Source organism: Centruroides sculpturatus, unplaced genomic scaffold, assembly GCF_000671375.1.
Source record: "Centruroides sculpturatus isolate CEXI.00-Female unplaced genomic scaffold, Cexi_2.0 scaffold238, whole genome shotgun sequence".
Classification (NCBI taxonomy): domain Eukaryota; kingdom Metazoa; phylum Arthropoda; class Arachnida; order Scorpiones; family Buthidae; genus Centruroides; species Centruroides sculpturatus.
The window spans coordinates 655,878-800,056 of NW_019384806.1; the positions used below are offsets into that span (position 1 = coordinate 655,878).

Consider the following 144,179-nt stretch of genomic DNA (forward strand, 5'->3'; position numbering starts at 1 on the left):
AGTATTAGAACATCACTTATCAAAAATGTATGCTTCTATACACTTCACTTGGGAGAAGGAAGTTGGGAGAAAAATTGCTTTCTTGGACTTGCACATTCACAAATCCCAGGAAGGCTTGGAGTTTTCCATGTATCACAAGTTTGGCAATATCCCACCCATAATACCGGCCACAGCCTGTCAACCACAGCAATATGTTAATGCGGCCATAGCTCCCTTGATCAGACGGGCATTCTTACTACCATCGACACAGCATCTTATCAATACTGAATTGGAAGCTGTCCGCACAGCTGTGTATGCGGCGGGATTTAGTTCCTCAAATACATCCATGTCAAAAATACAGTTATACAGTCTCTCTTCCCTTCCACCACATTGCGCAGACCACGGGATTGGACAACGCTCCGTCCCTCACTCCCATACTGTGGACTCTTCATGGCCTGGATCTGCCGGATCTTTAGGCAGAATGGTTTTCATTTACCTATTGTCCCACGATCATGTCTGCGTGAATCTTGTGTAATGATAGAGATGCTAAATCCACCCTGGAAAAATCTGGTGTATACTCCGTTCTCCTGCAGAATCCAATATCAGGACTATGCACCAATTATATAGGAGCAACTACCAGAATGCTGGCTGCTCGTGTATTTGAACACCAATGTTCGGTGGCACTTGGCAACTGTGACACTGAACTCTCCAAATTGGTGATACAACACCACATAGCACTTTGGAATCGGGTGGCAATACTCAAACACTGTGATGAAGGGAGCTTGATATATATTTGGGAGGTCCTCCTCACAAAACTGCTATCCCCGTACAACTCCCCTACTCTCGACTTGCCAGACGTCTGGATTAATTTATACAGGCGTTTAAAAAATCAACAATAGTTCTACACTCATTTCCCGCACCTACTATGTGATTCAAGGCACATACGTGTCGGCCTCTTTATGTGCGTCTTTTTATATGTTACATGAGTTTCATGTATTTTAAATTATTATGTCCCATGCTTTTATATTTAAATTTTAATGTAAATTTGCACTTATGGCTCTATTCCGATCAGCTTCTATGCTGTCTTTGTTAAGGCGCATGCGTGCCAAAAATTTTATACGTGTTTGCAAAATGTTTTTAATTTAAAGTCTAAAATTTACTTGTTCTTAATTAATAGCCATTCTAATTGGCTCTTATGTTATGCATGTTAAAGTGCACGTGTGCCAATTTTTCGCGTTTACAAAAAAGGCTTTGTACTTTCAATGATCTTAATTAATAGCCATTCCAATCGGAGTTTATTTGTTTTAAAACGCATGCGCACCAATTTTAAATGTCTTTAATTGTAAAATTTAAATCTTATTATTTTTAATAGTTATATTCCAAAAACGGCTAATATCATTAATGCTTAAATTTAAATGTTCTGTTCAAATTTTCTATTCGATTTTGAATTGCCTGAAGATGATGTACATATTTATGTTGAAAGCGCTTGCAAGATTAAAATATTTTCATTTAATTCTATTTAATGCCTCACGGTCTGAAGTTTTGATTGAGTTAACTGTTGGCGTGACATCCAAGCCAAGTATTTAGTACAATTAACCTTTCTTACAAGTTAATTTGTTGCTATGCATTATAATAAAAGCAATTTTAAAATCAATGTATTACTTGAATTATTGTCAAATTTATACATAATAATTTCTCCAAGTGCCGGAATCGGTCGAACGGGAGTGTTAATCCTGATGGAAACTGCCATGTGCCTTATCGAAGCCAACGAGCCCGTTTATCCCCTGGACATCGTCCGTTCCATGAGGGATCAGAGAGCGATGCTTATTCAAACTGCTGTAAGATATTTTTATATCTTAATTTTTAATCACAAACTGCTCGTAAAGAGTAGTTTAAATTAATTTCTTTTCTAAATTTCATTTAACTTTAACTACAAATCTACAGCATTAATCATCACATTTTGATAACAAATATAGTTAGTTATAAGTTAATGGCTTTTTTAATATGTGTCACTACAACCATTTTTATATGGAGATCTTTGACATTTTAAGAATAACTTAGCAGGGCTGCAAGTGAGTTACCTTTTCAACTGTTCTCCAGTTACTATTTATCTCTGGACAATTAAGTGCAAACTCAGTATGAGAACATACATTAAATTATGCAATATTGTTCAGATAGAAGAAAAAAAACATCAAACACAAAACATTCAGGAAAAATGTCATTTTTAGTGGCATCACACTTGAAGACACTTTCATTTTCACAGGTGTCATTTGTGCCGCAGAGTCTAGAAACAGTACAGTGTAAGTTATTCTCAGTACAGTATCACAATACCATAGAAATGGGTAGCTTATGCAAACTGCAGATTACTTACGTGTATGCTGTCTAATCTAGTGATACTAAAGGGAGAACATTGCAGCTTGTTTTGGTCCGTTATCCGAATGAATAGAACAAAATTATCTTTGTTGTTCAATCAGAAAGGTATGTTGCATTTCCATTGTTTCTCCTTTTCAGAAATGAGTTTTACGTGCACTACATAATATCTGCATTATATTATCAACATAAAAAATTACACTTTTCTCTGATTTTCCAGCATTCACTGTTTAAAAAAAAAACAAACGTTTTCAAATCTGCTACAGATGTTTGATATAGAATCTGCTTAATCGCTTAACCTGACGCACACCCCCAAATGTGGCTGAAAACGTTTGTTTTTTTAAACAGTGAATGCTGGAAATTGAGAGGAAGATGTAAATTTTCATGTTTATAAGATAGTTCCAGCTCTTTGATTTAATAAGTAAATTATCATTTCTAAGTGACAAATTTGGATACATTAAAGCAGTGGTTCCCAAACTTTTTTAATTCTTGGCGCCCTATGTCACGTTCTAACAATTAAAATTTGCGAAATAGCCAATAATTTTTTAAATTAAAGAGTTAGGACATTAAGTTAAAAATAAATAAAACATGTATCAAGATAAAAAAAAAATGTAATTGAACAAATTCAATTAATTATAATTAGTGGCATGGATGAGCCTGTTGATCACTGCACATTTTCTCAAATCTTGGAATCGAAATGAACGCAGCCACCGTCATTTTCTTCTCCACATTGATTTTCACGCAATACTTACTTTTTATTACGGCGATAGCCAAAAACCCAGCTTTGCACAGTTCCAGCAGAGTTCTGTAATGGTATACTCCTGTCTTTCCTGTTTGAAGTAGTTTTCTCCTTCCTAATATAGTTTAAGATCACAGGATGACGCAACAGAATTTTATGTCAATTAGTGTTTATCATGTTCTTCCTTAACAATTTTCTTCTCCAATCAATGACCTATGATGAAAGTTCTTTTCTCTTCTTACTTTTCTGTTTATTCTTATTATGTGTCATCCATTGAATATTAAAAATATTGTATTAAAATTTTTGTATATCTATAATTTTGTCTTACTTTTTTCTGTAAGCAATCTATTTGTTTAATGCTTTTTGTGTGGTTGAAATGATTGATTAGGTGCAAAAGTTTCTGGCATTTTCTAGAGTTTTATAGTAAAACATTTCTTTCAAAAGAAAAAAATTAGTTTCTTCGTGAAAATAATTGACATTTATTTACACTTGAGCACATTTTTCCGTAGATTGGGTGGATCGCAGCTTTCTGCCTTTTGACTCTCAGCAAGTGTGATTTCCGTTTTCTTGTCATTGGCAAACTGCTTTTCGTCAAAGAAGTTATGAACAGAACAAAAGAGAGAGTTGGACAGTGCAATGTCTGGGCCATACAAGGGATGAGGGAGAACCTCCTGGTTGAGATTGACTGGCTTTTGCTGGGTAAACTTCAATACATGTGGCTTTGTGTTGTCATGAAGAAAGCACACAATGTTCATCTGTGGCCACTTAGTGAGGATGGCATCAGCCAAACGTTACAGCTGAGTACAGTAGATTTTGGAAGTTATAGTGGTATTCCTTGGAACTGTCTACCAATGGACTGGTCTGAATATCCCACCGATTACATGGCATAACTTTGCCCTAATGAGCCTGGCTTATCTTCAACTTCATATTGCCCAGCTTTAAATTTACTAAACTAATTGTACTGTACATTGTAGATTTTCAGACGACATTCTTAACAAACACAGTTGTACAATATGGCAGTAAGATTCAGCAGCTTTTCTACCAAATTGATAATTGTAGAGTTTGTGTGCACATTTATTCACAAGAAACTGTTGGAAGACTTGACATATTTGAAGTTTTACCACCACACTCAATATTTCATGATTGTGCACCTCAACTCCCTGTATTTATCTGTTTACCCCACAAGAATAATAATTTCAAATATTCTAGAGCACTGGTTGCCAATCAGTAGTGCACGAGAAAATTTTGGTAGTTCGTGGAGAAATTTGGACATTGATCGACGGAAGGTTATGCAAAAAAGTATGAAAGAAATGCAAAATGCTTGGTTGCTTTTCTCATTTATTGGGGGTTTTTATTTGAATCTAAAATCAAACTTTAAATGACTGTTATCAATAAATTACAATGTCAATAAATCAATGAATAATCAACAATAAGCAATGTTGTGAATACAGTTGTAGTTCTTCATGGAAAAGAGCCAAGAATCTATACTTATTTCGAACAAGCAGCAACAAACTTCACATTAATAAAGTAAAACAAAACTTTTATGATCATTATTCTTTAGGTGTTTGTATCATTTACAAAAATTCATGATAGTTGTCTGCGGAATTCAAAATTATGAGTTTAGTGGTCTGTAAGGTTGGTGACCAGTGTTCTAGAGGTCTATAAAATTGCAGAAACTTTTGCATCATCCCAATAGTTCGTGTGATTTTTCAAGGCTATCTAATCTGGATAAGTTGTCAATGGTTATTATAGTGAACTTTATCTCAGTCAAACGGGCTTAAGTTGTAGATATGATAATCTGATGATAATAGCTGTTGAATGTGTTGGATTTACCCATTAATTACCTTACAGTTACTTTCTCAACTATTTTCAGTCTCGCCTATCACTTGCAGCCCTAATTTAGTTTTGTTCGTAAGTGCACTAAATTAGAGCATCCTTTCATTGGCCACAAATATTTTTTTTTTACTTAGAAATGATTGTCTTTTCAGAGTTATATTAGATTTATTTTGAAAATTTTAGAAATATTTTAATATAGTTTCTTCCTAAAATATATTCTGTACTTTCTTTTATAAGATAAATGTGATTCGCTGCTAGTACAAGTTTTACTTATTAGGTAACCAAAAAAGTTCTGTCGTTTTTTGTGAAACTACAAAGTTTAAAGAATGTTACACGCAATACACAATAGATGACACTAAATTCCAGCAATATGTTAATCAAGATTTAATGCTGACTCACCTTATATAAAGAGAAGTGGAAAGGTTATCTCTTAATATTATAAAAATTGACTTGAAGATGAATACTCCAAACTCTGTAATTCGTGCTTGTATGTTGTATGAGTTTAAACTTGGAACAAGTGCTGTGCAAATGGCTCAAAAAATATGCCAGGCTTTTGGACAAGGTTCTGTTAGCACTCACACCACCCAAAGATGGTTTACAAAATTTTCTTCCGGCAATGAGTCGCTTAAAGATGCGCCATGAGAATGATGTTGAATTACAGGCTGCAATCGAAGAATATTCTGCTCAAACTTGTCAGATGTTAGCACAAAGGTTCTCCGTAAGTGATGAAACTGTCCGTTTACATTTGCATTGTCTTGGGAAAGTTTACAAGCTCAGTAAATGGATACTTCATCAATTGGCACCTGCCAATATTGTGCATATGGTGGACTGCAAATGGAATTGTTCACTATGAACTTATACCATCTGGCCAGACTATTACTGCTAATGTCTACAGTGACCAACTGCATTGAGTTCACCAATCACTTTTGAAAAAACCACCAGCTTTAGTGAACCATAAAGGCGTTCTTTTCCTACACAATAATGCTATAGACATCATGTTGCGCGTGTGACCTCTGACACAATTCAGACCCTTGGATGGGAACCTCTTTTGCACCCTCCTTATTTCCCTGACATTAGCCCTTCTGACTATCACCTATTTTTAAGCCTAGATAATCATCTGCGAAAGTGACAGTTTAGAAATAGAGAGGTTATAGAAACGGAATTAAGGAAGTTTTTCAACTCTAAAAATCGTGACTTTTATAAAAATGGAATTTATAAGCTTGTTTCCTGTTGGGAACAGGTTATTGAATGTGAGGGTGGTTATTTTGATGAATAAATTGTGTTATTTCCTATACATTTTTATGTTTGTTTTCTTTCAACAAAAAACAACAGAACTTTTTTGGTTACCTGATAATTTAATAATTTAAACAATTTCAGAATAATCTGCTAATTTCTTACGTATCAAGCATTTAATTTGTATTTTTGACAACCCAAAAACAATTATTACAGACTGATATATTATTATTCTGTTTTCTACGTATCTCAGACTCTGTCCTATGAAACACTGAAGAATTTAGAACCTGTTAACATCTATTTGAGAGAATAATAAATTTAGTATTTGTATGAGACTAGCAAAGTTAAACCTTACTAATGAATGTAAATTCTTGTTTTTGCAGAGTCAGTACAAGTTTGTCTGTGAAGCCATTTTAAAAGTTTACAATGGTAATTTTTCATATATTTTTTCCATAATTTAAAAGTGAGTTTAGCATAATTAAATGTAAGTTTTATAATATGAATTTTAATTTGTTATAGTTTAAACAACAGAAACAAAATAAACTTAGTTTCTTCTCCTGTCTGAAACTAAAACAATATTCCACATTTACAAGACACATTTTGGGCACATCCACTTGTCTGTTATCAAGTGCTGATAACTTCATCATTTATTAAGAGAATGTAAATTATGCTGTATGAGAATTATCTATATAACTTAAATGTACTGTTGGGTACAGACATACATATACCATTCATGTAATGCCTGACAGAAAAAACTTCAAGTTTTTCCTTACACAATATAACTGCTTCAGTAAAACGTAAAACAAACATGCATGTACAGCTTTTTAAAATTGCAAATTATCCCTTTAATAGTAATTAATGTTTTTGGTCACTAAAAATGGCCAAAAACATCAATTATTGTTTATTAAAGGATATATATGTATATTTGGTTTTTCTGAGATTAATGAACAACTTTAATGATTCCCACATTCAGTGTTTGACTTCAGAGTGATATTTCAGTTTTTGCCACATGCACTGCACTGTTTACGTCAATGATTCCTATTGCAACTGTAATTCTCTCCTTTGGTTTGTTGATATCTGTTACCAGAGTGTCATACACACAGTCTTTAACATATCTCCACAAGTAGAAATCACAATATCCGGTGAACTACCGTGTTTCCCCGAAAATAAGACAGTGTCTTATATTAATTTTTGCTCTGAAAAATGCGCTAGGTCTTATTTTCAGGGAATGTCTTATTTCTTCCAGGAAGAAGAATTAACATTTATTATTGAACAAAAAAATTCCCAAGTCGAACTTAGACGAGAGTGACGTATATCCGGTGTGGCGAACTGTCGCCTTTTTATACGTTCAACATCGGACTCGATGACCAATTAGTGCTTACTGAACCGTAGCACTATGCAAATGTCATGTGGCGTGATTCCCGTCCGACCAATTAGCTATTACCAGCCGTAACGTTATGCAAATCTGTGATTCCCAAGCCATAGTCTTATGCAAATCATGCTGTGTGGCGTAATTGTCTGCTGATCAATCAGTGGCTGTACTTTCAAAAACCCAACGGCCACTTTCAACCATCTGTCGATGACCGTTACGAATAAAAAAAAAAAAAAACTTCGCTAGGTCTTACTTTCAGTGGGAGGTCTTATATTTCGCAATTCAGCAAAATCTGTGCTAGGTCTTATTTTCGGGGAAACACGGTAGGTGGTCAAAGAATTGCACTTATCAGTTTTCTCATCAGGGAATTTCTCATCAAGAGACTCGTGCATGCTTGAGGTCCAGTATGTGGCAGTGTCATCATATTGCAAGATGATACCTTGAAGCTGCAGTCCCCATAATTGAGGATATACAAAATTTACCAGCACATCTGCATATTGCCCGAAATTACTAATGATTTGGCAAAGGATCAATGAGATAGTCATATATAACAAGCCACACCAAATACTCCGGTCCCTAATGTGCTCGGCCATAAAATTAGATATTTTTTATCTCCAAATTCATATTATTTACTTTCCTGAGAAAACTATTCTCTCTGAGAACTGATTATCCCTGTCAATCACGTCAATGATGCACGGTGAACACGTGATAATTACAAATTTTTACATGCAACTTGTAAAGAATCTACTTCAAATGTTTCATAGATCCCTATCTACTGTTGATCAAGGTAACTGCAGTTGACAACCAGCTCAGATGGGCTGCAAAGAAAAAAAAGCCTTGCTTCTGGTTTTCTTAAACTATTGATACTGAACATTTATCAATTTCTCATCAGTGTGGGTCTCTTGTAACATGTTCAAAACTTTCTCCAAACTTGTGTCTGATTTTGTTTCAATAAACCATTTCACACATACAGTGCCTTTTCCCACAGATCCACAATGATGGATAGCAATAAATGTTTTTGTCGATCTGCTGCCATCCACCAGTACTTTGCTAATAAAAATTGTGAAAGGTTACAAAGTTGTATGGATAATTCTCATGCATTCTGTAGATTGTGGAGAATTTTACCTCAAAAAATCTAGATTATGCGTAATTTTTATCATATGAATAGAATATAAGTTTAGAATATGTTCATTAACTGTCATATGGTACTCCTGGTTTTCTTTTTTTTTTTCCTTTTTTTACATTATTTACTAATTTTAAAAAAAAGATGGGGCTAAAACTAGCCGAATTATTGATGAAAAAATACAAGACATTCCTGGAGTAAAAATTGTAATGAGATATGTAGATGACTATTTATTGATTTATAATTTTTTTCCTAGGCAAAATTAAATCATAAGACTTCTGATTCTGTTCTGAAAACTAAAAGGAAAATTCCTATTAAAAAATCAAATGAGTTAGCAGTTAAAAAGACATCTAAAGTGCAGGCAAGTATAATTTGTAATGATTTTTTTATAATGTTTTGTTTTATTAGAAATTTTAAGATAACTATGATGATTTTCTTTATATATTTTATAAATACAAAATAAAAACAAAATCTATATATGTTCAATGTTTTAATGGATACATTTCTAACAAAATATTTAATTTTTATTTTCAGTGTTACTTAAAAATAAAATTAAATATTTTAAATTGGAATGTACATTTAAAAATGCTTATTCCTATAAATTGAAGCTTATTAGAATGATGTAGTAGAAATAGATTCTAATAATTTGATAAGTTCAAATTAATGCAAAATAATATTTAAAAAACTTCTTGTTGAAATGTCACACATGAAATCAATGTATCATTATATCTTGAATATTGGTAATTAATAATTGAATGTGAGAAACATGTTAAATCAATTATTCTTGAATCACCAATAAATCTTCCATATAACAAATCTTACTTAATTTATTGGCTTTTGATTTAAGTAACAGTACCATGTTGTTTGAAAAATATTTTGGTAAATAGATTTATAGTGTTCATTATGTGCACAAGATGAATNATTAAAGAACATGAGGCAGCAATAAGATTAAAATATAATATTATTTACGTGCGTTATATTGTCATATTACTGATTATATTTAAAATTTCTTTAGCACTGAGGAGGGGCTTGAAAATTAAGTAAGCTCAAAATACATACGAAAAAACAATAAAGGAAGTTTTTTTTTAACCTAAATAGCTGTGGGATAGTCTACCAAAGTAATTCTTTTCAGATTAAAGAGAAAAGTATTTACAGAATGAATAAAACAGCTACCATTATAGATATTTTAAAAAACACATGCTCTCCACCTCAAATTAAGTTAAATAATTTAAAAATATGATTAAAAATTGCAGCCTGGCATTGTGATGATGTCACAATAAATAATTTTTGTTTATTTTGAATTTGTTTCTGTTGTTTTAATATTGTAAGAACCAGAAAAAATAAATAAAATAAATGTAAAATTAATTATTCTTCTTACACTTTGAATTACAATTAGAATTTTTATTCTTTGGCAGATGGCATTGTTAAACCATTGGCAGAGTACCAAAGGTGAAAACCCAAGAAGGGGAGCTACCGATCTGGGTCTTCCGCCGCCTCGAGTTGCCGGCTTAAAAATTTTTAAATATGCAATACGACAAATCTTGCCTTACTCGGAGATGCTGTGACATCTATAGACTTCCTTATCATTTATTTAGTGTGGTTTTTCTTAGTAGTGATATATTTCGTTGCTTATTTTTAAAATGTATTAAATGATAGTCACCGGCCACTGCGGGTCCAGTGCTGCGGTGCGTGCCGAGAGTCATCTGTTTTCGTCCATGTTCAGATCTTTCGGAATGCCAAGTGTAGTGTTTGTCTACGATTCAGTTTTGGCTCTCAAGACCGGTAATTTATTTTCATTAACAGAGAGAGATGGGCAAGAAAAGAGAGTCGTACGGGCCGGCACGAGCGAAGGGAGAGGAATTCACTTGGCTCGTCGCGGCCATACCTACCTCTTCGGAGCACAAGGGTTGCCCGTGGCCGTCTGTATATAAATGTATGGATCGAACGTACCTAGAACTTTAAAACTTTCTAGAGATCCACTGCCACTTTTATGCTTATCTTCGACATCCGATCGAACAGACATAGCTGCCAGATTATATACCATAACAAGATATATTTTTGTAGAATACACCCATTTTGTACATAAACACTTGTAGATATAATGTTAATTAGAATAATTATGCTTTGGGATATTTAGGTGTTTGTACAGAAAGTGGTTAGGACTTATCCTGGTTGGCAGCACCGGATAGGAACGTGACTTGCGTGGTTTCTGTCCGTCGGATCTGAGCGGCGAATCGTCTCTCTGCTCAGACTGACGGCACCGAGTGCCAGGTACGAATGGAGCCAGAAAGACAGGGTAGGATCGAGGTTGACTTATATAATACAATTTTCATATGTATTTACATTGTCATTGATAAAATAACAGATAGTTCCCTCTCTTATTGTCGTCCTCCGATTATACATTATCATTTTATCCATTAACAAGTTTTGTCCACAATTAAAAAAAGCCATAATTACTCTTTCACTCGGTTTATTGTATGTATGTGCTATAAATTCTTAACAGTCTACCACATTCAATAATAGTCGCACTGCATCTAACTGTCTCACTTCCGACATCTCCAAACCAAGGCAACATATTAAAATGTGTTGATGTTCTGTCAGAAATTTAAAAACAAATACAGTAAATGGAGATTGTCTTCCTTACAAAGTATTCTAAAGGTTAATTAAGAGGTTAACTTTAAACCTTATTGCGTAATGCAATATGTTCTTGTCTTAATAGTTAATTCTCTTATTTTTTATTGCGTATACTTTAAGAAGTAACTTATTCACTGCCATTTATCTAAAATTAGAACATGTCGCTTTTGGTATCGGAAAGTTGCCGTAGTGCCTGTTCGAATGGCGGCACGGCCATAGAAGACGTCCTGGACATCGAACCAAAATTATATCCATTCGGTTTGGAAAATGCATTTGCAGCCTCTTATGTAATCCATAAAATATTTATGGCAGTCTACGATAAATATCCACGATGTCAATTTTCTTCTAAAAATCCGACAATCACCGGTTTTGGTATATGTCCAAGATAGGATTCTGCATATATATTAAATTTTAAAAAATAGACTAAATTTTGTAAATGCAGTTTCTATTGTTATTTATGTTATTTATTTGTGCAATTATTACGGAAAAGTTTTTCTTTCGTCCGCGTGTGAGTGTAGTCGCGTCAGAAATAAGCCGTAATTTATTTGCAAACTTCGTCGGAATTCTTGAGTAGAAGCGACTTTTTTAAATGTTGATAGACATATCACTTTATACGACTTTGGTGTTATTTGTGCAATTAACGCCTTTAGATTTGATATACTTTTATCTGTACAAACTGGCAGTTACTACAGCAGCTATTTTGTGATGATTTTGTTACAATAATGCCCACTTTGCTATTCTGTTGTTATTTACCAAGAGTATTTTGTACGACAAGCCAGGAGCACACTAGTACTTAAGCTATTATTTTGTACTTATCGACATTTGCGTTGCATTAAATCATCTACGTTTTTATCGACCCAGAACAGATGACCCGATTATGTTGTGTGCATGTTAAGATAACAAAACTGATCTTTTTAGTGTTCCTGGCCATCTCATTGTCGGTTGCAGAAATTTCATTGAACAGAAATAAATGAATTTTCATGTTTTCTGAATATAAAGTGTCATTTTTCTTCTTTTATTATTACTAATACTATGTACACTTATAAATTTCATGCAGTAAAGTTACTTCAAAGGTATTCACAAACAAAATACTACTTATCTAATTCGCTTCTATACTTTCCAAAATTTGCTGTTCTTTTGCCTTCATTGCTTTCAAATTATCCAGGCGGACAGTCAAAGGTAATGTCACAGCTCTGATGAATGTCTTCCTGTTTCCGTGCCAGGTGAAATACTTTTCACCCTCTTCCCCCATTAAAGTCCTCAGAGCTACATTTCGCTTCAGACACTTTTCGTAATATTCGATTCCTCCATTAAGATATTCCGATGACGTCTTGGCAGCAGTCCTGTCGGCGTAACCGTCCCAGTATTGACTTGCTGCATCTTTTGTGGTAACGAAAAGGAAGAGACCGAGAGAACCACAGATGGAATACAGGGCCGCTCTGAGTTTTAGTGGAAGTCTGTACAGTTGAAACCGAACTGCCAGTCCATTACCAAGGAGATAGGCGGCAGTTATGGCAATGGTACCCCCCACCCCGTAAGCATACACGTAACTGGTGGTGCAATAGTGTATCTCCCTGGCTGTGGCAAATTTCTGTGCTGCCCTGCTCAGCACCAGCGAGTCCAGCAGCGATTGGCCTGCCCGGGTGCTCCAGTGAACGGAAGAATTGTTCTGTAGTTTTATGGCATGCTTTTCCACGTCGTCCTCTTTGGTGTAGTTGAAGTGGTTGGGCAGACCCACCAACCCTCCCGTATTCAGCTGCGTGCTTCCCGCATGAAAGGTGTCAAATCCGCACACCATGAAAAATTTAAAGGACTCTTTCTGCTTCTCGGTTAAATTGCTCTCTTCCAATACCTAAAATGTTACGGTAGAAATTCATTTTATAATACAATTAAAGCATCGCCACCACACTTGTTTTCCACTTACCTCTTTGCTTAATGATACTAGTTCACTACTCAAAGGCTTTTCAAATCCAGAACTAAATGAGAAAAAGTTAACATTAATGCTATCATTTAAAGAAAACAAAATGTTTTCATTTTTCTCCATCAAAAATAGCATTTGTTCCAGTATTTTCATGCTTAGCAAATGTTCTTGTCGAGTTTGAGACTGTTAAATGGTTATGGATTCTCATTTTATTTCTGGTATCTCTAGATAAAAAAACTATATAGACCAAAAACAAGATTACCTATTGTTTCGCGATACAAGAAAGAGTCATAAAACGTTGGCTCTGCTGGATGTGCATGTTATATGGCCACAAAAGGAAGTTTATTGCCAAAATCGGTCTAGTTTTGCAACACAAACTGTCTCTTGAATATGCAGGTTACGTACTAAAAGGCTAATGTTTTCAACTTCTTAAAATGCCCACTTTGAAAATAAACTGGCATAGTGAACATCATTGTTGAGTAACTCATTAGACTTGGTAAAACAATTACTTTTGGTGCATTCGTCACACAAAATAATTTGAAGAAGAAATGCCAAATGCAGTTTTCTTTGTGGTCTTGCATTAGTCTGGTAAATTTTAAAACATCATGTTTATGTACATAATATTACAACTGTCTTCTTATCATTTTATCCAAAAATACACACTATTAAGAAACAATTCGCCCAAAAAAAAAAAAACAATTGCTAATAAACTGATGTGCCAAAAAATTAGACACAGCAGCACATGCAATATTATTACTTTCTACCCACAAGAGAAGTATTTTGAGCCAGAACATTTGCATGTGACACCATAGGTATGACAGTTATGTGTGAGTTTGGTTAGAGTAGTAATGGGCCATGTAAATTACAGCAGAGCATCGATTAACCGAATCAATTGGGGACGGGTTGTTCGGAAAATCGATTTTTCGGATAACTGATTATGTACGAAAAATATATTAACCTATCCCACGTTGAAATTCGTTCAAATCCTGGCACGTCCTTAAGTACCCTCTCACGGTCGCGCCAGTGCTGCCAGCTAAAACACGCATACCAACAAAAATAATATTGGAGTAGCCCAAGACATAGCCAAAGTTTGCAGTGCCACAGCACTAGCAGAAATTTAAGTTTGCCGACTGGAAAGCTTTTGGTTAACTGACGTTTCGGTTGATCGATATTCAGATAATCGATGCTCTACTGTATTGTCATTTGTTCATGGACAGATAGTTGTCCATTTCTTGCTCCAATAATCAGTGAAGTGGCCAATGCTCTCTCATTTTCCTGGGCAACAGTTTCAAGGATTTACCAGGAATACTAAAATTTCAGACAGATATCCACAGCATGTGCAGTGTTGGCATTCACAACTGATGCAAGAACGGATACTGCTGGCGGCTAACCGTGTTAGTAATCACATAAAGAACAACTCTGCACCAAATCCCATCAGACTTCAACACGGGTACTACCAAACCTATCAGTCAGCACACTGTATAACATACACTGCAATCTTTGGGGTTTGGTAGTCGTCAACCCACTTGGGTGCCACTACTGATATCCAGACTTCGGGCAATGTGCTTCACCTGGACCAGAGAACGTTGAAATTGGACAATGGATTACTGGTGCCGTGTTGCGTGGTCAGGATAAATCTCAACTCGCAGCTTGAGAGCTGAAACACAATGACCACTCGAAGTCATGGATCCATTGTGTCGGCCTGGTGTCGTGCAATTTTTCTACAATGGTCACTCCAGAAAATATAAATTGTGCTAAAATGGTAATTCAAGAGTGGCTGACCATGTTGATATGATACATGGCAGAACAGCCAGACACTTCTTACATTTATGCCAGAAAGATTGCAAAAATGGAATCAAACCTATTTTACTATAAAAGTAGTTTGACAGTCATTAAAGGAGCATGCTTTCGAATAAGGTTAATGCAGCCTTATTTATAAATGCAAACTTAGTTAATTGAGACAGATCATATCAAACTTACTGATGTCGGGTGCAGAAAATCTTCATCTTCCTATTATTAGCCTTTGCACCCAGAAGCAATAACAGTTTTGTGACACGTGCCATTGGTTCCAAACAAATTACCAGCATAATATTTCCAAAAAAACAACATTAACTTGCTGTGTAAATTGAGTTATTGACAAATTTTACTTTTAACACTTAGTCTAAATAAATAGACATGCATACACACAGGCTTATCACACCAGTGAATGAGATTAATTCACAAATTCTTTAATGATTTTTAACATCTTTAGGTTATCATGGCATAGATTGGCCACCTCATAGCCCCAATTTAGATATTGATCTCTTTTTGTGGGATTATGTTAAAGATTTTATTGAAGAGTCAATACACTCAATAGAAAGAGAAATAACAGATGTTTAAAACGTGTCATTCTGTAAAAATGTTCTCTTGTCAAGGCTTTCCGCACTTTCTGGAAAACATTTGGAGCAAAATTTACACTTTAAAAGAACTTACCTGTAAAACTGAAACACCTTCCTGTAGTTATCCAGAAACCAACTATGCAGACCCACGTATCCGGTAAAGGAACTGATGGACGCGGCCATCACTGCACACCTGCTGAAGATCAGGCCATTCTTTGTCAGGAACCAACTAGTATTTATCATTTTTTAGAATTCTGAAAAGTACAGAATGTGTGTTGATAAGTAAGATATTTGATTCCCTTAATGAATACCACATGATTGTCAGGACAGACAATTCTATTACCACTTGTATGAAGTGATAAATACATAGAACTTTGGTCCATCCTATAATCCAATAATAAAATTAAACATTTTCGGTTTCACACACACACCAATTAGGACTCGATAACAATGTTTTGTTGATGCAATACCAGTAGACAATAGCCACTTTTCCGCCTTCAATTGGCAGCGAGGCTATTTTTCGCTCGGAATACCTTACCATAAAACATATCGCAAAACGCATCGACAGCCACCAGTACTAAATACCTGCAGTTGTTTGATAAGAAAATTCCTATGCATTTTGTCAAGAAGTCTGGTGACTGGCAAGACAAAACATAAACTGATCACTGTATCGACCACGATGCATTCCACGGATCAGCCAGAGCCAACAAAAAGACTAAAAGGAGCGGGACAACCCTTTATTGTCTGTTTCGTCTTTCAACAGACAGACAATGCCATGTCATGCATCTCTATGTTCTTGTCCAGAAGCATTAACAATACAGGTATACCTCGGATTACATCGTTTCAAGTTAATTCGTTCTTGATACATCATTTGTCAAAAAAAATATATGGAAAAATAAAAATCAAGTTTAAGTCATTTTATTTGACTTTATGTCTGTCCGCCACAAATACTGAAGTTGTAATATCACTAGAAAAGTGTTAAAAGCACATAAAATCATTTTAAAATACATACATTTACAGTAAATGTTAATATAATCATCATAAATCCTAGAGAACGAAATATGAAAACATCTGTGACTCTGTGTCGTCGTCCTATTTAGTGGTCTTTAAAAAAGAGCTCAATATTGACATTTTCCACGGTAGTTCCAATATCTACTGTTTAGCGTCGTTGTCAGCGCCACTCGAAATTGGTAAATTTAAAATAAATTAGTTTATTTTCTGTGGCAAAATAATTTTAATAACTGTATTTGCTATTTAACCTTACAAAATCATCCTATAATGTCTTTGAGAAAACCACATTCACAAATAAAGAGTTTGCGATGTACTGTAAACATGTATATTTACAAGTATGTATGTATCTGTATTCATTAAATTTAGACTATTTTTTTTTAAATTTATTTGTTTGTAAGCTTAAAATAGATTCTTATTAACTACTGTATATATTATTAAAAATGCATTTATAAATAAAACACAGAACTGGGAATGGTTATTTGTGGTTTAGCCTAGTGACAAGTAAATCCGACAAGTCGTTTTTCGATTTAAGTCACCTCTCCTGGAACAAATTACCGACGTAAGGTAAGGTATAGCTGTATTTTGAATGGAAAAGATAAATGATATTACAAAAAGGGTGCCATTTAGATATTAACACTAAATAAAAAAATACAGGAGAGTGCAGGTAGAGATATACAAAAATTTGGAGTGTACCATAGATGCTGCAACATAAATGTGTGCATTTACAAAGAAAAAATAAACATTCTTCTTTAGTTGCTGTTACGTTTTTAGTCACATCAACACAGGCAGTAATTTTCTTAGAAAAGGAGCACTGACGACGGTGTCTACAAATATGAAATGTTTGCGATCTTTTCCTCACCATGCATCAAAAAGTATCCAGGTATATCCCGAATTTAAACCCGAAACTTGTGGAACAAAAGCGCGTACTGCTTCTGCACGCCCACCATTTTGCAGTGTGAAAAATTTCACTTTTCACTTGTAGCTATATTGCAAAACTACTTACCCATCCCTTGCATTTATCTTTTCAATGGGCTCAATGGTTACGTGCCTTGCCTGGACGGGATGGCCACGAAAGTTTCCCAGGTTTTCTCCACATTGGTAATGACCAAATAGGGCCCAGTTACCCTTTAAAAGACCTCCCGAAAGGCATCCCCCTAGACAGAACACCCAAGTGTTACGTTGCCATAACTTAACAAAACAAATATCCCTCCAACTCTTAATGTCGGGAGGGCATTAAGGGGTTTTTTTACTCGTACCCACTTTAAAATTTTGAAATACTATATATCAAGATACTGGTGAATTTTAAAAAGGTTCATTAATCTGTGCCATTTTGTACATCAAATAAAAAAAGATGGAACAAGTTTTCGTAAATATCCTGCGGAAGAGAATCTACGTTTAAAATGGATAAAAGCCATCAGTAAGAAAAGGTAAGATTTATTTAATACTCCATAATTAAATAATGTAGGGAAAATGAATAATTTTATAACATTATGCTACTTACCATTGATGCTACTTTTGCATTTTTATTATAAGTAAAAAAGGTTAGTCCCAAGAAAGGAGTTTGTACTGGTACCGAATGAAAGTGTGTTCAATCTGAGCAACAAGTACATGATTAAGTCNGTAAGTAATCCTATAATTTTTTGTTTATAGCATAGTTTGTACGGATTACTCCCAAAAAATTATACATGTTTTGGAAATGTTGAGTGGAATTAGTCTAGAATCGGTTAATTTTATATAAGAAAACCTTTCGAACAGCCTTAGTCCGTAAAGTTCCCACCTATCGGGCTGCGATTGGCTCACTCCTACAACGTAATTTTCGGTTAGCGTGGAACGTATCTAAGCGTTATAGGGGGGTCTACTGTATATCCCAAATTTAAACCCGAAACTTGTGGAACAAAAGCGCATACTGCTTCTGCACGCCCACCATTTTTGCGGTGTGAAAAATTTCACTTCTCACTTGTAGCTATATTGCAAAACTACTTACCCATCCCTTGAATTTACCCTTTCAATGAGCTCAATGGTTCCGTGCCTTGCCTGGACGGGATGGCCACGGAAGTTTCCCAGATTTTCTCCACGTTTGTAATGACCAAATAGGGACCAGTTACCCTTTAAAAGACCTCCCGAAAGGCATCCCCCTAGACAGAACACCCAAGTGTTGCATTGCCATAACTTAACAAAACAAATATCCCAAATTTCTCCACAACACCGTGTTAACGCAAAATTAATCAACCACAAACCTTTACGGTGCGAAATTACATATAAAAATCGAGTTAAAAAGTTCCCACAAACGTTTTCGAACCCACTTAGGTTCTTCTTCAGGTGAAAAAACTTAAATACTCAAAAACATTCGATGGAATCCAAAATTTGAATGAGAAACGATCAACGAATACGATGAATTCTGCCACTGTCGTCATCAATACGCATGCGTATTTTACCGATGTAAACATTTTTCTTTTTATAGAATATTTTCTCTGTCCTGTATAAGCATTTCCCACGCTAGGGATAGAGACAATTCCTCCTTATTATTAATGCACCTGTGTTTCGGGCCGCTTTATATATAGACATTGCCTCTATCCATCTTAGATGTTCCGTATGCGGTGTGCTGTGAATGATTCTAGCCTCATTAAACTTATATATCTGGATCTGTAGCATAATGAGCAAGTGCCGTAGTTAGAACCATAGCTAACATAGTAGCATAACGAGCAAGTGCTGAGCTTAGAACCATAGCTAACATAGCGAAACGCCATGGTTATTACAACCTTATGAGTAAATTATCCAAGAAACTACGCCATCCACAAGTATCCGCAAGAGACGCAGGGCAGGAAGACGACAGACCAGAGCATAAAGACAGAGTTCCGGTCACTTACAACCCGTGGTTACAGAAACTCTACTCAGAGATTGCTAAAAAGAAAAACATCAATATCACATACAGGAGATGTCCCACGGTCTTTAATATACTCCGTAATGCTAAAGATCCTCCCAACAATCACATGCTTTCGGGAGTATATACCATCCCATTGAATGATCATCGATGTAATGAAGAGTTATTATACATTGGCTCCACTAAGCGCTCGTTATCTGTCAGATTAAAAGAACACATCGCAGACATACAGCATGGAAGACTAACTACGGCACTTGCTCGTTATGCTACAGATCCAGATATCGATCCTAAGTTTAATGAGGCTAGAATCATTCACACCACACCGCATACGGAACATCTAAGATGGATAGAGGCAATGTCTATATATAAAGCGGCCCGAAACAACAGGTGCATTAATAATAAGGAGGAATTATCTCTATCCCTAGCGTGGGAAATGCTTATACAGGACAGAGAAAATATTCTATAAAAAGAAAAATGTTTACATCGGTAAAATACGCATGCGTATTGATGACGACAGTGGCAGAATTCATCGTATTCGTTGATCGTTTCTCATTCAAATTTTGGATTCCATCGAATGTTTTTGAGTATTTAAGTTTTTTCACCTGAAGAAGAACCTAAGTGGGTTTGAAAACGTTTGTGGGAACTTTTTAACTCGATTTTTGTATGTAATTTTGCACCGTAAAGGTTTGTGGTTGATTAATTTAACAAATATCCCTCCAACTCTTAATGTCGGGAGGACATTAAGGGGTTTTTTACTCGTACCCACTTTAAAATTTTGAAATACTATATATCAAGATACTGGTGAATTTTAAAAAGGTTCATTAATCTGTGCCATTTTGTACATCAAATAAAAAAAGATGGAACAAGTTTTCGTAAATATCCTGCGGAAGAGAATCTACGTTTAAAATGGATAAAAGCCATCAGTAAGAAAAGGTAAGGTTTATTTAATACTCCATAGTTAAATAATGTAGGGAAAATGAATAATTTTATAACATCCATGCTACTTACCATTGATGCTACTTTTGCATTTTTATTAAAAGTAAAAATGTTAGTCCCAAGAAAGGAGTTTGTACTGGTACCAAATGAAAGTGTGTTCAATCTGAGCAACAAGTACATGATTAAGTCCCATTAATGAGTCCAGTGGACACAGCTGTTTTTTTTAGACTACGAAAGCAGGTTCTCTAGTTCTCCACCCACATGTGAACTTTCAGACTGTGACACAAGGCCATCTAGTATAGAAGTTTCTGTAGGGACAAGTTATACAATGCTAAAACTGAAGTTTGACAAGAGAAGACTGTAAACTTTGGAGCAGAAATGCAGGGGGCAAGATCACATTATCTAGTGCTTATATGATGAACAGTGTAGAATGAAACCAGAAAACAAATTGTTAGCTGAAAAAATGAAAAATATCATATAGAAAGCTTAGAGAATTACAGTGCCCAAGGTATGTAACAATAATTCACATGAAAACATATTAATATTCCTAATATCCTATTATATCAATATAGTACATTATGNTCAAATAAAAAAAGATGGAACAAGTTTTCGTAAATATCCTGCGGAAGAGAATCTACGTTTAAAATGGATAAAAGCCATCAGTAAGAAAAGGTAAGATTTATTTAATACTCCATAATTAAATAATGTAGGGAAAATGAATAATTTTATAACATTATGCTACTTACCATTGATGCTACTTTTGCATTTTTATTATAAGTAAAAAAGGTTAGTCCCAAGAAAGGAGTTTGTACTGGTACCGAATGAAAGTGTGTTCAATCTGAGCAACAAGTACATGATTAAGTCCCCTTAATGAGTCCAGTGGACAGAGCTGTTTTTTTTAGACTACGAAAGCAGGTTCTCTACTTCACCCACATGTGAACTTTCAGACTGTGACATAAGACCATCTAGTTCTGCGTCTAATACAGAAATTTCTGTAGGGACAAGTTATACAATGCTAAAACTGAAGTTTGACAAGAGAAGACTGTAAACTTTGGAGCAGAAATGCAGGAGGCAAGATCACAGTGTAGAATGAAACCAGAAAACAAATTGTTAGCTGAAAAATATATATATCATAGCTTAGAGAATTACAGTGCCCAAGGTATGTAACAATAATTCACATGAAAACATATTAATATTCCTAATATCCTATTATATCAATATAGTACATTATGTGAGAATTCTGACTTCAACATAAACAATCTAATGTCTGGACAATAAAACTTTGTTGTTATTAATAACTTTCAACTTTTACACACGGGAATAAATCAGCTGTTAAGTTCTTGGCAGTGAAAGTGACGCTTTCTCATAACCTTCCGACCTACTGTCTCGATTTCATCAGTTCAATATAGCAAGTAACTGCAAATTTAGGTAGTGGTCGCTAGTCCCTCTTGGATTAAAGTCATCAAAATTTTCCTGTGTCAATGACAAACGTACTCTATCAGATTTTTACATTACCAGTGTAGAATGAAACCAGAAAACAAATTGTTAGCTGAAAAAATGAAAAATATCATATAGAAAGCTTAGAGAATTACAGTGCCCAAGGTATGTAACAATAATTCACATGAAAACATATTAATATTCCTAATATCCTATTATATCAATATAGTACATTATGTGAGAATTCTGACTTCAACATAAACAATCTAATGTCTGGACAATAAAACTTTGTTGTTATTAATAAACTTTCAACTTTTACACACAGGAATAAATTGGCTGTTAAGTTCTCGGCAGTGAAAGCGATGCTTTCTCGTAACCTTCCGACCGACTGTATCGATTTCATCAGTTCAATATAGCAAGTAACTGCAAATTTAGGTAGTGGTCGGCAGTCCCTCTTGGATTAAAGTCATCAAAATTTTCCTATGTCAATGACAATCGTACTCTATCGGATTTTTACATTACCCCGAACTGCACCTAGAAGAAGAACTTTCTTGATCCAGACTGGTCCAAACCCAAACCCCCTCAAGATCCTAATCTCAACCTCAAATCAAGAATCATCACTATCAATGCAGGTATTTTCCAACTCGCAAACAATCGTAAACTGTCTCTCTCACAATTGCTAGATAGCTAGGTTAAGTCTATATATTGTATCATGTACTCCTTTTTATTGAAATTAAATGGTTATTTAGTTGTAAACTTTAGTGTCGGTGTACTTTACTTCTGTCGGGCTATCTCTCCGTCTCCATCCGGAACCCGATCGCTCGCTCACATGGCCGACTTTTTAACCTAATCGAAATCGCCATCGTGGTTCCCATGTCAACCGAGACACAGTGGCGTCAGTCCCGATCAAAGAGGTGCCAACCCTCCGATCACAATTATAACACAAAATTGATTTTATGTAGCCTACTATTAATTGTTTAATTTTTTTATGGTGATTTGTGTTAGTGACTAATAAAATTATACATATTTTTAGATAACAGCAAAGCAGATTTGATACTTGAACAGCTGGTTGTTTACAATAAACAAAAGCCTTATTGGAGCCACAACACGGTAAAATACCGTGTCTTACGGAGCAAAAAGTCTTCTAGGGCATATACATTTGCTAGAAAAACTCCACTTTTATTATTACTGTCAAAATCAACATTGAAAAGACATATAGGCTCCAGTTGTTTTTCTTCTAATTCTTAGAAAATTCATCAGATCCTACATTTCCGACTACACGAGAATTGCACGAGTATATTCGGAAGAATTGTAGACCCAAAACTTAACCTTTATCACAAAAAATAGTAAAGGCAGCACCCCATGTTTATGGGCCAGAAACTGGTGATTTTTTGCAATATTTTAAAACATTCTAAATTTTGTTTATAAAATGTTAAAATTAATAAAAATTAATGTAATAAAGTAAAAGAACATGTTTTTACATTGTTTCATTGCTTTTTTAAGGAAAAAATTGTAAGAATATAAAAATATTTTTAAAGCTGAAAATTGTCTTAATGTGGCCATAACAAGTACAGTACATTTACCACCACCCTATTAATTATTATTGCATTTAACCTTAAATGATTATTGAATAATATGTATATTGTTTTAGACTGTTCTGCAGAAATCCAGACAAAATCTTAATTAAAAAAAATTAATAATTTGCTATAACCTAAGTTTGAATTAGGTATTATCACAACTTACAGAGGAATAACTTTACTCACGTGTTCCACACCAAACCACACACCGAAGATGGAGGCGCCCTCTCACTCGTTCGTCTCGATCGGACGTATTAATAAATTAAAATTAAAAAAATGAATTGTTTGACATTCAACTAATTAAAATAAAATTAATTCCTATCCAACAATAATATAGTTAAAATGAGGTTCGGTTGAGTCTGGTTTAGTTACATTTGAGTATTGTAATTTTTTTCGCCATTAATTTTGGTTCGGGTAGCGGCATAAAATTAACACAAATTTGACTTTTAAACGAATTTGTTCTCAGTAAAGAGTGACTTTTCGCATAGAATGAGGGCTAAAATTTTCGTAAATTATTAAAACTTTGCTGCAATTTTTAAAATACTTCGTTAAAATAGGAAAAATAATAATAATAATAAACTTGTAAAACTACTGCCAAATTCTTATTATAGCCCAAATTAGTCGTCACATTTCGCAAAGCAATTCGGCCTAAAATTATGTTCTAATGCCAGAGTGATGATTACTAGTTGAAGTATGTTGTAAAAGCGTCTAGAGCAGTGTTTCTCAACCTTTTCTGGCCATGCCCCACGAAACTATCTTTAAAATCCTAATGTCCCCCCGTGACAGAAAACATGACTTCTTTGAAAAAGAAAAATAAAAGGACAGTTCAAGTACTGTGTAGAAAATCATCAAGAAATTGCTAAATAATAGCGAGGTTGCGGCCGACGTTTTCATCTGTAAAACGTAAACGTCGAGCGCCGCTATCTTGTAAGCGACGCTCGACGTTCGACGTTCACGTTTTAGAGACGAAAACGTCGGCCGCAACCTCTCTAATTTCTTTTCTTCAATAACAAATCATTTACAGTACTAAACCCGCATTTAACTAAATACGACGATGGAAATGACAAAAGTAATTTTCTCGCTAAACTTATCATAATTGGGTATTTTGTTTCTGTCTCGACACAGCCACGCTATTGTATTTATTATGTTGAATAGTGTTTTAAACAACCGCGTTTCTTGCCCATCGTAGCACGAGCGTCATCTGCAGCACACGATGTTATATTATTTCATTGGTATTTGAGTTTTATCTAAATATATTTTTAGCTTATTGTATATATCAATGGCAGTAGTTGTGGTTTTCAATGTTTCACAGAACGTCATCTCTTCATTGAATTCATCATTGTCAATATATCTTACATAAGTCATCAATACAGCATGATTGTCTCTTAAAACGGCAAAACCGTATTTGGGACAAGGCTGTCTCGGAGACTCCCTACTAAGCGAAATCACTTTGACGCTCAAAGCGGGTCTCGTTCTCCAATCTTCTTTGGTATCGCTGCTTTTGGGCGCAATAGTTCAAACTTCGCCGGCCACGATGCATTTTCGATGAAATTAACCTATCCAATTTCGAAATTTCTCTCCGTTGCGTGTCGGGCCGGGTTGAATTTTTGTCGATTCGTAACGAAAATTTCCCGTTTTTGAAAAAAAAATCGTGGCTACTGTATCGTCCCTAATATAATGGCGGTCAAGGCGGCAGCCCATCGCCCTGGGAGACCCGGGCTCGAATCCGAACGGGTCGAAAAATCCCCATGAATTCTTCGGGGGGTGTTCCATTCGGCCCCGTCCCTCACCACCCGGCAGCCCCATTGTGGGCCTGGCCGAACCCATAATGGGCTTGCTAAAAGAGGCCCTGTTAGTGCCCACAGGGCGGAAAGAGTTTAAAAAAAACCCTAACATAACCTCAAATTTTTAACGGTCCCACGATTTTACTATACTAGATAATGTTAAAATCACCCACTTGTAACGACATAAAACCGTTTTAACATCATATTTGAAGCACTCCCAAATTTACGAAATTAGATTACAAATTTTATTTAACATAGAAGTGAAACTACGTGTTCAGTCCTAAGGTCAGAGTTCACTTCTTAGAATGACCGTGGGTGGTACTGTACTCTCCTCCACCTGACTTCGGCGGGGTCAGGTTTTTGCCTGTTTGTAGAAGAGGGTCGCCATTTTGTATTTTATTTTGACTCGGTTTTCGGTCCCATTACTACCTACAAGTCTGCATTTTTTTTATGTGCAAATGATTTGGGCATCTAATACAGTACTCTGCCAAATATCAACTCTCGACATGTACTCCTTTATACCTCTACACTAATCACACAAAACTGCAGTACGATTTTATAAACAAGACATAGTCTTGTCAATAAATTTATAAATGAGAACTTAATACGAACATCCACAAACACGTGAATTAGCTGTAACCTTAACACGCACGTGTTGGTATTTGCACTAGTTGTAAGCAGAGTTTAAAATCTGCTACTCATTAGCACCCCTCCCCATTAACTCCACATCTTCAATTGTTAAGAATTCGGAGAACTGAGGGGTCACGAAAGGGAAGGAATAGCTTGGCCCGAGAATAGAGGAGAGAAAGGATGACACTAGGGTTTCTCAAATGGGACCCCCTTTTTTCTTTTAACCCAGGAAATCCCACAAATTTCTTAGATCACTTTTTGCATATTTTGTGTTAAGATTACACTTTCTATTTGCAAAATCTCATCAATTTTAACTCAAACTGTCACAATACATTTGTATTTATTAATTTTTAAAAAGCTAATAAGTAGGTTTAAATTTTTACTTATTACTCGTCACAGATTGTTAATACTGTAATCAATATGTAGCCTACTTGTGGCATAACACTGAAAATTCTTTACTCGTAATAGCTTGAATAATTGCACCAATGCCGTCTTAATTTTTAACCATGCTCAGTAGCTTCGATAATTGCATTATGCGGGTTGTGCAAATTGGGCAAGGATACAAACAGGTACGAAGTCTGCAAGTATGAAGTTTTTCTTCATACACCCGATTATTAAAGCTTTTGACCAGTATAATTCGAATATGAAATGTATTGAACAATATGTTTAAATTATCTTAAAATTGTGGCCATCTGGCCACAATATTTTGGAGGTTGCAGGACGTATTAATATTTATTAATTATTGTAAATATTTCAGCTGTGTGAGATTTGTAGAGATGGGGAGAAGTTCTAAGAGTGTGTCTAATGAAATTTTGACAACCATTAGCCATTATACCGACAGAAGTTGCTTCGGGACATACCTATATTACTTTGGTGCAATACAAAATACAGCTGTAATTTTTACAAAACAAATGAAGTGTAAGCATTTTCTAAATTAGCCTAACACTTTTAGGAATTCAAGATTGAATCCAGGTATTATACATACAATGTTGCAACAGATTTTCTCAATCAATAGATAATAGACAAAGCAATATAGAAAGAAAATTAAATGGCAGGAAGTTTAGATGACTTGTTAGAAAAACCAAGCAATCGTGACCAAGTACAGCTTCGGGAGGATGCAGAAATTCTCGTTGTTAAGCTAAGGCATTCTCGTTGAAGGACATCAATAGAAGATGCACTGGCGGCCATTCCTCCCTCACATTACTCAAGATCTCTGCAAATTTCACTGCCGAAATGCAGATCTGACAAACCTTGTTAGGTTTCTTTTACTGGTCATTACAGTGTACCAAACCAAATAAAAATAGAATTGAATTATAGTTCCAATATATTTTCTGCTTAAAAATTCTTTACAGTAATATGCTTAGATGAAGAAACTAAATACAAATTATAGATATGTTCTATGTTAAATAATAAGTTGTTAAAGAATAGTTAGTTTGAACTTTCCACAGTAATACGAAACTTCTAAAAATAATTCCACATCCTGTGCAATTTAATATATGAATGGACATTATTTACACGAAAAAAAAAGGAAGGAAATGTGCATTTCCTTTCAGATTCTCTTCATTCTCAAAGGAAATGCACATTTCCTTGATTTTTTTTTTTGAAATTATAATTTCTTGTGATAATCATAAAGCAATTATTTTTTCAATGCTCCATTTATAGTACTTAAACGGTGCTGGATCATTTGATTCTCTTTGGATGCATTGAACCAGGATCTTCAGATAAATGCAAATTCCATTATAATCTGATCCGGATATTCTGGAAGTTATTCGACGCCATTATGTCTATTGTGGGATCAGGCCTGTCTGTAATAGGTAATACTGATGAAAACTATAAAACATGCAGCATTGAAACTTCAAGAAATCAAAATCAATTATCCTTTACACATTAGCTAGAATGACACGAAATGTTTTTATTAACAAATTGTTGGCCTGCGTAGGCAAAGAATGAACTATGATGCCCTAATCCGTACCTCTCTTGATAAATTACGGAATCTGATGAAAGATCTTAATTTAAACCTGGTCCAAAGTATATTGATCATACAGCTCTAAGATAATATGAAATGAATTATTTATGTTGATTGTTCATCGTAATATAGATTAACTTCAAATTACGTAGAAGCTCGATTGCAGTGTAATTGTTAAGAGTAAATGAAGAGGAATGATGGCCATCCTCAATTATTTGCAAAGCTGAAAGACCTGACTCAAATCATGCATGATCTGAATGTATGAAACATTGAAATCTAGTTGCATCACAAATTTTAAGAAACTTTGGATTCCATCATTAGCCTACAATTTAGTTCTATGTCATTTGCTTGATATGTCTGCAACTCTTCCTCAGACTTTCCTCTCGCTCTTGGAGTTCCAATCCGCATTATGTAATGATATGTAGAATCAGAAAATATATCTTTATATTAATTTATAAAATTCCCCGTCATTTTTCTATTATATTCAGGAGTAACTTAACAGTAAAATTATCATAGGATCATATGCATCGGATACGTATACAAAATTGGAAAGATCTCTTTATTAAAACATTCAATTTAAACATGATTCTTTTACACCATAGATTTTGATTATATTTCATTCTTTTTCAAAATATAAGATATTCTACGAAACATGCTTTGAAAGTATTTCGTAAAACTCTCTGACTGGAAAGTAGAAATCACAGGATGTCGTGGAATGTTTTTCCTACGTATCCCACGTTTGATTTGTCCACGTCCACAAAACTTATATACATCCTAAAAAAAAGAAAAGATTAAATTTTAAAATAATAATGATGGTTCTATGCAGATGAAACATTCGTGATGTGATCAATAAAAAGAAAACTGGATATTTTAAACATAATTTTACATATTTATCATCTATAATCGTCTCTCGCTGCAAATTAACAATCATGCTTATCAAGCACGGAAATAACTGTCAGATTTATTTAAACAATGCTTCCTTTCATACGTTGTTGAGCAAATCTGTCTCCATTAACAGCAAAATGTGTGTATTTGTTCAACTGCTGAGTTGTAAACAGAGGAAATCATGTCCACAGTTAGTGTTTGACAAGCTATAACAATGTCTTTGAAGATCTGTGACATCCAATACTGGCATTTCATATACGTAATCTTTCAAATATATAAAATAGAAATAATGGTCCATAGGAGTAAGATCAGAGGATCTTGCAGGCCTTTGAAGTGGACTATGTGAGCTAATCCACTGTTCTCCAAAGTAGTCATTAATTAAGTTATCATTTAACTTCTCCAGCAGCATGCAGTTGTGCACCATCATGTCTAAACTAAACATGCTTGTGCTGGTATCCAACTACCCATCAATTAGTTTGCAAGACATATAGATTCCTCCTTCCAGTAAAGTAAAATAGGATCAATAAAGCAATCAATTGAAATTTCAAATTTGTTTTTCCCCGAATGCATTGCGTGATGTGTTTCTCACGTGCAGTGTGTGTTATGTACAGTATAGTACTGNTGTTAAGTTCTCAGCAGTAAAAGTGACGCTTTCTCATAACCTTCCGACCTACTGTCTCGATTTCATCAGTTCAATATAGCAAGTAACTGCAAATTTAGGTAGTGGTCGCTAGTCCCTCTTGGATTAAAGTCATCAAAATTTTCCTGTGTCAATGACAAACGTACTCTATCAGATTTTTACATTACCAGTGTAGAATGAAACCAGAAAACAAATTGTTAGCTGAAAAAATGAAAAATATCATATAGAAAGCTTAGAGAATTACAGTGCCCAAGGTATGTAACAATAATTCACATGAAAACATATTAATATTCCTAATATCCTATTATATCAATATAGTACATTATGTGAGAATTCTGACTTCAACATAAACAATCTAATGTCTGGACAATAAAACTTTGTTGTTATTAATAACTTTCAACTTTTACACACGGGAATAAATCAGCTGTTAAGTTCTTGGCAGTGAAAGTGACGCTTTCTCATAACCTTCCGACCTACTGTCTCGATTTCATCAGTTCAATATAGCAAGTAACTGCAAATTTAGGTAGTGGTCGCTAGTCCCTCTTGGATTAAAGTCATCAAAATTTTCCTGTGTCAATGACAAACGTACTCTATCAGATTTTTACATTACCAGTGTAGAATGAAACCAGAAAACAAATTGTTAGCTGAAAAAATGAAAAATATCATATAGAAAGCTTAGAGAATTACAGTGCCCAAGGTATGTAACAATAATTCACATGAAAACATATTAATATTCCTAATATCCTATTATATCAATATAGTACATTATGTGAGAATTCTGACTTCAACATAAACAATCTAATGTCTGGACAATAAAACTTTGTTGTTATTAATAACTTTCAACTTTTACACACGGGAATAAATCAGCTGTTAAGTTCTTGGCAGTGAAAGTGACGCTTTCTCATAACCTTCCGACCTACTGTCTCGATTTCATCAGTTCAATATAGCAAGTAACTGCAAATTTAGGTAGTGGTCGCTAGTCCCTCTTGGATTAAAGTCATCAAAATTTTCCTGTGTCAATGACAAACGTACTCTATCAGATTTTTACATTACCAGTGTAGAATGAAACCAGAAAACAAATTGTTAGCTGAAAAAATGAAAAATATCATATAGAAAGCTTAGAGAATTACAGTGCCCAAGGTATGTAACAATAATTCACATGAAAACATATTAATATTCCTAATATCCTATTATATCAATATAGTACATTATGTGAGAATTCTGACTTCAACATAAACAATCTAATGTCTGGACAATAAAACTTCCAAACCCTCAAGATCCTAATCTCAACCTCAAATCAAGAATCATCACTATCAATGCAGGTATTTCCCAACTCGCAAACAATCGTAAACTGTCTCTCTCACGATTGCTAGATAGCTAGGTTAAGTCTATATATTGTATCATGTACAGTACTTCTTTTCATTGAAATTAAATGATTATTTAGTTGTAAACTTTAGTGTCTGTGTACTTTACTCCTGTCGGGCTATCTCTCCGTCTCCATCCGGAACCCGATCGCTCGCTCACGTGGCCGACTTTTTAACCTAATCGAAATCCCCGTCATGGCTCCCGTGTCAACCGAGAGACAGTGGCATCGGTCCCGATCAAAGAGGTAACAACCCTCCGATCACAATTATAACACAAAATTGGTTTAATGTAGCCTACTATTGATTGTTTAATTTTTTTTGGTTGATTTGTGTTAGTGACTAATAAAATTATATATATTTTTTACTGTTGATTTTTCCGTCCAATGGCGAGATTATTATTAATTAATCATCGAAGACAAGTCTGTCCAAAAAGGGACCACCATTTATTTTGTATTCCAGACTTTACACATACACATCTATGGCAACAGGCCTTCCATTTTAGGCTTCATGCTGCCAGAGGTAAAAAAAGCCTTTTTTTACTTCTGGCGGCATGAAGTCTAAAAAGGAAGGCCTGTTGCCATAGATGTGTATGTGTAAAGTCTGGAATACAAAATAAATGGTGGTCCCTTTTTGGACAGACTTGTCTTTGATGATTAATTAATATATTTTTACATAACAGCAAAGCAGATTTCATACTTGAACAGCTGGTTGTTTACAATAAACAAAAGCCTTGTTGGAGCCACAACACTAAATTACTGTGTCTTACGAAGCAAAAAGTCTTCTAGGGCATATACATTTGCTAGAAAAACTCCACTTTTATTATTACTATCAAAATCAACATTGAAAAGACATATAGGCTCCAGTTGTTTTTCTTCTAATTCTTAGAAAATTCATCAGATCCTACATTTCCGACTACACGAGAATTGCACGAGTATATTCGGAAGAATTGTAGACCCAAAACTTAACCTTTATCACAAAAAATAGTAAAGGCAGCACCCCATGTTTATGGGCCAGAAACTGGTGATTTTTTGCAATATTTTAAAACATTCTAAATTTTGTTTATAAAATGTTAAAATTAATAAAAATTAATGTAATAAAGTAAAAGAACATGTTTTTACATTGTTTCATTGCTTTTTTAAGGAAAAAATTGTAAGAATATAAAAATATTTTTAAAGCTGAAAATTGTCTTAATGTGGCCATAACAAGTACAGTACATTTACCACCACCCTATTAATTATTATTGCATTTAACCTTAAATGATTATTGAATAATATGTATATTGTTTTAGACTGTTCTGCAGAAATCCAGACAAAATCTTAATTAAAAAAAATTAATAATTTGCTATAACCTAAGTTTGAATTAGGTATTATCACAACTTACAGAGGAATAACTTTACTCACGTGTTCCACACCAAACCACACACCGAAGATGGAGGCGCCCTCTCACTCGTTCGTCTCGATCGGACGTATTAATAAATTAAAATTAAAAAAATGAATTGTTTGACATTCAACTAATTAAAATAAAATTAATTCCTATCCAACAATAATATAGTTAAAATGAGGTTCGGTTGAGTCTGGTTTAGTTACATTTGAGTATTGTAATTTTTTTCGCCATTAATTTTGGTTCGGGTAGCGGCATAAAATTAACACAAATTTGACTTTTAAACGAATTTGTTCTCAGTAAAGAGTGACTTTTCGCATAGAATGAGGGCTAAAATTTTCGTAAATTATTAAAACTTTGCTGCAATTTTTAAAATACTTCGTTAAAATAGGAAAAATAATAATAATAATAAACTTGTAAAACTACTGCCAAATTCTTATTATAGCCCAAATTAGTCGTCACATTTCGCAAAGCAATTCGGCCTAAAATTATGTTCTAATGCCAGAGTGATGATTACTAGTTGAAGTATGTTGTAAAAGCGTCTAGAGCAGTGTTTCTCAACCTTTTCTGGCCATGCCCCACGAAACTATCTTTAAAATCCTAATGTCCCCCCGTGACAGAAAACATGACTTCTTTGAAAAAGAAAAATAAAAGGACAGTTCAAGTACTGTGTAGAAAATCATCAAGAAATTGCTAAATAATAGCGAGGTTGCGGCCGACGTTTTCATCTGTAAAACGTAAACGTCGAGCGCCGCTATCTTGTAAGCGACGCTCGACGTTCGACGTTCACGTTTTAGAGACGAAAACGTCGGCCGCAACCTCTCTAATTTNAAACGTGAACGTCGAACGTCGAGCGCCGCTATCTTGTAAAGCGGCGCTCGACGTTCGACGTTCACGTTTTAGAGACGAAAACGTCGGCGGCAACCTCGCTAATTTCTTTTCTTCAATAACAAATCGTTTACAGTACTAAACCCGCATTTAACTAAATACGACGATGGAAATGGCAACAGTAATTTTCTTGCTAAACTTGTCATAATTGGGTATTTTGTATTTGTCTGGACACAGCCGCGCTATTGTATTTATTATGTTGAATAGTGTTTTAAACAATCGCGTTTCTTGCCCATCGTAGCAGGAGCGTCATCTGCAGCACATGATGTTATATTTTTAGCTTATTGTATATATCAATGGCAGTAGTTGTTGTTTTCAACGTTTAACAGAACGTCATCTCTTCATTGAATTCATCATTGTCAATATATCTTACATAAGTCATCAATACAGCCTCACTGTCTCTTAAAACGGCAAAACCGTATTTGGTACAAGACTGTCTCGGAGACTCCCTACTAAGCGGAATTAATTGAATCGGAAAGGGCATTCTCGGTAGTGGGAATTTTCATTACTAAAATAAAAACCGGATTGAGTTATCGGAGTATTGACCATCTTTGCTCCTTAAAATAATACAAAATATTATTGTAAATTTTTATATTATTATATTTTATTTAAAAAGCGAAAATTACCTTCTAAGTTAGAAGTTTATCTAACTTAATTTTTTTTTCTTTAAATTTTCAACTCAATTTTGGAGTTCAACAACCTCTCTCAGAAGCACTGGGAAGGATAATCAACACACAAGAACCTTATTATATCCCAGTAACGATAAAGATTTTAATAAAACTAATGTCTTTGACCATATTCACGGTCTTCTTCAGACTTTTGACCAGTATAATTCGAATATGAAATGTGTCGAACGATATGTTTAAATTATTTTAATATTTTGGAGGTTGCAGGACGTATTAATATTTATTAATTATTGTAAATATTTCAGCTGTGTGAGATTTGTAGAGATGGGGAGAAGTTCTAAGAGTGTGTCTAATGAAATTTTGACAACCATTAGCCATTATACCAACAGAAGTTCCTTCGGGACATACCTATATTACTTTTGATGCAATACAAAATACAGCTGTAAGTTTTACAAAACAAATGAAGTGTAAGCATTTTCTAAATTAGCTTAACATTTTTAGAAATTCAAGACTGAATCCAGGTACCGTACATACAATGTTGCAACAGATTTTCTCAATCAATAGATAATAGACAAAGCAATATAGAGAGAAAATTAAATGGCAGGAAGTTTAGATGACTTGTTAGAAAAACCAAGCAATCGTGACCAAGTACAGCTTCGGGAGGATGCAGAAATTCTCGTTGTTAAGCTAAGGCATTCTCGTTGAAGGACATCAATAGAAGATGCACTGGCGGCCATTCCTCCCTCACATTACTCAAGATCTCTGCAAATTTCACTGCCGAAATGCAGATCTGACAAACCTTGTTAGGTTTCTTTTACTGGTCATTACAGTGTACCAAACCAAATAAAAATAGAATTGAATTATAGTTCCAATATATTTTCTGCTTAAAAATTCTTTACAGTAATATGCTTAGATGAAGAAACTAAATACAAATTATAGATATGTTCTATGTTAAATAATAAGTNTTAAAATAATTCGTTAAAATAGAAAAAAATAATTAATAAACTTGTAAAACTACTGCCAAATTCTTATTATAGCCCAAATTAGTCGTCACATTTCGCAAAGCAATTCGGCCTAAAATTATGTTCTAATGCCAGAGTGATGATTACTAGTTGAAGTATGTTGTAAAAGCGTCTAGAGCAGTGTTTCTCAACCTTTTCTGGCCATGCCCCACGAAACTATCTTTAAAATCCTAATGTCCCCCCGTGACAGAAAACATGACTTCTTTGAAAAAGAAAAATAAAAGGACAGTTCAAGTACTGTGTAGAAAATCATCAAGAAATTGCTAAATAATAGCGAGGTTGCGGCCGACGTTTTCATCTGTAAAACGTAAACGTCGAGCGCCGCTATCTTGTAAGCGACGCTCGACGTTCGACGTTCACGTTTTAGAGACGAAAACGTCGGCCGCAACCTCTCTAATTTCTTTTCTTCAATAACAAATCATTTACAGTACTAAACCCGCATTTAACTAAATACGACGATGGAAATGACAAAAGTAATTTTCTCGCTAAACTTATCATAATTGGGTATTTTGTTTCTGTCTCGACACAGCCACGCTATTGTATTTATTATGTTGAATAGTGTTTTAAACAACCGCGTTTCTTGCCCATCGTAGCACGAGCGTCATCTGCAGCACACGATGTTATATTATTTCATTGGTATTTGAGTTTTATCTAAATATATTTTTAGCTTATTGTATATATCAATGGCAGTAGTTGTGGTTTTCAATGTTTCACAGAACGTCATCTCTTCATTGAATTCATCATTGTCAATATATCTTACATAAGTCATCAATACAGCATGATTGTCTCTTAAAACGGCAAAACCGTATTTGGGACAAGGCTGTCTCGGAGACTCCCTACTAAGCGAAATCACTTTGACGCTCAAAGCGGGTCTCGTTCTCCAATCTTCTTTGGTATCGCTGCTTTTGGGCGCAATAGTTCAAACTTCGCCGGCCACGATGCATTTTCGATGAAATTAACCTATCCAATTTCGAAATTTCTCTCCGTTGCGTGTCGGGCCGGGTTGAATTTTTGTCGATTCGTAACGAAAATTTCCCGTTTTTGAAAAAAAAATCGTGGCTACTGTATCGTCCCTAATATAATGGCGGTCAAGGCGGCAGCCCATCGCCCTGGGAGACCCGGGCTCGAATCCGAACGGGTCGAAAAATCCCCATGAATTCTTCGGGGGGTGTTCCATTCGGCCCCGTCCCTCACCACCCGGCAGCCCCATTGTGGGCCTGGCCGAACCCATAATGGGCTTGCTAAAAGAGGCCCTGTTAGTGCCCACAGGGCGGAAAGAGTTTAAAAAAAACCCTAACATAACCTCAAATTTTTAACGGTCCCACGATTTTACTATACTAGATAATGTTAAAATCACCCACTTGTAACGACATAAAACCGTTTTAACATCATATTTGAAGCACTCCCAAATTTACGAAATTAGATTACAAATTTTATTTAACATAGAAGTGAAACTACGTGTTCAGTCCTAAGGTCAGAGTTCACTTCTTAGAATGACCGTGGGTGGTACTGTACTCTCCTCCACCTGACTTCGGCGGGGTCAGGTTTTTGCCTGTTTGTAGAAGAGGGTCGCCATTTTGTATTTTATTTTGACTCGGTTTTCGGTCCCATTACTACCTACAAGTCTGCATTTTTTTTATGTGCAAATGATTTGGGCATCTAATACAGTACTCTGCCAAATATCAACTCTCGACATGTACTCCTTTATACCTCTACACTAATCACACAAAACTGCAGTACGATTTTATAAACAAGACATAGTCTTGTCAATAAATTTATAAATGAGAACTTAATACGAACATCCACAAACACGTGAATTAGCTGTAACCTTAACACGCACGTGTTGGTATTTGCACTAGTTGTAAGCAGAGTTTAAAATCTGCTACTCATTAGCACCCCTCCCCATTAACTCCACATCTTCAATTGTTAAGAATTCGGAGAACTGAGGGGTCACGAAAGGGAAGGAATAGCTTGGCCCGAGAATAGAGGAGAGAAAGGATGACACTAGGGTTTCTCAAATGGGACCCCCTTTTTTCTTTTAACCCAGGAAATCCCACAAATTTCTTAGATCACTTTTTGCATATTTTGTGTTAAGATTACACTTTCTATTTGCAAAATCTCATCAATTTTAACTCAAACTGTCACAATACATTTGTATTTATTAATTTTTAAAAAGCTAATAAGTAGGTTTAAATTTTTACTTATTACTCGTCACAGATTGTTAATACTGTAATCAATATGTAGCCTACTTGTGGCATAACACTGAAAATTCTTTACTCGTAATAGCTTGAATAATTGCACCAATGCCGTCTTAATTTTTAACCATGCTCAGTAGCTTCGATAATTGCATTATGCGGGTTGTGCAAATTGGGCAAGGATACAAACAGGTACGAAGTCTGCAAGTATGAAGTTTTTCTTCATACACCCGATTATTAAAGCTTTTGACCAGTATAATTCGAATATGAAATGTATTGAACAATATGTTTAAATTATCTTAAAATTGTGGCCATCTGGCCACAATATTTTGGAGGTTGCAGGACGTATTAATATTTATTAATTATTGTAAATATTTCAGCTGTGTNTTTATCTAACTTAATTTTTTTTTCTTTAAATTTTCAACTCAATTTTGGAGTTCAACAACCTCTCTCAGAAGCACTGGGAAGGATAATCAACACACAAGAACCTTATTATATCCCAGTAACGATAAAGATTTTAATAAAACTAATGTCTTTGACCATATTCACGGTCTTCTTCAGACTTTTGACCAGTATAATTCGAATATGAAATGTGTCGAACGATATGTTTAAATTATTTTAATATTTTGGAGGTTGCAGGACGTATTAATATTTATTAATTATTGTAAATATTTCAGCTGTGTGAGATTTGTAGAGATGGGGAGAAGTTCTAAGAGTGTGTCTAATGAAATTTTGACAACCATTAGCCATTATACCGACAGAAGTTGCTTCGGGACATACCTATATTACTTTGGTGCAATACAAAATACAGCTGTAATTTTTACAAAACAAATGAAGTGTAAGCATTTTCTAAATTAGCCTAACACTTTTAGGAATTCAAGATTGAATCCAGGTATTATACATACAATGTTGCAACAGATTTTCTCAATCAATAGATAATAGACAAAGCAATATAGAAAGAAAATTAAATGGCAGGAAGTTTAGATGACTTGTTAGAAAAACCAAGCAATCGTGACCAAGTACAGCTTCGGGAGGATGCAGAAATTCTCGTTGTTAAGCTAAGGCATTCTTGTTGAAGGACATCAATAGAAGATGCACTGGCGGCCATTCCTCCCTCACATTACTCAAAATCTCTGCAAATTTCACTGCCGAAATGCAGATCCGACAAACCTTTGTGACTACAGATTCTTTTTCACTTTGAGAAACGGGTTAGAGGGTTTTCGTTGTAGCTCCAGATATTTTTGTTTAGTATGTGTTTTTATATTTTATTTTTACTATTTTTTTTCACATTACTACTACTATTATGCAACAACACTGGTAAATCTGTTTATATATATATATATATATTTTACAATTACTTGATACTTTGTATTAGTTTGTCTTGTTAGGTTTTCTTTACTGGGCATTACAGTGTACCAAACCAAATAAAAATGGAATTGAATTGTAGTTCCAGTATATTTTCTGCTTAAAAATTCTTTACAGTAATATGCTTAGATGAAGAAACTAAATACAAACTATAGATATGTTCTATGTTAAATAATAAGTTGTTAAAGAATAGTTAGTTTGAACTTTCCACAGTAACACAAAACTTCTAAAAATAATTCCACATCCTGTGCAATTTAATATATGAATGGACATTATTTACACGAAAAAAAAAGGAAGGAAATGTGCATTTCCTTTCAGATTCTCTTCATTCTCAAAGGAAATGCACATTTCCTTGATTTTTTTTTTTGAAATTATAATTTCTTGTGATAATCATAAAGCAATTATTTTTTCAATGCTCCATTTATAGTACTTAAACGGTGCTGGATCATTTGATTCTCTTTGGATGCATTGAACCAGGATCTTCAGATAAATGCAAATTCCATTATAATCTGATCCGGATATTCTGGAAGTTATTCGACGCCATTATGTCTATTGTGGGATCAGGCCTGTCTGTAATAGGTAATACTGATGAAAACTATAAAACATGCAGCATTGAAACTTCAAGAAATCAAAATCAATTATCCTTTAGACATTAGCTAGAATGACACGAAATGTTTTTATTAACAAATTGTTGGCCTGCGTAGGCAAAGAATGAACTATGATGCCCTAATCCGTACTTCTCTTGATAAATTACGGAATCTGATGAAAGATCTTAATTTAAACCTGGTCCAAAGTATATTGATCATACAGCTCTAAGATAATATGAAATGAATTATTTATGTTGATTGTTCATCGTAATATAGATTAACTTCAAATTTTGCAAATTACGTAGAAGCTCGATTGCAGTGTAATTGTTAAGAGCAAATGAAGAGGAATGATGGCCATCTTCAATTATTTGCAAAGCTGAAAGACCTGACTCAAATCACGCATGATCTGAATGTATGAAACATTCAAATCTAATTGCATCACAAATTTTAAGAAACTTGGATTCCGTCATTAGCCTACAATTTAGTTCTATGTCATTTGCTTGATATGTCTGCAACTCTTCCTCAGACTTTCCTCTCGCTCTTGGAGTTCCAATCCGCATTATGTAATGATATGTAGAATCAGAAAATATATCTTTATATTAATTTATAAAATTCCCCGTCATTTTTCTATTATATTCAGGAGTAACCTAACAGTAAAATTATCATAGGATCATATGCATCGGATACGTATACAAAATTGGAAAGATCTCTTTATTAAAACATTCAATTTAAACATGATTCTTTTACACCATAGATTTTGATTATATATCATTCTTTTTCAAAATATAAGATATTCTACGAAACATGTTTTGAAAGTATTTCGTAAAACTCTGACTGGAAAGTAGAAATCACAGGATGTCGTGGAATGTTTTTCCTACGTATCCCACGTTTGATTTGTCCACGTCCACAAAACTTATATACATCCTAAAAAAAAGAAAAGATTAAATTTTAAAATAATAATGATGGTTCTATGCAGATGAAACATTCGTGATGTGATCAATAAAAAGAAAACTGGATATTTTAAACATAATTTTACATATTTATCATCTATAATCGTCTCTCGCTGCAAATTAACAATCATGCTTATCAAGCACGGAAATAACTGTCAGATTTATTTAAACAATGCTTCCTTTCATACGTTGTTGAGCAAATCTGTCTCCATTAACAGCAAAATGTGTGTATTTGTTCAACTGCTGAGTTGTAAACAGAGGAAATCATGTCCACAGTTAGTGTTTGACAAGCTATAACAATGTCTTTGAAGATCTGTGACATCCAATACTGGCATTTCATATACGTAATCTTTCAAATATATAAAATAGAAATAATGGAGTAAGATCAGGGGATATTGCAGGCCATTGCAGTGGACTGTGTGGGCCAATCCACTGTTCTCCAAAGTAGTCATTAATTAAGTTATCATTTAACTTCTCCAGCAGAATGCAGTGTCTAAACAAAACATGCTGGTGCTGGTATCCAACTACCCATCAATTAGTTTGCAAGAAATATAGATTCCTCCTTCCAGTAAAGTAAAATAGGATCAATAAAGCGATCAATTGAAATTTCAAATTTGTTTTTCCCCTAATGCATTGTGTGATGTGTTTCTCGAGTGCAGTGTGTGTTGTGTATAGTACTTAAAGGTGATGTAAGTGTATTGGACACTGATCTTGAAAGAAAGTGTTTGATAGGCCTCCAAGTCCTAACTCCAGATATGATTTCCCGTGTTGACTTAACAATTGAACAAATACACATGTTGCTGTTAATGGAAATAAGTTTAGTATTTTAAAAAAATTACTGAAAAGGAAAGTGTTTATGTATTTTGATGTAAAATATATAGCGACTTTTTTGTTTAAAAGCATGTTTGTGATCTGAAAATTTTTGTTTTGGTTTGTTTTGTGTTAGCATTTCTTTTCCCCTCTGGGTGAATAAAATGCTAAGTTCCAAATTATGGCTTCCTTTTAGTCATGTGAATTCTTTAATGAACCCAAAATGTATTTTTCACTAACTGCTTTATCACAAACTATTTAAAATGTGACAGGTAAACACTTACAAAGCAGCTTAGCACTACAGGGAAGCTAAACTTAAACAACCCTTTATATTTTTGGGAGTACACGATCTCACCCTCTATCCTTTATTAATTGAAAAAATCTGGAATGTACTAATTTTGACTTGTTCTACAACTTTACAATTGGAACTGTAGTTCCATCTGTAATAGGAGCTGATTTAGCTTCTTTTTTTTGGGGGAGTAGGGGGATTCACTAATGCATAGCTCATGCTTGACAATGTATGAAAGCAAGCATTGTTTACATGCATCTGATTCTTTGCACTCTTTAGGAGACACTATGTATATAATAAACCTGGATTTAGCAGACACTCAGAACAGGAGACTTTGTTCACATAAGGCAGGGGTCAGCAGTTTGTCAAGTGAGAAGAGCCAAATTGTCATGGAAACAGGATAACAAAAGTACCAGAGAGACGCCCCCTAATGCGTGTAACAAGCATTCCATGACAATAATAAATTCCTATTATAAATATACTGAATTATTTATATTGTTATTGGCCAAATGAAGAATAATAATAATAATTTATATTGTTAATTTAAATGTGCAAAATACGACACACAACAGGGGCACCTCTAGTGGTCGTTTTAGGCATAATGTTAGACAGATGGACGTCGGATAGACACGCATTCAATAAGATAAAGATATGCTTCAAATGCTACCACTTGCATGCAACTCATATTGATCAATGCAAGTGTGGTCATATGCAGATGGGCTAAAGAGTGGTAGAGAGTAAGCCATATGAGTCAAAGTTTGTTCGTTGGCTCTATCTCAAACTCATAAGTTATAAGGCTGCTTGAGGTGAGATGAAATTGGAATTTATGTTCGAAGAGCTGCAAACGTCTATGCAAAGAGTCGCATGCGGCTTGCAAGCTGCTCCTGCCGACCCCCGACTTAAGGCAACCATTAAAAAATTTCCATATATTTTACAAAAACAGTGGTGTTTTAAGTAATTAATATATAGATTTATTTGTAAAGAATGTGTAATAAGAACAGAATTCAGAAATAGTCAAAAATTGCAAACATTATATTAATTATTGAATAAAAATAGCTCTATAGTTATTTGGCACTAGAAGAAAAGATAGTTTTGTGTCACATTCCAGGTCCTAAAGTTATTTCAAGTTAGACAAGTGACATTACTGACTACATTTTCTACATTTCCCAAGCAGGATGTTTGCCAATTGGAAAAACTTGTTTGATCTGTTCTGCTGTTTCATTCTTTGAAAAAAGGGAAAAACAGAAACAGAATTCTTTCTGCTTCCTCAATTCCTCCTTTTGTTATGCAAGGAAGCCCATCAACAATCTACCAATGTTTGAATGTCATAATATTAATCTGAAAATGAAAGTGAAAATCTTGTTTGACAAGTGTGAGGCAAAGAAAGCCAACAGAATGATGCTGCTGAAGATAACCATGGTATTTTTGAAATGATATTCATGGGAAATATACAATACATTTTGTGCTTAACAGAGGTTCTGGAAAATAGAAAACATACGGCAGTTTTGTCTGTAGCTTGTGAAAGATATTGTCCACTTAAATGAGGTAAATATGCATCAACAGTTTTATTATTAAACCAAATGTATTGTCTACTAAGTACAGGTATTCACTGTATATAAATACCAATAAAATTTTTGAGTTTTATGTAACAAGATAAACGTCTTTAACATGATCAATTGATAAAAGAGTACATACATACATACAATATTGAGCATTCAATATCACATTTATAAGTTGAAGCTGGCTGAAGACAAGCCAAAAATGTTTGGCCACCTAAAGAATCAGTTTTTTACTTTATTGAAAATAATGCAACAAAGATTTATGCAATTTGACATAAACAACTTTAATCTGTTGAGTTTTCAATTATATTTATATGTTTAATTAGAAAACTATATAAAATTTATAAAATGCTGTTTACCTGTCTCCTGCTATGCCCAAATACTTTTCTACCAGTTGAAAGAGAACGGCAGAATGCTTCTTATTCTCCTGCACTCCCAGTTGGCCGATGCTCATCACCGAGGCTATGGCGCAGGGATCGGAACCTCCACCCCAAGAAATCATCTGGTCGGGTATCACTTGGACAACAATATACTAAATTGAAAAGAATTAAAAAGGGAAGTAAAGTCTTTGCAATTAAAATTAGAAAATTATTCATTAAAAAAAGCATCAAGTAATTTAAATTAGACATTTATTTGATTGTAAACAACAGAAAAGATAATGTCATATTTTTTGTATTCTTTATGAATCCAATAACTATGTTACTGTTCATGTTAACCAGTTACGACTCCCAGGAGTTATCATCATTGTTGTTACTATAGAAAACCAAAAGTTATTAACCCAAGTCAATGGTCTTGATCTGCCCAATCATTAGAGAGGTTGCGGCCAAAAAGTTCTCAACGCAAAAAAACACGAACGTCAGATGTTTACGTTTTCGCATTGAAAACTTCAGCCTCAAACTGATATTTATTGACTTAAAACTTCAATCGTCACTGGATAGTCTCCAAAGTATTGCATAAATGCCTGTCAAATGCAAGACTTCTTAATTGATTCAAACGTTTGAATTAATTGAGCCTATATTCTGGATCCACTTTCGAATATCAAAAAGTTCAAATATTTAAATTATAATTCCACCAATTGAATTATGGTAGAAGTTACCTGTAAAGTATTGACCTTTCAGCAGAGAGGGAACAAAAGAAGCGCGACTTTGTCAATTGAACCCATGTGTGATTGGGTAACATACCACTTGTAAGGTGTTGACTTGTAAACAGAGGGAAAACAAAGGAAGCGCCGACTTTGTCAAATGGACCCACCTGTGGTCAGACAATAGACCATTTGCCATACGGTAAACAACTAAATGTAAACAAATGGCGGATGTTTACGTAAGCTTCACTCTCATCGGATGATGGCGGACCCGAGTATAAGCTGTTCGGGCAAGAAAGGGTTGCGAATGGTGAGAAGTCCCCGTCCAAAAAACTCTTAAATTGCAAGGCAAATGGGAGAGGAAAGAGAGAAGGGTAAGAGACTGGTACACGGTAGTTTCAGGCTCTTAGGAAGCCCGCTGAGCATAGAGATAGTATTCTCCTCTGGTAAGCATCTCGGACGGGTTAGTGTGGAGACTGGGCTGACCGTGCAGTTGAGCCAACTCCACAAGCTGACTGAGCCCCTCCAAAGTTTAACAGTTCCCTGAAACCAATCTAGTACATGAGTCATCATGCATTGTTATCCTGTATATATATTATGTTTTTGAACTTTTACTTTCACTTTCTGCATATAGAATCTGTAAATATTATCAATTTGAGTGTGGATCACTAAATCGAATCGTGATACACACGGAAACCAACTCAACAAGACAGAGTTTGGGAAAGAACTTCACTAAGATCTTCACTTTATCTTTAAGTAATTTGCTTATACGAGGGACATTCAAAAAGTTCCCAGAAAGTGATTGTTATTTATAAACAGAATGCTATAGTTATAATTAACTAATGTGACTTTTTGCTTTATCAGCAAAAAGTCGCATTAGTTAACAGCATTGTATGATACTTAGATGTGTTATATACCATAAGTTTAAAATTGCCTTTGCATCTACAAACATGGATTTGGTAACTTTGAAGTCCCTGCTAATATTAAATTCTTAGATAAACTGGGTTGGAAGAAAAATCTGATATTATTAACTAAAGCTATCACAGATGCTTATGGAGACTGCTCAAAAATGAAGATTTACTCTATTCTTTGTGAATGGATTAATTGTTTTAGTGAGATGCAAGAAAGGTAATCAAAGACAACTGTCTTGTGGGAAAGCATTGACTTCAGTTTCTGAAGAAAATAACTATGCTATGGTAAAAAGTGTGTAGTAATAGAACTATAGTAAAACGTGATGACCAAATAATAGCTCTGACTTTAAGTATATCCATATATCAGCAGAGAAAATTCTAAAACAAAGTAAATCTAAGCAAGCTTTCATCACGATGAGTGCAGTTGTCACGCAACATCAGCTGGTGTTGCATGCAGACTACTCATTTCAATTTTTAAACAAATTCCACTCGTTCAAAAAAATAAAAATTCTTCTAGGAATAATTTATATATATATTTTGATTAGGGTTTCTCATTTCCCAGTCTTTTGCTTGTCCCGGGATTCCGGGATAAAAGTAAACTGTTTCCCGGGATGCCACAAAATCCCCGGGCAATATTAATTATTTTTAAGATATACAAAATATCATGAAATCAAATGATATAATTATTTTTCACTTTTTAAAGTAATTTACACAAGTAAGTAAATAACACAGACTCAATTGGCATTTGTGCATACTACCATGGCAGTATGCACGAATGCCAATGGTCCCTGGTGTGAATGACACCATTGGGACAGTGTCATTCACACCTGCAATCTTACACTCCGCCCCCGAAAGGTGGCGGCATGGAAAATGGAACATACAGTCGACCCCCCTATAACACTGTTGATTATTACGTTTTATATGAATTCCATGTTGTACGAGTCACTTAGATTTTACAAATACGTGAGCCGTTCACAGCCCGACACACGGGGTGTAAAATCTAAGTGACTTGTACAACATGGAATTCATATAAAATCTAAGTGACTCGTACAACATGGAATTCATATAAAACGTAATAATCAACAGTGTTATGGGGGGGTCGACTGTACATCGAAAAACAATGCGCACCGCTGTCTTTTATTACATTTCCCGGGAATTTGTTTCAATGCCTCCCCCCATATATACACACAGTCTTAAGGAATTACTCTGGTGTACTTACCGATAACGGTTTACCCAACGTTTTAGCCAAAGTGTCGGCCGCTACTTTAAGAAAGTCGGCGGGTATTTTGTCTTTAGGTAAATTAGTACTTATAACGAAAGTAGGCATGATCGACTTTAACTGATAACTGCAACTGAAATCGGACACACTTCTAACAATTTAAAAATGGCGATCGTTATCCCCCTGACGGAGTTTCGAAATCGAAGTTACAAATAAATACTTTTCAAAAATATTATATTTGATTTTATAATCGTAATAATTTACTTTATAAAAAATACTTTTAAATATATTAAAAGTAAATTTTATATACGCTCAAACCTTATTTCTTTCACAGGTCGAGAGAATTTCCCTACAATGCAGGAATTAAATTCATTTTTTTTTTTGTAAATCTATATCTGTTATAAATATAATAGATTTTGTCAATACTTAATAATCGAATATATTTACATTAAAATTAAAATTGAATAAAAGTTATTATTTTTAATTTGTATCGGTGAGTAAAAAAAAAAAAAAAAAAAACGAAAACGAAAGGGAAATTTCCCTACAAAGCGCGAAGTTAAAACAAAATGGTAGACAGTAAGCATTGTGACATTTGTATGTCTCTTGTCGATATTTTGAAAATTTGTAATAGTTTCTTGTATTTGACACGTAGTAATTTAGAACTAGTTAAACAGCTTTAAGTAAGTTCCCTTTTAATTCTCTTTCTTCTATAATTTATACTAGATCTGTATATATAAAAGATTTAAAAAATACCATACAAGAAGTACTAAATGCTTACCGTCATTTCGACGCCATCTTTGATAGGAAGCGTTATTATTTAACACGTGCGCTATCGATAATGTCTTTGCCATTCCAGATTTTGATCCGTTACTTGTACGTCATTAAATACACTCTACGTACATTTAACCCATTTAGGCAGAAATATTAGCGGTAAAGTATTAGAGCTTACAATTTCAAACATGGAATCGAAATGACGGTAGTGTACTCGTACAAAGTCGACCCCCCTATAACACTGTTGATAATTCCGTTTTATATGAATTCCATGTTGTACGAGTCACTTAGATTTTACAAATACGTGTGCCGGGCTGTAATCGCTAATACTTTATCATTACGTGATGAAGATATGCTATTATAGGTATATTATTTATGTATTTGTTCAAGTTCTTATATTCTATGGATGAAAACAGAAGCTCCTGCTTAGTTTCAGTTTTAATTTTTTTCCAGTTTCACTCTTAGTGCTGTTTCCCCGGTTTAAATTTAGCCACTTTTCTGTGGATCGTCTGTGTAAGAACCGATCTTGTGCCGATATTTCGTCTTCCGACGAAACAAGGGATTTCGAAGAACCCACGGTGTTTCTCTGTATTTGCATATTATAGTGTCGAGATTTTTGTGGCTCTGATGTAAATTAGGGCTTGGATGAGAGGAGTTTCGGTGATGGATTGACTTCGTCTGTGGTGTGTTTGTGTTCTACGCAGCTCTTTACTCCTCCTCTGTATCGTGTCTTGACCTACTCTCTCTGTCCCTCTTCCCACCTTTCTTTTTTTTTTTTTTTTTTGGTTTTACAACCATTTGTCTACATTTCTTATTCCCCTTTTATAACTGTACGCAAATGGATTGCACATGGACTGATAAAACCACATCTGAGGGAGGACGTGAGGTCCGATATCACTACAGTTGCGTTTGCGCATTGCGTTCGGTTACAAGTGTAACACGTTAAGTCAAGACATTTTTTTTTGGTTTTACAACCATTTGTCTACATTTCTTATTCCCCTTTTATAACTGTACGCAAATGGATTGCACATGGACTGATAAAACCACATTTGAGGGAGGACGTGAGGTCCGATATCACTACAGTTGCGTTTGCGCATTGCGTTCGGTTACAAGTGTAACACATTAAGTCAAGACATTGCGAGCGATGAACCGAAATTCACTTTGCAATCAACCGGTCGATCACAATCGACTTGTTGGCCACCCCTGCTATAAGCAATGGTGATGCAAGTTTTTCTTTATCTAATGTAGTCAAAGGAAAAAATATCAACAAGCAAATATTTATTGTGACTTTGTCACAATGCTGGACTGCAATTTTTAATCATACTTTTAATTTATATTGTTTAAAATATATGCTCTCCATCTCAAATTAGTAGTGTCTTGCCTCTATGCATTATACTTTTCTCTTAACAATAGAATCGTGCAGGTCATTATCCAACAATTTTTGGGGAAAATTTTTGAATTGAAATAATGTGACTTCCCAGTTTTTAGTAGAAGTTTGTGTATAATTAATCAGGTCCTCCTGCTTCTAAGGTTTCCATATCTGGTCTCCTCTGTTATCTATTTAACTCTTTAACTCCATTCACCAGATTAAGGAAAGATGGACAAATGGCAGTGGGAATTTATAGGTCTTCTTCAATTTTTTCAAATTGCAACCGAACAAAGTTGCACATAATCAACCTGGAGGGTATAATGTAGTTATTCTTTTACTATTTATCCACAAAAGGATTGTAAGACGAGTTTTATGTAACCAATCTTATTGTCTAGAAAGTGCTACTTCTATGCGAAAAGTACGAAAAAAAGTGGTTACCTATACAATATATAAAATTTGTATACAGTAAAATAATAAAGATGCTTTTGACGTACAAATTCATTTATAACACTTTATAGATCCTAAATTAAATAGTCTTTATGATCTGTGATTACAGTCTGTGTGGAAATTGGATGTGTGCAAAGGATAGATTAAGATGGATGTAGAAGTTGGATCAAAATCCAAAAATCTAACAAACCAGAAATTGAATAAGCATTCATATTTATACAAGATTATATCTCGGTAGGCATAGACTTGCATAAATCTCTTGAGCAAATCCTTGAAACTGAGGGGGGTCCACAAGTGGCCTAGTGGTTCCGTTCCCTGAATACTGGGAGTTTTGTCATGGGTTCATGCCTTGTCTGGATGGACTGGCTACATGGAATTTTCCGGGTTTTCTCCACGTCTGTAATGCCCGAATAGGGGTCAGTTACCTTTAAAAAGACCTCCTAGAAATCATCCACCTAGGCAGATCACACAAATGTTGCATTGCCATAAATTAACAAAACAAACTCGAAACTGAGCTGAGTGTATACAATTCTTTCTGGTTGTCGATTTTTATTTTACAAATGCTAAATGTTATACACTGTTCTTTCAAGCATAGTAAGTATGCAAATACTACACTTAACGTCCTGACTGTGGAGCAGTGTTGTGTATGATTCTAGGAGCTTCAAGTACTTTCATTGTTCATTCAGTCTGTTTCCTCAATGTATTCTATCTATAGGTAGCCCAAGCGGTATCTATTAAATATCACATAATCATGTTTCTCTGTAAATGCATTATCTCCGAGCACTGGTTGATTTACATCTTGCCAACAGGTCAACCACGTGAGGTTCACAGGTTTTCTTCACATGTTAAATGGGACTAGTCTTCCCGGGTGACATTCCTCTTATCAGATCATCCATATACAGTGGTGCCTCGTATAACGTACTTAATCCGTTCCAGGTGCACGTCCGTTAAGTGAAAAGTCCGTTATACGAAACACATTTTCCCATAGAAATACATGTTAAAACATATAATTCGTTCCTCAGCATAAAATAACCGTACCAGAAAAAAATGAAAATGGAGCAGTCACCAATTATGTCAGGTAGTCAGATGTTGTGAGGAGGTGGAGGAACACTTTCTTCATACATTCATACAGATACAGACTTTTTACACATTGCAGCAGGTCTCTTTTTATTGTTTTTTAATCGGGAGTCAGATATAGAAGAGGCTACCGGAGCTTGCAGAGTCAACTCTTCTTGTCCCACATCATTTGTTTTCTGACAGCTGGCTTCTTGAAAATCATGTCCAAGGTGGTGTGTTTCTCTCTCTTCAATACTTGTCAGAAATGACGGCAAGGGTGTCATTGTAGAGATCATTGATCCTGTTGGCCTCAGCTCTGTTTGGATAACGAGTGTTGGTAAACTCCTTAACCTCTCCCCATTTGACAAGGAAATTTTTGTCAACTTTCACTCCTTCTGATGATGTCTTGCTTTGTTTCAATTGAAATCACTTTTCAGTTTTTTTAGAAGCCATGATTTGCATAACACTTGAATAAATGTAAATACACCCCTGCACTGAGGTGATGTACTGCACGTAATAAACAAGAGAGCAAGCTGAATCCCAGCGCGAGCTCTGTACTTCAGATATACTAATAATATATTCTAATAATACTAATATATTATAAAAATAGCAGATTGTCATTGGCAACGGCAAACGAGTGGAAACATCATTCACACTTGTTCGCAGAAAGTCCGTTGTTCGAAGCCAGTCCGTTGCTCGAGTCACGTAACGGCCAAACAGAAAGTCCGTTGTTCGAAGCCAGTCCGTTGCTCGAGTCACGTAACGGCCAAACAGAAAGTCCGTTGTTCGCAGCGTCCGTTATTCGAGGCGTACGTTATACGAGGCACCACTGTATTACATTGCCATATCTCATCAAACTATTACATAAAAGGCCATTCTTTGATTTGTGGTTTTTTGGTTTTTTGCTCATATAGGAATCTAAAAGCTTTAGGGATATTATTGATGCCCGGCAGAGATAAAATATTTTCCATTTCCAACTGTAATGTATGAGATTTTGTTCCACTATAAAATGAGAATTTTCCTAATTTTGCTTTTATATTACAGGGCAGTTTTGCTTATTGTAATGAAATAAAACCCGTCGGCCATTTAGTAAAATTGATAATGTTACAAAAACGTAATGACAAACAAAAACCCAACACCAATTAAAAAGCACTTGCATAGAGCTGGCAATGTACAGATGTAGGATAGAATATTAGATTATTTTTTATTTAAATTTTGTTACATCTTTAATTTAGATAAGATTTTACCCTCTAAGCGCCTTAAATTTATCAAGCTTGTCGGCCAACAATAAAATACCAATTTGTCGTCTAGATAAATTATACAAATTTATTATCATTATTTGTTATAGTACAAATTGCTTAATTATAAAATCTAAAAAGAAAACCTTATTTTGTTTTCTGTTCTCTGTAAATAGTTGTAGAAGTTAATTTCATTTTTATAAATAAATATTGAAATGTTTACAGAATGGATACCAATATAGGTTTATTTTGTTATTGTATCCCTTTTCATTTCTGGCTATTTGTTTAAATGTCGAAGTTGATGATAAATCATAGTTAAATGTAATTATCTACTATTTAAATTCCGACAATCGAATTAAAGGTAAATCGTCATTTTTTTCAGTTTTTCCATAATTATAATTGGTTTAAATTAATTATAGAATTCAAATTACTTTAATAACCGGCTAAATATTTAATAATCTTTAATAACCATCTAAGTATCGACAAATAAGTATATTTTATTGTTAGGAAAGGCAACGTTAAACTAAATTATTCCAGTATCTTTAAGTCTATCTTTGGCATGGTATACGTTTCGATAGGACATAAAATAAGCATTGAGTTAGAAATATGATATTCCGCACCCGCTTTCGAAATAAATTAAGAAAAATTTTAATATTGTACGTCTATTTACATTAAAATAAAAAAAATTTAATAGGATTAAATAAACTCCATAGATTGAAATCACATCAGGTTGACAACTGTAGCCGTGTTACTATCAGAGGAGTTTCATGAGATAGTCAAAGAATGATAATTTTTAACGTCCTAGAGTGATTTCCTGTCTAATAAACACATTACGGTAGTTAAAATGTGATGCAGGCCATCAGTCTCATTCAGCACCTTGCCATATTTTTAATCTTAAAACTTGAAAATTTATTGTTAAATTAAATTATATTTAATTCATATAATAATTTTTCTTAAATCGATTAAAACAAAAATGATTATTGACAGTTTTTACAGCAGTTTGTAGTTTATAGTTTGTTCAAATGTATGAGAGAAAGAGAGAGAGAGATACACTCAAGATGAGCATTGAGCTTGGAAACATTTGAATAATTTTTACTTTTTTTTATGATAAAGCATATTTAATTATTATTAATTAAGACATTTTCAGAATGTATAGTGCAACGTGTGATATTTATTAAACAATTTTTAGTTAAAAGCTATTCTAATGATTTTAAAATTGTATTTTTCAGTTAAAAATAAGAAATGTCAACCTCGGCAGACACTTTTATTTTGAAAACCATGTTAACGGACATCCGTCTCAAATCTCAAAATGCGCTCTCTCTTTTAAAAGAAGAATGCAATTATTCAATGTATGATGATATTCACAAACAGCTAACAGTTGCAACTAATGCTATAGATAATTGCATAGATTTGATTCAGAAAAATAAGGTAAGATGTTTTCTGTGTTAAACATATTCTCCGACTTTATTTTCACTTAAATCTAAAACTATTACGACATCTCTTCGAGCTATTTTCAGCCTTTCTTTAAGATCTTTCAAGTAATAAAAAATCTAAAAGGAGACAATTTCTTGAATAAACAATGTAGCAGTTTAGAATTTATTATTTTTTATAAAAACATACTTTAACTTTATTGTTAATTGTATTATAGTCGTTGACAAACACAGGTATGCTCCCAGGTAGAATGATCTAATTAATGAAAAATTTGCCATACAGCTGACAGCTATATAAAAGATTACAGTTGTCTGATTGCATGCCAGGTAATGCTCTAGAGTGCCTTAAAATTGCCACTCCAATATCTATAAAAAGGCTTGCAAAAGTTTGTTGTGTACAGAATTTTTAAGTGTACTTGTTGTTTGGATGTGTTTGAACACTAAGCATGCCTGTATGACATAGTCAAAGGCACATACACAGTCAATGGGGTGTGAGAAAGGCTGCGTAATTGGGTTGAAGGAAGCAGGATGGCATTTTGTCACATTATTCACAATTCATGATTAACCTAACTGTGAATTGTTCTTTGTGTGGATATATGAGGGCAAACTTGCATAGGAGGCAGACTCTAACAGACTACCAGGAGAAATGATTGTCTAACTTTGAGACAAGTATGAACAGTTGCGACAACAACTTTGTCTACCATCAAGAGCTAGGTGAAAAGACCTGCTACAGAACCTTATCATTTCTTGTACCATTGTCATATGACTAGTAGAGACAAATTTGCATGCATGGCAACTGCTATGCATCCTGCCTTTAGTACTCTAGCATCATCAGCTTCATTTGCAGTGGTGCCATGACATAGAAGCATAAACTGCTACAGACTGGCAACTTATTGTCTTTAGCAGCGAATCTGGTTCTCTTTGGGAACAGACACCCAAACGGAATCAGAATTGCTGATGAGTGTTTTCAATTCCACCATTTCTATTGAGCAGCACAATACCCTCAGTGCTGACATGCCACTCTGGAGAGTCATCTTGTATGATGGTCAGTCATACTTAATACTGTAGTAGCACAAGGGACATTCCTGATAGTGTTATGTTCAGGAAATCCTGCACACATTGTTACATTCACACTAATAAAGTTTTGTTTGATTCCAATGCTTTCTTCTTGGTGCATAAGGGTGTATTTATTTTATGTACAATCTTGTTTATGTGAATTGAAATTTCAGTATTTAGTAATCACTTTTCTACACATAGTTATCAATTTTATGATTGAGTAATATATGTCAGTGGTTCCAAAACATGTTATGACCCTAAGTGGGGTTGCATAAATTCTAAATTCTTTTAGTAAGCATTGTCGCTCTGCTAGGAATATTTTAAAAATTTCAAAAGCGATTTCTAATAAAGAATTCAAACCTAATGCAATGAATTTTGTTTCAAGTGAGAGTATCAATTGATTAATAACATTCTACTCACATAAAGTTTTATTTTTTATAACTTCACCAACAGTTTTCTTGTTGGTGGAATGCCATCTGTACATAATTAAACGAACTGATTTAAATGAATTGTTTCATTATTTCTCTTTTGTAAATATCTTCACTCTCAGAATACAGTTTTTTTCTCCAAAGCAAAAGATGTTTGTCTGATAAGAACATAATTACATACACTATAAGTTTTCTAAGAGCCACTGCAAACTAGAGGAAGTGGGAGCATCCTCAGTACACTCGGTTGCGCTCCAAAGCTTGACTTCTTTCCCCCAAGACTATGAGCCATTTTTGTTAGGTAAGCTACGCGGGCATGAAGCAGCCGCAATCTACACAGTGTTTGCTTGCGTAAAAGTTCTTCATCATGGGAGATTAGCGAGTAGTGTTGCACCACACCCGGACAAGCTGGGTTTTAAATTCATGGTTTGGATTAATTATTTATTTGTTTGGTTTTTGTAGAAATTGTGATGAAACAAAATAAATGTATAAAAATATTTGCAAGTATTTTCAAATATTAGGTTTGTTCCAACACAGTCGGCATGTGCTTTGTTCAGTTCTTGGCTGTAAAATGACATTGGGTGTGTTTCCTGCTCTCTCTTGCTAGCATGACTGCTCTGTCTATTGAATTCTGTCAACAGCAAGTGTACGCTTATATCACTGTGCTAGCAAAGGGATAACCAAGCGGTTACAAAGAAAGGGGTGAGGCGTTTGATGTCATTAGGTGTGCTAGCACACATTTGCTAGTGTTTTGCTCTCGCAAAGCTGTAGTTTATGGCAGATCTAATATCTAACACAACCAACAAAATCCCAACATAAAATGCTGGTAAATATTTTAAAATTTTTCATTCAATATAATCTAATTTACAGCTGAAAGATACAGTTAATAATAAGTGACAAGTTTTTGTAAAATATGTTTTAGTTCACAATGAGAATAATTAAACTTATAATGCATATTGCTGTTTAGGAAAAATAAATGAATAAATTAAGTATAGATTTAATGTCGGGGTTACAAAAGTTAATGATCAAATGGAGTTGTGGGAGAAAAGTCTGGTAGTCACTGATATACATCAGTCCTTTGACTTGCACAGTTTTGATTTTGATCAAGCCAAATACTTTTTTCTGCAATTTATATAGAACACATATAAATTTTACAGAATATGTCTTAACTTTCAATTGTATAGATATGAAAATTTTTACATTTGTTGACACCATTCGGTGAACATATGAACATGTCAGGCAAATCCATTAAGGCGTTGGTCATGCAATAGCATCATTGTCATTTCAACTGTTTCCTTGAAAAAATGGATGCTACAATCATCAATGCATGTTTTAGGAAGAGTTTTGTAATCTTGTAAAGTACTATATTATTTTTCCGACTTTTCCAACGATTATCGACACGACTGTGTGCCGGAAATAGCCGTTCCCTAACGGGTACTTTACGCGGATTCGCGTTAGTGTGCCAGGCCTGGACTTTTAGCGTGCACCAAAATTAAATAATGACCAAGTTTGTCAATAACAAAATCAAATATTTAATAAATACTTCTAATAATAAACTATATACAAAATTTAGTAAAAATCAAACAACAATTTATTCAATGAAAATCAATAAGAATCAACCCGACAAAACTCAAATCAATCTAGTTTCTAACTTAAATCTATTCCCCTTTGGAATTCGACAAAATTCAAAGACTTAACTTATATACAATAATTCTTATGAATTAAAGATCCTAATCGTCACCTCACTCGTTTACTGCTACGAAGCTCACCAAGCTTGTTGCTAACTGGAGTTCACCTTGTCCGTCTTCACTTGACGTTCGGTTTTTATAATGTGAGGTGACGTCACAATTCTGACTGAGATCACTCCCCTCATTTACATACTTATTCGCTAACAATAAACTTTTCTATTTGTTTGGCAGCCTATTTTCCGACAATACTCGCTAACCTTTTACATTATTCTTTTTGACAATTTTCGGGATGTTTTATTCTTTTAAGGTGTAGCGAATTTAAGTTGTGCTTGTGGGGTCTTCTCCCCTTTTTCTCGGTGTGGACTTGCTTTTTTCCGCTTGGGATCTCAAGTGTGCGTGAGTTTTTTTTCTATGGCGCTTTTCTCTCGTCGGTGAGTTGGTTTCTCTTCTATTTTTAAGTTTCTAAGGTGAATGGTGAGGAAACCTTCGTCCTAACAAAACATAAGCCCCAAACAAAATATAATAAAAAGCAAAAATAAAAGTAAATAAAATTAATGCTCAGACTTGGTTCCTTACAATCTGCTTTTTGAGGGTGGAGAGCATGAAACCTATTGAAATGCACCAAAGAATGTTGGAACAGTATGGAAGCAGCTGCATGTTTCAGAGAAAAGTTTATTGCTTCGTGACAATGAACATTCTCATACCATATCCAGAACTGTGCAAACGGTTGAAAAGATTGAGTTTGATGTTCTTTCCTGTCCATTATACAGCTGAGACCTCGGTCCCAAGAATAACCACTTGTTTGCCATATTTATTATAAAATGATGATCAGTCTGCGAGACTGTTCGGTGACATAAGTATAACAGATAAAGAGCGATCATAGTTAAGGGTTAAATAAGCTAAACATAGTAATTTCAATAGTAAAATTTTGACAGCAGTCTGAGCAGATCTGTAGTCTACTTCTGATTGCCATTATTGCCGATGGTACATTAACACAGAGTTAATTTATCACAAATATAATTCCGAACAGCATTTCTTATTCTAAAATTTTTCCACGTGCCGAAAAAGACCTTTAAAAAGTTCTGATAGTCCACATTGTTGTTAATTCTTACCACAGTTTTGTCTTTTTTGTGTCATATGTCGCAACGAGTACATTAGTTTAATTTTGCTTATTATTTTGACTGTGAAATGACTTTATTCTTTAGCAAACAAAATTAAACATTAGACTATATTAATACTAGATTGTTAATAATCATAATTTAAACAGTTTTAATTATTACTACCATTTTAAATTACTATAATTACATTAATTATTACTTGAAAAGTATGCAACATAAACCAATTAATAGAGTAAATGTCCAAGTTTCATCTATCTGCATTGAAACGTCTCATTGTTCCACTACCTGTAGGAGGTGCTGTAAACTAAAATGGTGACTCCACAACAGCAGAGGTGTTTTGTGTTTTACAGTTAGCAAAGTCAAAATCATTCGTCACTGTGCAATATGAGTTTCTCAGACAATTTCAAAGTGTAACACATTGTTTGATGGTATTGACAATTCCAGGAGAAAGGATGTTTGGAATGGGCAAAGTCCACTCTGATCCAGAACATCAGAAGACAATGAAAATAAAAGTGAATGTTTCATCTTTTATATACTGTTGATATCAAAGTATGTTTGTCTTACATGGTGGATCACTTTGAAATTGTCTGCGACACTCATGTTGCACATTGATGATTGATTCCAGCTTATCTTTCTCTGTTGTGGAGTCATCATTTTTGACTACGGCTCTTCCTAGAGACTATAGAAATAACATGTTTGAATGCAGAAGGGATGTGAAACTCTAATGGTTAGTCTATCGATTGGTATGTGTTGCATACTTGTTGGATAATAATTAACATAATTTCATCAATTTAATATGGTTGTATATCTTTTTTGGAATACACTGTATATCTTAGGAATGTCATATTTTTGAAGAGTTATTAGAAGAATAAAGCTCTTAGTTAATGTTATCATATATGTATATATTCATTTAAATAAATATAAAATCATATGCACGTTACATAACAGATAAATTCCTTTTGTTCATAGATATGTTACCCTGTATAGCTCTAAACAATAATTTTAAGTTCAAGTGGATATTTTCCATACAGAAATCTGAATTTTACTCTTCTACATACATTCACTACATACGTTGATCAAAGTTCATTTAAAAGCTACATGAAGTGCTAAAAGGTTTGGCATGTCAATGCTTCACTTAGATTAAATCTTGTATTTTTGACACCAAATTTGTCTCGTATTCAGATTTGTAACCGCAAAAGTAAATACGTTCAAATGAGAACAAAATCAAACGTAGGGCAGCACTTTTAAACATTTAAAACGCATCGTAAGCATTCTGAGTGTTTCAAAGACAATGTAAACACAAAATGTTGTTTGTTATATTTTCCATTTTGTTATTTCATTATCCATTTTTTAAGATTTATTTTGAATATTTTTAGTATATAAACATTTTATTACCGCTTACAAATTGGCTGTCATTAACGTGAAACTATCATGTTCAATACGAATATTATTTTTTCTTCAGGAATCTCGATTGCCTTTTCCGGTAATTGCGTCGAAGTCCAAATTGAAAAATACGAAAACGCCAAAAGACAATTCGACAGAAACAACAGATTCTTCGTCTGAATCTGAATTGGAAACTTCTATAGAGGATGCATTAGAGAAAATTAATATCTTCTACGATAATAAATTTAACAGTCTATCTTCTTCCGAGGAAGAACTAGAATCTAAATATCTTTCGCAAAATTGTGTTCAGAATATGACACTCATCTCTCCTTTGTACTTTTCCACGTCCTCCGCAACGGCTTGTGCTACAGAAGAAGATTCTGAATGCTTTAAACATTCAAAACAAGTTAATGGTACCGAAAATTTGAAGTCTACCAATAATTTAATTAAAGGTGGTTACTTATCTGATTTAGAATCAGAAATTCTTCATTGGGAATCTCATTCTTCTAGTTCATTAACATGTACTAAATCTAGATCAGAAACTTCAGAACCTTTAATGGAAAAGTTAACGGGAAGAACGGTAACATCTGTTAAGTCTAAAACCAAGAAATCTTCGAAACAGAAAAGGTCAGGAAATGCAACTTCCTCCAGTTCTTTGGACTTCCGTTTTTCGTATTTACACGGAGAACTTCCTTTATATAAGTACGACGTCTATCCGCCTAATGCTTCGGTTCTGGCATCAAAATCAACCTCTCAAACAAAGTCTTGCAAACATCAAAAGATACCTCAAAAGAGAAAGAATAAAAGTGACTGCCAGAACATTGTTTCAAATTCTAATTCATGTTCTAAAAATAATTTAAAAACTCATTATGGCAGTGAGAAAAAGCAGAATCAAAAGAACACGTTAACTCATATCGACGTAGGCTGGTAAATTGATAAACTCTTGTTTTTCTTAGAAAAGTCATATTAGTCAAGATGAGACCATCGGCCTTCCATGTGGAATTTGATCTAAAACCAAAAATTTATTGCATATATTATAAATTAGGGTGTCATTTCTCACTCCTCGTCCATATTGGTCGAGCTAGTTGCCATTACGCCCACCTGTAATGGGCAGAAACACTTCACGTGGCTTTAATCTGTAGGCATCTCATGTTGGAAACCAGAATTGACTTTGGCATCAACTTCTAACTATAATATTTGACTGTTTAAACAAACAAAAAGCCGTTATATTAAATATTTAAATATAATTTAATACAGTGTCTTTACCCATAAATTGTGGACGGTAATTGCCAACCGGTCGTCAGAAAACATTGCTTCGACAATCTTGCCGCAAATTACAAAGCTTTGAGTTGCATAATTTGTTAAAGTATGAAAGTTGAAGTTTGTATTACATTCAATAAAATGTAGTATTTTATTTAATATTTAATTTTGTTGTGTACTTGTATTTATCATCATTTGTTAATAATTTTTCAAACAAACTATGGGCCAAAATATTTTAAAATTCAAGTGAATTACTATATAAAAATTAATTTAATCTCTCAGTAAACTAAGTGATTTACTACTAGATGAACTGTTATCGTGTTACTATGTATGTATTTAACTGCACGGTATTCATAACATAATATAATTCTTATACAGTATATATATGAACAAAAGTACACTTGGAACCTTAAGTTCATATTGCGACTAAGCCTACGTCTACAAGTCATTCTCGTATATCTGCTAGAGCAGCGATTCTCAAACTTATTCAATCTGTGGACCACTTAAACAGTCCGAGATGAACTGCAAATCACCAATGCCCTGTTCACTTTTTGCCTCGTACCTGTATTTTGTCATTTTTCATTAATGAGTGATGTATGGCTTTCAAAACTTTTCTCTAGTTAGAGGGAGCTTCTATTTGGTGGTAACATTCCAGTCGATTGTGAAGCATTGAAAAAACATACCTCTTTGAGTAAAGCTTAAGATACTTTGCATATCTGTGATTTGTCCAAAAAAGTATTGGGGAAATGGTGTCGCCATATCCAAAAACAGTGGGAATGAGTACCCAAGAAAAGTCCGGATTGAGTAATTAATGACTTGGAGCCAGTCGGAGATATGACTTATCTTTCTACTGCTGCTGACATGGCTGGTCACCAGTTTCCTGACCCATGTAAATCGTCCAGTTGGAGAGCTGGATGATTTAGATGATGGAAATAATGCAAAAGAGAAAGAACTGATATCTGTACACTTGTAGTCACATTGGTTGCTGCACTGTCTGTGTCTTTCAATTGACAAGACAAGACGGTCTCATTCTACACTTTATAAAATTTGACATTGACTTATTTGACCAAATGGCTTGCAAGTACTTGCAAGTTCTTCAATGGGTTGGATGTGGCGGCAATATACTCCTGGATATTTCGTATATGGAAGTAGCTTCTGCAAACATCAGCCATCAAAACTTCATATTGTGACTTTGCAAAGAACTACTCGGAAAGTAGGCAATGCAAATGATGCTCGGAAGAAGAAACTTTCACACGGACTTATCAAACTAGTAAATTATTTTTACTTATAATACTTGCATGCATATTTAAGTAAATGTATATGTGGGATCAAAATGACCCCAACCTAAACAAAGATATGGCATTACTTCAGTAAACCAAGTGTTAAGAGTCTGGTTACGGCCATGTATTATATGTGGCATGTGCTTACATTGCTTAAAATAACATGCAGCAATTGATAACTCGAAGATCATATTGAAAATTGTGCAATTTTTCAATCCAGAAAGGGCAAGAGACTAAAGAATCACTCAAAACAATAAATATTTAATTCGTGTAGATTATTATTTATCGCTATTTGCATATAATATAGTTACAATATGATTAGTAATTTATAGAATCTGCCATAACAAAACATGTGGAAATGGCACAGGCACTCAAACACGTATTGAGATAAATGAAGAACTGTCAATTGAAAAGCTGAGTTTACGTAATGGCAAGAACGGAAACAAAGAGATATGAAGAAATATAAATAAATAAAAATAGTCTGAATAAGATAACAAGTCATTAAAAAAAGTTAAACATTTTTTAATTTCTTCCTCTAAATGTTCTTAGTTTAACATAGTACAATTCTAGAGAATGGAAGTCTTTTACATGCCAGGCATTCACTGTTTGCATTGTTTCCTGTGAGAATTATAACAAATTTTCACCTTTACAACAAACATTTAAATATTTAGGCTTCTTACATAACAAATCTCAATAAAATATTTGAATTTTGGTTTAAAAATGTATAATAACGCCATTAAAAAAATCTTAAATTAGGCAGCAACAAATGGTTTCGGGGTTTCTCTTGGCTCGAGACTTTTTCTTCGATTCGGATTGGGTTAAAAACCGAAGCTAGAAGTTCCTCAGATAATTGTTTAATTAACAAAGACTGTGGGTCGATAATCATTCTTCCATTATAAAACTAACATTTTTATTAGTAGATAAAGAGGGAAAATAAGTTTATTAATTGATTGATTGTCATCGTCATGCTGGAACTTATGCATAATTAAAACACATGTTATCAGGTTATGACGGTCAGAATTTTGTTCAATTGGAAGAGTTATTTTATATTCACATCCTTAAAAATGAGCTAGAAAGCATTAGAAATATTGTTTCTTATGTTCAATTTGTGACGATAACTTTGCCAATAAAATAGAACAAGATTAATCATAACTCATGTACCTTTCAACTTTTTAATGAACACAGCATTTTATCTTCTGTCCTATAATCTCTACAAAGGTTACTATTCAATTCAACATAGTCTTAAATTCCTGTCTGCAGGAATGGCACACTGACATCTTTAATTACTATCTTGGCTATCTGGCTGTTGACCAAATACAGTTGTTAGTACATTGACTCAAGGATGGATCTAAACCAGTGTTTCTCAATGGGGGGTGTTTTTCCATGTTGAGGGGGCGATTAGTAACAATTTATATTTTGGGAGTAAAAAACAATTTTATGGGTGATATAGTAACACATTATATTAAAAATAATTAAATATTTTATTCATTATATCGTGTAATAATTAAGCAAATAACATTATACTAGTCACTAGTCTATTCAATGCAGTACGCCTTGGCCCTTGGCATCGGAATTTTGAAGTGAAGGGGCGATACTACGTAACAGTTTTATTGAAGGGGGCGACGATTCGTTAGAGGTTAAGAAACACTGATCTAAACTATGTTTTTACAAATTGCACTATTGTCGAGTACTTGAATATCTACAGAATTTGACGATATTCATTCCTCAATGAATGAACAGATTAATAAAAATATAGAATAATTTTGTGCGGGTGTTTGGATTATTTTTGTGCCTTCCACATTTTATAAAATACACATACCATATTTTACGGACTATAAGACGCACCTTAATTTTTAAGCAATTTTTAAAAAAAAATAACATTTTTACCATTTTTACTGCCTAAATTCAATCCTTTTATAAGGATTGAAGAAAACGCTGATCCACCAATCAACACTTAGTAGCACTATCGGACGTCCGCTGATCGTACGATGGTTTTCAAACAAGCAGCGGTTGTTTGAAAACCATCGTACGTCCAGACGATTCTATCCCAACACCCCACAATTCATGTTCGTCGCATCGGTGCACTGCTGCTGCCAGTTGAGTTCAATGTTGCCAGATAGAGATAGGTTTCCTGCGGCATCAAATATATGGCCATTTTTAAGACGTGGGAATTTTAAATCAAACACTGGACATTTTTATATTAATTACCGGTTGTTTCATGAAATTTTGCTGGAAGCTGCATCTTACCTAAATGGGGCTTTGTAATATTTAAAGAAATTATATCGGTAGTCTGAGACAAACTTTGGATCATCTTAGTTTTGTATACAATAAAACCCTGTTTTTTGATATTGGATAATTTGAATTTAAGTCTAGCCCTTGGCCAAAAGAATAGGATTTTGCATATATTTTAGTTTGGATAATTTGAAATATGCGTACATTGAAATTCGAAGTCGTCCTCTGGTCCGGTAACTTGCAAAAATATCATTTAATTCGAGGTCTCCCATTATATTATGTGTTTGTAAGGAAAGTTTCCACGTCCAAGTGACATTTTCAGTTTTGTTTTACCAATTATAACTTACATTGTTGATTTATTGGATGTCCTTTCAAAGTCATAAGACATCATTCAGTGTTTCCGATGAAGAGCGAATTTTTTATTTTTATAAAAGAAGTCTGTTTGGCATTTGTATAATGTGTACTTATAGCTTTAGCCATTAATACAGATTGTTTTTGTCAGATCACACAATTTTCATAATCTCGAACTTAAGACCATAAATTCTTCGTAGAACTATCCATTGGTTTTCTAGACAAACTTCATTGGTAATTCTTATTGAAGCATTTAAGCTTCTTTTGTATGTCATTTTCAGGTCTTGGTTTGAATGTAATTTGGTTATGCTTTTCATTAAGTACATGTTGACAGACAGCTTTCCAGAAGAGCTTCATTTACTAAGTAATAACTTAATGCATTAGTAACAGAACTGGTGAAATTACATAACATTGTCATAATTTTATTTGAGATTTACAAAAAAATTTGATTCTGAAAAAGTTTGAATAATTAAAAGTTGTGTTTTCTGGTCCTCTGAGCTTCGAAATAATGAGTTTTTATCGCAACATGTGATAGATGGGTGGAGATATTAATGAATTGTTCCTGCAGTGGGCAGAGCACAAAGGGTACGCTTAGCAACACAACAACCATTTAAGGAATAGCAGTGGAAAGATCCCTTGACGACACATGGAGCCATTACCTAGACCTAGTCCTTCTTCCCTTTGAATGTACCGTCCTAAAGGCTTATGCAATTGCCTGATGTGGTTCTTCTAGCAGATAAATCATCATAGTCCTCGTAACAGACACCCAGTCATAAAATACAGTTTTTCTCTCATACTATCTTCTTCGGGCTTTTCCTTCTGCTGTTTAGTTTCCTTCCTTTCTTTTTGTCAACAGTTTACGTCATCTCAGACGACCATTCTCACTTGTGCAATACTTTACATCCCTCACTTCTCTAATTGACATATTTCCTCTTTCATTTGCCACATCTCCTGGAGAAATTTGCATCTTACTTTCCCCTTCTTTAAAGGATAATATTTTGGTTATTTTCACATTGACAGTCATTCTCCAAAAAGAGGGGAAAATGTTTATTTGCCAAACCCAACATAACAGTTGTATGCTTTGCATACTAACAAAGAGTCCTTGCAACTGTGCATTACTGCAGTCCAACCAAGATTTGTGAAAACACGTACTAGGCTGTAAAAAGTCTTTCACTTTATGCATTAAATCTAAATGTTGAACTGTTTAAGAACTATTATGAAGCTAAACACTTGGATACGACTATTAAAAATATTGAAATATAATTTTTTCTTACAGGAAGGAGAATATTTAGATGAAGATTGTTTCGAAGATGGATTTAGTGGCGTAAGAAATATTTCTTGAATATTGTAAAGTAGTTTTTTAAATATCAATGTAACGTAGTTTATTTATTACGAAATTTGTCTGCGTATTTTAGAATTTGTTAGAAGCAAACTGCAAAAACTTGAATAAAAATATGGAAGAATATTCAGATGTTGATTTACTCAAAGATGATGATGACAATTATTTGTTGGAGGTACGTAAAAATGGTATCGTGTATGTCTGAATTTTGGTTCTAAAGCATCCTTTTTTATTTTATAAAACCATTTTAATACCATCTTCGCTTGCGGGATGCCCTTTATCGGGAAGTTTGTATCGGACTTCGTAAAAGTCAGAGGACCTTTACTCGAAACAATCGAGTGTAAGAAGAAAGAACTGAGAGAGAGTTTTTAAATGGGAATGCAGACAGACTTATAAGTGATTGATCTAACAAAACAAGGATGTCCAGAACTGATTCCGACAAAAAAGAAGTCTGACATTTAAAGAATCTGGCACAAATCTCCCGATAGAGGACGTCTTGCGGGTGAAGATAGAATTACAGTCTGGCTTAACATGTTTTACTGCAGTATGTTAAGAGAAACAAACAATGTTTTACATTTATAAATAATTAATTTAATTTAAAATTTTATTATTATTAATAAATAACTCTTACTTTTTCGTTTATGTAAACAACAAATATGTTAAATATTAATAATATTAATGGGAAAAGAAAAAGCAAACATAGATTAGGGCTTATCAAACACAGCAGTCATATTTTTAAAACATTTATTGAACTTTGGTTATTATAAAAACTCTAAAATTCAAAATTACAATTCTTACTAAAAATTGTAATCTTAACAAACTCTGATATATTGTTTACAACGTTTTTGTTTATGTAAAAATGAATATATGTTTAATAAAATTAAAATTTCATATTTGTCATTCTAAAAGGGGATAACAACTGTCTGTCTATAAACACACCCGAAAACATCTGTGCAATATTGTTCCTTTCAACAAATTTGATCCTAAAACACGTTTATCTTGTTGTTTTCCATGGGCCTTTTTCTGCTATTTGGACACTAAAAAGACCTGTAATCCAGTCTGTTGTAGATTCACCAGCCCACAATGCAGGCTTACGATAGTGACAGATTGGTCTTGACATATCTAGATTAAATAAAATCAAAACCTTTAAACAATCCAGCAAATCGTTTTTTAATACAGTAATACCCCGAACTTACGCGATAGGTGGGACCGAGCGATAACCACGTAAGTCAAATTCGTGTAAGTCGGGGTATAATTTCGAAATTTGTGTAAAATCCAAGTCGGATGTATGTAAGCTAATAAATGTTCTCGTTAATCTTATCTCGTCTTTTGATTCGTTCACGGTTACTAGACATTATCACATAGAGTCTCTCAATTCTCCATAGATATAACACAGAAATAAACACAAAACACAGAAATAAATAACACAAAATAAATTGTGGCTATGTGTCAATTCCGTGCGACACATAGCTACAATTTATTTTGTACATATTTTGTACAATTTATTTGAACATGTAAGCCGAACAATAGTGTGGGGGGAATGAGTAATCAACAGTTGCGTAGCGCTCAAACAAAAGACGAATCTACGAGATTTGAAAATCGCATAACTCCGGATTCGCGTAAGTCGAGGTATTACTGTATCTTAAAAACGCTTTCGAACGCTTTAAGCGATCATCCTCAGTTATCATTTTGAATTGAATGAAGAATTCGAAATTACGTAAAACAAAANTAAATATATTCTATATTAATTCAAAAACAATTACATCAAAGAAAACAGCATTATTCCAAACTTTGAACCTGCTACTGAAGTTCAATACAGAATCAGCTTGCCTGTGAATGTGGCCGAAAAAAATTTGTTTTTTAAACAGTGAATGCTGGAAATTGAGAGAAAGGTGTAAATTTTTGTGTTTATATCTGTCAATATATACTTTTCAGAAAGATACACACAGGAACAAATTGAGCATGAGATTGCAAGGTCCAAATTATCAAAGAAACAATTCTTGTACTGACCTTGTAAAAATATCAAAATCTTTATAGATGCCAATACCATACTTGCTGACTAAAAAATAATATATATATATATATTTTACAACAAATAAATGCTACTATAAAACTCAAATGCCACAAATTTCAATACAGTAATTACATAAATGAACTTGATTATTAGTACATTTTAAAAAAATTACATTTATTCAAAATCTTAAACAATTAACCTGATTAGGGAAAAATCTATCAGAAGAAAAACTCCAATCAATCAATCACAATTCAACAGCTGTACATTGACCAAAATGAAAGCTAGCTTGCTGTGTCACTGTTGCTATTGTCGTATAGTTGAGATTATGGCTAGTTTGTCTTATTCTCCAACTGTGAGTACATTGAATTTATGGTGAGTGCTATATGAAACAAAAAGAAAAGGAAGACATAATTCCAATTATGCTGCTCTGGCTTGTCAGACATGTGCATCTAGTCTTCCACTGTAATGATGCACCAGATTGTCATTCAAGTTCATGGACAACACTCAATCTGCACATTTATTCTAATTCTGCAATGTCTGGGTCCCAAATCATTTTCTAGTGGCATTCCCATGGTTTATCCAACTTAGATAGCTGAGTGTGAAGATTTTCAATGGTTCTTGCTGAATGTATCATTAGATAGCTCCACCACAGAATCACAATACCAGTTATGGTCCATTAGTATGTTTTTGATGCATCCATCACTATCCATTATGACTGTCTGAACCCAAGCCTGATAAAGGACCATTGCAACATGCTTTTTTATGCCACAAGCTCACCAGAATGGGCAGAATGGAAAACCTGTTGTCATAATCATGTATCCTTGATTCAAACACATGTAATCAGGCAAACAAGTGGATGGCATCCAAAGCAAATGAGAGAGAATATGATCTTTTCCTCCCTCTGGTCAAGAATGGGATATTGAGCATCTTAACAGTAGTGCCAGCAATAAAAATCCTTGTGATTCAACCTAAGGGGTCTATTCTCCCAATGCTATCTGACAAAGGAGAAAACAAAGCACAGCCAAAGCACTTTCCTTAAGCCCTGGTCACACTATGCGATTTCTAGCCGCGCAGGCGACTGCAACTGCAACAAGCGCGAGTCGCGCGCGTCTTCTCGTGGTCACACATTGTTCGTTGACGTTGCAACTCGGAAACACGTGGCCCTGTAATAAACCAATAAAATTACAGTAGTTTGTTTTTGACTACTTTCGTGAGTTTGCCGATATTTTACGTTCTATTTCAGAGTATTTACGGAATTTTAGCCACTTTTCTTATTAAAATAGCAAGCAGTTCATTTTCTGGAATGAATAAAAGAAAAAAGGCGATTATTTTAATAGAGCTGGCGAAAATACATGAAAGCATAAAATCTTCGATAAAACGAAGAATTAAAATCCCACAGGTATTCGTGAGCCTGAATAAGCTCGATCAATCTCGATTCTGTAAAAGTATTAATCCTCTGACTATCCGCCATGATGATGAACTATTTTCAATGTTGTCACTGTATGACATGGCATAAAGGCGTTTGTTGATTGGATGCGCGTTTGCAACCGTCGCGAGTAGAACAAACTTTTTGTTTCTAGTTGCGATTGCAGTCGAACCGGTTTTCGAGGGGGGATTACTAGTTAACGGGAACAGCCGTCGCGGTTGCAGTCGCCTGCGCGGCTGGAAATCGCATAGTGTGACCAGGGCTTTAGGAATGGCTCTACCCAAGCTACTGCAAAGACAACTACAGTGGGTATCAAACATGGTAACTCTAAGCAGTGCTGCAAGACAGCCCAATAGATGTGAGAGAAAATATTTGCAAATTAATGTATCCCCACCATAACATTGGAACAATTGTCCTTCATGTAAGGCAGAGAAGATCCTTCAAACAGGAGTCACGTCTTAACAAAGTGAGGTATTTGAAATATCTCACTACCTAACCACTTTTCAACTGAAGGTGCTGAAAATGTTAATGAAGAAGTCTATCAAAGTTAGATGAAGAAGCACTCCAGTCAAAGTTAGATGAAGAAGCACTCCTGACACCTTCTAGGAAATGACCTGAGGCAAAGCAGTATCACCCAAGTGAAAGAGCAAATAGAGTTCCATTCCATTTGGGAGAAAGATCCAATGCTGCAAACTTGTCAGGAATGAAAGAATGATCCCACTATGAGTATGTGAGACTCCAAAAATATCCTGGAACCACAATAAAATCTAAAAACCTCTAAATTTGTTAATATTGCAAACTGTAATTTTTATGTCCATAAAATGAAATATTAAATTTAATAGAGAAGAAAAAAAACCTTTTCTCAGAAAGCAGGCAATCTAAGTCTTAAGATCAACTATCTTCAGTTGGAATCGAATTAAATGTTGATTTTGACTCATCCCATGATTTGGGTTCAGATCTCATTACACTTAATAACAAGTGATGACCAATTAGAAAGTGGGGATGAGGAAAGATAGCCAATTGAAGTGGTTGATCAGATGATGATAAAAACTCTGAGTTTCAAGGACAATGGAGTTCAAAGAGTACTATTATTCTGAAAGTGCTAGACCTTACTGGTTGCTTTTTCCACTTCACTCTTGACGTGCGTGCTGAACTGATTTCAACTTCTCTGTGGACTTTTAACAACATTACCCTGGGGTGATTGGCACTGACAAGTCCTTCCATCAGAACTCTCTCTCTCAGCAGGAGGAACTGAAAATTTGTAGTCATGTTCTACACACTGAGCATTATATCTGTAAGTGTGATTTGGTGTCTAAATAAATTGGGATAATTTTCTTTGTAACTGTGGAGTCTGACTCAATATCTATCACACTCATATATGCACCAGCAGCTCTCTTCTGTTCTGACTTTAGGCACAACTTGGTGACCTCACAAGTTGCTCAAGTGTAAACTAGATCCAAAATGTGCTGTGCTAACTATAGAAGATGCAAATGATTTGAACTTTTGACTGTTATGGAGAAATCATTGAAATACAATTTCTCTAACACACTAGGAGTCAGCCGATGCAACAAGTTGGCAGTATACAGAGAAAACAGTACCATGACCAACATGCTTCCCTAATGTACTCTTCTTTAGAGATCTAATGCATCCAAAATAACCCTAAAAGATACAAACAGTGCATTCAGAGAGAAAGTTCATTGACCCGGCCAGCAGACATGCACTACAGCCCACCCATTCCAATTTTGCTAATAATGATTGATACAGTAAATTGTTGTACACCAATGGTTCCCAATTAGTGATATGCATACCCCCAGGGGTATGCAAAATTGCATGAAGGGGTATGTGCGGAAATCTAAAATAGGTCAATTTAAAAGTTAAATGCATGAGATGAAGCAATAAAAAAAATAATGGGTGGACCATCAAAAATTCAGCAGTTTACAACACAATGCCGAATGCACAAATTCATTTATTTATAACTAAAAATATTCTTGAAATTTCATCAAAAAAATGCATTTGTGACAATATCTAAATGAAATTCTTGCGCAAGAAACAAAAATTGTACAATTATCATTATTATCATGTCAACGAAGTGGCAATAAAATATTTTCTATCATTTTGCACAACATACCTCTGCAAGAGTGGATTTTCGGCCATGACAAACATGAAAACTAAACATCGTCACCGACTTCAACACGAAGATGACTTGAGACTGAAGCTGACCAAAAAGCAACCAGATTTTACAAAGTTGTGCAAAGAAAATCGTACATATTTGTCACATTAAAATTAAATAACTTTATGTTATTTTCATTATTATTAGAATTGTATTTTAAAGGTAATAAATGTAAAAAAAAACTTATTCTATTTATCACTTGCTGTCTACCCACAGCTTCGCCCACATTATATTGAATTTTCTCGTGAGAGTAAGATATTTTCTCGCAATAAAATATAGCCTATGTCCATCTCAACATGTAAGCTATCTCCATGCCAAATTTTATTAAAACCTGTTCAGCGGTTTCAATGTGAAAAGGTGACAGACAGACAAACAGAATTACCTTTGAATTCATAATATTAGTATGGATTAATATGAATTTCTGAGTATTTCTGAATATTAGTATGGATTAATATGAGTTTGAGCTCTTTCTTGAAGTGGTACGCAGGAAAAACTAATTGGGAACCACTGTTGTAAACAAAATCAAGATCCAATAAAAAAGTCTAATGCTTTAGGGCTTGAACCATTTCAGTTTGCTAATGGATATTTATTATGGTGATATTTGCTTCTTGACATAGGAAGAAAGTATAGTGGTGCTCTGAGAAAATAACAAGTTAAGCAAATGCAATCAATCCTGTTAAGAAGCATCTGCTCAAACAATTTGCAATAAACTGATATGAGATTGGTCTGTATAAGAGTGCAGATATTGAATCTTTGTAAGGTTTAAGACAGAATAATTACTCTCCCCTTTCACAAGGAAGACAAGTTCTTTAGGTTCAAATTGAATTGTAGAGCAAAAGTAGGATGCTCTAACCTTGCAATGATAGTGATGTCAAAAGATTAGTAGGCTGCTGTTCACCAGGAGCACTCTTTTACATCTCATGGTGTAGAGTTTCACAATCTCTGAATAGCTAAATACAGCTCAGAATAAGAAATAAATCTTCTCTTGACCACAATGTTTACTAATCCCCTTGTGCAATGCTCACTTTAATTGGCAAGTGTTTACTGGCCCAAAGGTCTGGGAATACCTTCCAAGTGAACCTGTCTGCCAAACTGTCACAATGGGAAATTTGGTCAATTGCTTATTATTATTGCTGACACATTGCCACCTGTTCCCAAGCAGATGGTAGACATCATGTTAAGAAGCATGCTAAATCTATATATGAAGCTGAAGTACATTTCAAAAAAATACAGGAAATGATAGGAAACAACCCAGTTTTTTATTCTAGATGAAACAACAGATGTGTTAAAAAAGTATATGCTGAACATTCTCATCAGTCTGTTAACAGGAAAATCAATATAGCCTATGCTGTTAAGTGTTTACAAACTAGAAAAGACAAATTCCAGAACTATTATGCAGGCTTCAATGATGTGTGTGCCAAATTGAGGAATTCTCTCATTCTATTTGAAAAACTTCTATTACTTGAAACAGACCGGGCACCATATATGCTAAATGTATGCTGAAATATAGTTGATGTATCTGAATCTGAGATATATCACTTGTTTTACACTTTGCCTTAGCAGAAATTAGGGTAGCCTTTTCTAGGGCAAACAATTTCATTTCAGAAATGAAAAAAGCTTTGATTAAATGTCCTAAAAATATACACTCATATATAGAAAGATAACTGGCTTGCCACTCCCAAAAGACACTATAATAACCAGATGGGGCAAGTTGATTAAAGTAGCCTGTTTTTTAGCCAAAAATTTCTCATCCATAGAACATTCGTTGATAAACTGGATGAAAGGTCTTCAGTGGCAGCAATGAAACTTGAAAGTCTGTTGAAACAAGAAGCCATATTAAAGGAACTCTACACTGTTCGTTTATACAAATTCCTATGCAGTTAGTTTCTAAACTTGAGGAAAACAGTCAATTCACTGAGAAGCAGTGAGATATTTTTAAATGTGACAAAAATCATTTGGATGGATTTGATTTAGAGAAACTTGAATACTCCTAGAGCAAAAATCTGGCTATTCAAAATATATAATTCCTGATTACTTTTCACTAAAGAAAACCAAAATATGCTCCTCTCACATCTGTTGATGTTGAGAAATTGTTTTGAAGTTCAAAGATTTACTTTCCTCAAGTTGTCTGTGGCTAACTATGAAAAATGTAGAATGATTGTGTATTTGCAAGTACTGTACAATGCTTTTCTGTTTATAAATTATGAAACTGATGGATCAAATTCCAAATGTGACTGATTCAATTTTCTGTTATTTCCTGCAGTTATACATGCTCTATATATACCTTTATACAGGATACTCTTTTTCTTGTTATTCTGCTCTTTAAATTTTTTAATTTATTGTTTAGTAGGTTTCCTATCATTTGTTTTGAGAAATTTTGTTAAGATTTTAATTTTCTTATCTTCTGTTAAATGATTTCTTTAGACATATTTCAGAGCAGTATTTATTGATATTTGTGTCATTGCTAACTTGATTTTAAAGATCAGACACCTGGCATCCAATAATTTGAACACTAATGAAAGCATTTAATTTTATTGAATCTGCTGGAACTATTATATAATAATGAAAATTCACACCATTCTCATATCTTCCAGCAGTTTCTGTTTAATAAACAAACATTTTTTGCCACATTCAAGGGACTGTGTCAGGTTAAACTTATATGAAATTAAACATCTCTAGTGAGTTTGAAGTTTGGAAAATCATTGATCTTCTTTGATGTCATTATTTTTAAAATTAAATCTAGTATATTTATGTAAATATTAATATGGTTTTAATAAAATAATTTGAAATATTTGCCACAACATTTAAAGGAAGCTGCACTATAAATAAAATCAAAACCTTTAAATAATCCAGCAAATCGTTTTTTAATATCTTTATCTATAACTTGCAAAGAAGGGGAAATCAGAACAGACATATACCGGAAACCCACTTATCTTCCTATCGTCATTCCTAGGAACTCCGCAGACCCTGAGTATATAAAAATCGCCATTTTTTGTTCATGGATAATGAGGGCACACACTCATTGCACCAGCATCTGTGACACATACAAAGAATTGGATTATATATGAAAAGTAGCAATACAGCAGGGATACCGTAGAGAAAGAATAGATGCTCTCATTGCGAATTGTTGGAAGCGCCACCCCTCTCAGGGAGGGAATCAGCGTAAAGAAAGAGTCGTGCTTAATTACATACCGTTCCTCAAAGGAATGGTTAAAAAAATTACCACAGATAAGAACATACAGATAGTTTACAAGTGTAATCCCACCGTATACAGGCTCTTAAGGAACGATAAAGGCAGTTACGAACGCAACACGATGGCAGGGGTATACTCAATACCATTAAAAGACCGTAGATTTAATTCTAATTTGGTATACATAGGCACAACCATGAGAAACTTAAAGAAAAGAATTGCTGAACATAAGCACTCGGTAAATAAAAACGTAGACTCTACGGTGCTTGCTGCCTTTGCCAGGCAACAGAATATTGAGGTCTTTTGGGATCGGGCGTTGATCATTAAAGCTACAAGATCCAGGCAGGCCATAAAACATCTGGAAAAACTAGAAATTCACAAAGCGCACTTGCACACAAACTGTATTAATCATAGGGATGCTGACGGATTGTCATCGGCATGGAAATCCTTCTACGATGAGTTGACGTAGTTTATGTAAGCGGGAAGAATAATTAAGATAATTTTTACTGAATGTATGTATTTTATTTTATTTTATTTCTTTGTTTTGATTTAATTAACTTGTATAATTTTTGCAATTATTTAAACTTGGTAAATGTTAACGTACATTTATGTAACCGCGTTTTGAATTTTGTTTTACATAATTTCGAATTCTTCGTTCGATTCAAAATGATAACTGAGGATGATCGCTTAAAGCGTTCGAAAGCGTTTTTAAGATATTAAAAAACGATTTGCTGGATTATTTAAAGGTTTTGATTTTATTTAAAGGAGGCTGCATTTACAGTAAAGAATTCATATCCATATCCATGGCATGGCATTCAATAATAGATAACCCCTTAAAAACAACAGCAACCAATAATATCTGCAATAATATAAATCCACATTTAGCCGGATAGTTTTAATTTTTTGCTTATATTATATGTTAGAGGCATTTTTAATATGTTTGTTCATATTTATTCATTTATTTTGTTAAAACTGTATTTACATACATTAGTGGCTAAAAGTAGAGCTATCCTTGACATAGGTTTTAAAAATGTGACCTCTATTTTGTTCACCACCTCCTACATAATTAATATTGTGATAGTTAAAAAGTGCACAAAAAAAGAGTCAAAATACTCAATTGAATCAAACAGATTTTATCTTAAATCTGGTTTACAAAAGAAAAAACAAAGTTTTTATATATTTACACTGTGTCAAAAGTAGAGCTACCAAAGGAAGTATGCAGATTTGTCCAGTATTTTTATGAAAAAATATTAGTATTTTGTGGCATAACCACAGCTCCTGATCACTGCATCACGTCTAAGTTCTATTGAATCAATTAAGTTGTCAAGCAGTGATTTGGGAGTCTCATGCCATACTTTTTGAATGGTAGACCACAATTCATCTAGATTTGAATATGTACGTTGGCATATATGGCACTCAACTTCATCTCAAAGATTCTCTATGGGGTTTAGGTCTGGCAATTGGGCTGGCCATGTCATAAGATTCACCCTTTTCTGATAAAACCATTGCTTTACCAAATTTGCTGTGTGTTTTGGGTCATTGTCCTGTTGGAAGATCCATTTCTTTGGCATTGAACGACGTGCATGAGGAAGCATTTGATTCTGCAATGTGTCCTGATAAACAGTTTGATCCATTACTCCATTAATTCTATGAATTGGACCAATTTCCTTTCCAGAGAAACATTCCCATACCATTATGCAGCCACCACCATGCTGTATTATAGGAACTATGTATTTTGGGCCATATCTCATGTTCACTGGTTGTTTGACATATCATATACCATCACTAGAGAAGACATTGAATTTAGATTCATCACTCCATAACACCTTGGGCCATTTTTGTTCGGTCCAAGTGATCATGTGCAAACTCTAATCTCAACTTTTTGTTTTTTTCAGAGATGAGTGGTTTCTTTGTTATTCATCTCCCATGTAATCCAAAACTAGTCAAATGTCTTCGTACAATCCTTAAGCTTATATCTGGGTTACCCAGTTCACGTTTAATATGTGAAGCAGTCAAACAAGGGTTGTCTGCACTCGTACTACATCTGATCAAATGATCCAACTATGGTGTTGTTTTTTGTGGTCTACCTGACTTTTTGGCAGAAACAATAGTCCCATATACAGTTTAACCCTCTTACAATGTCATCCATGGAACCAGCAATTTTTTGACTTATAACCGAGAGTCATTATCTGCGGGGTCATAATTTCAGTCCCATAAAAGTACCAAGTGGTTTAAGAATCTATTATAAAATCCATTCTAATTTAACATCGTATGTATTACAGTAGAGCCTCGAAAACTTGACCTAATGTGGACTGAAGTGTGGCCGAGTTTGTGAAAATGCTGGGTTATCGGGAATGGGGTTAAAAAAGGACAAGTATGCATGTTTCCTCAGAAAATATTGTACTGTACTTGTACGTATTGTTTGCTTGAGAATACAACAGAGAATAAACTGCCCAAATACCCTTAAACAAAGGAAAAGTATGTCCTTTATGAAGGNCAATTATTTAAACTTGGTAAATGTTAACATACATTTATGTAACCGCTTTTTGAATTTTGTTTTATGTAATTTTGAATTCTTCATTCGATTCAAAATGATAACTGAGGATGATTGCTGAAAGCATTTTTAAGATATTAAAAAACGATTTGCTGGATTGTTTAAAGGTTTTGATTTTATTTATAATGTAGTTCCAGTAAGAAAGTGTTTTATTTATTTATGTAGATTAATTCATCTTGAAAATATCTGAGCCAGATCGGACTCAAACACTTATCCAGAGTGATGGTTCAGTGCCGACATCCAAGGCCTATTGCCTTGGATGTCGGCATGTTCAGTTGGACTCGGACCTGTGACCTTTTGCTCATTATATAGATGCTGCTACTCCACAAGTGTTTTGACGGACTTCTTTACTTTAATGAGTGTTTTTTAAAAAACACTCGTGAAAGTGAAGAAGTCAATTAATAATTTATGTATTTCCACAAACAGTTTTGTGAAGAAACCGAAAGAGAGTTTTTTAATAAGAGTGTGGATAAACTTGAAAATGATGGATGTAAGGAAGAAAGGATATTGCAAACTGATTCCGACGAAGACAAGACGGACGAAGATATCTCAGATCTTTTAGATCTCTTAGATGACGTAGAAAGTGAAGGTATATACCAATTATACTTTGCATTTAAAAATCTTTTATTTGAAAACAATATATCTAATGTAATGAAGTTACATTGGCATTGCTGATTTACTTACTCTATAACATGAAATCTATATAATTACGTGAAACCAATTGGCGAGTCTTAATAAACAAACAATACAGCAGATTCTTATCAGATTATAATATGGCTAATTAATTATTAATTAAGCCACCATCTTACATTAAATTTAATAATTAGAAACAAATTAATTTAGAATATTTTGGAAGAAAAGAGTAGTGCTTATTGAGACTCTAACCCACTCTGGGTCAAACTTTTCTCGATTGTCGATCAATTAACAGATGTTCAGAGTGTTGGAATGCCACGCAAAGTGCCAGTGTCAGACTGCCAAATATGATCAATGATGGAGTCTCTAGTGATTGTATGATTTGAAACGTGTAAAAAGGACAGACTAATTCTATAATGATACAAGTTCTTTTGCTCACAACAGACCTTTCCTTGTAGGCAGCCATTGAAGATCAAGTTTTATCTCCCGCACTGATGAACTTCTGCCAGAACTGTTAGTCTATCATGCTAAGATGTGTAATAAGGCTAACAGTCCTGGCTGTGACAGTTACCTACAATGAAAGCTCTATTGTAAGTGAAAGCATTTTGTTGTTGTGGAATTATTTTGTCACTTAAACATGTTTCCTACACACAAAAATAAATTTTGTACTAAAAAAGTTAAAAGGAATTGACTCTGTGATTTTTTAATATAGAGAAATGTTAAGAAAAATTAAATGAACAAAATGAATGTGATGTAGAATTAGATGCCGTGAGACTAAATACAATCGCCGCTAGAATGAAAAACTGAGAACTTTATTTTGAGACGGTAACAGAACTGTTTTAATTTAAAATAGTCTGTAAAAGACTGAGATTTGAAGAGTACAAAAGGAAAGACACAGGTACAAACATAAATTTAATAACAATACGATAACAATTAAACGTGTTTATAAAACATTTCACTCTGATGTCATTACAACTTTGAAATTCTCATATTTAAATTGAAAGCTTTGAAAATAATGAAGTTAAATCACTTTAACTACTGATTTTCCATCAACTGGCAGTTTGACATTTCCTTTAAGGGGGATAAAATTATGACTCTATACAAAATATCCACGATGGCCAAAGTTATTTACCATGCTACATTGCACTCGTGTAAATTTATAAGAAAAATAACTTTCTAACAGTTTGTGACATCTTGGAGACACACGAGAGGCATATTTAATGGGTAAGGAGTGTATCGTTTAAAGATTATTATGGGTTATATAATAAAATATAATCCGCCTTAATCCTTTTAACTAATTTAGTTTTAACAAATGTGAACACATTGAAATTATGAATTTAACCAATGGAAACTAATTCTTCAATTTGATATTTTATAAAAACTTTCGAGCCAAATCTATAAAATCTAACTAAGTTTTAAAATGTATTTTGTGTACAGAACACGTGGAAGTTGGCGAAGATTACACAAAAGCACTAAAACAGCATTTTGGATACAGTCACTTCAGGCCGTAAGTATAATTTTTTTCATATGAAATAACAATGCTAAATTGTTAATGATTATGACTTCTTACTAGCTTGCAATGGGACATAATAAAAGAAACTTATATTAATAGAAGAGATAGTTGTGTAGTAATGGCAACTGGTAAGTTCGTATTCTTATATTTTTTTAATTTATAAATTCTTATTCTGGAAATAAGGTGGTTTCAAAAGTAAAATATTGAAAATATTTTGTACGTATATTGAGCTGGATATCTACTGGAGCAATTTTGCCATGTAATTTGAATGTTTTCTGCAGTGCACGCGTACATTCTAAAAAAACAATGTCTGAATTGCGGGTTTATGTCAGGTTTAGACCCCTCAACTAGGCACATCTTTGATGTGTGAATTGGATGCAGCTAATTGGTGACAATTAATTGTAATTAGTATACTGTATTATGTTGTGTTTTGTTTGTGGGAATAATGAAAATCTAAGATTACTGAAACACAACACATCCCGCGACAAAACACAAAAGTAACTTTCTTTGCTAAATTTGATAATCTGTATCAAATTGACTGGCAAACATTTTTAATTGCGCACATATTGGTAAATAAAAATAGCCGTGAACTCATTTTACATTTAAAAACAGTATTGATAGATTTCGTGTATCCCAAAATATTTTTTATGTTTCTCAGTTTGGCAATTCCATTCTTAGAGTCAAAGCAGTCATCCAAAAGGACTTATAAATATGTGAAGCAAGGGAAACTGGGACGTTACGTCAGACAACGGCCCGTCCAAAAGAACTGATCTTATTTACCCGTCTTGATCTGCCAAAATGAAAAGGATAAATTGAGGACTTTATTTTGGTATCAGAAAAGAAATATGTATGAAGAAATATCTCAATATGTCATTTCTCCACTCATTGAATAAACTATTTTAAGTTTATGCTTTATTAATGCATTAAATTGATGATATTTCAACGAGCCAATTAAAATTATGGCTCTTTTTATCTTTTTAAAATGAATAAACTGCTTGCAGTATCACTTAAAATCTGTTTGAAAAACTTTCTACATTGCTGTATTAGACTTTTACATCACACTCAACTATAATATAATGCAGTTATCTTGTTCCTAGAAATGGTATTTTAAGATGAGAACTCCATCTTAACATACATAATCTTACAAAAATTAGGTGTAAGCAGAGATAATTAAAGCAGCTGTATCAATATTTGAATTGACTGTCAGATTTTTCTGTTGCGATATATAAATTACAGCCAGAAATATGTACAGTACTGTATTAAAATCTTTAATGTCATGATCCAGAATGTAGTCATAATTAGTTATTCGACACATCGTTATCTATCTACGAATTGTTAATTAAACTTTTGATATTACAGTTTTTAAAAGAAATTTAACCATTGCAGGTTCCGGAAAAAGTCTGTGCTATCAGTTTCCGGCAGTTCACAGTAAGAAGACTGTTGTCGTAATATCACCATTAATTTCTCTAATGGAAGATCAGGTTCTGGCGATGAAGTGAGTAGATCGTTTCCTAATTCAAAGAATTTAATTACAGGTATACCTCGACTTACGTCGTTTTGAGTTACGTCGTTCCCGATTATACGTCGTTTGTCAAAAAAGTATACGGAAGAATAAAAATCAAGTTTAAGTCATTTTATTTGACTTTACGTCCGTCCGCCACCAATATTGAAGTCGTAATATCACTAGAAAAGCGTTTAAAGCACATAAAATCATATTAAAATATATACATTTACAAGTATGTACTGTATTTACAGAACAATACATGCATTTGTAAATTTAGATTACTTTTTTCTGTACTCTATTAAAAACTGAAATTTATATGTTTGTAAGCTTAAAATAGATTCTTATTAAACCATATATTATTAAAAATGCATTAATAAATAAAATACAGAACTGGGAATAGTAATTTATGGTTTAGCCTAGTGACAAGTAGATTCGGAGACAAGTAAATTCGACTTATGTCGTTTTTCGACTTAAGTCGTTTTCCTGAAACCAATTACCAACGTAAGGCGAGGTATACCTGTAACTTTAAGAAAGAAAACTTATGTTCTGATGAAAAAATTTCAAAGACTAAAAATTCTCTGATTTATGATGGACCCTTAGCTGCTTTCAGAGCAAGAGTGCAACTTAGGCTCTCTTGTCATCCGGGGCAAACTGTTATCTTGATGTCCTCTCTCGTGTTTTGGAGGTTTAGGATGTCAATGCAGGCGGATGCAACCATGTAGGTAAACTAAGCTGCCATATACGGTGGTACCACGATGGACGGATTTTTAAGAAGTTTAATGCTATAAGATGATTGAGATAAACTATACAACAAATAAATAGAATGGAACACATTATTATTTATTTTAAAATACTCAAATTTAAATTTCAAATAGGTTCTTACAAAGATAACAGAATCAACTTGTACATTCAATTTGTTTAAGTTGTGACTGTGGATCAATAAACAAAGTAATTTTATAATTTTGTGACTAAATTTCAATTCATTTGACATTAATATCATATTTTTGTGAAATGATCAGCATGCCGGTCTTCTGGGGAGACCATGAAGTCAGATATTTCTCTATGGTAAAAACCGGCATGTGGTTTGTCCTGGGGAATGCCAGCATTCCAGTTTAGGTAAGGTTATACATCCCTCTCTAGAGTGCATTAAAAAAAAGTGTGTTTTACTGTTATTTTATTCGAAAATGCAAAAATAAGCATACTAAACTTTAAAAAAACTCCCTGTAAATTATCTCTGCTTACACCAATTAACATCTGCTTTGTGTTAAATATGAGAGGAAGGTGTTATTATTTTAAGGTTGGGGGTATATGATCAGTGTAGCCCAGTAACTACTAACTTACTAACTACTACTACTGCTAATGTCAATAAGTCATTAATTGTTTTATTGTCTTGTAAATGAAAACGCTCTTCCTGATTTTAAGTCGGTCAAACTACAATGGTATTATTTTATTGTATTTGGAAGAATGTTTTCTTTAATGTTTAATTAGCAACTAGTTTTGTTACATCTGAATCTGATTAATTTTGTAATTTAGACACAATTTAACTGGCATGCTATTAACCCTAGGGTTTCTTGCATGCTGGTCGTCCCCATTTTTATGCGGTGTGCTGATCATTCCACGAAAATACGGTAATATTTAACATTAATGATACAAATCTAGTATTTGGACATAAATTTACATTAACATTTTTTCCTTTTATTTTCTAACATCTAACATATCCTGGACAGACTGTTCATAAAAATTTTCTGGGGCATTGCCCTTCATGGTTCATTCTGTATTGGTTTCTAGAGTTATCTTAATGATGTTTTCATTTCAGTGTAGCTAACATCCCGGCCTGTTACTTGGGATCAGCTCAAAATGAAAAGAAAGAAGTAATGTCCAAGCTGTATAAGTAAGTTTGCTTCCAGTGTTTTGGTTTTAATAAAATATAATTTATTTTTTAAAGTAAAATATTTCATTAATACATGGTAAAAATTAATTTTTAAAACTAAAAGTAATATTTCATAAATCTATCAGAGATACTTACTTTATTAGAGTCAGAAATTAACATCATCCTGCATGTTTAGGACTGATTTAAGTCTGATTTTAAGTCTTAAAACTTTTCGAAAAATTCAAAACATTTAAAAAGTCTGGAACAAAATATTACAGGTGAAAGCAAGTACAAATTATTTGTAATTTTTTTCTGAGGTTTCCATTTCTGATTTGTCAATTTTCTTGAATGACACTTATGACACTGTTGCGAGCAGTGGTTGGTCCTTGATGAAAGAGACTATGTTAGACAGATTAACAAATAAAAAAAGGCCCACTTATTAAAGAACATAAGGATGGTTACTTGGTTACCAACTTACAGATAGTGTGAGCTACAAGTCTTACAGTGTCTAACAATTTTTATTGGCTCTAGGGAGTTCAATGGACATCCATATTGGTGAATCAAGTTGATGGCTTCGTCGGATTTCAATCAATCCATTTTTTCTCGAGATTCTTGGACTGCAGGATCACTTATGGATGATAGGGCTATTTGACTTAGAGGAATTAAATGTGTTTTCCAGTAAGCTCTGAACTCTTCTAGTTTCAATTGCCAGTCTGCTTCCACTGTTAGCACTCTTTCATACAACGTAAGGAACTCTGCACTCTATTTTTTTATGTTGGAAAATCTAATCTTTTACTTTTTTGCTTTGTCCAATCACTTGAAGAACCAGACCATAGTTAGTGTGTTATCCATTGGCTCAAATGACTTTACATCATTCAAGTAACCTCTTAGTTGGCTTCGCATAGAAAAGTATCTGACAGACGGGTGCAGAGAGAGGAGCTGGGGATTTTCCTCTGAATCTAAAGAAAACTTAGGAACTGTAATGGTTTCTCTACTCACTACTATTTTTACTAAAGCCCTGGTCACACTATGCGATTTCTAGCCGCGCAGGCGACTGCAACTGCAACTGCAACAAGCGCGTGTCTTCTCGTGGTCACACATTGTTTGTTGACGTTGCAACTCGGAAACACGTGGCCCTATAATAAACCAATAAAATTACAGTAGCTTGTTTTTGACTACTTTTATGAGTTTGCCGATATTTTACGTTCTACTTCAGAGTATTTACGGAATTTTAGCCACTTTTCTTATTAAAATAGCAAGCAGTTCCTTTTCTGGAATGAATAAAAGAAAAAAGGCGATTATTTTAATAGAGTTGGCGAAAATACATGAAAAGATAAAATCTTCGATAAAACGAAGAATTAAAATCCCACAGGTATTTGTGAGCCTGAATAAGCTCGATCAATCTCGATTCTGTAAAAGTATTAATCCTCTGATTATCCGCCATGATGATGAACTATTTTCAATGTTGTCACTGTATGACGTGGCATAAAGGTGTTTGTTGATTGGATGCGTGTTTGCAATCATCGCGAGTAGAACAAACTTTTTGTTTCTAGTTGCGATTGCAGTCGCGCCGGTTTTCGAGGGGGATTACTAGTTAACGGGAACAGCCGTCGCGGTTGCAGTCGCCTGCGCGGCTGGAAATCGCATAGTGTGACCAGGGCTTAACAGATAAAGTTTGTAAGATTGCATTTTATTATAAAGTAACATTTTACATATTTCGTTTCTTCAAAAAACCAAAGGTTAAAGGGACCTGTTCTGTCCCAGGCTCCATACAAGCTCTCGACAGCCCAGTGTGGGCAGTCATTGCCAAGATCTCACATTTTTAGATATTCTTTACAGCTACAGGAACATAATTAAAACATAGTGGAGTTTACTTGTTGTTTTAGGTTTTTTTTCTACCTAAAGTATGTAAAAATTGCTTTTAGTCCTTCCAGTGTTAGATTCTTAGAAAATTTGTTTTAAAAAATTCAAAAATAATTTAAGAAATCTGAAACAGTATTCATGAATCCGATATTGGAATGAACAAAATCAGTTCTTCCGTTTTGAAATTCTGAAAGTTATCGTATTTACCAGGGCTTTGGAGCAGAGCTGGAGCATGGAGCAGGTGGAGCAACAGATTTTTACTCGGAGCAGGAGCGAAGCTAGAGCGTGGAAATTTGTAGTGCTCTGCTGCTTCGATATATATTTATATATATTTTTAATACTTGAGCCAGTGAGAATGGAAATGGCATAAGTCATAAAATTTAAAAGTTGAGTTAAGTCCATGTTTGAAGTCCTCTGACATAGTTCCGTTTTGTTTAGAACGAAAGTGACTTTAGTCATTAGTACAGAAATTCACCACTAGAAGAAGCACTAATATTCATTTCGTACATTTGATTTTTCAATAACAGTTTTAACAAACCATTAAATATTAAATTAAATTAAAATTATTTTTCATTGTTAAGTTTGCAACGCTGATATTATTTAACATGTGGCAAACTTGCCAAGCGATACATATCCTCACTATTTTTGCATGTGCTTGGTCGTGAACGTGACAGTCATTTGTTTCTGTTTGCAGTCGGTTTGATATAATCATAATTCGTAATTTGTTTGCAGAGATAAGATTATTATTATTTGGTTATTTTGTATGCACGGATATTTATATGCATTATTTCTCAATTAATAACACTTAAATATTTGATTATTTAACTATCACCCATGATAGACAGTTGATTTACGGAAGATGAGCTTAACGAGATATTTGTATTTGAATCTGATAACGGGAAGAAGTCAGTTACATGCAAGATGGAACACATTGTAAATGACGAATCTGTACGATTCAACTTCAAGCGAAAAAGTTCAGTCTTTGGCATCATGTGAAACGTAATCATCCTTAAATTTACGAAGAGTTAGTTAAAAAGAAGGATCAAGACAAAGCCGCTGTGAGAAGAAAACATAAACACAAAAATTTTACCATTGCACTTTCATGTCATAAGAAGTGCAGAACTGATCAACTAAAAATTGATACATATTTTATATCATCGAAGATTACAATCACTATGGATAGTAATACTTTCTGTGAGGGACTTGTTGAGATGGTTTTATGAGTATGATACCACTCACTATATTCACATTAAGTAACAAAGGATTCCGAAAGATTGCTAGCAAAATGGCTCATAAGCTTGGTGTATCGACAGGACATGATGCTGTTCGTCATTTAGTAATAAGCACAGCAGAGTCTGCTCGCATCAATCTAAGACAAACTTTAAAAGGATAATTATGCTATTTAAAGCTAGATGCTGCAACCCGTGGAAATAGAAATTTTTTTGTCATCAATTTTGGAATGAAAAAAAATGAGAAAACTGAAATAAAAATATTGGATATTGTTGGTACTGAAAGAAGGCATAACTCTTTATATGTGAAAAATCAAATTAAAGAAACTTTGAACAAGTTTGAAATCGATGAAAAACAAGTACTAAATATTTGTGTAGATAATGCAATGAGCATGACTTGTGCTGTAAATAAACTTGGCAATCATAAAAACATTTCCAGGATAAAGAATTTGAAAAAACTGAAGACATCAAAGAAATAAGTGTAGATATTTCACAACAGTGGGTTAAAGATCCTTCCCTAATATCACCAGTGGACTAATGATAATTTAACTAAGGAGGTGTGGCATTCACACTCTTCAACTGGCCATTTGAGATGGATTAAAGAATGAACAAATAACAAAAATATTAGGGAAAATTCGACAGGTTGTGGTAAAATTACGAACGCCAACAATTCGTAATGTTTTGCTGAAAGTGTATTGTAAAACTCAATCCGTAGATACAGTAACAAGTTGGGGTTCTACCATGTCATGCTTGATAGTCTTCTTTTTTTCAAAGACTACAGCAACCAAGTAGCTGCTGCCGGGACAAAAGACCTAGAACTTAGCAAAGCAGAATGGGACAAAGTAAAAGATATCACAGCTGTTTTAGAAAAACCAAATATTTCGACAATTGCCCTTCAAGCTGCCAATCTTACTCTGGGATGTTTATGAAAGAATGGTGTAAACTAGAAAAATGTATGGAAGAATTTGGAGGATATGTTGTGTTAGGAATTCTGTTGTCCTCCATGAAACAGCAGAAAGAAAAGCTTCTTCAAAACACATTTTCTTGCTGGAGTGTATGTTGATTCTAGGTATAGAATCTTATTAAGTGCGGCAGAAAAACTAAAAGTAAGAAAAGGCATTTCAGACATCCAATGGCGAATCAAAAGGCAAACACTAATTGATTTGGCTGAAAAGCCTGCAATTGTTGAGCTGTCACAGCCAACCTGTAATATAATAAATATAGATTCGGAAGGTGATGATTTTGAAAAAGAATTGGATAGAAGAGAAAACAGTCATCAAATTTCCACTATACATAATAAAAATGACAACAAAATAGAGAAACATATTGAGAAAGACTGCAATGCAATAGAAAATGTGGGGAGATTAAAGATGAATGTATTCGAAGCCATTGACCATTATCCGGAGCTCATCAGAAAAGCATGCAGAGTCGCTTCAAGCATGCCAACTTCTCAAACAAGTGTTGAGCATCTATTTTCCATATTAAGAATAATTTTAAGNTTCCCCAATCAGAGCCCGAGAAATACATCAGATGACAAATATTAATTCAATATAGAGCATCGAAAGGACAGAGCCAAACATAATTGTCATGGCATTACATCTCAATTTTCTATATAAAGCCATTATAAAAACCTTAATTCTATACAAATTATTAAAATTCTCCAATAATTTTATTTCTGTCATATGTTTTTTCATGTTTCCATCCCCTCCTCGTATTCTCCTTCTGCTTCCTCTTATATCTATTTTAAATACCTTTATCCGTAACACCCTCCATAAATGAAACTGTTCCATAATTTGTGGATTTCTTTTCTAAATTGTCATTAATTCTATTACTTTGTTTCTTTATGTAAATACGTCCAAATAATTGTCTTTTAGATTTTTTTTCTGCCTTTATTTTTATTGTATTTAAATTAATTTCACAAATTTACAATGAAAGTTTAATATTTTATATAATATTGTATATTATAATATTTTATATAATATTGTATTTAATAGGAAAATACATTGAAATTTTGATTTGGCCACAAGAAATGGTTGGCAGTTTTATTTTGCAATTTTTAAATCTCTAGCTTCTTACATCAGTATTAAATTATCACAGAGGAGTTCATAATTCTTTCAGAAAATTGGTGTTTTATTGCAAACAGTTTTTTAGCTCCTTGTTATAAATTAATTTTGTTGAAAGTATCTTATTGCATACTTTAAAGTCAGTATAAAATATTAAACTTTCATTGTAAATTTCGTTATTTACTAAGGATCTAAACATAGATTCTTTTTTAAATATAACTATGTAAAATTGTCTTTAAAAATTCTTCTGACATCAGGATTTTGTAAAAATTGGATAACAATAAAAGCAGTTTTATATGGGATTGATTTAAAATATAGTTTTTTGACTTTAAACTTTGTTAATTATGTTTTTAAACATTTTGCAAATACATGAAATGAATGCAACTTTTTAAAGATTTTTAATATATAAAATATTTACAGAAATGAAGATATCTTGCACTTGTTATCATGCTGGAATCTCGATCACCGAAAGGAAACTAGCTCATAGAAAATTCGTGGATGATCGTGTGGACGTAAGTTACTTTTACTACATTTATAGATGTTTCAATGCTTGTTTTTACCATTAATAATTACTTTTTGTTAATATTTATAAAATATCAAAATTAAATTAGAAAAAATGTTTCACGACAGGTAATCGTAGCGACGGTGGCCTTTGGCATGGGCATCGACAAACCCGACGTCCGTCGCGTCATACATTATGGAGGTACTTTTTCTTTAAGTATTTTTTTTTTTTTTTCATAGCTTTCTTTTATGAATTAAAAATTTATTCTGTATTTTGGAAATGTTTTACATAAAAGTGTTTTTATATTTTTAATTTTAGCTCCAACGGACATAGAATCCTTTTACCAGGAGGCAGGTAGAGCTGGAAGGGACGGATTAAGAAGCATCTGCCAAATATTTTATTCTCAGGGAGATTTTGGACTTTCCATGTAATAATAACAATTTAAAATATTATTTATTTAATGAACACTGACTTTCTATGCATAATTTTTACACTAGAAGTTTTTTGTCAAATTTTTAAATGGGTCAAAAACCAGAATTTAAAACTGTAATATTTATTTATGGACAAGTATTCTTTTATATCACTGATGACAAAGTGCATTGCAGGTCTGTACAATTCTTTATAGGTTGCTGTAAAAGTGTTTTGTTTATGGCAACTAAAGAGGAATTGCACGGATCTGAAAAGGTTTTTGCTATTGATGATTAAAACCTGTTTGGAGTTTGACCATTCATGATTCAGCCGAAAGATAGATCATTAGGCCTGTGTCTTTTGTGAAGATTTCATTCTACAAATAATCTGTCTTTAGATCTTTGAATGTAACCTAATGTTTACATTTGAAATAATCAATAAAAAGCTGTTTTAATTCTGAGATTCGTGACTGGTTTAGAAGTTTGACAAACTAAAACTTCCAGTTGTTATTAGGGAAAAATTAGTAATAATTTATAAATGGAAAGACAAAATTACAAATTTTACTTACGTGTTTTAGGTTTCGTCTACAAGAAATTACAAATGATAAGTTCTGTGATCATAAATTAAACATGATTGAAAAGATGAAAGAAGTCATTTTGACTGGTAATTGTAGACGTCAGCTTATACTGAGTTATTTTGACAAGAAGTGGAACACTACCAATAAGTCGAAACCATTTAAAAACTGTTGTGATAATTGCACCAAGAGGTAAAAAATTAAATTATTTTATACTTTTGATGCTTTACTCTTTTTGAAAGCCAATTTAAATTTCTTGATTAGGAAATATTTAAACAAAATGACTCTATACTAAAAAGTACAATAAACAGAAATATAATAAAACAATACACAAATTCATGGAGATGAAATAATGATTAAACCATTAAAGATAAACATTATTGAAGGAGCTAACCTTTGAGGTTACTTCCTTAACACGTTCTTGGTGTCAGTAGATAAATGTTTAGGCAGCTGCTGGGCATTACGAGTCACAGGTGACTCGTAGTCTATTTTAATACAGGGCAGCACGAGTCACCTGTTTGTGATAATACAGACGAGGGGTCAGTGCAGTCTAATCATCGGATCTGAGGGATCCGCTCACTTTGTCATTGGATGACTTAATCTTAAAAGAGTGTGAGTGGAAAGTGTGGGGTTGTGCAAGGAGATGTCGCAATAATAGAAGAAGGAGGCCATTAATAAATTCAAAAATCAACAATTTAATAAAATAAAACAAAAATAAGATACAAAATGAATATACACTGGACCTAAGTTCCCTATGTCGTGAGAGAGAGAGTTTATAATCAATTCATATTACCTCATTGGACATTTTCTGTGGAGCCGGCTGGTTGTAGAGTGGAGCAGGATGCTGGATTTTGTTAGCAGGATGAGTAGCAGGAGGAGTAGCACTTGACAAACAGTCGAGAACTCCCTGAGTGAGTGAAAATCTGTCTTTTTATCTAATTTTTTCCCCAATCAGAGCCCGAGAAATACATCAGATGACGGGAAGATCAGGTGTTATCGCTCGGTCCCACCTATCGCGTAAGTTCGGGGTATTACTGTATTTCAGTTTAATAAAGGTATCAATTCACCCATCCATCATATTCTTGAATAAAAAAACGAATAAAATGCAATCTCCCATTAAAAAAGTTTTTTCTAAATTTTCTATCTTAAAATAGGGGTGTGTCTTATACTCGACAGCGACTTATACTCGTCAAAATACAGTAACTAACTAAAAGATGTTTGAGAACCTCTCTCCTAACTCCAATTTGCAATTTTTCAATTTTTTTTTTTTTTTTGAAAATCAAAATTTTTGCAATTTCCACAAGATGGATGAAATATTATCACTTGTATATACCAAACCAAGTTCTCTTTCAGATATGTAAAGAGAATTATTACACAAATATAAACCAGTAAGAACTACAGAACAATCAATTTGGAGACCCAGAATTGATTTTCATGAGTGTCGGTAGTCTCTGGAACTTTGACTCTGACAGAATTATGCACACGATTTTATATTGTGTGGCTGCTTCTAAATTTTTAAGACAACTGCTTCAAGTTACTTGTTAAACATTTTAGGACACAATCTTCAGCATGTGTATCGTATATCATGTATCAAACTGGGACTAAACAAATGACAGTGTAAAGAGCACGCCAGAGAAGCCAAGACCAACATCTGGCGTGTCTATTGCCCAAAGTTGTTTGTTAGACGTTTACTTTCAAAATTAACAGTAAATTGTATATAATTAAATAGAATTATTTATGTATCTCAATTAGTAAATTTTCTGATTCTAAGGATTACTTTTAATTTATAAAACAACTGAATAGATTTTATTGAAAATGTTAAATATTGGCATTTAAGATTTTCCAGAGTAGATCGGATATATGCTAAAGGTGATTAGTTAATTATTAATTATTCTGATCATTAAATTCATTATAAGATAACAAAACAATTAGTCTTTAGTAGCTTACTCTTTAATAATTGAATTGAATTATTGTGAAAAAATTGCTTATAAATTCTGCCTGTTTATTTCGGTTTAAAGTAAATTAAATAAAAAAAAAATACTTTATAATAATTAATAAGATAAATTATTTTCTATTTTAGGCTAAAAAGAGAAGAAAACGGTTGTTTGGAAGAAACTAAAATAGATTATGGCAAAGAAGCCAAGTTAATTTTTGAAATGATAAAGGTATGTTATTAATTTTGACTTTATTGAAAATATAATGTAAAGATTCGCTGCCAATTCTTGGCAGTTTTCCATTTGGCATCTGTTAACCTGGGCATAATTATGAGAGATTGCTTATGCTGAAATTGCTTATGACCTCCAGACTTGTTGACTGTATGGTCACGCATGAAACTATTGTAGCTCATGCTCTTGGATAATCTACACCACGGTTGTTGGTGATCCTCTATTTGGTTTTAGCCAACATTAGTCATCAGCTGTGCATCCTAGTAACACTGTAAAACTGAACTTCTCATGTCCTGTTGTTTTAAATTAAAATTGTTTTCTTCACCTTTCTATGGACAGTTTTATTTCCAACCATATCAAAATTCATTGGAGTTTCATCCATATTCCAATACTACTTAACACATAGCCATGTTTAGTGCACTGTTGTATTATGTATCGATGGAAACTAATTACTTTGCTATCAAGATCTGCAGGTAATTTTTGGGCAATTTTCGTCTTTTGTCTCAGTACCATATTATGCCTTGCCATGAATCTAGTACACCAGGATACAGTGGCCTTAAATCTGTTGCTTTGATCTGGGTTAGATTTGGCCCACTGAAGTGCAAACAAATGTATTTTATTTTGTGTCACTACATAACCATTTTGGTGATGCTCATTCTTCATGTCTGCTACATGTTTTTCGAGTTCTGGCCAATGTGGGGGTGCCTCTTAATGCACACTTACTCCTTGGAATACTCTTTAATGCTTTTCATTTGCTTTCCAGTCCTGAACGATCTTTTCTGTTACTCCATATTGTCTTGCAGCAGTGCAGTTATTATGTTCCATGGCAAGTTTACATCTTTAAGCTTGAAACTGGCTTCATATATCTTTATTCTTGCTGGTGGAGCCATGATGGGGTTTTGACTGTTGGACTTTTTTTATAATGGCCCTCCCTTGTATCCTATTACCATACATCTTTCTCTGCCTCTTAGATCTCACACATGCGCACCTGCCCTGCTTCACTGCAGTCGTCAGGAGTGAGATCTGAGAGGCAGAGAAAGAGGTACGGTAATAGGATACATACAAGGGCAGGCTGGATGGGTGAAAGAAAAGATGCGTGTTTTTCGGGGCACAGTGCCGCTCTATTTCTATCCATACCCTGGGCGTCCTGGCTGACTGCAGGACCCACCCTATAAGACGACACCTGGCATATAAGACAACCCCCGACTTTTGTGAAGATTTTCCTGGGCTAAAAAGTCGTCTTATATGCTGGAAAATATGGTATGTTTAATGTTGCCTTTATTCCCGGGGATTTATTTGATGAAGTAGTATTTTGTTACCATATTCAACATGACAAAAATGCAAAGATTTTCTTGTACTGATAACCGCTTTGGATTATTCAATAAGGCATCAAAAATGCAGAACTTATGTGGTGTGGATTTTCTGCACGGATATACAACACTAACTTATTATCTGTCAACTTGTTTGAACTGTAGAAAAATGATTGTCACTACTTCAAATAGTGAGAGTCAGATTATTTTTGTTTATAATTTGTCAAAATGAATCTTTTTAAAATTCATTCGAAGTGTAAATTGAAAAACTTAAATCTAAGAATTTTTTTCTTTCTTTTTGCAGGATTTGGGAAACTGTGGATATCGGAAAGCCATACTTGCACTTATCGGTTCTGTAAGTATTTCTTTTATTTCTACATAAATATACTTATTTATCAAACAAACTATTTATTGGCAAATCCTTTATTTCCACACAAATTAATTTATTATATAATTCATATAGTTTAAAATATCTGCATTATATACAGTTGTTAATCTGCATTAAAACTCGAGATGGATCTCGATTTATTAAATTAACATGCAATTTTCCTGCTCGAGGCTTTGGAGGGTCTCCCAAACATCAATCCTTGTTCAAATTCCATGAATGTGAATATCCACCTTCCAAATGAAAAATTTGGAGGGTGGATATTCAAATGGTTGGATGTCATTCGATTATTGCATTTACTCATTGATTTTTTTATATGTTTATACAATTGCTTGCTACTTAATGTAACGTTATAATGAAAATCTTTAACTTTTATCTAAAACAAATATTAATATATTTGTTGTTTGTAAAACATTGAGAAAACTCTGTATGGTGCTTAGTAGAGCGAGTTTCTTTGGATAATACAAAAAAAATGTCATGTACTATGAAAATTTCCATAATTAATTCATTATTGTTTCAATATGGTTCATGAAATGAGCACTGTGTGCATATTTATAAATAATGGAATTAAGGAAAATTTTGCTAATTTTCTAAACTTACTATTAACCAATTCTGGTATGAACAAAAATTAAGAAACTAATTCCATTTTATTATTTTTCTTTGCCAGAAAATTAAACGTTTATTCTAAACAATACAAAACTGTTGGTCCTGTTTGACACTAAATGTTCATAGAATTTCTACAGCATTGTCTTTGAAAAACAAATGCATTTATTTTTGTTATTATACATCATAAAATTTTACATCCAAAATCTAATTTATCTATAAAGATAATTTACAGAATTGTTGTCCAATTGTGAATTATTGTGGCATTATAAATGTAAACAAATGGGCATCTTGCTCATGAGAATTTGGCATTTATGGTTTTGTCTTGAAAGCTACGGCATACCAAATTTAATCATTTAAGGTCATCTCTCTATGAAACTTTCTTTGATTTCTTCCTCTCTGTACTTTAAGAATTTTTCCAATTTACGGTTTTAGTTTTTTTTTTAACTTTGGATGTTTATAATTACTTAATTTCCAATTACAGAACAGTAAAACTTTGCCTAATTGGATGAAAAGTCATCAAAATTACGGAAAAGGAAAGTGAGTGTCGTTATGTTCCACATATATCAATAATGTGAGTTTAACACTGGAAATTTCTTTTGTGATTTTCTTTCTTTTTAGGCACAAATCCGAAAACTGGTGGAAGGATTTTTGTAAGTGTTATAATTTTATTGGTAATTTGGATTTATTGTTAAATTTGCAGATCTGAATTCATGACACATCTGCTTTGACACCATTTAATATCTCAGATTTTAAAATTAAAAACTTATTTATATGTTAGAAAAAGGTTTTACAAAATTACCTTTTACTTATTGCAGTTTATAGTCAATTTGATCTCTAAACATTAAATTATCTTTCCGCAGACCAAGCTCTGATAATGGATAGTTACATCAATCAACATGCCAACCGCATACCCGGAAAAAAGGTGGTCTATTACACGCTGACCCTGTCGCAGAAGGCCGAGTCTTGGCTGAAAAACTGTTCCAACTCCACACCTTCCCTGTTGATAGAACCTTTTTCCAAATTACTTAAAGTTCGTCCCAGAAGTGAAGTCGTCAAAACCTTAGAGAAGACAGAAAGGTAAGTAGAAAGTTTAGTTAATCAGTTACAACTTGTGAGGATTGATGACAGTTCTGAATTTACATTGGACACGAGCAGTTTCTGTGCATACTCGATGATTTAAAATATATCATCGCCACTTTTTCGAAAGGTAGGCATATTCGGGTCCAAATAAATTCAATGCCAATCAAACATGAACTTCATTAATAGACCCTCCAGTAAATCTAGTTATTTGATTTTCACTTTCAATTTTAGACTTTCTAGTACAGAATTTATGGTATCTCTTACTATAGTCCATGCAGACCTCTTGTTTATTTTTTTTTTATGGATTATTAGCTAGATACATTTAGTATGAATACCTAACTACTAGGTATTCAGGCTTTAAGCGGGTTAGATATTCAGTTATTAACTAAATTTGAGCTTAATTCTTTCAGGTGTGTATAAATTTAATGTGTGTATCTTAACTTTTGTGATTGTTAAGAGAAACACAAAAAGTTAAAACTTTTCATTTATAATTTTGTCAATTTTCTGAGCTTAAAATTAGCCGTTTTCTGTTCACTACCTTTGATCCCCACATAACAGTCGAGAACAGACGACGATCGTTTTATCTTATTTCCAATCTTTTATTACAGACCAGCAGAACAAATAGATCGCGTGTTGTTTTGAAATACATTACGCATTGCGTTGTTTGTTAATTATGCCATTGATATGACAACCAGTACTTAGTGATAGCTTGAGCAACGTACAGGTAAATGCAAAGTATCAAAACTGCTAATTGAATCGTCAAGCAAAACTGGTAGACCATGAATTATATGGTGTTATTCAAAACAATGTTCCCATTTCAGGGATTTATCAGAGGAAGTAAGTGGAAGATACTTCTTGTCTAACTCCTTCATTGTTCAAACACCTCTGCTCCACAGAGCACCGCAGAGGTCAGAAGGTACCGTACATTGAAAACAATAAAATTATGTACAAAAGATTACATAAATTACTATCAATGAGACAAATAGTACACACTTATTATAATGCACCATCTTACTACTACTTTCATTCTTGAATACAACAATGAATTATACAATACCGAACTAAATACTAAAATATAAATTATTAAGAAGAGTACAGCAAATATTACAGAGAAATTACAATACATAAGATAACAAAAAATGTAAATTACCCTACATATTCAAGCAGTTTATATACATATTTACAAAGAAGTCTCTGTAACTTTGGGAAAAATGATGCTGTTTTCAATGCAAAATCCAAGATTACAGTCTGAAGAATAGACTTGCATAATGCAGCCGCAAAAGACATGGGATGTCGACACACTGACAGGCATCCAATTGGAAGATACAATCAACAGATGCAAATTCCCACATCGGTAATCTGTCCGAGATTCATTTGTATCGTGTCGTGCACTACCTCTTGATTTCATCCCATGGTGCATTAAATGCAAAATGGCATTTGTCTGTATTAAAAACACCAAATTTTTGAAACTGGAGGCTTTTTTTAAAATGATTTATTAATGTGCCATTGTTTTTGCACCCGGGTAGATGTTATTTGATTATCTGTGGAAGAACTTCATGGAGAGACATTCTTACCACCTGTAGCCAAATAACAATTTAACAGCACAATGGGCAAACTTAAATTGATTTTGTCATAATAGTTATAACTATTAAGTGTTTTGTTTTTCTTTCAAAACAAAGATTAATGGGGAATTCCTAAAAATGAGTTTGCAGTTCAATGACTAATGCCGCCGTTATTATTTTAAAGCAGAATTGCAAGGAAAACTGAACTTCCCATACTTTCAACTTACACCACAGAGAAAAATGAAGAGAATGTCGTCCCGTTGGATCCCAGGGAAGAGGAACTGAAGGTGAGTCTGCTATCTCAACCGAACTCGTGAATTTCTTTTGTTGCAGCTTCAATGGTTTCGAAATTTCTAAAACCGAATTTAAAACATTACCGGAATTGAACTTTGGGCTATCTCGTACGTTTTGTGGCCCCTGGACTATTTTCGAATAAGTGCATAAGTGTTTAACCAGCATTTTTATCTGTTAAATGTTTCGTGTAAGGGAGCAAATTTCTGTTTTGTCGCATTCCAGAATTCAGGTGGAAAATTTTTTATTTTAGCCAAAGGAGTGCGAATTACAAAAGCAGGCAACAAAGATTGCACTAACGCTCGCACCTTGCAGTCTCAAGTATGGATAAAGAAATCTATTTGGCGGATTTGAGCTTTGTTCCGGTGGTAATTTTCTGGGTCTCATTGCTCCACCTCTTAGTCAAAAAGACAACCTGAAGACTGTCCGGGAAAAAATGTATATTAACTTTCATAAGAACTTTTAACACGATCAGTTACCTAACAAGGAGCAAATTTACCCCTCGATAGATACATAAAGATCCCGTCATGATTAAGATATGTTGTTTTTGTATTTTCAGGGAACATTGTACAAGAATCTAATGCAATTAAGAAACGAAATCGCCAACGAGGAGAAAATCGCCCCCTACATGGTGTTCAGCAACAAAAATTTATTGGACTGCGTCCTGCACCGGCCCACTTCCCTGCAGAATCTGGCAAGACTGGAAGACGTCGCAGATTCGCGGGTGAAAAAATTTGGTGGGAGAATAGTGGATTTCGTGTCCGACTTTTGCTCCAAAAACCAACTGGAAGGCGACGTGTTTCCCGAAGACACCAAATCTGTGGTAAACTATTCGAGCGTAAGTATTGTGACATTTTACGTTGGAACTTACGGAAATTCTTTCTTATTTTGTACGTAACACGAGATTTAACACGCAATAATACAGTATGATAGTTTTTCAAATACAATTTACTTCTCAGATGGACGACAGACATCTGGACAAATTGGAACAACTGTCGCAGACAGAAGCCACGTCTTACACAATGTTCGAAATCGAGGGTAAAGACCTGATGGAAATAAAACTCGCCAGGAGTCTGGCTCCCTCCACCATAATGAACCACCTGCAGAAGGCCATCAAAGTCGGTCTCCCGCTGAACATGCAACGTCTAGGCATCACCACCGAAATGAGAGAGTTGATCGAGAAGGTGGTGTTTTCGTCACCGATAAATGGCAGTGGGTGTTGTTTTCTTCTTAAATTTCTGTATAATTACCATGTCAAAATGTTCTAATGATTGTTTTTCAGACATCAGCCGCATAACGCCGATTAAAGATCTGTTGCCAGAGCATGTGGGATTTGATCACATCAAATTGGTCCTGGCCTTCTTAGAATGCAAATACGGGATAAAAGAGGGCATCGTAAATTTGCCACCCGAAGAGTCCGTCGGTCAGGTATGACGCGTTTTGACACCAATTTGCCCTAACCACACTTTAAGAATTTGTCGAAATATATGGGCGTGACGTGCATGGTAAACACGCCGCAAGCAATGCGAGGAGGCAGATAACTGTTTTGGACCCAGGCCGGTTCTGGCAACCTAGTGGCACAATAGGGAGTTGTTCAGGAAAGTACTCTGAGCCAGGTCGCGGCTTCCTCACAATGCTACAGGATCATAATCTGTTAAATTTTATAACGGAAATGACGTTAAAAGACGCGTCCAGGAACCCTTTCCTGGCTGTTTTTCATTCAACGTAATTAATGACGGAAAGTGCCGGATGGTAGTGCCAGTCACTAATTAGAACACGGTGAATTGTTAATGTGACCTGACAGATTCCGCGACTAATCTTCTCGTACATTTCTACAAATTTGAAAGTTTTTTTTTCACTTTCATTTGCAGTCCGAACCGAGCGAAGAAACTCCGGAAAGTTTGCCAAAGAACGAAGGAAAGAGAAAACATCCCCAGTCACCCGTTTCTTTTTCGCGTGTGGGCAGACACAAGAAAAATAACACTCTGTTTAATTTGTAAAATGGAATTGGAGCAGCGAGTTTTGTTGGACGCTCATCGCTTCCATTTTACCACCTGCAAACAATTTTTTCATGTAATTTCCCAGATGGAACATGTCGGAAATATGTAGCAGGGCTACGAGAATTATTGTAAAAAGGTGTGTAAATATTTTTCGTACATATAAATACATTTTTATATTCTTAAGAAACTTTATCGAGTTTTTGAGAGGGAGGAAAGGCCGCATTACTAATTCGGACAACGGCGGCGGGTTTGAGCGATTTAATATAACATAACACGCACATGAACATGTAAATTAAAAAGTAACAATGGTAGAACTTTATTAAAAACGAGATTTGCTAGAGATGTGACTACGAAATTTATCTCAAACTGCTTCTGAAGCATCGTCTGTGAATAAAGATGTCAATGCGACTTGTACAGTTGATTTTAAAACAACTTTTTAAAGTTAAAAACAAATTACGAACATTTTGATATACAATTCGATGCCGTTACAACCGCGGTAAGTACAGTTCAATATTCCGAACAGCCACGTACCAAAAATTGCTCAGTAACAAAAGACGTGGGTAGTTTGAATTTCATACTTTGGTAGCGATTGCAACAGTTATTTGTAATAAGTCTTGTATAAAACCCATTGTTTCATTAATAAACATGAAAGTATCGTCGTCCTCTTATATAAAAGTATTGTATAAATATTTTTTGCGAGAATGAAAGTGGGTAAGTGCAGGGTAGTTTGAATTAAACTGATGGGAGCTGTCTCTACTGAACGGTATCGAATGAAACTATATATATACGGAATTTACGTCATAGGAGAGATTTAATGGGAGAAAAACTAAGTTGTAATGTTCTTTACCAGAGAACAATGTGGTCCTGTTCAGTGGAAAACGTTTCTGGCTGCGGGTTATTTCAGTGATCGTGTTTATCAGGGGCGTGTGCACTCCGAGATGGAGCTAAGGGTCATAGTGCAACTGTTTCCGAGATTCATTCTGTGTGGCAGTTAGATAATGCGGTATTACATTGAGACAGAGAAGGATCCCACGTTGAGCACGTACTGTAAATGTGTAAAATATAATTTTATTGTAACAATATTTTTCCATTTCTCTATATCCTTCTTGGAGCGGCACATTTTCATTTGGTGGAAAATATTTTAACTAATTTTTTATCTCCTTGTAAATCTTTTTTTCCGTGGACTGCATTGCATGTATACCGAGTTTCATTCGATTCGGATTAGTAGAGTCGACAACACACGTCTGACTATCATGAGTATAGTTCTAACCACCCTGTGTTTCGTTTTTATATATAACTAGCTACAAGGACCCTCTTTGCTGGGTTTTTATTTGTTCGTACATTTATATGTAATATAGTTTTATATATATATATAAAACTATATTACATATAAATAATATAATAAAACAGTCTTATATATATATAAGACTGTTTTTCTAAGTAATCTAGCTGCAAGGACCTGCTTCACTGGGCAAAAAGTAACGATAGTGAAGATTAAGATAATTACATAGTGCACAAATGGACACTTGGGGCTACTACCACATACAAACACCATTCATGTGTGATGTGTAGTTTTGACTGAAAAGTGAAATATAGGGACACACACGTCCATTTATATATATATAGATATATATAGATGTAGTATTTAACGTGTACATTTTAGTTTTGAATGAAGTAATTGTGAAAGCTAAAGAGGTGTAAATCAGTTTTTCCGGAAAGCTACCGATGCTGCTGTTTCAGTTCCTGGCACATCTATGTATAAAAATGAGGATTATTTGTTTTTACAAATTAGAAATGTTTTAATATTATACAAATTAACTGATACATTTAAAACTACAAACAACAGAATAATAAGTCGACTGAAGAAAGGTACCACAGATCCAAAACATGCATCGACCAATGAATAAATAAAGAATAAATCGCCTTGTGTCTAATTAATCACACTTTATCGTGCTAAAGAAAGAAGAAATGTATGCTTGGACGTTTGTTCGCTATGCACACGTAGGCCGTTGGACCAATTGCTACGAAATTCGGCAGTTACTGACACTTCTGACTTAGATAATGTAAAACCCATCGAAAAATATCGATTGCATTTCAATATATTGATTAATTTCTGTCTGTATTTATTTCCTGTTTTTACGTGTAGCGTCATGTATTGGCAAAACACGTAGAAAATAATCAAACTATATATAATTCTCACATAATCACGTTTTGCAACCTACAAAATCATATTAATTAATAATGCTGTGTAAGATATATATTAAAAATTACCTTTCAATTACGTATACATTTTCACAAATATAAAGAATTTATCAAAGTTTGCTAGAAACTGCATACAACAACGACGACAACAGCAACAACAACAAAAGTTTCTTTGGAAAAATAATGAACTTAGATTTAATTATGCTTTCTATTTGCAAAATTTCCTCAACCTCAATTACATGAGCGATAACACTTTCTAAATAACTGGCTGGTTACATTGTAATTTTCGATTGAATATCAGAACGTCACACGGTCACTGTGCAATGATTATCTGAAGAAGTGACCCGATGCGACCATCGTTATCAAAGTTTAAATTTAATGAATTTTAAAATACGCCCTTTACCGAAATATGTAAAAATGTAACTTGAGGGAAATTCCCTTGTCGAGAATAAATGTGAAGTGGTCACTGACGTTAATGGTCGAAAGAATAGTGCGATCACCAATCCTAAATGGATAATATGTTCATTTAATAGCTAATATTTTTTCGCAAAATATGTACCTTATACTTTTCTTCAAAACATGATACAAATATAACCAAAATTTCATTTGGATTGGACAAAATTTGAAGGAGTTATAAGGATTTTGGAACACAATCTTTGGCTATATCTTGGGCTACTGCTGTATTTTTTTGTTGGTGTATGTTTTAGCTAACAGCAATGGCACTTTTGTGTTGTTTTTCTGCAGATTGTGTGTCTTGCTGAATGGAACGTTTTTGATACTAGTATAACTTATAAAGTATATATATTTTTTGTTTTTATACTTTTTAATATATTTATTTGGTTTGTACAAAATAAAGAAATATTTTTAACGATACAATATCCACAATTATTATTGTAAAAATTTTCGTTAGGCTTAACATCGACGAAAATTCAACGCGAAGCGACACGCAACGGAGAAAAATTCCAACATGGGATAGGTTTAACCCACAGTTAAGCGCGACACCTAGCTCTCGCGAAGTGTGGCGCATGGGGACATTAGTTCCCCTTTTTCAAAAATCAATTTTGTAAAAGTTTATAGTTTTTTCGTGATTTTTTTCATGTTAGATGTTTGTGAGAATGTGTTTTTGATGTATTAATCAACAAAACTACTCGAAAGATATCGTTTTTATTTATTACTAAGGAAAACAAAAAGACTTGGGTTTTTAGGAATTTTTCAGGAAAAAATCGTCAAATTCAAAAGTGTATTTTACAAACTGTAAACAAGTCTGTTGCTATCTACGCTCTGAATCGCTTTCCTGTGTGTGCTTTTTAACTGCCACAACCATTAAATTCTTTGTACCAAACTACGGGCCAAAAATATTTCAGTATTTCCAAAAATACACCCCCTGTAAAATTTTACAGCAACTAGAGGTAAAAATGCAAATTATTGGCAGATAACATCGATAGTAAACTTCCTTTACACTGTAATTGGTTAATTTGTTTGTCTGTTATTAGATCCACGTGTAAAAACAATTGCCGAAAAAATTCCCGCGTAATGCCACGCTCCCGCAGGCTACCACTTCGAATTATGTAAACAATCACTATAAAATCGCGTGTTTTAATCGTTTTTTTTTTTTAAATTTCTAATTTGCTAACGAAAAGTTGTTTGATAGTATTTAGACGAATAAACATGTTTTCAAAACGATTTAGCAATAAATATTCCCGAGAAACTCCACCTTTCAAGTTTTCAATGCTAAGTCTATGGGAGACCTTTCTGCCGTTAATTGGTTTTGAAAATTTTGTTTTTATGTCTTTTATTCTCTAGTTGGTCATTTTTATCATGACTAAGTCGAAATCGACCAATGAGCGTTCTTTCAAAACCGTAACTCGGATCCATCCGCTTGGTTATTCATGCTAATAAAACTTTCTCTGTTAGGAGCGCACGGTAGATATGTTACCCCTGCATTTCGGTGTGGCTTCATGTGAAAATTTTTTTCGTACATAATCGGTTATCCGAGAAATAAGTACAAAAAATAGGACTATGAATAAAAGCCAATTTTAACTTCATAAGATTAATGAAATAACTACAGCGTTACTCCTTAAATTTATACTACTTAACTAGACAATTTATACGTCCATATTTATTATTTTCGAACTAAATTTGCACAAATGTTGCTCTATAGAACAACATAGACATAATTGCTGAGATTTTAAAAGTATTCAACCCATCGCAAACTTTTCAATAGAATATTGAACAAATGTTAGAATATAATTTCGTCCAATGCAAAAGAATGTACGATGTTGCAACTAGGGATTGCAATTGCTGGATCCCTCATCCAGCAATCCAGCTGGATCCAGCGCATTCTTCAGCCTGCTGGATCCGCAAATACTCAATTAACTTTCTAAATAATGATGCAAAAGTCTACGATGTCAGCGTTGCCGCTTTGCTAAGTGCGCTATCGCTCGGCGGCGAGAGCGACGTTGCCATTCAGTGCAGCACGTGCTACACTCCCTCTCTACACTGCACCACCTGTCTTTTTACCTCTGCTGATTTAATTCACAGTTGACTTTTCGCTCTCGCTAAATAAAGTGTCTTCGCGCTAATTAAAATAAGTAACTCCTCTTTTAGTCTTGGTGCATAATTCTAATTTACGGTCGGTTGTGACGTCAATGAATCACGTGACGGAACGCCGCTTCAGCTGCGAGACACCGGCACTTTTTCGACCTTTTTGCCTGAATAAACTCGGTGCGCAATAAAAACATCATTGATTGCATTTTTCGCAGCTCGAAGAAATTAGAGAATTTGAATTTTTTAAAATTTTTTGAAAAATTTCGGAAAACTTCCAACTAAAAAAATGCCAGGGAGCGTCTGTGACACGCCACATGATCTTAAATGAAAATTGAATCACTTACCACAAAAACGGTTCTAATGATTTGGATCAAACTTGGTTAGTTTAGTGCTGCTTCAGCTCCTTGGCAATAAAATTTATTAGGTATGTTGTATGTATGTTTATAAATCAAAATTTTTAAATTTATTTTTTCAGATATCAAGCCAGTTCAGTCAGTTCACAGTTACATAATAATAATATAACTACAATTCGAATTCGTACTGAATAATGTCTCTTACAAAGCCAAGTCAGCAAGAGAAATGTGGTGAGAATGATGATAAAAAAAACTTGTGGGACTATAGTATCTACATCAAAAAAATTTCGATGATCAGGAAGTAGGTATTATACTGAACAAAAAGACTAAGAAGAGTATTTATGCCTATTTTGTAAAAGAAAATTCGATGGAAGCCATGGTTACAAGGATGGTGTGCAAAATTGGTTTTACACTGAGTTCATTTTGTACATCTTCCGATTTAAGACGTTTGTTCGCAAAAAATGGCTTCCAATTGCCAACTTCTCCCAACACCATAAGGTCGATGATTACCAATTATGCTAAAACTATCGAAGCGGATTTAATAAAAAAAATTCGCAAATTTAAAAGAAAAGGGTCGAAGATTTTCGTTAAGCTTTGATGAGTGGACATCACAAAAAAATCATAGATACATAAATCTCAGCGTGCACCATAAAGAGACTCATTTTAATCTTGGCTTGATCGGAATTTGTGGATCCTGCACCGCCGAACATTGCATTGAATTAGTATCAGAACGGTTGAAAAAATTTTTGCTTAAACTTTGAAACCGACACCATTGGTATCACTACTGATGGCACAAGCTTTATGGTGAAAGTTGGTAGACTCTTGCCTTGCTATCAGCAACTGTGCTTTGCACATGGAATCCAGTTAGCTGTGGTAGACGTTTTGTATAAAAAGGAAGATCAAAAAGAAGAAGAACACACAGAGATAGATGAAAGTGACGAATATGATGACGAAGACACTGAGACCAATGAAGGCTTAGAAATAGTCATTGAACCAACACCGACACCGACTGAACCTGAAGTGATTCCGCGATACAGTGAACTACTTAAAAAAGTGCGAAAAGTTGTTAAGACTTTTAAAAAATCACCAACCAAAGATGATATGTTTTTGCAAAAATATGTAAAAAAAAAGCGAAGGGCAAAGAACTGAGCTTGATTCTTGACTGCCGCACTAGGTGGAACAGTCTCCTCAACATGCTAGAACGTTTCTACAGTGTAAAAGTTTGCATTGATAAAGCCTTAATAGACACTGGCTCAGACACTAAATTCTCTTCTGACGAGTAGTCACTAATCAATGAGTTGATCACCAGTCTTCAACCGGTTAAACTGGCCGTAGAAGCTCTCTGTAGAAGAGAGTCGAGTTTGATAACTGCTAACACTACCCTGAAATTTGTCTTAGACAAACTAAAAACCCAGGACACGATCTTGAGTACCGACCTTTCCGAGGCACTCCGCTAAAGAATCAGAGAACGGCGTCTTACCGAGGTCACAGGGATGCTAATTTACATACAGAACCCGAAGAAGTATGACCAAAAAGTTAGAAAGCCTCATTATTCTTTCACAATGCCGAAAAAAAAAATGTAATGCGCCAGGAGATGAAAAATATGCTGAATCGTGTAAATACATATATAATGGAACCAGCAGCAATGCAGAGGAGATTATGGAGGTGGAAAACGATGATCCAGATAACCTGTATTCCCTGAATTTCATCTTGGAACAAGAATTGGAGATCTGCTGTTTATGAAAGTGAAGGAGTCAGAGGTGAAAACTTATCTTTGATTTATAATTATTTGATGACCCTGAAACCAACTAGCGTAGAGGCTGAAAGGGCCTTCTCTGCAGCGGAATATATATGCAGTTCATTAATAAGTAGGGTTGGGAGACAACACCATTAATACTATTCGTTTTTTGAGATCCTACTTCCAGAAAAGTCAAAAAAATAACATGATAACATGTTAAAGCCTATATAAGAAAACTGGTAAGACTGATAGCCACTTAGCCACTGATTATCCATCCTTACATTATTATAATATAATATATTAAAGTAAATTAATTTGTAGAATTACCTTTGCTATTATTTAACTTATTACATTATAATTATAATCTAACTAAACATTTATAGTTAATTATCTCTATCTCAAGTGTTAAACCGGAACAAAGTTAAACTTTTACTACCTAAATGTGTAAGACGTTTCACTGATTTATAGTGATCAGTCTAAATAATAAAAGGTTCTTAAGTATTTAAAAAAATGTTTAATTTCTTTAAAAAAAACCATTAAATGCTAAATAGATAGATAGATAACACTTTATTGCACCAAAAATACATCTGCGCTGGATCCGCGCTGGATCCAGCTGGATTGATGTTGGTCCAGCAAAAATCCAGCTGGATTGAAAACACTGCTGGATTGCAATCCCTAGTTGCAACATGATTTAATTTCCTTCGAAACGAATAATATTGTGTTTTATCACTAAGTTTTCATTCGTACCATACAAAAACTATACGTGCACATTTTTCACGTGTTGAATATCCCTGACAATCGAAATTGTAATTTTCGGGTGGACTTAACACTTCAAAGTCAGGATCAACCGGATAAACAACAAAGGTAACTAAAGGAAATTCTGCTTTGAAAATTTCCACTATTGCATTTATTCTTTTCTTCCATATATACCAAAAGAAAATGAAAGCGAAACATCTCTTTTGCACTATTTTCGGTTTCAAACGTTTTAGTCTCTGGAACTTTTCTTTGACCATATGATAACGGCTTAAGATACGTACAGAAACTGCCTGAACCCTCTCACCATAGAAAGCTATGCCCCTTTCTATAATCTTTTGAAGCGAGTAACCAATGTATGCACAATTCCTGTCGTAATGAAAATGGATCCCATAATCTGTAAATCCGATGACACACTTTAGTTTCTCTTCTGGTATCTCGAGTAGTTCCGAAACGTATGACATTTTTTTTTCATCAATTCTAACGTTTTCTTCTAATGTATATGAAAAATGACGAATATTAAAGCCTGGAACTGATGGAAACATTGCAATATTCATTTCGATTTCTTCTCCTGTTGATAAGTAATCATTAAGTTGTAGTTGGAAGTTTTCTCCTATAATTGAATAAATGGTTAAACATGAATATTGGTTGTCATAAAATCGATAGTTGTGAAAAATACAGAAACATACTTTTCTTATTTTTACGGACGAAGTCAAATGCATAAGATATTTGAGTTTCTATCATTGTAGGGAAGAGTCTGGGAAAACATGGTTTCACCCAATGGCAAATATTGAATGGTTCCAAATGAAACCATAAGTACTGAAAGTTATTACTATATTCGACGAAAGAACGTAGATTTTCAGAATTGTCCACTAATCTGTTCAGAATCGAAATTGGTATTTTCTGTTAAAAAATGAGAAATTAATTAGAGAAAAGTGTTTCCATTTAAATATTTTATCGCACCAAGAGTATGTTTATTGTTCAAATTGCTGAATAGTTAAAATAGAAATAAGACAATACAGCAATTTTAACGAAGAAATTTGTTAATTTTAAATATGAGCTGTTACTCTCTAATCTGTCTGCTTGTGGGTTATGGATCCTTTTTGCAGTCTGGTGAAGCCTATACACATCTTTGCGGAATAAAGTGATTTTTACTAGGCCTATGTGATTTCTATTGGTGTGAAATTGACATGGAATAATTACAGTAGAGCGTCGTTTATCCGAATCAATTGGGGACTGGGGTTGTTCGGATAACTTATTTTTCGAATAACCGATTTTGTACGAAAAAATATATTGGCCTATCCCATGTTGAAATTTTTCTCCGTCACGTGTCGCTTCGCGTTGAATTTTCGTCGTTGTTAAGCCCAACGTAAACTTTTTAAAATAATAATCGTGGCTATTGTATCGTTAAAAATTATTTCTTTATTTTTTACAAAGAAAATAAATGGTAAGATTTACTCTCCGAAAAGGGAGTTGCCACCCCCATAGGGTAGCGCTTCCCCGTGCGAACAATAAATGTCTAATGAACCACCTCCCTACGCGCGACCCTTCGCGACATATAGCCCTTCGATAATAGTTTTACGGGTTACGTGACTGACTGAAATGATTTCGGTTAACCGACGTTTTGTATAACTGGCTTAGGTTTAACGACGCTGTACTGTAATTGTTAGCATTGTTAAAAAGTTACGGTTATAAAGGTCATGTAACTATGTCTGATGTGTTGGTAAGAATCGTGGATAATTATTTAACCGATTTTAAAAATGAAGCTTTAGAGTACAAATCTAATAAGTGGTATTCTAATTTAACACTTGATTGGGGGGTGCAAACGTACTTAAATTTTGTGAAACAGTTTAAAATAGTTTTAGCAGCAAATGCGTTGAAATATGTTTAAAAATACACCTTTTTCGAGAATGAAAAACTGTTAGTTTTGTAATATACAGCTTACTTTGGATGAAAATTTACCATTGGAATTAATTGTAAGCATTATGACTAGCAAATATTAACAACGTTATTTACTATATCGAGTGATCACTGTATTTATGTACAAATAAACACTTTAAATTGCAGTCTAAATCGCCTCCATTATTAAATATGTGTGCATTATTCAACGCTCATTTTATACATTCTTATTCAAATACAAGTATGTAGAATGATCGATACTCTCATTAACGTTTAATATAATATATGAAACGTATGTCTCGTACTATTTTCTTGGAATTGCATTTAAATTTTTTGTAAACTAGACATATAATTAATTCTATTGCTATAATTAAAATTCAGTAAGCTAACAGTAGATAGAGTGGAAAATGTAATAATAATTAGATGTACAAAATTAAATAAATAATTACTATACGAAAGATTGCTATTTTCTTATATAGGATGCCTTCGGTGACGTCTTTCCATAAAGTACACACATGGCCACACTGTTGTAACTCCTGATCGTTTAAATATTTAAATATGTGTAGTAGAACTTCTGGTGTTTTCAACACACGAGAGATTGCTTGAAATCCTGAAGGTTCTTCTGTCAATGCATCTTGGTTATTCATCTTGAAAACTTTCTACAAAGAACAATTCATTTTGAAATTAATAATGTATTGTTTTCAATAATTAATTAACTGTCAAAAAGAGTATAATTCTTTCTTAAAGAAAGCAATTATATAGATTTTCTGGTAGAATATAAGAAATTTATAAGGCAGTATATACAGTACGTACGATAAGTAAATATTTTATGTTGATTGAAATTTAGACTTATTTTTCGTAAAACTATTAATTCTTACTATTTTTGACGTCGTAAATGGGTCTACCGTGTAATTTTCAGTATTTTTTGTCACTTAATATAATAAGGTCTGTCATGTCTGTAATTATTGACCCAACTTCATCGGTTTCTGGCAATGCAGAAATCGATGAACTTGTGAAAAACAAAGAAGACATGGTTGACATTTTTTTTATTACTTTAACAGCCTTGTGTGCACTAAGAGGGTTTTTATAGCGGGCCCATAATGGGTTCGGATAGGCCCATAATGGGGAGACAGGGCGGTGAAGGACGGGGGCCCCGACATATCCAAACAGACCACCCCCAAATAATTTCTGGTGATTCCTTGACCTGATGGATTCGATTTCGGGTCTCTCAGAGCGGTAGGCTTCCATCTTGACCGCTCGGTCATCCGGCCTTGAAACGGTTGACATAGAAAAGCTTTCTATAGCTTCGAACATTTAAACAGAAAAATCAATGAAAACACAGTTATTAGTACTTCTCGCTCTTCCAGCCATCAATATNTACTAGGCCTATGTGATTTCTATTGGTGTGAAATTGACATGGAATAATTACAGTAGAGCGTCGTTTATCCGAATCAATTGGGGACTGGGGTTGTTCGGATAACTTATTTTTCGAATAACCGATTTTGTACGAAAAAATATATTGGCCTATCCCATGTTGAAATTTTTCTCCGTCACGTGTCGCTTCGCGTTGAATTTTCGTCGTTGTTAAGCCCAACGTAAACTTTTTAAAATAATAATCGTGGCTATTGTATCGTTAAAAATTATTTCTTTATTTTTTACAAAGAAAATAAATGGTAAGATTTACTCTCCGAAAAGGGAGTTGCCACCCCCATAGGGTAGCGCTTCCCCGTGCGAACAATAAATGTCTAATGAACCACCTCCCTACGCGCGACCCTTCGCGACATATAGCCCTTCGATAATAGTTTTACGGGTTACGTGACTGACTGAAATGATTTCGGTTAACCGACGTTTTGTATAACTGGCTTAGGTTTAACGACGCTGTACTGTAATTGTTAGCATTGTTAAAAAGTTACGGTTATAAAGGTCATGTAACTATGTCTGATGTGTTGGTAAGAATCGTGGATAATTATTTAACCGATTTTAAAAATGAAGCTTTAGAGTACAAATCTAATAAGTGGTATTCTAATTTAACACTTGATTGGGGGGTGCAAACGTACTTAAATTTTGTGAAACAGTTTAAAATAGTTTTAGCAGCAAATGCGTTGAAATATGTTTAAAAATACACCTTTTTCGAGAATGAAAAACTGTTAGTTTTGTAATATACAGCTTACTTTGGATGAAAATTTACCATTGGAATTAATTGTAAGCATTATGACTAGCAAATATTAACAACGTTATTTACTATATCGAGTGATCACTGTATTTATGTACAAATAAACACTTTAAATTGCAGTCTAAATCGCCTCCATTATTAAATATGTGTGCATTATTCAACGCTCATTTTATACATTCTTATTCAAATACAAGTATGTAGAATGATCGATACTCTCATTAACGTTTAATATAATATATGAAACGTATGTCTCGTACTATTTTCTTGGAATTGCATTTAAATTTTTTGTAAACTAGACATATAATTAATTCTATTGCTATAATTAAAATTCAGTAAGCTAACAGTAGATAGAGTGGAAAATGTAATAATAATTAGATGTACAAAATTAAATAAATAATTACTATACGAAAGATTGCTATTTTCTTATATAGGATGCCTTCGGTGACGTCTTTCCATAAAGTACACACATGGCCACACTGTTGTAACTCCTGATCGTTTAAATATTTAAATATGTGTAGTAGAACTTCTGGTGTTTTCAACACACGAGAGATTGCTTGAAATCCTGAAGGTTCTTCTGTCAATGCATCTTGGTTATTCATCTTGAAAACTTTCTACAAAGAACAATTCATTTTGAAATTAATAATGTATTGTTTTCAATAATTAATTAACTGTCAAAAAGAGTATAATTCTTTCTTAAAGAAAGCAATTATATAGATTTTCTGGTAGAATATAAGAAATTTATAAGGCAGTATATACAGTACGTACGATAAGTAAATATTTTATGTTGATTGAAATTTAGACTTATTTTTCGTAAAACTATTAATTCTTACTATTTTTGACGTCGTAAATGGGTCTACCGTGTAATTTTCAGTATTTTTTGTCACTTAATATAATAAGGTCTGTCATGTCTGTAATTATTGACCCAACTTCATCGGTTTCTGGCAATGCAGAAATCGATGAACTTGTGAAAAACAAAGAAGACATGGTTGACATTTTTTTTTATTACTTTAACAGCCTTGTGTGCACTAAGAGGGTTTTTATAGCGGGCCCATAATGTGTTCGGATAGGCCCATAATGGGGAGACAGGGCGGTGAAGGACGGGGGCCCCGACATATCCAAACAGACCACCCCCAAATAATTTCTGGTGATTCCTTGACCTGATGGATTCGATTTCGGGTCTCTCAGAGCGGTAGGCTTCCATCTTGACCGCTCGGTCATCCGGCCTTGAAACGGTTGACATAGAAAAGCTTTCTATAGCTTCGAACATTTAAACAGAAAAATCAATGAAAACACAGTTATTAGTACTTCTCGCTCTTCCAGCCATCAATATTTATTTTTTCTTAGAACTAAGTGAAACTGACTTTCTTGTGTTCGGTGTATCAGAGGCTGGATGGCCGAGCAGTCAAGATGGCCGATTACTGGTCTAAGGTACACGAGATTGAATCCAAACGGGTCAAGGAATTACCGGAATTTTTTCGGGGGGATGTACGTTCGGATTTTTCCCTCATTGCCTTTTTCCCTAATTGGCTGGTAGCCCCGTTGTATGCCTGCCTGAACCCATAGTAGGCTTGCGTAAAGATGCCCTCTTAGTGCCCAGAAAACACTAAGAGGGCCTTTTTTCGGCACCAGATTTGTCTATTTCTGCTACCGGGTAAAATTGGACCAGATCAGTTCTAGAGAAAGACGATTGTTTGTGAATACAATTGGACAATGTCTTTCGTCAGGCGTTGAATGAACCTTGTACTTTAACGAAGATTTCTTTTCCTGTTTGATTTGTCTTATAAAATCTTCGATGTACTAATTTTTCTTCTTTTATCACGTGGTTTTAATATTTATGTGAGAATACAGGGGCCGTTACCGAAGTGATCAGCAACGCGCTCCATATCGGAACTTAAGTTTCGCTCACTGCCTCGAAGGATGAGCTTTTTTAAATATGTGGTTAAATGGTGGAGACAAGACGATCGTAAAATCAACGTCACCAGTCAGGATTCCGACACCAGAAAGGGTTGGATTTTACGGCCTATCATGCGTAAACTTCTATATAATCATAGTGATAAAAAACAACAAAAATTTACAGTCGACCCCCCTATAAGATCATTGATTTTTCCGTTTAATCTGAATTACATGTTGTACGAGTCACTTAGATTTTACAAATATGTGAGCCATTCACAGTCCAGCACACGTATTTGTAAAATCTAAGTGACTCGTACAACATGTAATTCAGATAAAACGGAAAAATCAATGATCTTATAGGGGGGTCGACTGTATNATCTAAGTGACTCGTACAACATGGAATTCATATAAAACAGAAAAATCAACGATCTTATAGGGGGGTCGACTGTAAATAATAAAAAGTGAAATTGATTACAAATAAAATAACTAAATATTACATCTAGCTTGGAGAGCGTTACAATATAATAATCTCAAATATGAAAGATAAGAGAGAAACGAAATTATTACGAAAGTTGTTTCTAGCCCTTGATATAATTATATTAATTAAATTATCGACAACCGTGAAACGAATAATAGTGAGGGCTTATCAGACCAATATGATGGGCGAAACGCTCAGGGATCAAAGTGAAAACAATTTCAATAAACTCAAAATTTATTACATAAGTGTAAAAACGAAAACCCAAAATGCGTAGTTTAAAAACACGCCTCACGGTCGTTGATAATTTAATTAATATAATAAGAGAGAAACTTTACAAAGAATATTATATTACCTCTGAAATAATTTGACTTTTTCCAATTCTATTTGGTAGGAGGAAGTTCCAATCCCCAGGAGTATGGCACAAATTTATTATAAGAGGCTACCTTAGGATGCCCGATGTTATGCCTGGATTTTGGCTCTTTTATACTCTTTTTCTCATCCAATGGATGTTGAGTTAAGATCATCTGACAGGGTGTCACGATGAGTCTTTTTGGGTTAGTCAGCCCTTTAGTCATGGGAGATAAAGAGCTCAGAAACTGACTGTTAACAAAGGATGCATTTGTTCCATGTTCTCTGTGATTTTTAACATTGATAAAAATTTATCGAAATATTATATTCAATTTTAAAATAATTTTCTATGTAATTTTTTGAATATTTTAGCTCGTAATATTCAGAATTTCATATTACCCCAATAATTTTTTTTTATTTTTTTGTAGAATTTCGTTTTCTTAATTTTAATTAATCGCGAAGATCAAGATTCGTTTTTGTTTGAAATTTTGGTTAAAAGAATGTTTTTCATTCCAGCCCAGGGACTCGTGATCTGCTGGAATTTGTGAATATTTTCACTTTCCAGTTTCTACATGCTGTAGAGCGTCGTTTATCCGAATCAATTGGGGACTGGGGATTGATCGGATAACTTATTTTTCGGATAACCGGTTATGTACGAAAAGATATCCCATGCTGAAATTTTTCTCCGTTGCGTGTCGCTTTGCGTTGAATTTTTTCGACATTAAGCCTAATGTAAACTTTTTAAAATAATAATCGTGGCTGTTGTATTGTTAAAAATTATTTCTTTATTTTTTATGAACAAAATAAATATATTTAAAAATATAAAAACAAAAAAATTATACTTTAAAAGTTAACCTAATATCAAAGTCTTGTTCCATTCCTCACAACACACAGTCCTCAGAAAAACACCAGACAAAAGTGCCAGTGCTGCCAGCTAAAACACACATTATCAAAAAAAATATTGGAGTAGCCCAAGATATAGCCAAAGATTTCAGCGCCACAGCGCTAGCAAAAATTTAAATTTTCTGACGAATTTTTTCGGATAAACGACGTTTCGCATAACCGACTTTCGGATAAACGACGCCCTACTGTATTAAGTCTCGGCTGGTCTCTATATTCTCTTTTTTATTTTTCTTTCTCCCTGCAATATTTATAATTTGTTATTACAAAATTTGACTTTGATTTAGTTTTTTGTAGGTATTTTTCAGGCTTCTGTGAACAAGAGGCTCCGACAACAGCTTTCATTGCTCATTTGTAAATCCGTTCTTGTTGGGATAGATGAAAACGCTGATGTTTTTACCACAGGGATACAAATATGTCCAGAATGATCTCGCTTACTTGTTTCGATAATACCAGATATAATACCACGTATAACAAACGATTACTTATTGTGACAGCACAATGCCAGGTGCAAATTTCAATCATCTTTAGATTGTCCTAAATATGTAAAATAGTATTTAGACTTGTCTTGTTGTCTTTAAAAAAATATATTTCGAAATTTAAAGACATTGTAATCAAAAGCGGATAACGTAGGGAATAATAGGGTTTAAACCATTGAATTCCATATGTCAAGGACCCACAAAAATTGATTTATTTTTATAAAATTTTAATACTTTTCATTAACAACGAATACTTATAGTATAGTAAAAAATACTTAATATTAATAATATAATAACGATATATAAATAAATTATAAACTCCAATTTAAAGAAGAATAATCTAACAAAAATTGGGCTCTGTTGCATTTCAATAAACCGTAAGCACCGAAAAACCTGAATCCGCATCTGATTATAATCAGTATAATGTCTTCTAATGTTATGATTGATTGATAAAGTTTATATTGGACAATTAACATATTTTTAATAGTTCTGCCGGTCATTATCCGACTTCTTCTGAAAAAAAACTATTTAAATTGAAATAACATAGCATCCCATTTGTATCGGACGTACAAGTACACTTAATTGGGGCCTCCTGCTTATAACCTTTTCATATTTTGTCTTGACTTATACAGTAATACCTCGAACTTACGCGATAGGTGGGACCGAGCGATAATTGCGTAAGTCGAATTCGCGTAAGTCGGGGTATAGTCGAATTCGGGTAAGTCGGATGTATGTAAGCTAATAAATGTTTTCGTTAATCTTATCTCGTCTTTTAATTCGTTCACGGTTACAAGAAATCACCACATATAGAGTCTCTGTAGAAATAACAAACACAGAAATAAATAACACAAAATAAATTGTAGCTATGTGTCGATTTCGCGTGACACGTCCGAACATGTAACCTGAACAATAGTGTGGGGGGAGTGAGTGATCAAGAGTTGCGTGGCGCTCGAACAAAAGTCGAATCGACGAGATTTGAAAATCGCTTAACTCCGGGTTCGCGTAAGTCAGGGTAGCGTAAGTCGATGGTATTCAGTGGCCATAGACGTACGCATTGTTTGAAATTTCAATCAGTGGTTACAGCCGACGGTATGATTGCTAATTTATTTAGACCATTAGAAGGAAGACGTCGTAACAGTAGAATGTTAAGAGAATCTAATTTGTTAGAGCAGTTGGCTGCGGTTTTTTGTTTTGAGATAGGGACCCAATTTGTTTTATATGGAGATTTTGGTTATTCTTTGCGTCGACACCTCATTCCACCATTTCGAGGTGTTAGCTTAACACGCGAGCAACAAGTATTTAATTCCAGGATCAGTTCAGTAAGAAAGTGTGTGGAATAGGTATTTCGGAAAATAATTCAAATATTTGCTTCTCTAAACTTAAAAAAAATTTCAAATTGTTTTTTCAGCGTGTTTGGAAACTTTATATTGTTGGTGCACTACTTACAAACTGTCACACTTGCTTATACGGTAGTGCAACAGCAGACTATTTAAATTGTTAACCTTCGAAATTGGACAAATACGTAGAATGTAATTAATAAATAATAAAAAATAAAGAATTTTTTCAATTTTTCAAAAAATTTTATTCAGTTTTAATAAACATTTTTATTAAATTTTATTTTCAAACTTTTCATAAGTAATTCTAATAACAATCTTCTTACCTCGCCAACCTGCATCAGTCTTGCTTCACTCTCTCTTCTCTCTAAATCAAATTTTCCTTGTTCAAATTTCAATCGTTCTATATTTAAGGTTACAACTGTAACTTAAATGTGAACTGAATGTTTAAGTGTTTCTTCTAAGCATCACTCAGACTTTTAGCATGATGCTGTATGAATTAACTGTTTAAATTACTAGGAATACGCGAAGAAATCTTCTAGTATAGAATTTTCTAGAGCAAGAACTGTTCACGATGCAAGATAAATGTTTCGAACTTTGAGTGTAAACATTTAGTTCCTGACAGCCTTAATCTTTTTCTTTCTTTCTTTCTTTCTTTTTTTTCTATTTTCTGAAAAAATTGAATTATATATTGCTATTATTAATTGTTTATGTAACTATAACATTTGCAATATCTAAAACATATGTAAACTGGCTGTGCTTACTGCAGAACCAGTTATGTAAGGTTGGTTACGATATTAAAAGATTTGTGTGTGTGTGTGTGTGGGGGGGGATTGTGTTTTTGATGTACTAATCAACAAAACTACTCGAAATTTATCGTTTTTATTTATTACTAACGAAAACAAAAAGACTTACGTTTTTAGGAATTTTTCAAAAAAAAAATCGTCAAATTCAAAAGTGTATTTTACAAACTGTAAACGAATCTGTTGCTATCTAAGCTCCGAATCGCTTTCCTGTATGTGTGTTTTAAGTGCCACAATCAATAAATTATTTGTACAAAACTATGGTCCAGAAATATTTCAGTATTTCCAAAAATACACCCTGTAAAATTTTACAGCAACTAGAGGTAAAAATACGGATTATTAACAAATAACATCAATAGTAAACTTCTTTTACACTGTAATTAGTTAATATATTTGTTTGTTATTACATTCACGTGTAAAAACAATTGCCGAAAAAGTTCCCGCGTAATGCCACGCTCCCGCAGGCCACCACTTCGAATTATGTAAACAATCGCTATAAAATCGCGTGTTTTAATCGTTTTTTTTTCACTTTTAATTTTCTAACGAAAAGTTGTTTGACAGTATTTAGACGAACAAACATGTTTTCAAAACCATTTAGCTAAAAATATTATCAAGAAATTCCACCTTTCAAACTTTCAATGCTTAGTCTATGGAAGACTTTTTTGCCGTTAAATAATTTTGAAAATTTTGTTTTTACGCCTTTTATGCTCTAGTTGGTCATTTTATCATCACTGAGTCGAAATCAACGAATAAGCGTTCTTTCAGAACCGTAACTCGGATCTACCCCCTTAATTAGTCGCGCTAATAAAACTTCCTCCATTAGGAGCGCGCGGTACATATGTTATCCCTGCATTTCAATGTGGCTTCATGTGAAAATTTATTTTCGTACATAATCGGTTAACCGAAAAATAAGTAAAAAAATAAGACTATGAATAGAGGCCAATTTTAACATTACAATTTCATAAGATTATAGAAATAACTACACTTCTTAAATTTATATCATTTAACTAGCAATTTATACGTCCATATTTATTACTTTCAAAGTAAATTTGCACAAATGTTGCTCTTTACAACGACATAGACATAATTGCTCAAAATTTAAGACCGTTTACCCCATCGCAAACCATTTAATACAATATTCAACAAATGTTAAAATATAATTTCGTTCAATAGAAAAGAATGTACGTGTTGCAACATAATTTAATTTCCTTCGAGACGAATAATATTGCGTTTTATCACTACGTTTTTATTCGTACCATATAAAAAATATACGTACACATTTTAAAACTATTGAATGTTCCTCACAATCGAAATTGTAATTTTCGGGTGGACTTAACACTTCAAAGTCAGGATAAACCGGATAAACAACAAAGGTAACTAAAGGAAATTCTGCTTTGAAAATTTCCATTATTGCATTTATTCTTTTCTTCCATTTATACCAAAAGAAAATGAAAGCGAAACATCTCTTCTGCACTATTTTCGGTTTAAAACGTTTTAGTTTCTCAAACTTTTCTTTGACACTATTTTTACCGCTTTTAATACGTACAGAAACTGCCTGAACTCTCTCACCATAGAAAGCAATGCCCCTTTCTATAATCTTTTCAAGCGAGTAACCAATGTATGCACCATTCCCGTCGTCATGGAAATCGATTCCATAATCTGTAATTCCGATGACACACTTCAGTTTCTCTTCTGGTATCTCGAGTAGCTCCGAAACGTATGACATTTTCTCTTGATGAATTCTACGGCTTTCTTCGAAAGTAAATGAAAAATGACGAATATTAAAGCCTGGAATTGATGGAAACATTGCAATATTCATTTCGATTTCTTCTCCTGTTGGTAGTTGGACGTTTTCTCCTATAATTGAATAAATGGTTAAACATGAATATTGGTCGTCATAAAAGCGATAGTTGTGAAAAATGCAAGTACTTACTGTCCTCATTCTTATGTCCTTCTACGAAGTCAAGTGAATGGTATAATTCAGTTTCTGTCAGTGTACGGAAGAGTCTGGGACAATATGGTTTCACCCAATGACAAATATTAAATGGTTCCAAATGAAACCATAAGAACTGAAAGTTATTACTATATTCTATGAAGGAACGTAGTATTTCAGAATTGTCTACTAATGTGTTCAGAATCGAAATTGGTATTTTCTGTTAAAAAATGACAAATTAATTAGAGAAAAGCGTTTTCCATTTAAGTATTTTATCACACCAAGAGTATTTTTATTGTTTAAATTGCTGAATAATTAAAATAGAAAAAAGAGAATACAGCAATTTTAAGAAAGAAAATTGTTAATATTAAATGTGAACTGTTACATTCTATTTTGTCTGCTTGTGGGTTATGGATTCTTTTTGCATTCTGGTGAAGCCTATACACATCTTTTCGGGTAATAAAGTGATTTTTAGTATGTGATTTCTATTGGTGTGAAATTGACATGGAATAATTAATTGTTAGCATTGTTAAAAAGTTATGGTTATCCAGGTCATGTAACTATGTCTGATGTGTTGGTAAGAATTATAAATAATTATTTAAGAGATTTTAAAAATGAAGCTTTACAAATTTAATAAGTGTAAAGCTTAATTTAACACTTGATTGAGGCGTGCGAACGTACTTAAATTTTGTGAAACAGTTTAAAATAGTCTTAGCGGCATATGCGTTGAAATATATTTTAAAAATTTAGCTTTTTCGAGAATGAAAAACTGTTAGTTATGTAATATACAGCTTACTCTTGATGAAAATTTACCATTAGAATTAATTGTAAGCATTATGACTAGCAAATATTAACAACGTTTTTTACTATATCGAGTGGTCAATGTATTTATGTATAAATAAACATTTTAAATTGCAGTCTAAATCGCCTACATTATTAAATATGTGTGCATTTTTCAACGCTCATTTTACAGATTGTTATTCAAATATGTACAATGATCGATACTCTTATAAACTTTTAATATAATATATGGAACAAATGTCTAGTACTATTTTCTTGGAATTGCATTTAAATTTTTTTAAACTACACATATAATTAATTCTATTGCTATAATTAAAATTCAGTAAGCTAACAGTAAATAGAGTGGAAAATGTAATAATAATTAAATATACAAAAATTTAATAAATGATTACTTTACGAAAGATTGCTATTTTCTTATATAGGACTTCTTCGGTGACGTCTTTCCATAAAGTACACACTTGGCCACACTGTTGTAAGTCCTGATCGTTTAAATATTTAAATATGTGTAGTAGAACTTCTGGTGTTTTCAACACACGAGAGATTGCTTGAGATCCTGAAGGTTTTCCTGTCAATGCATCCTGGTTATTCATTTTAAAAATTTTCTACAAAGAACAATTAATTTTGAAGTTAATAATGTGTTGTTTTCAATATTTAATTAACTGTCATAAAGAGTATAATTCTTTTTTAAAAAAAGCAATTATATAGATTTTCTGATAGAATATAAGAAATCTACAGGGCATTATATACAGTACATACGATAAGCAAATATTTTAAGTCGATTGAAATTTAGACTTATTTTTCGTAAAACTATTAATTCTTACTACTTCGGATATCTGTGACGTGGTAATTGGGTCTACTTTGTAATTTTCAGTATTTCCTCATTTGATATAATTAAGGTCTGTAATTGTTTAATGAAGTCGTCACTGTCAATGCAGAAACCGACGAAGTTGTGAAAAACAAAGCAGACATGATTGACATTTTTTAAAATACTCTCTCCGCCCTGTGGGCACTAAGAGGGTTTTTTATAGCAGGCCCATTATGGGTTCGGATAAGCCCACAATAGGGGTACAGGGTGGTGAAAAATGGGGCCCGACATATCCGGAATAAACCACCCCCAAAAAATTCCTGGGATTTCTTTGACACGTCTGGATTCGATCTCGGGTGCCTCAGAGCAGCAGGCTGCCACCTTGACCGCTTGGTCATCCAGCCTTGAAACGGTTGACATAGAAAAGCTTTCTCTAGCTCCGAAGTTTTAAACAAAAATATCAATGAAAATACAGTTATTAGTATTTTTTGCTGTTCCAGCCATCAGTATTTTTAATTTTTCCTTAGAACAATTGAAACTAACTTTCTCGTGTTCGATGTATTAGCGGCCTGATGGCCGAGTAGTCAAAGTGGCAGCCTACCGCTCTGAGACAGTCCCGACGGGTGAAGAAATTACCAGGAATTCTTCGGGGTGATGTAAGTTCGGATTTTTCCCTCATTGCCTGGTAGCCCCGTTGTATGCCTGCCTGAACCCATAATAGGCTTGCACAAAGATGCCCTCATCGTGCCCAGAAAGCACTAAGAGGGCCTTTTTTACGGCACCAAATTGGTCTATTTTTGCTACCGGGTAAAATTGGACCAGATCAGTTCTGGAGAAAGACGATTGTTTGTGAATACAATTGGACGCTGTCTTTTGTCAGGCATTGAACGTACCTCGTAATTTAACGAAGATTTCCTTTTTTGTTCGACTTGTCTTATAAAAACTTCGATTTACTAATCTTTCTTCCTGTATCGCGTGGTTTTAATATTAATGTGAGAATACAGGGCCGTTACCGAAGTGATCAGCAACGCGCTCCGTATCAGAATTTAAGTTTCGCTCACTACCTCGAAGGATAAGCTTTTTTAAATATGTGGTTAAAAGGTGAGACAAGACGATCGTAAAATCACCGTCATCAGTCAGGATTTCGCGCCCTATCACGCGTAAACTTCTATATAAAGGTTATGAAAAAAAAACAACAAAAATTTAAATAATAAAAAGGGAAATTGATTACAAACAGAATAACTAAATATTCCATGTAGCTTGGAGAGCGTTAATAGCTTGGAGCAATATAATAATCTGAAAAATGAAAGATAAGAGAGACGAAATTATTACGAAAGTTGTTTCTAGCCCTTGATATAATTATATTAATTAAATTATCGACAACCGTGAGGCGAATAATAGTGAGGGCTTGTGAGTCCAATGATAATCCAAACGCTCAGGGCTCAAAGTGAAAACAATTTAATAAACACAAAAAATTACTACATAAGTGTGGAAACGAAAACCCAAAATGTATAGTTTGAAAACACGTCTCACGGTTGTTGATAATTTAATTAATCTAATAAGAGAGAAATTTAATTAATCTAATATAATAAACGATATTATATTACCTCTGAAGTAATTTGACTTTTTCCAATTTTATTTGGTGGGAGAAAGTTCCAATCCCCGAGAGTATGGCAAACAAATTTAAAANATAATAAAATTTATTTCAGAAATTTTAAATAAATAATTTTTAAATTTAAACAAAATAATTAAAAATTTCAAAAGTTTTGAAGGATGAGAATAATAAACAGCCCGTTAATAAACTTTCCGTATGGTTCTAATTTGTAGTAGTCACCCTTGTCCCAAGTTCGAAAAAAATTTCTTATTTCTAATTTATTTTTGACCTAGAAATATCAATATATTATTTATAACTCACTGTGCATAATAAGTCATAAATAAAAGTTCTCTCGGAAGGCTCTCTTCCTTTGGCAATTATGTTGCTCTAACCAGGGGCAGATCCACGTAGAGACCAATAGAGCTTAAGTCCTGGGCTCAGTGTCAAGGGCCCACAAAAATTGAATTATTATCATAAATTTTTTATACCATTTCATTAACAAAGAGCACTTATCGTATAGTAAAAAATACTTAATATTAATAATATAATAATGATATATAAATAATTTATAAACCCTAATTTAAAGAAGAATAATCTAACAAAAATTGGGCTCTGTTGCATTTCAATAAGCCCTAGGCACCGAAAAACCTGGATCCGCATCTGATTATAATCAGTATAATGCCTTCTAATGTTATGGTTGATAAGTAAAGCTTATATTGGACGATTAATATATTTTTAATAGTTCTGCCGATCATTATCTNTCTGATTATAATCAGTATAATGCCTTCTAATGTTATGATTGATAAGTAAAGCTTATATTGGACGATTAATATATTTTTAATAGTTCTGCCGATCATTATCTAACTTTTTCTGGGAAAAAACTATTTAAATTGAAATAATATATCTTCCCATTTGTACAAGTACAGTTAATTGGGGTCTCCTGTTTATAACCTTTTCATATTTTGTCTTGACTTATACAGTAATACCGCGAACTTACGCGATAGGTGGGACCGAGCGATAACCGCGTAAGTAGGGGTAGAATTTCGCAATTTGTGTAAAATTCAAGTCAGATGTGTGGAAGCTAATAAATGTTCTTGTTAAGAAATCACCACATAGACTCTCGAGTCTCCATAGAAATAACAAACACAGAAATAAATAACACAAAATAAATTGTAGCTATGTGTCTATTTCGCGCGACACGTCCGAACATGTAAGCTGAACAATAGTGCGAGGGGAGTGAGTGATCAAGAGTTGCGTGGCGCTCGAACAAAAGACGAATCGACGAGATTTGAAAATCGCTTAACTCCGGGTTCGCGTAAGTCGATGGTATTCAGTGGCCATAAACGTACGCATTGTTTGAAAATTTAATCAGTGGTTTCACCTGACGGTATGATTGCTAATTTATTTGGACCAATAGAAGGAAGACGTCGTAACAGTAGAATGTTAAGAGAATCTAATTTGTTAGAGCAGTTGGCTGCGTATTTCTGTTTTGAGATAGGGACCCAATTTGTTTTATATGGAGATTTTGGTTAACATTTACGTTGACACCTCATTACACCATTTCGAGTTGCTAGCTTAACACCCGAGCAACAAGTATTTAATTCCAGGATAAGTACAGTAAGAAAGTGTGTGGAATGGGTATTTGGGAAAATAATTCAAATATGTGCTTCTCGAGATTTAAAAAAAATTTGAAATTGTTTTTTCAGCCTGTTGGTAAACTATATATTGTTGGTGCTCTACTTACAAACTGTCACACTTGCTTATACGGTAGTGCAACAGCAGACTATTTAAATTGTTAACCCCCCAAATTGGACTAATACGTAGAATGTAATTAATAAATAATAAATAAATAATAAATTTTTTTCAATTTTACAAAAAATTTTATTCAGTTTTAATAAACATTTTTATTAAATTTTTTTCAAAATTTTCATAAGTAATTCTAATAACAATCTTCTTTCCTCGCCAACCTTCGTCAGTCTTGCTTCACTCTCTCTTCTCTTTAAATCAAATTTTTCTTGTTCAAATTTCAATCGTTCTTTATTAAAATTTAATTTTTCTTGTTTCAAATGATGCTGTTGGTCTTGCTTGCTTTGAAAGTATGAGACAACAATGTTTTCTTTTTTTTGTGAAATTAGTATCTTCATTTAAAAGTAATTAAAAATGTATTATTTTTATATAATTGTAATAACTATATCATAAAAAATTTTAAGTTTCTATATTTATCAGATGGAAACTCGGGAGATGATACTCTTAAAGATACCATCCCTGCATCCCTGACTCGCTGTCACGCAATAACTTGTAATGTCGATTTCTCGGCTGTTATCTGGGCCTCATATTTTAACTCTTTTATTTCTTGTAAAAGTTGATTACGTTGTGTAAATTTGCTCTTTAGAACGACATCGACACAATTGCTGAAATCATGTTATACGAGTATCAGCCCATCACAGACTCCTCAATACAATATTGAACTATTGTTAAAATACAANTTGGACAAATACTTAGAATGTGATTAATAAATAAATAAAAATTTTTTTCAATTTAAAAAAAATGCATTCAGTTTTAATAAACATTTTTATTCAATTTTTTTTTTGAAACTTTTCATAAGTAATTCTAATAACAATCTTCTTTCCCCGCCATCCTGCTTCAGTATTGCTTCTCTCTAAATCAAATTTTTCTTGTTCCAATTTCAATCGTTCTTTATTAAAATTTAATTCTTTTTTTTTTCAAATGATGCTGTTGGTCTTGCTTGCTTTGTAAGTTTGAAACAACAAAGTTTTTTGTGAAATTTTTATCTTTATCTCAAAATAATTTAAAATATATAATTACTATATAATTCTTCTAATAATTATATCATAAAAAATTTTAAGTGTTTATATTTACCAGATGGAAACTCGGGAGATGATACTCTTAAAGATGTCATCGCTGCATCTCTGACTCGTTGTCCAGCAATGGCTTGTAATCTCGGCTGTTATCTGGGACTCATATTTGAACTCTTTTATTTCTTGTAAAAGTTGATTACGTTGTGTAAATTTGCTCTTTAGAACGACATCGACACAATTGCTGAAATCATGTTATACGAGTATCAGCCCATCACAGACTCCTCAATATAATATTGAACTATTGTTAAAATACAAAAGAATGTACAACATTGCAACATGATTAAATTTGCTTTAAGACAGCAAAATGTTGCATTTTATTACTACGTTTTCATTCGTACTATACATAAACTCTTTGTACAAATTCGTTAAGTGAAAAACCTTCCACATAATCGAAATTGTACATGTCAGGTAGATTTAACACTTGATATGCAGGAAAATTGCGAAAAACAAAAAAAAGGTAATCGACATCACGTGCTGAATCGACATTCTGAGGATGTCATCCGCACAAAGTGTGATGACATCACACAAGAATGTGTGGTGACATCACACTTAGTGTGGTGTCATCTTGTGTGGTGAGGATGACATTACACTTTGTGTGGTGTCATCCTGAGAGTGTCGATTCAGCATGTGATGATTCTCAGAAAAACACCACACAAAAGTGCCAGAGCTGCCAGCTATAACACACACATCAATTAAAAAATATTGGAGTAGCCCAAAATATAGCCAAAGATTGCAGCGCCCCAGCACTAGCAAAAATTTAAATTTGCTGACTGGAATTATTTCCGATAACTGGCTTTCGGATAAACGACGCTCTACTGTATATGTCTAGTGTTACAAAAAATTTGAATGCAATTACAGGAAAATAGTACATGACATATGTTCCATGTATTATATTAAAAGATTATGAGAGTATTGATCATTCTATATGTTTGCATGAGAATGTATATAATGAGCATTGAATAATGCATACATATTTAATAATGTATTCAAACTTAAATAGGCGATTTAAACTGCAATTTGAACTGTTNTACAAGTACAGTTAATTGGGGTCTCCTGTTTATAACCTTTTCATATTTTGTCTTGACTTATACAGTAATACCGCGAACTTACGCGATAGGTGGGACCGAGCGATAACCGCGTAAGTAGGGGTAGAATTTCGCAATTTGTGTAAAATCCAAGTCGGATGTATGTAAGCTAATCAATGTTTTCGTTAATCTTATCTCGTCTTTTGATTCGTTCACGGTTACAAGAAATCACCACACAGAGTCTTTCGAATTTCCGTAGATATAACAAACACAGAAATAAATAACACAAAATGAATTGTAGCTACGTGTCAATTTCGCGCCACATGTCCGAACACGTAAGCTAAACAATAGTGTGGGAGGAGTGAGTAATCAAGAGTTGCGTGACGCTCGAACAAAAGACGAATCGACGAAATTTGGAAATCGCTTAGTTCGCGTAAGTCGATGGTATTCAGTTGCCATAAACGTACGCATTGTTTGAAATTTCAATCAGTGGTTACACCCGACGGTATGATTGCTAATTTATTTGGACCAATAGAAGGAAGACGTCGTAACAGTAGAATGTTAAGAGAATCTAATTTGTTAGAGCAGGCTGCGTATTTCTGTTTTGAGATAGGGACCCAATTTGTTTTATATGGAGATTTTGCTTATAATTTGCGTTGACACCTCATTACACCATTTCGAGGTGCTAGCTTAACACCCGAGCAACAAGTATTTAGTTCCAAGATAAGTTCAGTAAGAAAGTGTGTTGATTAGGTATTTGGGATAATAATTCAAATATTTGCTTCTCTAAATTTAAAAAAAATTTGAAATTGTTTTTTCAGCCTGTTGGTAAACTTTATATTGTTGGTGCACTACTTACAAACTGTCACACTTGCTTATAAGGTAGTGCAACAGCAGACTATTTAAATTGTTAACCCCCCCAAATTGGACTAATACGTAGAATGTAATTAATAAATAATAAATAAATAAAGAATTTTTTTCACTTTTACAAAAAAATTTATTCAGTTTTAATAAACATTTCTATTCAATTTTTTTCAAACTTTTCATAAGTAATTCTAATAACAATCTTCTTTCCTCGCCAACCTTCGTCAGTCTTGCTTCTCTCTCTCTTCTCTCTAAATCAAATTTTTCTTGTTCAAATTTCAACCGATCTTTATTTAAATTTAATTCTTCTTGTTTCAAATGATGCTGTTGGTCTTGCTTGCTTTGTAAGTATGAAACAACAAAGTTTGTTTATGAAATTAGTATCTTTATCTAAAAATAATTAAAAATGTATAATTATTTTATAATTCTTGTAATAATTATATCATAAAAAATTTTAAGTTTTTATATTTACCAGATGGAAACTCGGGAGATGATACTCTTAAAGATACCATCCCTGCATCCCTGACTCGCTGCCCAGCAATGNTTGCTTCTCTAAATTTAAAAAAAATTTGAAATTGTTTTTTCAGCCTGTTGGTAAACTTTATATTGTTGGTGCACTACTTACAAACTGTCACACTTGCTTATAAGGTAGTGCAACAGCAGACTATTTAAATTGTTAACCCCCCCAAATTGGACTAATACGTAGAATGTAATTAATAAATAATAAATAAATAAAGAATTTTTTTCACTTTTACAAAAAAATTTATTCAGTTTTAATAAACATTTCTATTCAATTTTTTTCAAACTTTTCATAAGTAATTCTAATAACAATCTTCTTTCCTCGCCAACCTTCGTCAGTCTTGCTTCTCTCTCTCTTCTCTCTAAATCAAATTTTTCTTGTTCAAATTTCAACCGATCTTTATTTAAATTTAATTCTTCTTGTTTCAAATGATGCTGTTGTTCTTGCTTGCTTTGTAAGTATGAGACAACAATGTTTTCTTTTTTTTGTGAAATTAGTATCTTCATTTAAAAGTATTTAAAAATGTATTATTTCTATATAATTGTAATAATTATATCATAAAAAATTTTAAGTTTCTATATTTACCAGATGGAAACTCGGGAGATGATACTCTTAAAGATACCATCGCTGCATCCCTGACTCGCTGTCCACCACATAATCGAATTTGTACTTGTCAGGTAGATTTAACACTTGAAATGCAGGAAAATAGCGAAAAAGAAAAAAAGGTAATCGACATCACGTGCTGAATCGACATTCTGAAAATGTCATCCGCACAAAGTGTGATGACACCACACAAGAATGTGTGGTGACATCACACTTAGTGTGGTGTCATCTTGTGTGGTGAGGATGACATTACACTTTGTGTGGTGTCATCCTGAGAATGTCGATTCAGCATGTGATGATTCTTAGAAAAACACCACACAAAAGTGCCAGAGCTGCCAGCTAAAACACACACATCAACTGAAAAATATTGGAGTAGCCCAAAATATAGCCAAAGATTGCAGCGCCCCAGCACTAGCAAAAATTTAAATTTGCTGATTGGAATTATTTCCGATAACTGGCTTTCGGATAAACGACGCTCTACTGTATATGTCTAGTGTTACATAAAATTTGAATGCAATTACAGGAAAATAGTACATGACATATGTTCCATATATTATATTAAAAGATTATGAGAGTATTGATCATTCTATATGTTTGCATGAGAATGTATATAATGAGCATTGAATAATGCATACATATTTAATAATGTATTCAAACTTAAATAGGCGATTTAAACTGAAATTTTAACTGTTTATTTGTACATAAATACAGTGACTACTCGATATTGTAAATAATATGGCATGTAATTAATTCCAGTGGTAAATTTTCATCAAAATAAGTTGTAGATTACAAAATTCACAATTTTCAGAATAGTTGTATATTTTAACGTATTAGAACGCATATATCGATAACACCTTTTTAAAATGTTTCACTAAATTTGCGTATGTTTCCGCGACCCAATCAATTGTTAGATTAGAATACCACTTATTAAATTTGTAATATGAAGCTTTATTTTTAAAATCGGTTAAATAATTATCCACCATCCTTACCAACACTTTAAACATAGTTACATAACCTTGATAACCATAACTTTTTAATAATGCTAATAATTGATTATTTCATGTCAATTTTACACCAATAGAAATCACATACTAAAAATCACTTTATTTCAAAAAGATGCATAGTGAGTATTTGCATTTTTCAAAACTATCACTTTTATGACGACCAGTATTCATGTTTAACCATTTATTCAATTATAGAAGAAAATGTCCAACTACCGTTTAATGTTCACTCGTCAACAGAACACGAAATCGAAATAAATATTGCAATGTTTCCATCAGTTGCTGGCTTCAATATTCGTCATTTTTCATTTACATTCAAAGAACGCTTTACAATTGATCCAGGAAAAAAATTTCGTACGTATCAAAGCTACTGAAGATATCAGAAGAGAAACTAAAGTGCGTCATCGGATCGATTTTCTTGACGATGAAATTGGTGCATACGAGCTCGTAAAAAACATAAAAAAAAGGCAACTGCTTTCTATGGTGAGAGAGTTCAGGCAGTTTCTTTATGTATCGAAGATGTCGTATTATAAAGTGAAAGAAAAGTTAGAGAAACTAACACGTTCGAAACCGAAAATAGTGCAAAACAGATGTTTCGAATTTATTTTTCTAGGATATGGAAGAAAGGTATGAATGCAATAGGGGAAGCGTTCAAAGCAAAATTTCCTTTCGTTACCTCTTTTGTTTTTCGCAATTTTCCTGCATTTCAAGTGTTAAATCTACCTGACAAGTACAATTTCGATTATGTGGAAGGTTTTTCACTTAACGAATTTGTGGAAAGACTTTTTTGTATAGTACGAATGAAAACGTAGTAATAAAATGCAACATTTTGCTGTCTTAAAGCAAATTTAATCATGGTGCAATATTGTACATTCTTTTGCATTTTAACAATAGTTCAATATTATATTGAGGAGTCTGTGATGGGCTGATACTCTTATAACATGATTTCAGCAATTGTGTCGATGTCGTTCTAAAGAGCAAATTTACATAACGTAATAAACTTTTACAAGAAATACAAGAGTTAAAATATGAGGCCCAGATAACAGCTGAGAAATCGACATTACAAGTTATTGCTGGACAGCGAGTCAGGGATGCAGCGATGGTATCTTTAAGAGTATCATCTCCCCAGTCTCCATCTGGTAAATATAAAAACTTAAAATTATTTATGATATAATTAATACAAGTATATAATTATTATACATTTTTAATTATTTTTAGATGAAGATACTAATTTCACAAAAAAGAAAAAACTTTGTTGTCTCATACTTACAAAGCAAGCAAGACCAACAGCATCATTTGAAACAAAAAGAATTAAATTTTAATAAAGATCGATTGAAATTGGAACAAGAAAAATTTGATTTAGAGAGAAGAGATAGTGAAGCAAGACTGACACAGGTTGGCGAGGAAAGAAGATTGTTATTAGAATTACTTATGAAAAGTTTCAAAAAAAATTTGAATAGAAATGTTTATAAAAACTGAATAAAATTTTTTGTGAAATTGAAAAAATTGTTTATTTATTTATTGATCACATTCTAAGTATTTGTCCAATTTGGGGGTAACAATTTAAATAGTCTGCTATTGCACTACCTTATAAGCAGTGTGACAGTTTGTAAGTAGTGCACCAACAATATAAAGTTTACCAACAGGCTGAAGAAACAACTTGAAATTTTTTTTAATCTAGAAAAGCAAATATTTGAATTATTTTTTCAAATACCCAATCCACACACTTTCTTACTGAACTTATCCTGGAATTAAATACTTGTTGCTCGGGTGTTAAGCTAGCACCTCGAAATGATGTAATGAGGTGTCAAGGCAAATGATAACGAAAACCTACATATAAAACAAATTGGGTCCTTATCTCAGAACAAAAAATCGCAGCCAACTGCTCTAACAAATTAGATTCTCTTAACATTCCACTGTTACGACGTCTTCCTTCTAATGGTCCAAATAAATTAGCAATCATACTATCGAGTGTAACCACTGATTGAAATTTCAAACAATGCGTACGTTTATGGCCACTGAATACCATCGACTTACGATACCCTGACTTACGCGAATTCGTAGTTAAGCGATTTTCAAATCTCGTCGATTCGTCTTTTGTTCGAGCGCCACGCAACACTTGATCACTCACTCCCCCCACACTATTGTTCAGCTTACGTGTTCGGACGTGTCGTTGGAAATCGACACATAGCTACAATTTATTTTGTGTTATTTATTTCTGTTTTTCATTTCTACGGAGACTCGAGAGACTCTATGTGGTGATTTCTTTTAACAATGAACGAATCAAACGACGAGATTAGATTAACGAGAACATTTATTAGCTTACACACATCCGACTTGGATTTTACACAAATTGCGAAATTATACCCCGACTTACGCGAATTCTACTTACGTGGTTATCGCTGGGTCCCACCTATCGCGTAAGTTCGGGGTATAATTTCGTGAAGACAAAATATGAAAACGTTATAAGCAGGAGGCCCCAATTAACTGTACTTATACGTCCGATACAAATGGGAAGATATATTATTTTAATTTAAATAGATTTTTCCCAGAAGAAATTAGATAATGATCGGCNTTGGAAATCGACACATAGCTACAATTTATTTTGTGTTATTTATTTCTGTTTTTCATTTCTACGGAGACTCGAGAGACTCTATGTGGTGATTTCTTGTAACAATGAACGAATCAAACGACGAGTTTAGATTAACGAGAACATTTATTAGCTTACATACATCCGACTTGGATTTTACACAAATTGCGAAATTATACCTCTACATACGCGAATTCTACTTACGTGGTTATCGCTCGATCCCACCTATCGCGTAAGTTCGGGGTATAATTTCGTGAAGACAAAATATGAAAACGTTATAAGCAGGAGGCCCCAATTAACTGTACTTGTACGTCCGATACAAATGGGAAGATATATTATTTTAATTTAAATAGATTTTTCCCAGAAGAAATTAGATAATGATCGGCAGAACTATTAAAAATATATTAATCGTCCAATATAAGCTTTACTTATCAATCATAACATTAGAAGGCATTATACTGGTTATAATCAGATGCAGATCCAGGTTTTTCGGTGCTTAAGGCTTATGGAAATGCAACAGAGCCCAATTTTTGTTTTGTTATATTAGACAACATGCAAATAAGCTTGTTGTCTAATATAACCAAATGTTGTTGCTCGGGCAAAAAGTAACGAAAGCGAAGATTAAGGTTATCACGTTACTAGCTGTTACTCGCGACTTCGTTTGCGGAGGTTTTGCAAGCAAACCCTATTTACATTCAATATTTCAATAACCATAGTAATTGTTATATAACACCTACCGCTGAAGAGAATTGCCGAGAATCAAACGAACTATTTTCAATTTGATCAATTTTCTGGAACGTTTACAATCGTTCTATAATCGAACCAATATGCAATAACAAATTCGAATTTAAAACGGTTCGAACATTTTAAAAATCGAAATAGATAAAAATATTTATAACAATGTCTGAAATGTTATCAATTTAATACACCTAAGTACTCAATGAAGACTAAACGTAGTTGAAAACAAAAAATCGCATCTAAAATAGTACAGTAAAAGCCGTTCTTCCCGTTAAGCCTTAATGCTCTCCCTCATCCTCTCGCGGGGGATTTCGAAAAATCTCTTTTTAGTGTGCGTTTTCATGACGAACCCTAACTGTGTACCAAATTTCTGCTTTTTAGGTCCAGCGGGTTGCTCTGGACGATGATGAATCAGTGAGTCAGTCAGTCAGTCAGGACAAGCAATTTTATATATATAGATAACCAATCTTACCCGTTTTCACAGAATGCAAGAATTAGTCACCCTTCTTCCAGACTGATTAGAGAACTTTTAGATGGGTCTAAAAATATGTTAGATTTCCCGAAAAAAGCAAAAAAACGCATCTGCACCTGTTAATCTTGCACACCGCTTCCTCTTAACACTTCCATCGTTAACACTTCCACTGTTAACATTTCTATTGTGAACAATGGAAGTGTTAACACTTAAGCTCTCCTCCACTGGAGAAATTACGAAAAATCACGCAAAAAACGCAAAAAAACTGCATCTAAAATAGTACAGTAGAAGTAGAGTTGTTTAGTGTCAGACTTAATCATTTTTCTCTTTCCTGTGGGGGTGAATTTTGAAAAATCACTTCTTAGTGTACGTTCTCGTGACGTAGAGGAAGAGATGGTATTATGGAATCCTTTTATTTCAAACTGATAATAAAGGCGAACTGTAGCGGATTGTGGCCGAACTGCACTAGGCAGACATTTATAGCAAGGGGAAAACCCGTTTCACTTCAGTTAAACGGTTATCCGTAGTGAATCAGCATATTTGTGTTTTTCGAAATTCGAAAGTTTTAAATGGTAAGTGAATTTAATTATTTTCTAAAATATAAATCGTGTAGTTGTAGGTTCACTGGTGCATGTATTTCGTTCCAGAGACTTAGGGGAACGTATTAATTAATCTGTATGATGTTCACGCTTTTTAATGTTTGGTCTCGACAGACATAAGTTAATTCGAGATGGCGATGCGTGAAATACGGACTTCATTGGTGCTTTTAATACAAATTAGTTACCGGTACTTTTCGCACAAAAATTGTGGTTGTAGTTATGATACCTTGTTTACAATTCACTATAATGTAATTGGGGTTCCATAATACCACCTGTTTCTCTACCCTAACTGTGTACCAAATTTCAACTTTCAACTTTTAACCGTTTGGGCTCTGCGCTTATTATTATTATTGTTTATTGATTTAATTTAAATTTCTTACAATGGGGACAAATTAATAATAATATAAAAACACACAAATCATAGTAAAATTAACGAAGAAATTCCAAAGATTTAGAGAAAAAGGAGAAGAGCTTAAATAAGGTAATTTTTGACATAACCTCATTCTTCAAATAATCACATCTAAACTCCTCCCCTAATACAGAACATTTTAGTTGGTATGTCACTTGACAGGATTCAAACAAATGAGTCAGAAGATCTTCTTTTTCTTTTACANGGAGAACGATGTCGTTTAGCAGTGGATGCCGATGCCTGAATCTGTGAATGCGGCGGAGTGCGATCAACAGGACCGGGATTTAACTCTATCCCGCCCAGAAATAACAACAACTCGAACACCATAATCCAAAATTCGATATTTTCCATAATTTGGACTTCAAAGAAGCTCACGTAAAAGTTCACTAACACGCTCCATTATTATTATTATTAATCCATCTGGATTATATGAAATATGGGCAAATGCTTCTATTTTTAGTTACATGCGGCTATTGCTAAAAGTATTAATTTCTGCTTTTTATTATTATTTTTACAATTTTATTTCCACAATTTTGTGAAATATGTTTATTAAAAAAATCAATATTTGTTTCATATTATATTCATATTATATAATAAAATCGCTGTACAGAACAGCAGTAAAGAATAAGAATATACAGAACTGCAGCTTCCATGCATTTTGCAAAACCCACATTTTGGCTCCCACCTGATATATATGTATATAGATAATGCTCAGATGAGATATAAAATGATTAATATAAGATATAATAAATGTCATTTCAATTATATATTCTACTTGTTTATTAATTAGCTGTACGGCAATCTCTACGAATGCAACATTTTATCTTCGAGTCGTTGTTCTCTTTTGTATAAACTGAAGGTAGTTCTTATTTTCAGTTTCTTATATTAGTATTACTGACACGATGTGTAATTTATACTTGTATATTTATTTTTGTTAGATCTTGGATTTCATGAAACGGTTTGGACGAACGCCAATTGGTTTATCTGTCAGATGACTTTTCTGTATAAAAAAGAATTTCGTCATCAATCATAATCGATTTGTATTTTCAGGTGATCAGTGCCATTTACTCGCTTCTGTCGTCTCTCCTTGAACTGGCAACGACAAAGAATGATGCCTGCAACACATAAATTACAAAAACTGGAAATCTTTCTTTTGCTGATGGAAATCGATAAAAATTTATTGTGATGAAAATTTTTATAGGATACATTTTGGTAGCTGAATTATTCACAATTCACGTTACATGTGTAAATAATTAATTTACGTATTATATGTTATTAAACTCTTGCACAGGATGTTTCAAAATATCTAGTTTATAAATAGAACATATTATTTTTCATAAATTAAATTATTAACCCACGGTTAAGCGCGACACCTATCTCTCGCGAAGTGTGGCGCGTAAAGACATTAGTTCCCTTTTTCAAAAATTAATTTTGTAAAAGTCATACTTTTTTTCGTCATTTTTCAGGGGCGTGCCGTGACATTTGATGATAGGGAAGCTGTGTTTCTGTAAGAAGCCGACATCCAGGGGAATCAGTCAATTGCGCGTCAGTGATGGTCTAGGGTCCATTCGTATCGTTTATTCGATAAGCCAGTATAAACCGTAGACTTCTCTAAATGCATTTTTAATGTCACCATTACATTCCGAATTGCTAGACACGATATAAGGGCTACAATTAAAAATAAAATAATAAAAACTTACTCGGTGAATTAAAATATGTGGTGGATGTACTGATACATACAAAATATTCTTCAATTATATAAATATACTTTTAAAGAAAATTATAATTAAATATAGCTTTGTAAAGAAACGTACATAAAAATATAAAATATTCTTTACTTTTTAAATCTTAAAACAATGCACTTAGTCAAATAGCTCCCTACGAGTGGCTAATGGATGGAATCGAAGACGGTTGCAGAGCGTGCATACACGCGGACTGCCAAATCCCCAGGGTGCCGATACCGGTCAATGTCAAATACCTCTTTTGTCGCATCATTAGTATATCTCAAAGGACGCGACAGGGCTGTTGTAGATCTTAAACGTTTCTCACCATAGCTGTAAAAATGTAAATATGTTAAACTTAATAGTCATTTGTTTTCTAACTAATTCGTTTTAGAACCAAGTGTCCTCAGAAATTTCCAAAATTTACAACTTTTCGGTCACTCTCGGGATTATGTTGTTTTTTCGTTGATCTTGAACAAGAAGTTGACTGGCTGAAGGAAAATTTTGCTCTAAAGTAGAATTGTGTTCTTAGGGGAAATCTTACATCTGATAGCTAATGTTACATTTTTGGAAACCGCAAGACACGGGGATTGTAACGGTGTATAGATTGTGAAAATCGAACATTGCAAATTACATCACATTGAACAATTTTATAAATAGAATCGCTTTACCGGAACATATAGACCGATCAACCAGACAACATGACGGAAGTAAATTTGCCCATCTACTGTGAGTACATTTGCCAAATATCGGGGTAATCGGCGCAGTAGTTTTAAAGATATCATTATCTTCCGGTAATTTTTCGGCAAGGTATAGCGGGCTTCCGGGACCATATTTCGGAAAAATATTTTACTATTTCTTAGTGAACGATATATCTGTATGATAATTGATTTCAAAAAGAAATCAATTATCATACAGTGACGCTCTTCAAGCGTATCACTCAAATATTATAAGAACACCACCTAAAAACACATTCAACACAAACAAATCCAAAGAAGTATTACTAATTTATGGTAAGGAAGATTCCTTAAAAAATACTGATAATATTCGTAAAATAATTCAAGAAAAAAATTCGTCCATCACAAATTAACATTAGTTTCGATCGCATCAGGAAAATTGGAGGTGGTGGCCTAGCCATTGAAATGGGTAGACCCGAAGATGTCTTGACATTAGAAGAAAATATTTCAACAACAATACCCAATTTAACAACAAGACGACCAAAAAGAAAGCTTCCTCATATAATGATACACTCAGTTCCGAATACTATTGCAAGGGAATCTATACCTGCTCATATTCTAAAACATAATGAAACACTTAAAAATAAATACTCACTTGAAGAATTTAATACACATTTTAGAGTTAAATTTAATGCTGGAAAGAAAAACAGCCCTTATCGAAACTGGATTATAGAACTAACCCCTGATTTACGAAAACAAATTCTAGATCTCAGGAAAGTCAACATAGAATGGTCGAGATGCAGGGTGATGGACTTTTGCCCTGTTTTACAATGCTTACGCTGCTGTAGATATGGTCATTTAACTAAATACTGTGAGCAAACAATCAATACATTTAGTCACTGTGGGGGTGACCGTTTGTACAGAAACTGCACTAATAGTAATAAGTCGCCAACCTGTTGTAACTGCATTTTTTGAGAGAGCCAGGGATATTACACATAACGCTTGTCATGGTTCTTGTCCGGTGTTTCAAAGAATTAACACCGACTATGGACCATACAAAGATTAGTACTATACATATTCTACAAATTAATCTCAGAAGGAGTATAGCCGCTTCTTCTATTCTTAATACTAAATTAAAAGATAATGACATAATATTACTACAGGAACCATATTGTTTAAATAATCTTCTCTGTTGTTTTCCCTCAAACTGTATTACCTTTAAAGGTACTTCTGAGTACCCGTGGGCAGCCATCCTCATAACAAATACTTATTTGCCCATTTTATTCCACAAAAATTACAGTAACGAATACATTACTTGTCTCGAATTAATGGCGGCTACTACCAAAATTATAATAATCAATATTTATTGCCCACGTGAAACTCCCTACTAGTTGCATTACTGAACGCCTTCAAACTATAATGAACCACTTCAATGGGAATCGTATTATTGTGGCAGGCGACATCAACGCACATTCTCCAACTTGGGGAGGGGAACAGCTAGACAACAGAGGGAAGGAATTTGAAGAATTTTTCTTTGCTAATAACCTATTGGTTACTAACAATCCCCTCTCACCGCCAACCTATCATTCCCACAATGGTGATACTTGGATTGATGTCACTGTTACCAACAATCTGAGTATGTCCCTTGTCATGGATTGGCAGGTTCTTGATGAGGAGTCACTGAGTGACCATTCATATATTTCATTTAATATCGTTGTTCAAACTTCCAGGACTCAATCAAATTATGATCCACGTCTTCGCTATAATACTTCTCGGGCAGACTGGGAGGCTCTTCAAAATTATCTTGAAACAAACCTCTCAGAATATAATCTGGAGGATCCTATTAATATTAGAAATCAAATTACCCAAAACATTGATAAAATCAATAAAGCCTGTCATCTCTATATTCCGCAAATACAAATGAAGAGAAGGCCTGTACTCTGGTGGACACCTCATCTCACAGAATTATGCAAGACCTGCAACAAAAAGAGACGTGCTTTCCAAAAATGTAGACGTGAACCCGCACGAACAAATCTTAAAAATGAATACCTGGTTTTTCAAAAAAATTATAAAGACGAATTGAAACAAATGAAACTTGCATCTTGAAAGGAATATTGTAGTAAAGCCACAAAGATCCCTTGGGGGTTCATTACAAAAATGTGTACTGACCGTTTACGTAAACCTCAAGCACTAGTCAACGACGCACGCGACATCTTAAACTGCGATTTTTTAAGTTTTTAACCAAATGATGGATCGTTTTTGTTTGTTGATAATCCTGAGGATGACAAAGCTAGACAACAAGCGTTAAGAAATAGTAATGGTATACCAATCAATACTCCTGTAACCCCTAAATTTCAAAAGCATGAAATAAATTGTGCTATATCTTGTTGAAAACATGGTAAAGCTCCAGGTATCGATAACATGACGGCGACCATTGCCCGCAAACTATGGGAGCTTATTCAAGACCACTTAAATAAGCTTTTTAATATGTGTCTCCATACAGGGATTTTTCCTGATCCTTGGAAAATAGCTCGTATCGTTCCAGTACCTAAACCGGGTAAACCCAACGAATTCAGACCAATATCTCTCCTCCCCCTTCTTGGCAAGACTTTGGAACGACTTATAAACAACAGACTTTACTGGCATATGGAACACCATCAACTCTTACACACCTCTCAATATGGTTTCCGTAATCAACGATCGGCTGCTGATGCAATACATTTTGTAACCAAGGAAACTAATTACTTATTAAATAATGATTACAAATATGTTCTTGCCATCAGTTTAGACATAAGTAAGGCGTTTGATAGCACATGGTGGCCTCTGACCTTATCACAACTTAGACAAAAAAAATGCCCTTCTAATCTGTATAAAATCATTCAAGACTATCTTAATGAGAGGCATGCTATCATGATACAGGGAGATCAAGAGATGACAAGAAATATTAGTCGAGGATGCCCACAAGGCTCGGTAATAGGACCGTTACTTTGGATAATTACCTTCGATTCACTTCTTGATCAAGATTTAGGTCAGGAGAGAATGATTGCATATGCAGACGATCTGCTGATATTGATAGGAGGTCACAGCAGAGCCGAACTCGAACGAAAAGGGACAACAACCTTAGGAAAAATACACAACTGGGGCAAAGAAAACAAACTGCAATTCAACGCAAACAAAACAAAAGGCACTATGTTTAATCTCCCTGGCCGTCCAAACTTATTTCTCCGAGTTCCAAGTGTATAAATGGGAGGTGTGTCGATCAAAATTGACAAAACACTTAAATATCTGGGAGTCATATTGGACAGTAGTTTGTTATGGAATGCACACATAGATTATATAACCAAACGTACAGGTTTGATTTTTCAGACATTCTCCAGAGTGACTCATCGTACATGGGGTTTGCCCATTGAAGCTTTGGATATTATTTACAATCAGTTGTTCATACCAACAATTACGTACGCTTGTAGTAGTTGGGGATGGGCATCCCATAAGGTCCATCCTAAGAGAAAGCTTAACTCGGCCCAGAGGAAAGCATTAATGTTACTGACGAAAGCTTATAGAACAGCACCTACCTCTGCCTTCCAGGTAATCGCACGAAAACCACCCATTGACATGCATATTGATTATTGTGAGGGTCAAAAGGGGTGAACAAGTTTATAAATAACATAATCAGTTAAAGAAGAAACTAAAAATTTTAGAGAAAATAATATTTCGAACTCCACCAAGATTTTATCTACAAAAACAGAGGAAACAGCAGAATTTTGAAAGGAAGTCGATTTCCTTTCCCAGGCGAACTGGTGATGAGCTGATAAGGTTGTACACAGGATGTAAGAGTGAATAAAAAGGACCGTTTTCGCACCATTCGGGGCAGTAGTCCGCCAAAGGATGTTTGCCATATGAAGTTGACATACAGAACGAAGCAGCAGTCCAATTCGAGCAGTAGACGGATTGAGAAGTGTCCTGCCATATGCTACATACAAGACCTCCGAAGCAGTCGATAAAGTAGGAAACTGCTATACTAATGAGAATACTTAAGAAGTCATACTTACGACTCCAACATACGACATACGACATGGATAAACTGAAGTATAAGATACGAGAAGATAGAGAAAGGAAAGATAATTGATTAACCCCCTATAGAGAATACAAGAAGAGGAATACATAAGGAAGGAAGTCGATCTTCGTACAAATACGGAAGGTAATACAAGCTCTGAATAGATCGATGTAAACTCTCTCACGCGTTAGGTTAGAAATAAGATAGTTTAAGTTAGATTTAGGTTAGATCCATCATTGTATATTTATTATTATTCGATTTATTAAATATTTACCGTACTTGTTTATATAATGACTTGGTTTTTGTTGAACATCCATTTATATTGAAGTTTCCAAGTTTCTTCGATCTCCGAGATTAGGGATCACGCGTGTTAATCCGCGTGTTATAAGTGTGATTAACTGGTGTCAAAAGGAATCTTGACGTTGGATAAAGACTTCGCCGTCTATATCCTATTTAATTTTTATCAGCTCTCCTATATAAACTTTTAAGATCGGATCTTACGATTCGAAACTCTGAGAAGTATTCTCACGGAATAGGCCGAGTAAGTGACACCCTTTAGTAGGTACCCCCGACTATCTCACATTATTTTAGTCAGATGAGCCACCTTAAATGGGGGAGGACGTACAAATTAATACTGGTACAATAACTGCATCAGATTTGGAACGTCCGACACCACTGTCCTTACTCCCAAATCCCTGTGAGTTACCAATCCAAATTACAGACACTGCTCAAGAGAACGATATACAGTAGACCCCTATAACTCGCAGATACGTTCCACGCTATAAGAATTTTACGTTGTAGGAATCCTTAAATACATGAGCCAATAACAGCCCGACTTGTGTGAAGTTTACGGACTACGGCTGTTTGAAAGGTTTTCTTCCATAAAATTAACTGATTCTAGACCTATTCCACTCGACATTTCCAAAACAGGTATAATTTTTTTGGGAATAATCTGTATAAACTATGCTATAAACAAAAAATTGTAGGATTACTTACCGAGTGTGCACCGTTCGACTACGCCGTTGCTTACGCCTGTTTTCGTCGCGGAATAGCGCACGAAACGGCGGCCGCGATTTCTGATAACGAATTTTTCGCAGAAAAATAACTTGACCTTTAGAGACATCATTAATATAAATAATTTTAATGGCCGTTGAATAAGAAATGTTTCTTTCACAAGAAATGTATAAAATTACAGTACTGTATTAGACTTACGATACCTAATTTACATACTGTACAGACGACATTAAACTTAACTTAACTCCTAAATTCTTTGTAGCGTAGCGCCAGACGGCGGAAAATGTATATATAATTATAATAAAGTTACAATAAATTAAGTTAATATATAATTATATATACAGTACCTAATTTATATATAATTAATATATAATACTGTACAGACGATAGCGAACTTAATTTAGCCGTCTAATCTCTCCATAGCGTGGCGCACGGACGGCGGAAAGTAGTTCGGCTGCTCATCCACTATTGGTCCAGATTCTATCAATCTTGTCGCGTCACGAGGCGGCGACGACGTTTTAGGAGTTCCTTTATACGAATTCTGCTACAATTTTTTCGCTACGTTATAGGAATTTACGTTATAGGAACGCACGTTATAGGGGGGTTGACTGTAGTTGTTTTTACTGATGGCTCTAAAAACGAAAGGAATGTAGGATGTGCTTTTGTGGTTTACTCAAATAACATCGAGATTGCTCATCAAATGTTTCGTCTGGAAGAACTCTCTACAGTCTTTCAGGCAGAAATGTTCGCAATTCTTCAGGCTTTTATCTGGGCCAATCAACAATATTCCTTTACAAGAATTACAATATGTAGTGACAGCGCTTCTTCACTGGCCACAATTAAAATCACTAAAGCTCATCCATTGTCTACAGCTATTAAAAATTCTGTTCTAAATTCAAATAATGATTATAAATTCAAGTGGGTAATGGCACATAGGGGGACTAGCGGCAATGAAAAAGCAGATCACTTGGCTAAACATGCTGGTAATATTGATCAGCTTATAATTTCTTATAACAAGGTCAGCTTGAATACTATCAAGGGCCTTCTTTTGAGCAATATGCTCAACAACTGGCAACAAAAATGGAACAGCAATGAGGGTAAAATTACTTACAAATTTTTTCCAATCATTAAAGATATCTTTAAATACACATGGATGGAACCATGTGTTTGGTCCGCTCAATTTTTCACCGATCATGGTAGATTTGCCAAGTACCTACACAGATTTACTGAATACATTAATAAAGATTTTCCAACTTGTAAAATTGAAGATGGGAGCACTCATTATATCCTCGACTGTGTAATGCTTGAAAGAGAAAGACGACAACTCAAATCTATCCTCATTAGCTGTGGTTACTCTTGGCCATGCTCTCATAATGACCTTGTGAACAATAACGGAATATTTATTTATTTTTATAATACAGTAATACCCCGAACTTACGCGATAGGTGGGACCGAGCGATAACCGCGTAAGTCGAATTCGCGTAAGTCGGGGTATAATTTCTCAATTTGTGTAAAATCCAAGTCGGATGTATGTAAGCTAATACATAAATGACCTCGTTAATCTAATCTCGTCGTTTGATTCGTTCACGATTACAAGAAATCACCACATAGAGTCTCTCGAGTCTCCGTAGAAATAAAAAACAGAAATAAATAACACAAAATAAATTGTAGCTATGTGTCGATTTCGCGCGTCCCGTCCGAACACGAAAGCTGAACAATAGTGTGGAGGGAGTGAGTAATCGAGAGTTGCGTGGCGCTCGAACAAAAGACGAATCGACGAGATTTGAAAATCGTTTAACTCCGGGTTCGCGTAAGTCGGGGTAGCGTAAGTCGAGGTATTACTGTATAATTAAAAGCTACGGCAAAATCGTAAACATCCATACTTAACTCTTTCATAAAGCCTCTCAGCACTATATATAGATATTGCATTGAATCTCGGCACAGAAATGAAGATATGATTGGGCTCTTCTAGTGGGAGAATATTCCTATAGTAGTCTGTAACTGTACCGAATCTTTGCAAGAATCTTAGTGTATTAAAGAGATATAAAGTGATATATGGTAAATTCTTCTCTTTTGTGCCTCTAAAACATTGTTTTGTGAACCTACTTTCAAGTGCATATGCAATAATATTGTTTTATGGATCCAAATTGAAAGGTTACAACTGTAACTTAAATGTGAACTAAATGTTTAAGTGTTTCTTCTAAACATCACTCAGACTTTTAGCATGATGCTATATGAATTAACTGTTTAAATTACTAGGAATACGCGAAGAAATCTTCTAGTATAGAATTTGCTATAGCAAATTCTATACTAGAAGATTTCTTCGCGTATTCACTGTTCACGATGCAAGATAAATGTTTCGAACTCTGAGTGTAAACATTTAGTTCCTGACAGCCTTAATCTTTTTCTTTCTTTCTTTCTTTCTTTTTTTTCTATTTTCTGAAAAAATTGTATTATATATTGCTATTATTGATTGTTTATGTAACTATAACATTTGCAATATCTAAAACATATGTAAACTGGCTGTGCTTACTGCAGAACCAGTTATGTAACGTTGGTTACGATATTAAAAGATTTGTGTGTGTGGGGGGGATTGTGTTTTTGATGTACTAATCAACAAAACTACTCGAAATTTATTGTTTTTATTTATTACTAACGAAAACAATAAGACTTACGTTTTTAAGAATTTTTCAAAAAAAAAAAAATCGTCAAATTCAAAAGTGTATTTTACAAACTGTAAACGAATCTGTTGCTATCTAAGCTCCGAATCGCTTTCCTGTATGTGTGTTTTAAGTGCCACAATCAATAAATTATTTGTACAAAACTATGGTCCAGAAATATTTCAGTATTTCCAAAAATACACCCTGTAAAATTTTACAGCAACTAGAGGTAAAAATACGGATTATTAACAAATAACATCAATAGTAAACTTCTTTTACACTGTAATTGGTTAATATATTTGTCTGTTATTACATTCACGTGTAAAAACAACAATTGCAGAAAAAATTCCCGCGTAATGCCACGCTCCCGCAGGCTACCACTTCGAATTATGTAAACAATCGCTATATAATCGCGTGTTTTAATCGTTTTTTTTCACTTTTAATTTGCTAACGAAAAGTTTGTTTGACAGTATTTAGAAGAATAAACATGTTTTCAAAATCATTTAGCAATAAATATTTCCGAGAAACTCCACCTTTCAAACTTGCTATGCTTAGTCTATGGGAGATCTTTTTGCCGTTAATTGGTTTTGAAAATCCTGTTTTTATGCCTTTTATGCTATAATTTGTCATTTCTATTATGACTGAATCGATATGAATTAATGAGCGTTCTTTCAGAATCGTAACTCGGATTCACACCTTGGATAGTCGCGCTAATAAAACTTCCTCCGTTAGGATCGCGCGGTACATATGTTAACCCTGCATTTCGGTGTGGCTTCACGGGACAGTTTTTTTCCAAAAATAAGTACAAAAAAATAAAACTATGAATAAAGGCCAATTTTAACATTACAACTTCTTAAAATTAATGAAATAACTACAGCGTTACTTCTTAAATTTATATGATTTAACTAGACAATTTACACGGCCATATTTATTATTTTCAAACTAAATTTGCACAAATGTTGCTCTTTAGAATGAAATAAATATAATTGCTGAAATTTTAAGAGTATTCAAGCCATCGCAAAGTTTTTAACACAATATTGAACAAATGTTAAAATATAATTTCGTCCAATACAAAATAATGTACGATGTTGCAACATGATTTAATTTCCTTCGAAACGAAAAATATTTCATTTATTTTCATTTTCATTCGTACCATACAAAAATTATACGTGCACATTTTTTACATGATGAATCTTCCTCACAATCGAAATTGTAATTTTCGGGTGGATTTAACACTTCAAATTCAGGAACAAACGGATAAACAACAAAGGTAACCACAGGAAATTCTGCTTTGAACGTTTCCATTATTGCATTTATACTTTCCTTCCATATATACGGAAAGAAAATGAAAGCGAAACATCTCTTTTGCACTATTTTCGGTTTCAAACGTTTTAGTCTCTCGAACTGTTGTTTGACACTATTGTTACCGCATTCGATACGTACAGAAACTGCCTGAACTCTCTCACCATAGAAAGCAATGCCCCTTTCTATAATCTTTTCAAGCGAGTAACCAATGTATGCACCATTCCCGTCGACATCGAAATCGATCCCATAATCTGTAAATCCGATGACGCACTTTAGTTTCTCTTCTGGTATCTCGAGTAGCTCCGAAACGTATGGCATTTTTTCTCGATCAATTTTGACGCTTTCTACGAATGTAAATGAAAAATGACGAATATTGAAGCCTGATGGAAACATTGCAATATTTATTTCGATTTCTTCTTCTGTTAATGGGTGAACATTACGTTGTAGTTGGACGTATTCACCTATAATTGAATAAATGGTTAAACATGAATTGAATATTAATCGTCACAAAAGCGATAGTTGTGAAAAATGCAAGTACTTACTGTCCTCATCTGTACAGACGAAGTCATATGCATGGTATATTTCAGTGAATGTCTGTGTACGGAAGAGTCTGGGACAATACGGTTTCACCCAATGACAAACATTGAATGGTTCCAAATGAAACCATAAGAACTGAAAGTTATTACTATATTCTATGAAGGAACGTAGTATTTCAGGATTGTCCACTAATGTGTTCAGAATCGAAATTGGTATTTTCTGTTAAAAAATGACAAATTAATTAGAGAAAAGTGTTTTCCAGTTAAATATTTTATCACACCAAGAGTATATTGGTCAAATTGCTGAATAGTTAAAATAGAAAAAGGACAATACAGCAATTTTAACAAAGAAATTTGTTAATATTAAATGGGAGCTGTTACTTTCTAATCTGTCTGCTTGTGGGTTATGGATCCTTTTTGCAGTCTGGTGAAGCCTATACACATCTTTGCGGAATAAAGTGAATTTAGTATGTGATTTCTATTGGTGTGAAATTGACATGGAATAGTTAATTGTTAGTATTGTTAAAAAGTTATGGTTATCAAGGG

General features: G+C 33.8%; 4 protein-coding genes across 7 annotated transcripts in view; 2 read left to right on the plus strand and 2 right to left on the minus strand.

Annotated features, from left to right (window-relative positions):
* The window catches only part of LOC111629675 (tyrosine-protein phosphatase non-receptor type 4-like), a 98,523-nt gene extending 86,245 nt beyond the window's left edge, over positions 1-12,278 (plus strand). For both annotated transcript variants that reach the window (XM_023373559.1, XM_023373560.1), the window contains exons 25-27: positions 1,682-1,817; positions 6,541-6,586; positions 10,068-12,278. In XM_023373559.1, the coding sequence (XP_023229327.1) occupies positions 1,682-1,817; positions 6,541-6,586; positions 10,068-10,105 (220 nt within the window). In that variant the 3' untranslated portion in view covers positions 10,106-12,278. The remainder of the gene's footprint in view (positions 1-1,681; positions 1,818-6,540; positions 6,587-10,067) is intronic.
* An 80-nt stretch (positions 12,279-12,358) lies between these two features.
* On the minus strand, positions 12,359-23,659 carry LOC111629677 (transmembrane protein 177-like). 3 transcript variants are annotated; one of them, XM_023373562.1, is made up of 4 exons: positions 23,614-23,659; positions 15,680-15,839; positions 13,211-13,262; positions 12,359-13,138 (listed from the first exon to the last, which is right to left on the minus strand). In XM_023373562.1, exons 2-4 carry the CDS (start codon positions 15,826-15,828, stop codon positions 12,386-12,388), a joined length of 954 nt encoding a protein of 317 aa, XP_023229330.1. In that variant the 5' UTR covers positions 15,829-15,839; positions 23,614-23,659; the 3' UTR covers positions 12,359-12,385. The 3 variants fall into 3 exon arrangements, with proteins under 3 accessions (XP_023229330.1, XP_023229331.1, XP_023229333.1); XM_023373563.1 differs by having other exon boundaries at positions 23,594-23,633; XM_023373565.1 differs by lacking the exon at positions 23,614-23,659 and adding an exon at positions 23,562-23,575.
* A 15,792-nt stretch (positions 23,660-39,451) lies between these two features.
* On the minus strand, positions 39,452-45,771 carry LOC111629685 (macrophage migration inhibitory factor-like). Its single transcript, XM_023373571.1, has 3 exons — positions 45,579-45,771; positions 42,727-42,899; positions 39,452-39,683 (listed from the first exon to the last, which is right to left on the minus strand). Exons 1-3 carry the CDS (start codon positions 45,684-45,686, stop codon positions 39,608-39,610), a joined length of 357 nt encoding a protein of 118 aa, XP_023229339.1. The 5' UTR covers positions 45,687-45,771; the 3' UTR covers positions 39,452-39,607.
* Positions 45,772-46,114: 343 nt separating this feature from the next.
* LOC111629669 (Werner syndrome ATP-dependent helicase-like) lies at positions 46,115-97,681 on the plus strand. The gene is made up of 23 exons (XM_023373553.1): positions 46,115-46,258; positions 51,689-51,887; positions 63,959-64,006; positions 64,098-64,196; positions 75,802-75,964; positions 77,446-77,515; positions 77,582-77,649; positions 78,908-79,016; positions 80,842-80,916; positions 86,463-86,562; positions 86,681-86,753; positions 86,871-86,979; positions 87,538-87,726; positions 89,615-89,699; positions 91,314-91,364; positions 92,482-92,537; positions 92,619-92,650; positions 92,861-93,077; positions 94,827-94,929; positions 95,493-95,771; positions 95,893-96,145; positions 96,216-96,361; positions 96,805-97,681. The coding sequence occupies exons 2-23, from the start codon at positions 51,702-51,704 to the stop codon at positions 96,931-96,933; spliced, it is 2,640 nt and encodes an 879-aa protein (XP_023229321.1). The 5' UTR covers positions 46,115-46,258; positions 51,689-51,701; the 3' UTR covers positions 96,934-97,681.
* The last annotated feature ends 46,498 nt before the right edge of the window (positions 97,682-144,179 follow it).

Bases quoted from the DNA above. Each gene is read 5' to 3' on its own strand.
- LOC111629677 (XM_023373562.1), bottom strand. From the start codon at position 15,828: ATGATAAATACTAGTTGGTTCCTGACAAAGAATGGCCTGATCTTCAGC. The intron at 13,263-15,679 runs GTAAGTTCTTTT...TTTCTCATTTAG, and splicing joins AAGGTGTTTCAGTTTTACAG to TTCTGGATTTGAAAAGCCTT. The intron at 13,139-13,210 runs GTAAGTGGAAAA...GTAACATTTTAG, and splicing joins TAGTATCATTAAGCAAAGAG to GTATTGGAAGAGAGCAATTT.
- LOC111629685 (XM_023373571.1), bottom strand. From the start codon at position 45,686: ATGCCTACTTTCGTTATAAGTACTAATTTACCTAAAGACAAAATACCC. The intron at 42,900-45,578 runs GTAAGTACACCA...TTTTCAATTTAG, and splicing joins CGTTGGGTAAACCGTTATCG to TATATTGTTGTCCAAGTGAT. The intron at 39,684-42,726 runs GTAAACAGCATT...TCTTTTTTTTAG, and splicing joins TTGGGCATAGCAGGAGACAG to GATGTATATAAGTTTTGTGG.
- LOC111629669 (XM_023373553.1), top strand. From the start codon at position 51,702: ATGTCAACCTCGGCAGACACTTTTATTTTGAAAACCATGTTAACGGAC. The intron at 92,538-92,618 runs GTGAGTGTCGTT...CTTTCTTTTTAG, and splicing joins CAAAATTACGGAAAAGGAAA to GCACAAATCCGAAAACTGGT. The intron at 93,078-94,826 runs GTAAGTAGAAAG...ATTATTTTAAAG, and splicing joins ACCTTAGAGAAGACAGAAAG to CAGAATTGCAAGGAAAACTG.